This window comes from Petaurus breviceps, unplaced genomic scaffold (assembly GCF_028583685.1).
Source record: "Petaurus breviceps papuanus isolate PSGF00001 unplaced genomic scaffold, PetGlider_PUasm1.0 90881, whole genome shotgun sequence".
Lineage (NCBI taxonomy): Eukaryota > Metazoa > Chordata > Mammalia > Diprotodontia > Petauridae > Petaurus > Petaurus breviceps.
The window spans coordinates 10741786-10876725 of record NW_027187369.1 but is presented as its reverse complement, the minus strand read 5'-3'; the positions used below and the strand labels follow the sequence as shown (position 1 = coordinate 10876725).

Sequence of the window (134940 nt, the reverse complement as noted above, 5' to 3'; positions counted from 1 at the left end):
TGCCTAGTGAAGTAAGCATCCTTCTTGGGCTCTCCAGAGGCAGATGTGTCATCCTGTGTCTGGAGACAAAAGGATTTCTTTTGGTGCCTGCAGAAAAGAAAAGGATTCCTCTTGGTGCCTAAAAGAATATTCCTCTGGGCACCTGGATTCCTCTGGGTACCTGGAAGGAAAAAAAGATTGCTCTTGGTGCCCAAGGGGAAAAAAAGGCTTCTTCTTGGTACCAAAGAAGAATACCTCTTGGTATCTGGAGGGAGAAAAATATTCCTCTTGGTGCCTGGAGAGGCAAATATTGCCCTGTGTCTGGAGATCCCTCTATCTACAGAAGCATGCTTGGTACCTGGAGACTCAATTATTCTCAATGATCCACAGAGATGTGAGTATTATCCTCTGCCTAGCGAAATATTCTTCTTGGACTCTCCTGAGGCAGATAATATTTTTTGGCCAGGAAAAGCAACTACTGCCCTTTTGGTCCTTGGTGATACAGTCATTCAACTATTCCCCTTGATGCCAAGTGATGTCCACATTTCCCTTGATGGCAAAGAGATGCCTATTTTGACTAGAGATTCAAGTATGACTTGATGACTTAGTATGCAATCAGTTTCCTTCATAAATGAAGATATAATCATTGCAATATTTCTCTTGATGCAAATATCCTAATGCTTTTCTGGAGAATCACAATTCTACTTGTTTCACAGAGTCACAGGTTTATGGAGAGCCAAAAAGCCTTCTTGCTTTCTAAAGAGGTTAGTGGTTCCCTTGTTTTCCACAGAGGCAAGCATTTCCACTTGGTGCCCAGAAATGCAAATATTCCAGGAAATTACAGTACTTCCCTTGATGCAAGTATTCCAATCATTTTCCAAAGAATCAAATATTTTACTTGTTTTATGGGAGTCAGTGGCAAAAAGTCTTGTGCCTTCTGGAGAGGCAAGCATTCCACTTTGCATCTGGAAATGTAAACATTCTAGGAAATTTCCCTTTCCCTTGATGCAAGTATTCTAATAATTTTCCAGATAATCAAATATTCTTGTTTTATGGGAGTGTTTGAAGAACTGAAAAAAGAAAATATTGTCTTCTGGAGAGGCATGTATCCACTTGGTGTCTAGAAATACAAATATTTTAGGAAATTCAAGCATTTCCTTTGATGCAAGTATTTCAATCATTTTCTGGAGAAACAAATATTCTACTTGTTTTATGGGAGTCAGAGGCAAAAAGTCTCTTCTGGAGAGGCAAGCATTCCACTTGGTGTCTGAAAATGTAATCATTCTAGGAAATTACAGTCTTTCCATTGATTGATTTCAAATATCCTTATTTTGTGGGAGTTTCATGAGAGTGTTTGGAGAAGTAAAAAAAAAAATCTTGTCTTCCGGAGAAGCATCTATCCACTTGGTGTCCAAAAATGCAAGTATTCCAGGAAATTCCAGTATTTCCTTTGATGCAAATATTTCAATCATGCCCTGGAGAATCAAATATTCTACTTGTTTCATGGGGGTAAATAGTATCATTGCATTCTGCCTTTACTCCTCTGTCTTGGTACCACCATCACTATATTCTCAAGAGGCAAACATTCCACTTGGTGTCTAGAAATGCAGATATTCTAGGAAATTTCCACATTTTTCTGAATGCTAATATTTTAATCATTTTCTGGAGGTTTAAATATTCTACTCTTATGGAGTCACAGGTATTTGGAAAGGCAAAAACTCCTTGCCTTCTGGAGAGGCAAGCATTCCACTTGGTGTCTGGAAATACAAATATTCTAGGAAATTCCAGTATTTACCTTGATACAAGTATTTCAATCATTTTCAGGAGAATCAAATAGTCTACTTGTTTTGTGGGTGTCAAAAGCAAAAAAAAAATCTCTTTGCCTTTTGGAGAGGCAAGCATTCCACTTGATGTCTGGAAAGGCAAATATTGTAACAAATCCCAGTACTTCTCTTGATGCAAGTATTTCAATCATTTTCTGGAGAATCAAATATTTCACTCAGGGAGTCACAGGTATTTGGAAAAGCAAAAAGTCTCCTTGCTTTCTGGAGATGCAAGCATTCCACTTGGTGTCTGGAAATACAAAATTCTAGGAAATTCCAGTATTTCCCTTGGTGCAAGTATTTCAGTCATTTTCTGAAGAAGCAAATATTCTTGTTTTATGGGAGTCAGAAGCAAAAAAAAAAAATCTTTGCCTTCTGGAGAGGCAAGCATTCAACTTGGCTTTGAGAAATGCAAATATTCTAGGAAATAGGCGTCCTGAAAGGTAAGTATTCTGAAAATTTGGCACCCAGAGAGCAAAATATTTTGCCTGGTTTTTGAAGTCTCAATTTTACCCCTACTTTTTTTTTTCTTTTTGGAATCTACAATGTTTTTCCCTACTCAGGTTCTGGAATATAAATTCTCCCTTTCTCTGATTGGATTGTAGATTTTTCCCCCCCTTCCACTTGGTTTTTGAAATACTAGTTATTATTGTTCTTCCCCCTTGGTGCCCCCATTTTCTGGAAGAGCAGTTGTATTTTTTTCTGCATGGTTTCTGGAATTTTTTTTCCTATACTCATTCCTGTTAAGACAGGAATGAATGGGGGGAAAAAATCCCCCCCCCCTCACCCCAAGTCTGGTTTCTGGAATCTACAATTTTGTCCTGTGCTTCATTTCTTGAATTTTTTCCCTGGCTGGTTTTTTAATTCTACAGTTTTGTCCTGTGCTTGGTTTCTAGAATTTTCTTTTTTTTTCCCTGCGTGGTTTCTGGAACATTAATCCCTCCCTCTTAATTTAATTTCTAAATTTTTCTGCCTTGTTTCTGGAATTTTTTCATTTGTTTTTCCTCCTGGAATCTAAAATAAAAGCATCTCCTGCCACTTGGTTTATAGAATGTGGATTTTCCCCCCTTGTTGTTTTTTTTTGGAATCTCAGTTTTTTCCACTTGGTGGCCAGAAGTACAAATTCTTAATTTTGTGTTGGTAAGTATTGATTGGTAAGTATAATACAAATTTGTATTCTTTTTGTGGCTTTGGTAAGTGCCACTTTTTCTCAGTATTGATCACAACATTTTTATGTGCCGTCTGGGACATTCAAGCCTTCTGCATGTTTTGTGGAATACAGATTATTTGGCTCTGGGAGACTGAACCTATCCTCTTTGGTTTTATGGAATACGAGTTTTTTTCCAAAAATTTGTGGGATGCAAACTTGTTTATCAGCTCAGACATCTAGTCATTCCCCCGTTTTCTGTGGAATACAACCTTTTCTAGAAATTTGGCAGCTGGGAATTCTAATCTTCCACCTCGGTTTCTGGAATAAATGGTTTTGTTTTATTGGTGACTGGGAAGTCCAATCATCTATGGAACACAAATTTTTAAAAAGTGGTGACTGGAAGAGCCGATCGCCTTCTTTATCTGTGGAATACAAATTTTTTAAATGTTCCAGCTGGTAGATCCAATCATCCTCCTTTCTCTGTGAAATATAAATGTTTTTAAGTTGGCTTCTGGAAAATCCAATCATTCCTTTGATCTGTGGATACAAGTTTATAATTCTGGAAGCTGGGCAATATAATTGTCCCACTTGATTTTGGAATACAGTTTTTAAAAAATTGGCTGAGATTTCATCATCCACCTTTGTGGAATATAATTTTCTTCTTTTTTGATTTGGCACCTGGGAGAGCAAATGCAAGTATTAATTATGTTTTAATATGGCAGCTAGGAGATACAGTCATCCTCTTTGATTTGTGGAATACAAATTTTTCAAATTTCCCAGCTGGGAGATCTAATCATCTCCCTTGCTTTCTAGAATGAGATTCCCCTCCCCCACCCCCATTTGGCAGCTGGGAGATCTCTATTAGTTTAGAACACAAGTGTTGGTTTTTTTGTTTTGTTTTGGGTTTGGTTTTTTTTTTTGCTTGGCAGCTAAAAGATCCAATCATCTTCCTTCATTTGTGGAATACAAATTTAAGATTTGTCAACAGGGAGATCTAATCATCCCCCTTCATTTGTGGAATACAAATTTGGTTGTTTATTTTCCATTTTGCAGCTTGGAGATCTATTTATTTTATTTGTGGAATATAATTTATTCCCTTTTATTTGTGGAATATAATTTTTTAAAAATTGACAGCTGATTGATATAATCTTGCTTTATGGAATACAAGTTTTTGTTTTCCGTTCAATTTTCATCTGAGAGACCTAATCATCTTGTGTTTTGTGGAATACAAAGTGTTTGGTTTTTTTTTTTTTTCATTTTGGCATCTGGGAAATACAATCTATTGTGGACTACAAGGTTTTTTCCATTTGGCATCTGGGAGATCTAGTCTTCTCATGTTGTGGAATACAAGTTTTTGCTTTTAAATTTGGCATCTGGGAGGATCTAATCTGTTTGTGGAATACAAGGTGTTTTGTTTTTCCATTTGGCATCTGGGAGAGCTAATCATTCCTCCTTGGCTTTGGAATACAAGTGTTTTTTCCTCCATCCACTTAGCTGGAAGATCTTCACCCCTTTATTTGTGGAGTATAGTTTTTAATTTGGCAGCTGGGAGATCTAATAGCCTTTCTTGTTATGTGCAATATAAGATTTTAAAAATTTGGTTACTGGGAGATATAATCAATGTCACTGGTTTGTGGAATACAAGTTTGGTTTTTTGATTTGGAAAGAAACGTTTTTCTTTGATTTTGGTGGCTGGTCATTCTAAATATATCCATTGGTTTTTAGAATAAAAGTTTGTAAATTGGCAGCTGGGACATCTTCTTGGTTTATGAAATACAAGTTTTTACAGTTTGTTGATTAGGATTAGATAATTGACTCCTTTTCCCCACTCTTTAGTTTGTTGAATGCAGATGTTTGAAATTTAGCTGCTGGGAGATACAATTAAACCCTACTTCCTTGGTTTATGAAATTCAAGTTTTTGGGGGGCAACTCTTTGCAGTTGACTCTTAGATTACAAATTGGCTGTTGGGAGGGCCAACTCCCTTGACTTTTGCAATACAAATTTTTGCAGCCTTAATTGGTATCTAAGAGATCTAGTAGACCCCCTTGGAATTATGTAATACTAGTTTTAATTGGCTGCTGGGAGATAAATCTCCTTGGTTTATGCAATACAATGGTTTATGTTTATGCAACAATGGTTGTTTTAATAGGCAGCTGAACTCCCTTGATTTGTTCGATATAGTTGTTGCTGCTTTAATTGACAGATCCAAGGAGAGATCTCCTGGATTGTGTAATGCTATAGAAGTGGTTATTTAACTAGGAGCTAGGCAATCCAATTGATTGCCTTGATCTAGGCAATCCATGCAAGTTTTCATTGGCAGCTGGGAGATCCAGTTGATTGATTCCCTTGCTTTATTCGGTAAAAGTTGTTACTTTTGTTGGCAGCTGGGAAAGCTAATCAATCTTGGTTTATACAGTACGGTTTGTTTTAATTGGCAGCTCGGAGATCTAATGAATTCTCTTGGATTGTGTAATTAATACAGATTTTTGTTGGTTTTATTGTCAGTTGGGAGATCTAATCATGCCCCTTGCTTTGTGGAATAAAAGTAGTGTGTTTTTATTGTAGAAGCTGGTAGATCCTCTTGGTTTGCATGACAGAAGTAAGATTTAAACTGTTGGTTCAGATTTCTAGTTCCTTTTGGTTTATGGAAGACAAGGTTTTTTTTTTTTTTTAATTTGGCTGGAAGCCTGCTCCAGTTTTCCTTTTTTATTTGCTGTGAGATCTTATCACCTGTCTTGGTTTGTGGAATATGTTAATGTTATTTGTGGAATATGTTATTGGTTTGTGGAATGTTATTTTCTTTGGCAGCTGGGAGATCATCATCTCACTTATTTTGTGGAATACAAGTTCTTATCCTTGTGGAATACAAAATGTCCTTGGGCATCCTTTTTTTGTTTATGGAATACAAGTTTTTTTTTGTGGAATACCAAGTTTTTTATTTGGCAGTTGGAAGAGCTATTGGCCTCCTTTGGTTTATTTGCTGGCTGGAAGAATGAACCATCCTCCTTGGTTTGTGGAATACAATCTGGTTTTGTTTTTTTTTTTTGGTGTGGTGTTTTTCTTTTGGCAGTGGCTGCCTGGAAGATCTCCTTGGTTTGGAATACAAAATGTATTCTTCTTCATCTGTGGAATACGATTTTTTTTTTTTTTTTGCTTGGAAGAAATCATCCTTGGCTTGGAATACAAAATAGATCGTTCCTGTTCATTTGTGGAATACAAGGTTTTTTTTGGTGGTTTGCTGCTTTGAAGATCTCATCCTCCTTGGTTTGTGGAATACAAAATTTATAAATTTATCATTCTTCATGTGTGGAATACAAAGTCTCTCGGGGGGGGGCATTTGGTGTTTTGAAGATCTCATCCTCCTTGGTTTGGAATACAAAACTTATTATTCTTTGTGGAATACAAGTTTGGTTTTTTTTTTGTGCTTGGAAGTTCTTATCCTTTCTCTGGAATACAAAGAATACAAGGTCTCTCGGGGGTGGGGGGGTGCTTTGGTGCTTGGAAGATTTCATCCTCCTCCTTGGTTTGTGGAATACAAGTTTTGGTGTTTTTTTTTTCTTTTGTGCTTGGAAGTTCTTGCCACCCTCCTTGGTTTGGAATATAATTCTTTTTCTTTGTGGAATACAAATTTTTCTTTTCTTTTTTTTTTTTTTTCTAATACTTGGAAGATTTCATCATCCTTGGCTTGGAATACAAAATTTATCGCTCTTCATTTGTGGAATTCTTTTTTGTGGGTTTTTTTCTTTTCTTTTTTTAAGGGTGGTTTTTGTTTTTTGGTGCTTGGAAGATCTCATCATTCTCCCTGTTCTGGATTACAACATTTGTTCTTTGTGGAATATTTTGGTTTTAATTTATATTTTGCACTTGTACGATTTCATCCTTCTTGTTTTGGAATACAAAATTCCTTTGTGGAGTACAAGTTTTTTGGTTTTTATTTTTGGTGCTTTGGGGTTTTTCGATGCTTGAAGATCTCATCTTTCTTGGTTGGAATACAAAATGTATCATTCTTTGTGGAATACAAGTTTTTGGGAGTATTTTTGTTTTTTGGTGCTTGGAACATTTCATCAGTTTTCTTGGTGTGGAATACAAGATTTTTTTGGCCTTTTTTTTGGTGCTTGGAAGATCTCATCATTTTTCCTACATTTGTGGAATATAAGTTTTTTTGGGTTTGTATGATGCTTGGAAGATCTAATCCTTTTTGGTTTGTGGAATACAAGTTTTTTTTTTGTGGTTGGTGTTGGTAAGTGGAATTGGTATTGGTAAATGGGAATATCCCACTTCATTCAGGTAAGTGCGAACTTTTTTCATGATATCTGGAATATGTAAATATTGTAAAGTATTCCTGGGCAGGGTAGGGAGAAGGAATACTACATCTATAAGACAGGAAGTCTCCACTTAGGAACTATTGCAGAGTAAGAAGAAAATTAAGGCAGTGGTCCCCATCCTTTTTTTATAAAGCTGAAAGTAACATTGGATTTGGAATCAGGTGGAATTAAGAGGTCTGCATCTCTACTCTCACCTGGACAGTGTCTACCTGACAAGTCTCCACTTAAGGGAAAGTATATTGTAAAGTAAGAGGAAAAATATTATTCTTAGAACATAACTTCCCCACCCACTTTTTATAAAGCTAAAAAGTAACATTTCAGGATTTGGAATCAGATGGAAATTAGAAGTCTTTGGTTTGACCCTCTATTCGGTCACTTTTTCTCTCAGCCTCCATTTACTCCTTTTTCATGAGTTGAGATTTAGTTGACCTCTGAGTCTATCTCAATTCTCTGAAAATCAAACTTTTAGCAGATTGTAGTAAAAGACATATTTAAACATACAAATAGCTTTTTAAAGTGCCTTCCTAGCCCTTATGACTGTGCATTAATATGTATAATTTGTTTTCTAGGTGTGATAGAAGCCCAGCATTGAAGAGCCCAACCAGCCCTCCAGGTCATTGGATGGATCCTTTCATTGTGGATTTCTGGACAAAAATCATACATGTTGAAGGTATAGGTCTTCTCTCTTCTGTACCTTTCTTTTTTCTTTTTGGAAGGGGGAAGCAATTGGGGTTAAGTGACTTGTTCAAGGTCACATGGCTAGTAAGTGTTAAGTGTCTGAGGTCGGATTTGAACGGTCCTTCTGACTCCAGGGCTAGTGCTCTATCCATGGTGTCACCTAACTGCCCCTAGATTATGGTCTATTTGCACCTATTTAAGTAGTCTATGCTTCTGTTAATTAACTCAGACAGTCCTTTAAACACTTAATAGTGTTAGTGGATTCTGGATTCTGCCCAGATGTTGTCTGATATTTCCCTTTTCCTTTTCGATGAAAAAGAGCAGATATTTGAATTATAAAGTGACAGCCTGTTTATCAGCAGCATAGGATAACAGAAGCTGACCTGGTTCACAGCTTGGCATTTGAGGATAGCAATATATACTCCTTGTCTCAGATGGAAAGCATTGCTCACCCTAAATAATGGCTGGATCATAGCCTTGGATAAAGTTTGTTGAACACACCAGGGTCTTTGCTCTGTAAAAGAATCATGAGATTTAGAATTCCAAGGGCTTTTAGATCCCAGAGAAGGGGCACAATCTTTTGAGCACAATCACAAGTTCACTTCATTTTACAAGAGGAGGCAACTCAGGCCTTGAGAGGGAAAGGGATTTGATACAGTCCTTACAAGTGTCTCTTTTTTTTTCTTCATTCACATACCAGTCACAAGTCACCTGCTGCTGAGGAGACCTACCACAGCTGCGCTGGGACCAGAGAAGAGGAATACGGAAAAGAATGTCTACCAAGAAAACCTGTTAATTTCTTAAATAAGTTTACGTCCTTTGTTATAATTGCAAATCATCTCCATAGACTGTAAGCTTCAAGAGGGAAGGCTCTTTCTTTATCTCTGAAATTCTGACCACATTTTGTCAGTTTCCCCTCCTTCCCCCTCACATCATACTTGTGTGAACTCCCTTGTTGCTTCAACAGAGCTACCTCCTGTTAACTGCTTTCCTCCCCTTTCCCCCAAGATCATGTAATCATGTAATAAACTGTTTCCTTTTAAAAGAACTTTCTTGGTATTGAAAGTGATTTCCTGAGGGGAACTGGAATATAAGTAATCAAGAATCAGAGTTTATTTTTAATCCTGAAACTGTTGGGCTCAGGTTTCCTCTTCTTGGCTCAAGGAAGACAATGCATGTAAGGGTGGAGTCAGCACTGGGACCTGGCTTCTAAGATCAGAGAAATCATTCAAACTCAATATCAGTAAATGAGCTCATTGGTCACTAGGACAGCTGACTGAATCATAAGCTCTGGATTTGACTTTCTTGTCCCTTGTGACCATGATCAATTCCCTTGGGCATAATTTCTTCTGCAAAATCAACAGATTGGAATAGATCCCATTTCTGAATCAGTTTAATTAAGTTTAAATAAGCTCATTCTGTTATTTGCTTCAGTTTGAGCCTATATCAGCTTGATAGGCTTGATATCAGCTTGAGGGTTCCAACCCTCCCTCACATGGGGCCATCCAATAGCAGAAACTTGGCCTAATAGTCAACACCTTGTCAGCCTGACAGATGATCCCAATTTTAAGACTGAGATACTTGGGGGAACCTGGATTTGACCTCCACCCATCATTTTTAGGAATAACCTTTGCTTACCTTATCCCATAGCATTTGTTAACTCATTGTTTATTTGCTGCAGTGGTTCCACACACTTGAGCTTAAAATTTCTCAGTCTTCCTACCAACTCTATTCACCTGTCATCCTTCTCCCAATAGTTAACGATTTGTAAACATTTATCTAACATTTAACTGGTCCATTTTGGTAACTGCCAGGCCATTGTATGTATTATACCCACAATTCATCAGTTCCCTCTTTGTAGGTCTATATAGTAAGCACAGCCAGCTTTACTTGGTGGCTGGTGGGGAAGAAGAGTGTCCTACCAGTACATAATACTCCTGCCCCCTGGGCAGGCCTCTTTCTTTATATTAAACACATTGAGACAAGTACATTCCTCCAGTTTTGGCAATCCTCAAGGTATGAATTGGAAACTGGACTCATCTTGTCTGCAAGTCAATGGAATCCCATTTCTCTTATTCTTCCCCTCATCCCCTCCGTGGTGTGGCAACAACATCTAGAATATCCAGAAAACATCTAGAAAAGGAGAGTTCTTGACCTAGGTTCTGTGAAGTTGGATGGGGGGAAAAATGCATCTTTATTTTTACTAACCTGTCACTGAAATTTAAATCTTTAAATTATTTAAGGATATTCCAAGAAGGGATCCATAGCCTTTAGTAGATTCTCAAGAGGCCCATAACACAAAAATTAAGAAGTCCTGTTCTAGAACTGAAAACATAACCAAATAATATGGAAAGCAGTCCAAGACAGGCCTGCTGGTGCTGTGAATCACAGAAATTCAACTGTGGCTGCTGCCACAGTGGGGGAGGGTGGTTGGGGAGGAGTGATAGAAGTCTCCAAGTATTTTAGTTAGCTAGCTCTTTGAGGGGGGAGTTGGGTCTGCAAGAGAAGCTGCCAGGTCTCACTCCTCCAATCTGTCATCTCACCATACTTCCAAGGAGGAGGACCTAGAAATCACTGAGAGACCCCCACCTTGAGCTCCCAGCTCACTATGCCCATCCCTCACCCTTACAGTTGGCTCTGTGCCCTTCATGAAGTTAGGCCTTTCATCTAACAACTCTTACTAGGAAAAGGACCCTGTCCTAGTTGGTTTGAGGAAATGCACTCCCTGGACGGTGGAGGCAGAGGGGTCCCTCGGATCTGCCAATAAGAGGGTCAGTCTCCTATTAGAGCCAGTATACAGCAAACAACCCTCTGGTTCTTTTCCGGCACCTCAAGTTTGGGGGGAGTGGGGAGCTAGTCCAGATAATTGGTTAAACAAAAGAAAGAAAGGCACTTCCTTCCCCTGCCCCCTCCCTGTGACTCCTAGGATTTCAGGCCCCAGGAGAAGCCTGTATCCACTTCTCTTACCTCTTCTCTTACCAGCCTTACCTCTGGAGGAGACTTCTAGCAGAAGGAAAAGCCTGGAGCTCCAGGACAAGTTGGAGCAGGCTCCCGCCAAGACCCTGGGAGACCCTGAACTTAAGAGAGGTGGGGTTAGGGGGAACATGGATCTCCCAGGGTTGCTGTTAACTGCTGAGACAATGGGCTCAGGTGCAGGCTCCACCCCCTCCCTTCCGATGCTGATTCCATAGGTTCTCCGACCTGTCACTCATTCCCGTGCTCCAAATCTCAGACTAGAGGTCAAGCAAGTCCTGCCTCTCCAGCCTTCCCTTTCCCTCACTGCCTCATTTCCACTCATCCTGATTTATATCTTGCCACTGGACCCAGATGGTTCCAGAGGAGAAAGTGAGGCTGGTGATTTAGCCCAGCCTTCCCTCACTTAAACTCAATTTACCTTCAAGTGGAAGCATCACCTTCCTGATGCCATGGTCCACTTTGGGATGGAAGTACAAACAACAGTGCCTGGTTTCCTATAGTCAGGTCAAAGAGAAGCCCATTCCTTGCGTTGTGCTCCAAAGTAGGCCTAGTAGGGGCCCACTCATGGGAAGCACTAATAGGAAACATGGTCTCTTTCCATATGCAGGCCTCACCTTTCTCAGGAATGAGGGAGTCAGACCAGATAATCTCCAAGGCTCCTTTCTAGCTCTGACCTATGCTCCTAGGAATTTTCATTCTCTCTTTCCATTACTCAGTTATTTAGTGAGATCCTAGGAGTGGGGAATCTAATAATTGTGAAGATGTGGACAGAACTTGGGGTGGAGAGAAATGCTTGCTCCCTCCCTCATGATTCCTATTTCTCGACCATTTTTAGTGGATAAATGAAATAAAGATAATATTAGAGATGAGATAAACTGAAGCTGAGATAAACTGAAGAAAATATACCATCTAGAGCAAATTAAATACCTATTATGCATCAGGCACTAAAAGTATGTGGAGAAGTGTTAGCTAATTTAGCTAAGACAGTCTTAGCTGTCTAGGAGTTCCAAGTCTAGTAGATGTATTTTCTAAAAGGCCAGTTATCTTTGGGAGTAATTTTAGGTGATTTCTGTATCCCTTTCCTCTTCCCTTCCACTGTTCTCATCTCAGGCTCTCTAGAGCTGATCCAGTCTTCAAGGCCACTAGAGATGGCCACTTGCCATCCTGACTCTGCCAGCAGCCTTTATTTCCACAGCTATTTCTCTGCTTATCCTTCCTCCACACTCCCCCCACCCCCAGCTCTACCCACCATGCTACTATCCTCAGGTTCACATGTTTCTACATGGTTTATACTGTTTGCTTTCTTTTTAAAAAAATTACTTATTTTTAGTTTTCAACATTCAGTTCCACAAACTTAGGAGTTTTAAATCTTCTCTGCCTCCTTCCTCTCCCCCCTCCCCAAGACAGCATGCAAACTGATTGCTATAGGCTCTTCATATACAAAATAACCTGGAGAGACTCACATAAACTGATGCTGAGTGAGGGGAGCAGAACCAGGAGAACTCTGTACCCAATGACAGCCACATCCTATCTGTGATGACCGACTTTGATAGACTGGGCTCCTCTCAGCAATGCAAGGCTATAAGACAACTCCAAAGGACTCACGATGGAAAAGGGCTATCCATATCCAGAGGAAGAACTACAGAGTCTGAATGCCGATTGGAGCAAACTACCGGCTCTCTCTCTCTTTTTTGTTTTGTTTTGTTCCTTCTTTCTCGTTGTTCATTGTGTTGGTTATAATTCTTTACAACTTGACTAGTGTTTAATGTGAAGGTATTTTTAGAACTCATATCGGATTGCATGCTGCCGTGGGGGAGGGGGGAGGAGCGGGTTGGGGAGAAAATTTGGAACTCAAGGGATTATGGAACTGAATGTTGTGAACTAACAGTAAATAAAGAAATTAAAAAACAAAACAAACCACCGAGTTCAGATCAGGGAGCCTTCCTCTTGCCAATCATCAGCCCTTGTGAGATGCACTTTGTGCAAGCCCAAAGCTTGTTACTTGGATATAAGGCATACTGCTCCTGGACACCATCTTCGCTGTTCACTTTTCTTTCTCCAAATCCCAACCTTCAAGTGGAAAGTGGAAAGAGACATGGCGATGGCACCTGTGCCCCTAAGTATGCAATTTCGATGAACCTTGGGAGGCTTTCCATCACTCAGATCCATGCCAATCATAGAGGAGGGGGTGGGATGCCAGCACCATTAGCCATTCCATCTCCAAGTGCACTGATCAGGGCCAAGAGTCCCTGAGCCAGTGAACTATGAGGTATAGGAATTTGGGGCATTGCTGAGCCTGCTGGTGGGATTGCTTTAGCTCCCAAGTTTAGAGGGATGGGAAGCAGGCAGGTCATTCATTATAGCCTAAAGATGGCTCTGAAAAAATGGGAACCATATCTGATACCACTCCTGGAAGGACTGTGGCGCCCCCCCCCCAATCACCAGAAAGATATGAGCTATTTGTGAAAAACAGAAATTGTTTGGCATTCTGTGAGCTGGAGGTTGGTTTTAATGGCCCCTGAGGTTCCCCCCTCTTCCACCTTCACTATTCTCTACCTTCATGCTCTATAACTAAACCCATCTGACCCTTCCTGTTTCTAGAGAGAAGTTGTATGACTATCCATCCACCCAAGTTACTTCTTTGGCCCCATAACTTAAGAATTAATTCCTGGTCAATAAATGCTACCATAGCTTGGGTCAGAATTAAAGCAACTTATGGTACTCCACCATCCTTCCTCCCCTTGGTAGTGTGCTAGCAAACTACATGGACCTTTTTGAGGGGAGGTATTCCTTCCCCTATATGCAAACCCTTCAGAATGCCATTGCAAAATGAACCTTAATGAAAAAACATAAACTCCAGAATCTAGTCACTGTGTAGGGAGAATTACACCCCAAATGGGGCTGGGGAAGATGTTCAGTGCCTGGCATGAAATAAGAGAAGCAGATCACAGGTCACCAAAATTCTGCTGTCTGGTAGGAGTTCTTACTATGGGCCATGACTTCTTAATACTTTGATAACTTTCAGCGTACCTGTAGTCCCTTATTTTAGTCTTTTAAAACCTTTAAAAAAATTAAAAAAATAAAAACTTTCTTCTGAGAAGGGGGCCATAGGCTTCCTCAGGCTGCTGAAGGAGTCCTAATAGGCCCCAGGAAATTCTCCAGGCAGGATGAAAAGATCCCACAGTTCCCTCCAATTCTGCTTTGATCCCAGACACCCCAGAAACTTGCTGCTGCTTGATTCCATTTTCCTGATAATTGATACCAGTAAGAGGGTGCTCTGAGAGGCTTGTCTGTGTACTGCCTGTAACCCTCTTCTTCTTCTTACTCCCAAAGAGGACACCATCCTCCCCATCACCTGGGCTCACACTGTAAGTGTCCTCTGATCACTGACCCTCCAGATCCCATCTCTTGCCCATCTTAATGAATTCTGTTCCCCACCGTCATCAGTTCACATTTGGGATTATTGCTGCCTGCTGAGTGGTCTGTCTCCTCTTGTTTCCCTTCACTTCCTCCACTCAGCTGTGGAATTGATCTTCCTTAAACCCTGCCTTCCCCCTCCATTCAATAAACTCAGGTGTTTGCCCCCAGCATCAAATAGAAAATCCTCTGGTTTTTAATGCCCTTCCTACCTTTCCAGTTTTTTTGGTGCAGCTGACTCCCCTCCACCTCCTCCTGGCAGTGGCCTCCTGGCTCTTCTCCCCCCTTGCCACACCTCCAGAATCTGGGCATTCCATTGGCCATCCTCATTGCCTGGGATTCTCTCTCCCTATCTCTGCCTCCTCTTCCCCCCTTCCTAACCTAGTGCCTTCTCTCTGAGATTGCCTACAAATTTATCTTCTTTTGCTTCCCCATTAAATGATGAGCTTCATGAGGGCAGAGACTTTTGGTTGACTTTACTGGACCGTCCCCAGTGTCTAGAGAATTCCTTTTGTGTGAGCGCTGGACAAGAGAGCTTGTTCATTAAGTCACTGTGCATACTTGAGCATGGCCACAGAGGCTCAGAGCAGCATTCAACTAGTCCCCTGCTTTAAAATAAAGGCAGTTCCCTTGCCAGAGCTATTTCAAAGATTGGTGGCACCAGGGCACAGACACCTTCCCTTTGTGGATTGGTGTATACAAGTCATGTCTCCCCTCTCCCTCCATCTATATAAGCTCCTTGAGGGCAGGGACTCTGCCCCATTCTTCCAGCTTCTTTCCCAGCTTTGAGTCCAGAGCTTTGCATGCAGTATGTGCTTAAAAATAGAAAGAAGGCTTATTTATCCTCCTGACAATTATTGAATGGGTCAGTCCCAGTCTGAGTTTAAAAAGTAGATGACATGAATGATGCTCCCTCCCGACAGCCCAAGACACCTGTGTCGTGTTGTTTTATTGCGACATCACCTACAGAATTTTATCCCCCCGGGGGTCCTTATTCGTCTCCAGAAAGCCCCTCTGCCCCGTATAAAGTGCTTGGGAGGGGGGCTGTGGGTTTGAAGGCTCTGGATCTGGGTTTTAGTCCTGGTTCCACCATTTGCTGGCTGTAGGGCGTCGGGAAGCCCTTTCTCCTCTCTCTGTGCCCCAGTCTTCCCTGTAAAAAAAGTCTCTCAAACTTAGTTTTCTGAGGAGCAAAATACCAACGTACTTCCCCATTTCGGACACCAGGTGGCGGGCTTTGACTAGAAATGGCAGGGTGTCTGTCGGCTTTTTGGCAGACAGTACGAGATCTAAGGGGGCACTCCGGATTTGGGTCAGCACAGTGCGGCCGTGCTGTGCCGCGGCGGGGGGTGGGTGGAAAGGCGGCCCGGCTGCGGCCGGCGAACGAGCGCGTTCGGCCCGAACTAGCTGGGAAAAGTGGAGGCGGCGCGGGCTCGAAGCAGCCTCCTTTAGCTCCGGCCCAGGCCCAAGGGCCGTGGCCTTGAAAGCCCCTTCTCTTCTCTGTGCCCGAGCTGCTTCCTCTGTAAGATGGAGAAAAAGAATTCAGGCGGCCCCTGCCTTCTGAAAGCGAGACTCTAAGCCCGAAACCTTACATCACATAGCACTGCTCGACTAGAAACGAAAGGTACTGGCCTTTTCGGCCACAACGCAATGGCATGCTCCAAACACCAGATGGCGCTCCTCGACTAGAAATAAAAGGCATTGCGCGGCGCAATGGCTTATCCCAAACACCAGATGTCGCTTCTCGACTACAAATAACCAGCCTTAACGCCCTGAGGTGACGCAGTGGGTCCACCCAAACACGTAGGGGTGCAAATAAATGCAGGAAGAGCAGCAGAAGCAGCCCCTGCTCAGGAGGCCGGGCCTTGTGTCAGCTTCTCTGCTCCGCATTTTCTGAAATCGGAACACTTAAAGAGCTGCCAGAAGGGACCCAGCTACAAATCTGGAAACTGAGGCATGGCGAGGAGAAGCCTCTTAAGCACCGTCTTTGAGTGTTGCTATAGCCCTCCCCTTTACCTGAGGCCAGCCCGGCTGGTACTGGGGAAACTGGCACAGAAGGAGGGCCGCTTGGGGAAAACTGCCGGCGGCTGGGCCCCTCCACGGGGCCCAACTGGGGAACCCGGGCTCTGAGATGGCGAAGGGCATCAGATCCTGGCGGCATGTAAGTGCTAAGGAAAGACTGAGGTACAGTATTATTAAAAATTCGGAATCGATCACGGTTCTTAAAGCGTACTGCGCGGCGCCGCCCTCCCCCACGGTCAGTGTAACAAAGCAGGGACACACACAAAAAGCAACGCACTGGCCTGGGCTGGGAGCGTTTCGTAGCCATGGCCAAGGAGGGAGGTTTTTTCATCCTAAGTATTGGAACCAAGCCTGTACATTGCAATTTTCTTAGTTCTGGCATTGTTATTGTAGTCACTGTGTATTTTTCTCTTAGTTCTGTTGGTCATAGGTCAGTGTAGACAAGCTCTCCCATATACCTCTTAATTTTTATTTTTTATTTTTTTTGCTTTGTGGGAGGGCAGTTGGGGTTAAATGACTTGCCCAAGGTCACACGGCTAGTTTTTGTGTTAAGTGTCTGGGGTCGAATTTGAACTCAGGTCCTCCTGACTCCAGGGCCAGGGCACCACCTAGCCACCCCCACCCATATACCTTTTACTAATTTTTCATATTCAACTTTTCACCTTTTGTTATCTGTTCAGCTAGTCCCCAAGCTGTTTGCTTCTACCTTTTTGCTACCACAAAAAATGCTGCAATGAATACCTTGGTATATCCATGGGGCCTTGCTTGGTCTGCTGTCTTAGTGGGACCTCTGGGTCAAAGGGTGTGAAATCAGTTTTCTCACCTCTCTAGTATCTTTCCAAAAAGTCTTACAGAACAGTGGAGAACTATCAGCTGCTGCCTAAGCAACATTCAATATTTTCATCTTTTATAAAAGTCTTTGCCAGTTTGTTGGCATGGAGTAAATCTCAGTTCCTTTAACTCACATTTCCTTATTTATTGATAATTTGGAGCAGATTTTCATATGGATACTAGTTTGCATTAAAAAAAACATTTCCCCCTTTGCTAATCTTTGGGGAAATAAAATATATTTATTAGTTCTGAATATTTCTCAGAGATCTGCTGTATAGATTTTGATATAAGAGTTTGCTCCCCCACCAAATAAAACCTTTCCTGTATTTCTTAGGATTGTGCAAAAGGTCTTCAATTTTATGTAACCAACATTCTTCTGTTTTGTGGCCTCTTTCAGTTTATGATTATGAACTTTCCTTAAAACCAAAGCTGTAAAAGATACTTATCAACTTGCACCTTATTTTGGTATTATGGTATGCCACTTTAACCTTTCTATCAATGCTCATTAAAATGTATTTTCCAGGAGTCTAGGAGGCATAGTGAGTAGAGCACCAGCCCTGGAGTCAGAAGGACCTGAGTTCAAATCTGGCTCCAGACACTTAATACTTACTAGCCATGTGACTTTGGGCAAGTCACTTAACCCTAATTGCCCTTCCCCCTCAAAAAAGCAAAAAAAAAAAATGTATTCTTCAAAGCAACTGACCCTGGCTAATCACTTCTCCTGCCCTCTCCCCTACACTAGGCTAACCCGACAGCTCCTCCTGTTCTCTTTGCTTATCTTCATTCTAGTCACAAGCTGGTGTCCTGATGATCTGATAAGCTCCCATGGGATCAGTGATCTGTAGATGGTTTACAGCTATCTAGGTAGCTCCAGTCTCTCCTGAGTTCCATATCCCAATTGTCAAGTGGGCACCTGAATCTTAATCAGCTTAGTTCAGCTCCTTATCACCTCAAGCCTGGTCAAGAGCCTCCTAAAAATGCTTCCTTTCCTGCCTCAAGCCTCTCTATTCTTCAATACACTCCCACACCTCCCCCTTCCATTATCTATTTTGTTTCCTTGTTGAATTTCATGAAATTTTGCACCAAAATGTGTGTTCAACCTTTTGTCCACTTGGGTTGAGTGAAGTTCTAATGCCTACTCTGCCCACTCCCCCCACCTCTTCTCTTCCATACTTGTAATTTTTTTTACACTCCAATTATGAGAAATAGCAAGTTGTACTCCCCACCCTTTGTCTTACTTTCAACACTGTCTTATCTTTTACCCTTTTTCTCTTTTCCCTCCTCAAACCTATAACAGAACCAATCTACCCCCAGATCTTTTTTTTTTTTAGCTGTTTTTAAAACTGAAGAGAAGATTCTATAGGGATACTGTTTATTCGGTTGTTAAAAGAAATTTATTTTCCTAGATTTCTTTAGACTTGTATTTTTCCCCCCACAGCTTAGGTCTTTTCAGATACTTTAAAATCTTCTATTAAGGTTCATTTTCCCCCTTGCAAGATCATAACTATGTTGTAGGTAAAGTTGTAAGCCTACCTTTGACCTTTTAGAATAGTATATTATAAGATTGGCAAGTTTGTCACTACATCTGAATAGTCCTCTCTGATGCTCCCCCCCAAGAACATTATGTTTTAATTCTGTAATCTATGCCAATTGTTCTGGGCCTGACTCGGCCAATTAATTCCATGGTAGTTTATATAAATACCGAAACAAAACAAAACACTCCTTTTAACTAAAAAGTTAAGAAAAGCTATAGAAGGACATTTGGAAAGGTCTTGTGAAGATCTTGAGTTGAACTGCACAGAAAGCCTGTGCTCACTATCAGCCACAACACCAGAAAGGGGGACCTGGAGCTCCTACGAGATGTTTTGTATTCAGGAGACCAGGAATTGGTCAGACTGAGCTGACCAACTCTTGAGGATGGTCTCAAAATACTTTAAGGAAAAATTAGTGTAACTTGCAGTGGGCAAAGGATGTTAGAATATTGTTCTGACCACATGCCGTAATTCAAGTACTGCTCACTTTTCTAGACAGCTTTCTAACTGATCTCCCCTCCCTTAAGTCTCCCCCATCTTCAATCTGCTGTTGGCCCAGTTTATATAATCACAGCATGTATTCAAAACTAGGAGCCGCTATGATTTGTGAGGTTTTTCAGTACAGACAGTCACAAAGTAAGGATCTTCTCTCTCCCCACTACTATTTAACAGAATTCTGCAACTGCAGGCCTAGCAGTAAAAGGACAAAATCAAAGATACAAACAAAATGGTCCCTTTTTGCAGATCACAAGATGGGCCACTAGGAAAACCTCAAAAAATCCCCCACAAAACTAAGATAAATACCTTTAGCCATGTAGCAGAATACAAAAAAAAAAATCAACCCCCAGAAATCATCATTATTTCTCTAACAGTACTAATAAATAAGTCAGGAGGAAAATTCCACTCACAAGTAACTTCCAGATCTGTAACGTAACTTTTATAGACACTCGAGATTCATCTCAGCTCAACTTTATACCAATCCACTGTCAAACTAGGCACTTCTGCAAACTAGTAAAATTCATTTGGAAGAACACATGGGCTAGAATCTCAAAGGAATTCATGAGAAAATGTATGAATAAAAGGGGCAGAGCTTAAAAAACTTGATACTGGTTAAAACAACAACAGCCACCCAAATTAATAGGAGACTAGATAAGCAAGAAAACAGGCAATCAAAAATAGTATCCCACTGCTTGAAAAACACAAGAACATAGCTTACCGGAGGAATAGTCTATTTTTAAAATAAGAAAATGGGAAAGCAATTTGGTAGAAATGAAGTTTAGATCAGCCTGTTATGCCACATGTATGTGTGTATATATTTTCCACACACAGTCCTCTCTGATGCTCCATCATTCCCCCCTCACCCCCCCACCCCCAAGAACATTATGTTCTAATTCTGTAATCTATGCCAATTGTTCTGGGCCTGACTCGGCCAATTAATTCCATGGTAGTTTATATAAATACCGAAACAAAACAAAACAAAACACTCCTTTTAACTAAAAAGTTACCAAAAGCTATAGACGGACATTGGAAAGGTCTTGTGAAGATCTCAAGTTGAACTGCACAGAAAGCCTGTCCTCACTATCAGCCACAACACCAGAAAGGGGGGCCTGGAGCTCCTACAAGATGTTTTAATTAATTATACTTGAAAATCACTTATTGGTTGTAGGGTTTTCTTTTTTAGTGTGGGGCAGGTGAGAGGAAGAGAAAATTGATTTTTGTTAATTTAATTTTAAAAATTAAAGGGAAAATTTGTAAGCACAGAGATCATAAAAGATAAAAGACCATTGACTATGCCTACTAAAAACTTTGATATCCAAACATATAGAGAATTGACAGAAATATACAATTTTCCAATACCTGAGTGGTCAAAGGGTAGTTTTTAAATGAAAGGACCTATGATCCATTTGAAAATTGTCTAACAAACTAATAAAAAATTCAAATTAAGCCTTTCAGGCTTTACCTCACCAGTTGCAAATAGGCAAAAGATGAAAAAAAAGGGAACTATAAATGTGGAAGGGGTTTTCTGTAACTGGTACACTAACTACACTGTTGACATTGGATGCTGGTTCATCCATTCTATATCAATTAGGAATTATGCAAGAAAAGTGACTCAAAGTTCATACCAGTTGACCCCAGTAATCCCTCTACTAGGCATGGTCCCCAAAGAAGGGAGAGCAACCAAGGTCTGTTAAATACTGAAATTTACAGCAACACTCCAGCAGAGGACTGTAATCCAAAATTATTTATGTCCATGTAATGGAATATTAAGGAATGATGAATAAAGACTTTGAAATACAAGATGTGTATGAACCATTAATAAATAATAAGTGAAATAAGTCCTGAGAGAGAACATAAAAAACAGTAACATCACAAATTAAATGAAGTGATCCGTAAAAGTCTAACAGAAATGGTCTTAGAGACACATAGTGACTACATGTTTTACATACTGTGAAATGCCATCACTGTAGTAGATGTTTTTGTTTGTTTTTCATAAGGAAAGGTTCAGTCTGGAGGAAGGGGCTGAAATGACTGATGTCAAGCCTTTTTTTTTTTTTAAAGAGACAGCCTTTATTTTAAGCATTTTGCATTATAGATTTCAAAAGTAAAATGTCCAGAATGTCAATTCATCTTTAAAAGAAAACTACTTTTGACTGGCGAGCACAGAAAGGAAATAATCTGTAAGAGTGGGACAAACAGCTTAGCGAACTTTTTTTTTTTTGGCTTTTCGTTCTACTGCCCATCTCAATAAAATTAAGTCTTTGCTTCCATTTTAGTTCCATATTTGGTAGCAACAATATCCAAAGTTCTTGAAATAATAATGTAATTTCAGGAGATAGATAGGGTTATCATAAAATAATCAAACCTCTTGGATTCTGTAACAGAACTGGAACAGATATTGAAATTGACTGCTCCCTCTTTGACACCGAAAAGGTGTTAACTAACAATATTCAATCACTTTCTCTGCATTTTCATTAACATATAAAATTAAATTACCAATTTAAAAAATCAATATATCCTCTTTAAACATCTCTTACATTCACAATACTTTAACTATTTCAATTCAGTGTCGGTGTGGTTTAAGTAATTTCCCATTCATAAGTCAAACAGCAATTCAAGCAATACAACCCACCCAGGGGTAGTGATAGTCTCTTTAGGTTTTGTAGTGCAAATGAAACAGCAATCTGAACTGCAGCAACTGTTTGACATTCCTAAAATATAAAACAGACAAGATACAGTACATGCAAAAAGCTCTAATAAGCAGATGGTCACAGGGCTGAAACATTGGACAAATTTAGCTGGTGGTCCAGAGGTGAAGTTGATGGGTTTCCCCAAAGTGTTTCAAAGCTTCTCTGCACACCAAGTTGCATCTCATGCTTTGTACTTGTCTTTGCCAGTCTCACTAATGACACAGACATGCTGAGGAAAGAAAAGGTGGAAGGAGGAGTTAGGAAAAGGGATGATTGATCTTAGAGGCAAGAATCAATTGCACATTCTAAGCAAGACAAGATTTGTGTTTTATGTTCAACTTGGCGTTTTTCCCTCATCTCCTCCAACTCTTTTCACAAAGGTATCTGTGTGACTCTTGCCATTGGAGGGTGGTATTCTAACATTTAAAAGGGGGAATGAATGAAACCTCTCTTTAAGTTTAGGTTCTCATGGACAAATAACAAGAGAAAGCTGTTCAAGGGCTCCAATGAGCAGGAGCGTTCCCTCGCCTTGTCAGGCGCCAGCTCCAAGAATGTCTGTTCTGGACAGGAGCTTGATGTGCCTAATGGGAATTACCAGACTGTTGAAATTACAAGGCATAGAGAAGCAAAATAATTCTCTTTTTGAAATGTTATGAAAAATGAGAGCGTGACTTACGTTTAAGTCCCTGAAGTATTCGTTGTAGTCAAGGGCATATCCAACGACAAACTTGTCTGGAATTTCAAATCCAACAACTGAAAAGAATCACAATTTATGACTAAGATACAGAAAACGTAATGTAAAGAAATCAGATGCTTGCCAATGACTCTTCCCTACACGGTTTTAAGTATCTTTTTGCCATTTTATATATTTAACAATTTTAGGTGAAGATTCATGAAACTTACAGTCAGGCCTGTAGCCTACACTTCGAGGTGTTCTTTTCACCAGCAAGCTGCGAAAAAACCAAATACAGAAATGAAAGCACACGCTCAATAGTGTTCTAGTCTCCCCTCGCACTGAACCTTGGAAATTCGATATGAACGTCTGAATGCAATATCTCAAAATTATTGAGGGTATGAGGCCCCTTCAGTCTAGAAAGGTGAGTAAAAAAAAAGAACTAGATGAACAATAGCTGTGCAGTCATGAAAAGCAGAGAGGATAAACATGAACTCATTTATCAAAGCCTGGGATGCAAGATTTAAAGGCTAAAGACTAACAAAAAGTGCTACTACACAGCAATAGTTGAACCACAACTCAAATATGGACTTTTTGATGCATTTCAAATTAAAAGCTGATTGACTATTAGGACAACGTACCTGGCTACCTTCACCATCTTTGGATTATACTGCTTGACCAGGGAAAGCAAAGTCTGCATTGTTTTACCAGTGTCGATGATGTCCTGTTTATAAAAAAAAGAACGTTAAAATGGCCAAGGAAAGCAGCACACCTTTAGCCAGTGGAGTTCCTTGTTGCAGACACACAGCAATGGAAGATGACCAGACTGTCAATAAATCTGTTATTTACACAAATGACAACACCAGGCAATCGTTTTCTTGGCTCCATCAGGATTTTTCTGCACTCTTGGGCCAGAGGTAAGGGCCGTGGGTCGTCAAGCCCCTGGGTGAGTATCACTGGAGCTCAGTGATACTTTGCAATTTACCTTGTAGTCATGCATACCTGCATTTCATTATTTAAGAATATCAGAAGTACCCCAAAGAACCTTATATTTCAGCCTCTCATGAATTAGAAATACTCAATTTTTATTGTGAGGTATGGATTATTAGGGTTAAAACCAATTCCATGCATGAATGCCAATCCTGGATGTGCATGACAGTAGAAGGGTAGTCCATGGGACAGGGGGGAAAAGTGTTGGTGTTGAAACTAGAGCACCTGGATTTGGCCTGGTATGGCCAGGAGTTCAATCTTGGTCTTCTGACTTCAAACCTAGCATTTTTTTTTTTTTTTTTGCTTTACCACATTTCTTTAACTTGTTTACAGGGTAATGGGAAACCATCAGTTATGACTATAGGATCACCCTTAATAAATATTTTGCTGTTATTGATTATAGGATCAATAATTTCAAGCAGAAAAACCTTTGAGGTTAGCTTAGTCCAAACCCCTTGACTAGAAGTTAGGAAAGAGAAGCCCATCCCCCCTGCCCCCACCTCCCAGCAATGTGGACACTGTCTGCAGGTATTGCAGGCTCTCCCTCCTCAGCAATCACACTGAAGACATGGAAAGGAAAATCCACAACCCCAAAGTCTTTGATGCTGTTAAATGGTTAAAAATCAGGAACAGATATGCCTTTATCAGTGGACAAGACACTGAAGAAGATACATTACTATCTACCTGACTGATGCTCCCTAAGGTCCATGAGGTCTTTCCATCTGAAACCTTGGTTAAGTGTTTAATAAATGCTTTTACTTTCTTTTATTCATTCATCACTTAACATCACACAGGTTGGGAAGTGGCAGAGTAAATTTGAATTGTGGTTTCCTTTGGTTCCAAAGCCAGTGGGACTTGGTTTCAAACACTAGCTCTGTCATTGTCTGGTCTTATGCAAGTCACATGGCTTTTTGGGGGTTCAGTTTCCTAAATTCAAAATGAGGAGGTTGGACTAAGATGATCTTGAAGATCTCAATCTATGATCCGAGGATCAATAGGTACACACCATTTCTTAAACAAGGTCCTATGGTTCAATGCTGAAACCCAATCCCATCAAATCATCGACATCCTTTTCTTCTTTCTAACAGTCAGAAAAGGATTTTCATCTTGGAGGAAGCAAAGTAATGTGTTACTGTGGAAAGGAGCCAAGCAGCTTGGGCTGTGCTCCTTAGCCCCTGTGTGGTCTGGAGCTAGTCAGTAGGCCTCTCTGGGTGTTAGTTTCCTCCTTTGTAAAAGAAGAGGGTTGGGCAGATGGCTTCTGAGGTCCCTTCCAGCTCTAGGTCTCTATGCCATGTCTGTCACTTGAATATTTTTTTAAAAATAAAAGTTTAGAAATAAGTTAGCTTGCAACTGTTGGCTAACAAGGCTGATGTAACCACTTCATTTCAAACAATCAAGGAACACTTTAAATCAGATTGGATTGACTTCCATTTTAAAAAACTATATAAATGGTTTCAGTTCTTTCCAGCTTTAAGACTGCTTTTAAACCCAGCTGCAACTGGATTCCAGTACTGGGAAATGTGGCTACATATCACATTAGAATACATACAATGGGGTGGCTAGGTGGCACAGTGAATAGAGTACCAGCCCTGGAATCAGGAGGACCTGAGCTCAAATCTGGCCTCAGACCCTTAACACTTACTACCGTGTGACCTTGGGCAAATCACTTAACCCTAATTGCTCTGCCATTAGCCCTCCAAAAAGAAAAAAGATTAAAAACAGGAAAATGTGGCTGAAACCCATGGTCTTCCATTATATTAATATCTCCTGGTAAGATAAACTAAGTACAGAGCAGTGAATATATTCTCTTCAAAAAGCTGTCAACTATTAGTAAGTTGCCAAAGAGGGACCACTTCATTCAATAAGAAAAAAGTTCTGGGGCTGTACAAAAGTACAGATTCCCATCATTCTGTGTGACACTTTGAACTCTTGCCTCCAGCTTGCAAGTGTTTGTCCTCTCAGGGTGGCTCTGATCTGTGTTAATAGCCCCAAGTCATGGAGACACACACAGAAGTGGCCTGGGAGCCAGGAGGCTAGGGCAGACTCACCCTAGCTAGAGGGACTTTGGATGAGCCAATTAGCCACTAGGAACATGGGCTTCCTCCTCTGGAAAGGGAGGCTAATGATTCTTAGGGCGTTTACTTCCCCTGGCTGTTGTGGGTGAAGTGCTTTGTAAATCAGTTTCCCATAACATATGAGTAGCAGCTATAACTCCAGCTTGCAGCAGTTGGGTTAGTGAAGAGAAAGCCAGCTTTGAAGCCTGGAAAGGCCTGGATTTGAGCCCTGCCTTTGGGAGAAGCCACAAAGTTTGCTTCTAATTCTGTCAGAGGAAGTTCCCTTACCTGCACATTCAATGAAATCACAGGCCCATTCCCCATCTCTATAATTATGGTCACTGGGGTAAAGTGTCATAAAGAAGGTCGAGCAGGGGAAGAAGACGAGCCATTTTTGTTAAAAGGGACTTTGAAATAGTAACACTCACTTGGCTAAGTTCTTGCACATTTATGCTTTTAAAAAGCCTCAGTACTTCACACTTGCACCACTTCAATGGGCCCCCTGATGAGATGCTCAGGTTCCAAGAATCCATTATTCTCCTATTTTTACCTCTGAAGGTGTTTTAAGTTAGAAATGCCTCCAGAATCCTCTTCTGCCTCCTTGCTTGTTGCATCTGCACCCTGAGAAACCTCTGTTCTGAAGCTCTTCTCTCCCAACTGGTAAGTACAACCTCATTGGCCCCATGGGGATCAGCTGCTTCCTCCCTCCTACCCTCTTCTCAGCTCTTTATGCACTGCCTTCCCCCATTAGACTGTCAGCTCCCTGAGGGGAGGGACTAGCTTGCTTGTATCTGTATTCCCAGTGTTTAGCCAGTGCCTGATAAATGTTAGCACTTCTATTTAAATTGATCACAAGAACAAATTCAAACAGAAACATAGTACTTACCTCAACAATCAGGACATTCTAGAAAAAAGGAAAGAACACGATGAAATCATTCTCAAGTTCAAGTCAGAAAATGAATGTTTCCAATTCCCAAGCCCATCCCATCACTAGGGCCCTGAGATGGGGGTGGAGAGGGGGCTTTAATGCTAGATGCAGATAAGCATACCTTCAGGTAGACAGATTGCCTCACATATGTGTCTTCATTTCCCCAATGTATATAAATGCTGTTGCAATCAATAAGACATATTCAAAGCACTACTGGGTTTGCAGGAACTTTTTCTCATCAAGCACTAAGTAGTTATTTTCCTGTAAGTGGAAACTAAAAGTACACTCCTATTATATAGGGAATTGTGAAATTTCTTGATGCTATAAGGGGTTCTTAAATTTGAAAAGCTCTTTTGCAACTGTGTTTATGGAACAGTGTTTAAAGTGGTCCATCAAGATAGAAAAGTTCAAGGTAATAGAGTTCAAATAAGCTCTTGGTGCCTGAGGTCCCTTCATCTCCTGGGCCTGTTTCCTCCTAAGTAAAAGGGGGGGAGGTTGGACTTTGCCTTGGAACATCTCTTCCATCTCTCAATGACTCTGAGTCCAGGCCGTGGAAAGTCAGAGTTGCAGTTATGGGCCACAGGTTTGATTTCTGCTAATATCTTGTACCTTCAAACAACTATATCTTAGGAAAATCACTGCAGATGAATTGGAAAGGAGAGAGACTGGAACAGAGAGACCAATTAGAAACCCGTTCCAGTGATCTGGACAAAAGGTGATGGGGGTCATGAGTGGAAAGAAACTGAGATGGAACTAAGAGGTGTTGGAGAGAAGGAATTGGTTTTCTGTGAAGAGTGAAGGAGAGGTAAGAGGCCAAGGAATATGCCAAGGCTATGAACCTGGATGACTAGAACGATAGGGGCACCCTTGAGAGAAATAGGGAGGTTAGGATGGGGTGGGTTTGGGGGTCAATAGAACATATTTTGGTTTGAACACCAAGTGTGAGATGCTATATATCTATCTCAAAGCTGGCTGGCAAACATTATTTAAAATGTTTACAAACCCTGCAGATATTATCCCTGAAGTCCTATGTAGTCTAAGCTTTAATAAGCTTATATGTACCCATATATATAAAATTAATGAACTATATGTTTTCTAACAGGTAACAGAACTCCAGTGTCTGGATAAAGCCCCAGTAGCACAAATTATAAGGAGTCTTTTAACGCATGATACTCTTTCGTTATAATTCAATATACAAACCTTTCCAGTTAAAGTTGAGAGATCATCTCCACCAATCACTTTAATGTCCCCTGTTGACTGGTCATTCTGATTGAAAAGAAAAAGTATTTCCAACACTCCAATTATCACACAACCAATGAGAAGATCTCAGACGTTAGTTGTTCAAGCCATTGAGACATTACAACATAATATAGTTAGAAGGATGAAGGGGCCCAAATCCTAGCAATTATAACTGAGGAGTCACAGGAAACATTCCTTAGTTCCCAGGGTTTGGCAGGAAGGTGGGAGTAAGAACATAGGTATGGGAAAATGCTGTAGAGGAACCCTGGCCTGGGAAGTGGGCTAGAGCAGCTTGCCATAACACTGGGAGTGCCCTCCAGGGAGTGTCCAGCACCCTGCTAAGTTGCTAGACATCTTAAACTCTTTCTTGCTAACCAAAAGGATTTCAACTTAGTATCTGGGGGTTATTTTTTCTGTGACTGCATCCCCAATTTTAAATTATTACTAAACTATCTAGGGATAAATAGGATTCTGAAATACAGGTAGAGATGAAATAAAGAATTAAATTTGTAAATAGCTGCTTTTTGCAGCCAGGGTTAACTAAACAGGCAATATATACCGAATTGGGTTTTTTTCCAAAGAGTGGTGGTATGGCTTAGTGGAGAGGTTACCTTGGAATTAAAAAAAAGAAAAAGAAACAAAAAATCCAGTCCTGCCTCTGATGGATACTAGTTGATGACAAGCAAATAAATCACCAACTGATTAGAGCATCCAGCAACTCTCAAAGTCTAGGCAGTTACAGTTGAGTTGCTGATGGGCTGTGTCAATGGAGGAAGTCCCTGCAGTGATGAAAATCACAGGTTGGATGGACCTCTCCCCCAGTTTTATTAAAATGCTGAATTTATTTCATTTCTGTTTTGTCTCTTCACCATTTCCCTTTGTCTAACTGCCATCACTACTCTCTCCTACAATATCATTCCAAATGTATGTACCCAATAAACAAATCCAAGGGAAGAAGTGCATTGTTAAAAACTAATGGACAACACATTCTTGGCAAAGTACTCTGGATGACATCTACCGGACTCAGCAGGGAAAGTTCTCACTCTGCATTATAAGGACAGCCAAATTATCAACTATTACAGAAATATGCTGATGGAAAATTTTTTAAAACAAATTTTAAATTATTTTCCTAAAAAGATTTCAATAGGCTGAGATGCTCAGGACTGAACATCCAATTCTTTAACATTGTGAACTTTGCCTTCTACTTTGGGGAAAGAATAAACTACCCTCTTTTCCATGCTTGCCTGAATGTTTTCTTTAATATCCTCAGGAGAACTAGCTTCTTGGGGACTTGGGGGGATCTTTTCCTCAGTGTCAAAGGACTCCTGGCTTTTTGATTTGGGTGTAACCGGCTCGGAATCTGTCGTTTCCTCCTCTGTGTTGGGTGTTTGTCCATTCTGTGCTGGACTCTCAGGATCAGACTTGTTCTCTAGAGGATTATTATTTTCAATTTCCTCATCTTCCTCCTCCTCTTCCTCCTCCTCCTCTTCTTCCTCCTCCTCTTCTTCTTCTTCTTCTTCCTCCTCCTCCTCCTCTTCCTCCTCTTCTTCTTCCTCCTCATCCTCTTCGATCTCCTCTACCTCCTCCTCATCCTCTACCTCCACCTCATCTTCATCCTCATCCACCTCTTCTATCTCCTCCTCATCCTCTGCCTCATCATCATCTTCTTCTTCCTCTTCCTCTTCTTCTTCCTCCTCTTCTTCGTCTTCCTCATCTTCCTCAGACAGTTTTACCTTTTTTGATGGAATCTTGTCTTCAATTTCAGAGGCAGCTCTCTTGGCAGGCAGATTTACAAGTTTCACATTATTTTCTTCTACCTCTTCCTCTAGTGCGACTAGATGCTGGCCACTAATGTACACGGGCCCGGAACCACATTTTAGACGTAAAACGACTGGTGGGGTAATCTCAAAGCCACCAAGAGAAACTGTGGGCTGAACGGACAGTTTCAGCGATGCCAGGGTGACTATAGTTGGGCTGCCTTCGAAATTCAGGGCCTCGGCCTCAACGACATGTAATTCATCTTTGGCACTAGCTCCTAAGCTCACTGTCCTCAACGAAAGCTGGTGTTCGGTTTGCTCATTCACCACCTTGAAGTGGAAATCTTTGTCAGCTTTGAGCTCACACCCGAAGAGGAAGCTTTGTGCCCGGATGTGGTTCACATCCATATCCGTGTTCTCAGTGGGGCAGTTGTACGAAAGGCATCGGGCAATCGGGGTGGGGTGGGCAACAGGTAGCTGCTGGACTCTGTCTTCAGTGGGGTTCTGCTCAGGACAGAATCACACAGAGGAAAAAAAGCAGGAAAGTATATTCTTTCAGGCCATTAGGACAGTGCTTTCCAACTATTTTCATTCTACCTATTAACTTGCTGGGACACATTCAGTTTCCTTGCATCCAGCTAGTCAGAGATCCAAACATCACTTCCTCTGCCTTTTATACCCCCTAACCACATCTATGCATGTATGTTACATACATACAAAACTGTCTAAAGAGCATATGCACCTCAAGGATCCACGGTTTTGTCAGCATAGGCACCTCTTTCCACTGACACAGACCGTGACCCTTCTATGACTTCAGAGAGTCCTTAAGAGTTGCTGTGACCAAAAAATTCATAACCATGTGGCCAGCTTAGTAGTATAAGCCTTCCCACACTTAACTAGCCTGGTTTTAGAACAGACATACAGTCTTTAACAAACCAGGCCTATACCTGAAGCCTTTCCAGTTTGGTAGAACCCTGCTAGGGCCTGGAGAACTCTGGTTTATCCTCCAAGGACCCAAGTTTCAACTTCATGCTATAATGAGGCATCAGAACAAGACTTAAGTGTGTGTGTCTATAGCTTATCATATACATGCATACATTTATACATGTATCACAGATATACACATGTACAACACAGAGATGCCACACATAACACATATACCTGTGTATACATACATATATGTATATATGTGTATGCATGCACACAGACATACACACATTCTAACCATGCCCCCGTCTCTCCATTCAGATCTTAGGACAGGGATATAAGAAGATAAATCCAAGTGTTTTAGAACTATAAGGGACTTAGTAGTTATATGGGATAACAACAGATCTTTAGTAAGCACTTACTATGTGCCAGGCACTGTACCACAGACCCTCAGGCCTGGAGGAGATAGTGTTGTTAGTAACTGCTACTCTGGGGCACAGTCTTCAGATCTGTTTAGTCTGTGTAATCTTTTGTTCTTTTCTTTTTGGGAAGCGCCAGAATCCTGGGTTGGGGCCAGGGCTTAATGGTGAAGGTACAAATTAAACACATTCACCACAACCGCACTTTCTTTTTTGGAGTCTTTACTGAATCCTGAGAAAATTGAGTTCCATGAACCACAAACTAAAAAACTACCACCTACAGCTCCAGAGGAATGAATAGGTCTGCCTAAAAGGGCCACACCCCACTTCTGGGGGCACTGGTTTTTGAGTTATTTTGACAGTTTCCTGATTATCATGACAGGTAGTACCTATGCCCATTCCTAATTATTTAAATAGAGTGGGTTTTCTTGCTTTGCCCTTTGGTGCAGTCATGAATTATATTTGTTTTTTATATGTTTATAGAAGATAAGCTTTAAGCAATCTAATGTCAAGATGTATGACACTATTTAACCTCGGAGTTACTGACTACATATACATGCACACAAAGGTCAAGCTGAAAGCTACAACAAAAAGGACTGGAAGAAAACACATTGTGAGCTACAGTTCTCCTTTCCTACTCTGGTCAGATCAGAATCTGGGGTATTGTGTTCAGGTCTGGGTGCCATGTTTTGGGAAGGACATTGCCAAGCTGGAGCATCTCCAGAATACAGTGACCAGGAGGCCGAGGGAACTGAAGGTCATGTGATACAAAGATCAGTTGAAAGACCTAGGGATGTTTAGCCTGGGAAGAGAAGACTTGGTGGGTGGTGGGAGGAGGGTGGATGATTTGAAGTGTTTAAAAGGCTACTATGGGGAAGAGGGATTGGACTTATTAGGCCCCAGAAGGCAGAACTAGGAGCAACAGGTAAAGGTTTCAGAGAGGCAGATTTGGCCTCAATGTAAGAAACAACTTCCTAGAAATCAGAGCAGTTACAAAATGGAATGGGCTGCCTTGTGAGGTAGTGGGGTCCCCATCACTGGAGTTCTTCAAGTAGAAGTTGATGACTACTTATTCAGACATGAATTGGAATAGATGACCTCTGTGGTCCTTTCCAACTCTGGGATTCTTGTGGTTTTTCTAAATATTATTAGCCACCAAATGGCAACTTTTATATTGATGTTTGTGTGTATGAAATAAAACTCTGAAATATCCATATCAGCAAAGTTCTCCAATGCTTCATTGTAGCACAGGAGTAGTAGTAGCTCAAGCTCTGGCAGGCTCTACTATGCTGTAAAGGCTTTGAATAGGTCTTGGCAACAGACCAAGTCTGCTTTCCAAGGATCAGCCTAGCTAATTATGAGGAAGCTCATCACCAGTTAGTTAGCCACTTGGTAATGAATTCTTTGGCCATGGCAACCCAGAACAAAGAAAAATACAAAATGGCCAGTGTTTCTCCTTCTGCTACTGGAGTGATGAGAATTAAGTTGTGAAAAAGTGGGCAGAGTGTGATATATATAAAAATAAAGATTAAGGTGAAACATAGGGTCAGGTTCAAATACAATCCTTCGTTTCCCCTGTACTTCTTTGTCTATGGAAATGTTGACGTTTGCTTATGCCTGTCATGTTTATAAAAAAAAATGGGGGAGAAAAAAGACTAAATCAGCCTTTGGTGCTCTAAACATGAGATCTTTGTCCAGGGAATGAGGGGACATGTTACTAGAGTAATGAAATCCTGTTGATCTCAACATTCTTGCTATAAATGAACCCAGAAGAGAAGAGGAAGCTGCAATATATTACCAGCCAAGAATTGTGGAGAAGTGGTATAAAGGATGTCATCAGAGAGATGCAGAACTGGAAAGGAAGGTGTGTCAGTCATGTAGTGAGAGCAAGGGACAACAGATGGACAAGCCGTATGTTCCAATGGTATCCGTGCGTTGTCAAAGAGATCTAGAGGAAGGCTCCTATCCCAGCACGTTGGGTGGACTCCCTGTGGAGGATCTACAGGAGGACATGGACAAGAGGCGCACAGGAAAAGAAGGCGTGATTGGCGTTGCGGATCTGCATCGCTGGAAGGAATGCCCGTATCAAGGAGATCACAGATCTATCCAAGTGCCTAGAAAGTCATTTTAATCTTGAAGCAGGAAGCAGCTGCTTATTCATGACCCATAGCAAGTGAGTGTCACTGAAGACTGACGGTTGTGACTTGGCTGTAATGAATGAGGAATGCTGCTGGAAGAGGCGAAAATGAATAGCTGGTTTTCAAGCAGAAGTCTCTACTAATATGGAATGAAGAGAGAAATAGGGCACAAGCCCCAAGGGAGGCGTGAACATTTGTCAACAGATCATAATTCTTAAGTTTCCCTTGTGGTGTGAGATTTCAAACTCTTCACAGATTTTTTTTAAATGGGAAAGAAGAAATTGGGGCAGAAGGGAGGGAGAGACAGGAGAAAATAGCAATATCAGAAAGGAATACATTTTGTTTTTAAAGGAGAGGAGTTTAGAAAACACTTTCTTTCATATCACTCATGGTCAGACTCATCCTATTTTAGGCAAATAACAGATCATTTAAATTTTCCCTTTGGTTATTGACTATGACACAAAATGGCAATGCCTGCCACCCTTACCTGCCAGGACTTAAGAACAGAGAGCTGGGGAAAGCTCTTATACTGTTCAGACTTACACAATATTTTAATAGGAAATTTAGTATAGAGTGTGAAATGAAATCAAAATTAAAGAGGAAAGGACATTTGTACAATGCATCCGTAGCATTCTTTATTTCTCTGCATGGTCAGAAAATTCAATAGCTTATAGAAAGTTTCATGATTAGTACGGATTAGCTAGCTTACAATTCACTGTTTTAAAATAACTTTAAAACAAGTGGTCAGAGATCAACATGTGAATTTATTTTCTCCTCCTCCCATTAATGTTAGCTGATCCCATAAACAATTTTAATCTCCATTTCATGGCTTTATGAAATTAAGCATCTAATTTTTAAAACTTTCCACTGGCTTTCCATGTGTATACTTGAAATACACGCTTTCATGATTCACTGCCCTCTTCCAATTTTTTCAAATTTATTTCTTGAAACAAATGTTTTTCAACAGCAAACAGTTTTTTAAAAAGTGCAAGTTAAAAGATTCACATGGATAGCCACAAGACAGAAATTAGTTAATTAGCATTTTTAAAAACAATTATTTTGCCTCCACTAAAGTCCTATGCCTCAGTGTGATGTGGTAGGCACCCTGAATTTTCTAAGGCTATACCAGTGGAGCACATGCTCCAACAGGTCCTACCAAGCTGGAAAGGCTTCAAGTACAGGCCCTATGATATCTGTTGTTTGAAGAACATCCCAAGTTTGGAGAGGGCGGAAGGGGAATGAATGACATTTTTAGCTATAGCAACTCTCTGCCAACCAAGTTACAAAAGGCTTGAGATCTGTATCAATGGAGAGGATATCCATTCTAATGAAATTACAGATCCTTAAAGTCTTCAAGAATTTTGGCTGGCAGGGGAACATTTCTAAGAATTTGATTTTCCCCTTGTTTTCAATTTCTTAGACAATTTTAGGCAGAGTTTGCTCCAATTTCTTAAATAAAATTCTATAGGAAAATTGGAATAGAAAAATATGATTCTTTTAAAATAAAAAACTAGACATTTTAAAACTGCAAGTTTTTCATTAATTAAAGTTCACTTCAATAATCCTTTAGTATCTAAACACAACATAAGTAACTTTAATGTGAATAAAAATCTCAAAAACAGAATTAAATCTTAAAATATACACATGCCCTTCCTTGAAGTGTAGCTATGAAGAGCATTAGATGAAATATTAAATTCTTAACACTTCCTAGTTTCAAAATAACAGATTTCATTCAATACAATTATTTTTGACATCTACTTATCTCTGCTCCATTAAAGTTAAAGTTCTCTGTCCAGTTTCCTAGGCATATGAGTTTTGGTCATAAAAAACCAATGCCAAGGTTCTCAAGGTGGCTAGTGGAAGAGGAATGGACCAGCTTATAATGCAGACATATTGCAACTCCAAGGTCAGTTGGCCTTCCCACCAACAGCTGTGGCCAATGAATGGGGCTCAGTGTTGTTTTGCTTGTTCACACAAAACAAAAAAAAATGAATGACCCTTATTTAGCACAAAGGTTCTCAAATTTTGTGTGCAGTTAAACAAATGTACAAGTGAGACATCTGGCATGTTATAAGAAGCTTTGGGGATGAAGTAAAGTCTGGCCAGAGCTTGAGCTGGCACAAAAACTTTAAAGATGGTGGTGGGGAAGACAACATCCACACTAAATGGTTTGGCCTATTGCCAACAGAGATAAGTACCAAAGGAGTAGTTCCTTCAAACAAGCAAACCATTGTGCGAATGAGGGCGACTCCCACACCCCAGCTTAAATTGAAAGAGAAAACATTCTCAAAACCCACATGTGAGGAGTTTATGTGATGACTGTGCCACCCATTCTGAGGAAAGAACAGAAATAGTGAATGTGACATTGGCCAGAGCTTTTTGAGTGAAGTGAGAAAAAACAACAGGCTTTTTGGAGGAAGAAAGTAATCAGGATGAAAATGAGAGTGTTTCCAGCATGATCTGGGGAAGAAGTACTCAATTCTACATTGGAAAATTACAAGAGTACCAAGACCACCAAAAGTGTATAATTCAATAACAAATGGACACGGCACTCTCATTGTTCATCAAGAATTCATTTCATAACAATCAAATAGTCAATTACTTCTGCAGAAATTCAGAAGCAATAGAGAATTTTCTGTGCGAAGCAAAACACAAAACCAAAATCTGATTGGTTTCTTCATCATAGCAATTGCTCAGACCATAACAGTTACTGGTTGGGAAACAGGTTTTAATAAAAAAATTCTATTATGTAACCTACCTTATTGAGGCTTGGCTCCAAGTGACCTTTAGTTTTTACTCAAATTCAAATCTATCCTGTGAGGACAAAAACTTACCTCCACAAGTGCCAAAGAGGCAGTTTTTTAAAGCCACAATTTATTTAAATTCATGTAGTCACAGATTTACTTTTGTCTTGAAAGCAAACTAAATGAAATTGAAAACCCTGGAATTTAGTACTTCAGAGAACCAATGGCTCAAGCTCTACAGAAAGTGGACAGAAAACCTCCAGTTCCTAACAACCGTTCCAAAGGGGGGCTCTTCTCAATCACCGATAACAACCTTGAATATACTTACACAGTAGCTCTTCAATCTGATAAAATCTACCGTCATAGGAATTGATTTGTCACTATTCCTGTTCAGGGCCTTGATATAATCCAGCAAATCGGCAAAGAATTTATAGCCACCCTTGAGGACACAGAGGGCAACAATATGGTGGCCTCCCATCTCCTTCATCACATCTCGTGCCAGACGTTCGGTCCTAATTGGAAAAAAACCCCGAGATTTTAATAGAATGTGTTTAATAGCAAATATTCTTCACTAAAACTCCCTGAGCCTAAGTCTTGAACTGTACTCTAATCTACCCCCATCCTCTCACTGCCTCCTCCCAAGAATTTTCATTTTATTAAAGTAAAAAACAATTCACTCAAAAGCCAAGCACACAGGGAGACAGATCCAGTACCCAGTGATCAATTTCTTCAGTGCAACCTGTTGCACAGAAGACATGACACCATTTATTTTTAGAAAAATGTCTTCGTGCTCCAGATGCACAGCCTAATTTGGTCTTCTTGCACTTCAGCCCTAGCCCACTGCTCAGTAAGGGGAAGGCAAATATACAACTCTGGAACTTGCTCAAGGTTACATGGCCAGTTATTTCTGGGTGTGGTGCTGAGTATCAGAGCCCGGATTGATTCCAGGTCACCCCGACTCTGGAGCCAGTGCTCTTACTGCGCCACCTGGCTGCCCCTAGTAACCAACATTTTAAAATCACATTAGTTTTGTGATTAAAAATTAAATTGCAATTGTAAAGACTTGACATTCTGATCAATTTAAAGTCTCACTGACCTGTCCATGATAAGTCCATGAGGAATGAATACTTTTTCCAAATCTTGAGCATAATGCTTAGGGATGCAAAATAAGTCCAGGTCATAGCCTGGTTCGTCATCTTCAATCTGAAAAATAAAGTTTCACAAAAGTAAGAGGGCTTGGATGGAAACAGCACAGGTTGCTGACCTTTACCTGGGAATAGCAGGTCTTAGGCTAACAGTTACATGTCAAGCTGCAAGAGTAACAGCAGACTGCCATTCCCCAAAGTCTTAACTTACCAGTCTATAGACAGATATCTACCAAGAAGCACAGAGGAGGCCTGTCCAATCACCTGAAATGCAAAACTAAAGCATCTGCTAAACATTCATTTCACCCCTAATTGATTCCTCTTCTGCAATTTGGAAAAATGGAGTTGCAAAGTCATTGTCCCAAAACAATGGAAAATGAATTACACCGCCCCCAACATTTGATCAGTTTTGCTAAAAAAAAAAAAATTTCTTCCCCCTTTAAAACAATTCGTTGCTCTATGAGAAGTTTCCCTGGGAGGGGGACAAGGGAATGATACAGAGGGAAGGAAAATTTAGATACTGTAAAATCGAAATATATGCTATGTCCCATTTGGTTGTCTTTCACAGCCATTTGTACTCGCAAAATCCCAGAATGCCAAATCTGACTTTCCCCATTTCCTTGGTCTGGGGCTTCTAGGCTCTTACTGCTTCTGCCAATAATATCAACCAGGGTAAAGGCTCCCCTTCAGCTCTGAAACAGGAAGGGCAGAGCTTTTCTTGGAAGGCACAAGGTTGGGGAACTAAGGGGCCATGAGTGATTGGCTGTAGAGCAGTATTGGGAAATTGGGAAGCCATATTTCAAGCTAACAGAATTGCAGAATCTGTCTCTGAAGATACCCAATAGATCACCTTGTCCAAGCTGAACAAGAATCCACTCTACAACATACCCAATAAGTAATAGCCATCTAGCCTCTGTCTGAAGACCTTTACTGAAGGGGAAACTATCATCTTCCCAGTTAGTCCCTTCTACTTTTGGAAAACTCTATTCATACATTTCCCCCAAAATTCAACCCTAAATTTGCCTCTTTTTTCAACTTAGGCTCATAAACCTAGAGCTGGAAGGGGCCTCAGAGGGTATTTGGTCCAACCCCCCTCATGACACCACATAAAGCCTAGTGCAGGCCCTTCTCACTTCACCTGGACTATTCCAATGGCCTGTTGCCCACTCCAGTCCACCCTCTGTACACTTAGCTGTCAAATTAATCTTTCTAAAGCATAGGTCTGACCATGTTACACTACCCCCCACCCTGCAAAAAACTCCAATGACTCCCTAACACTTCCAGGATCAAATATAAAATCCTGTTCGATATTCAAAACCCTTAACCCAACTTGGCCCCTCCCAATTGGACAGTCTTCTTATAGCTTACTATCGTCCCACACTATGGAATCCAATGACACTGACCTCCTTGCTGTTCCTCCCACATAATACTCCATCTCTGACTTGCATTTTTACTGGCTATCCCTTGTGCCTGGAAGGCTCTCCCTCTTGGCTCCCCTGGCTGCCTTCCAAGTTCCAGGTAAAACCTCACCTACAATAAGCATTTCCCAATTTCCATGAATGCTAAGTACCTCCCTTCTGTTGGTTATATCTAATTTATCCTGTATGTAATCTTGTTTGTATATAATTGTTTGCATATTATCTTCTCTATTAGACTGTAAGCTCTTGGAGGGCAGGAAGTGTCTTTTGCCTGTCTTTGTATTCCCAACTCTTAGCAGTGTCAACTACATAGCGGGCACTTAATGAATGCTCATTGACTAATTAATTTACTGGATGGAGTGCTAGATTTGGAGCCATGAAGATTGCAGCTGAAATCCTACCTCAGACAGAACTGTGTGACTTCCCATAGTTACTTCCCCCAACAAAGAGCACTTAAGCAACAACAGGTAATTTGGTTCAGTAACAGGGCACTGACACAAGACTCCCCCCTCTCTACTAGCTAATTCACCTTTGGGGATGAAACTTCAGGCATCTAATTATATCTTAATTTATATATTGCTTTAAGCCCACTCTTTACAATGCCATGAGGTATATATATACAGTATAAGGATCATCCTCGGAATTTTACAGGGGTGAAAGGAGGCTCAGGAGTTTATGACCTACCCAGTCACACAGCTAGTGGTACCAGAGCCAGAAGTGGAACACAGGTGTTTCCTGATTCCAAGCCCAACACTCTCTCCAGGACCACGATGCTAGTCTAGAACGTGAGGAGCTTGCTTAGACCAAGCATTGATTAAGGGCCAACTATGAGTCAGGGACTTTTGAAGGTGCTGAGGATAAAGACAAAACCAAAACCCGTTCCTGACCTCAAGGAGGGTCTATTCCATTGAGGGGAAATGTACATTTAAAATTCAATACAAAACACCAGAAGGTAAGAAAATAGGAAACAGAGTGGGTGGAGAAAAACCAGCAGCTAGGAAAGTGAATTAGGAAGGGCCTCAGACAAAATCAGTTGTGTTTGGAAGGACACAAGAGCTTCTGAGCTGTAAAAGAAATGAATTCCATGCCCAGAGAATGTGTGAAAGGAACTAATGTATAACAAGCCCTGAAAGGGAGGTTGTAAAGGGCTTTAAATATCAAACTGGAGTTTGTGATTTTTATCATCGTGGTAATAGGGAGCCACTGGAGTTTAGCAGGAGAGTGACATGGTTAAGTGTATGACTATGACTATTATGTCAGAGTGGGGATACCTTTTATGAATGGGATGGGCCAGATGGTCTGAGGTTCCTTCTAATTCAAAATTCTGTCATTTTATGGTCAGATCTGTGCTTCCTCAGTACAGAGAAGCTCAAGTTTGAAGAGAGGCACTGGGAGGTAGGGGAAAGAAGCCTGGATTTGGAATGAGAATAACCGAGTTCAAATGTCACCTGTCCAACATCTTAAGCATGTGTGCCCCAGAGCAGCTGGGCAAACCACTTCACTTCTTGGAGATTCGGGTACTTTGTTTATAAAATAGGAATAACGATGGGCTTATTGAAAGGAAAAAATGAGATGAGAGCTAGGAATGCATTTCACTGACTGTGAGGTGCTATATAAAATAAAACAGCATTGTTGTTAATTTATTGATATCATCTATAATTTTGTAAATGTTAATTAGCATTTCAGATTATGATCTTTACAATTTCGTTAATGTTTCAAGGAACCAATGAGATAATGATATGAATACATTCCATTAACTACTGCAAAGTCCTATACAAAATAAAAGTATTGTTATCAATTTATTAATATTATCCTTATAACAAAGTTTTAACAAAAACAAGTTGTTTTTACAGGATTGCTTTGAGGAGCAAATGAGAAGATGGCTGTGAATACATTACGTTAATTGAAAGCTGCTATACAAAATAAAATAGCGCTGTTATTAATTCATTAATATTATCCATATAATTTTGCTAATGTTAACAACTAGAACAATTTGGTTAATCCGAAGGGCACACGAGATGATAGAATTTTATTCATTGCAAGGTACCATACAAAATCCCTATTAAAATTTTGTTAATATATTTTCACCTTTACCATTCTGTTAACATTAAGAATTATTTTACAGAATTGCTGTGAAAAGCAAATGAGACGATGCATGTTGTTAACAGCAAAGTCTTAATATCTTTGTGATTCTGTTAATGTTAAGGGTATTTAGCATTGGGATTATTAGCTGCAAGGTGATATACAAAATGGCATTGCTATTACTTTATTCAGTCAACAAACATTTGTTACCCTTTGAATTTTGTTCATTATTAGAGCATTTAGGGCAGAGCTTCACAACATAAAATCATAAAGTTCCAAAGGAACAGCTTATAGGATTGTTGTGAGGAGCAAATGAGATAATGGGCAGGAATATATTTCATTAACTGCAAAGTGCTAAACAAAATATTAGCACTGTTATTAAAATTAATCTTTTTAATTTTGTTCATGTTAATAACTAGTACTTCAGACTGTGATCTTTATCACCCTGTTAGGTAAAGAGCACATAAGATAATGATATGAATTCATTAACTGCAAGGTGCTATGCAAGAATGGTATTAACTTATGAGTATTATACATACTTTTGTTTATGTAAATAATCAGGATTGTCATCTTGATAGTGCTGCTAACATTAACAGTTACTTTCTAGTATCTCTCTTTAGAGCAAATGATATAATGGCCACAAATGCATTTCATTAACTGCTGAGTGCTGAACAAATAGCATTGTTATCAGCATCTTTGTGATTGTGTTTATGTTAATAATTAGTACTTAGGATGTTGATCTTTGCAGTTCTGTCAATGCGAAGACCACATAAGATAATGATATGAATGCATTTCATTAACTGGAAGGTGTTACATAAAACAGAACCATTAACATCTTTATCATTTCATTAATGTTAGGGACTTCGATTGAAATAGCTTTACAATTTTATTAATAATGACACGAATCCATTTCATGAATTGCAAGGTGATATTCAAAAGAAACCAGGATTGTTATTCATTTATTAATATTATTTTTAATAGTGTATTACTGTTAATAGCTAACACTTATCATTTATAATGTTTATGAGATCGCTGTGAAAAGCAAACAAGATAATGGCCACAAATGCATTTCATTAATGGCAAAGCCTTAATAGCTTTATGATTTCGTTAATGGTAATAACTGCTATTTAGGATTGTGATCTTTACCATTTCGTTAAGAGATTAATTTATTAACATTAGTTTTTATGATTTTGTTAATATTGTATTTTTACGTTTTGTTAATGTCAGGAGTAAATGAGATAATATAAATTAGTTTCATTAACTGCAAGGTGCTTGTACAAAAAAACGTGGCACTATTATTCATTTATTATTATTTCTATCCAAATTTTGTCAATGTGTTTTTACCTTTACATCAATGTTAACATTAACAATTAGTTTATAGGATTGCTATGAGGAAGAAATGAGACAACGGCTATTTCATTAACTGTAAGGTACCATACAAAATAACATGGCATTATTATTAATTTATTAATATTATCTTTGTAATTTTGTTAATGTTAATAACTAGTATTTAGGATTGTGATCTTTATCATTTTGTAAATGAGGAGCAAATGAGACAGCAGCTATGAATTCATTTTATTACCTGCCTAGTGCTATATAAATTAAAATAGCATTGTTATTAATTTATTAATATTATTTTTATTAAAATTTTAAGGCATTTTTACCTCGACAATTCAGTTAACATTTACGATTAGTTTACAGAATCACTGTGAAGAACAAATGAGACAACAATGGCCATGAGCGTGTTTCATTTACTGTAAAGTGTTATACAAAATAATGGCATTTTTATTAAATTATCTTTGTAATTTTTGTAAATACTAATAATTAATATTTAAAGATTGTGATCTTTAGGTTTTTTTAAGGTAAAGAGCAAATGAGAGACTGATGTGACTACATTTCATTAAGTGCAAGGTGCCATACAAAATAAAATAGCACTGTCATTAATTTATTTTTATCTTTATAAATGTTAACATAAATCATTAGAGGTCGGTGGTTTTGTTTTGTTTTTTAGTGATAATAACAAAGCTGCCAGCATCCAATGACCACAACAAATATGAAAATAATACTTGATACTAAAACAATTAGCCCCAAATATGTTCAATCCCTACCTTTCTTTCTGGTTTGACTCCCATTCACCATGGTTCTTGCTGAAAATGAGTGCTACAATGACATTATGGCCTGAAGGCTGAGGTCACAGACCAGCTTTGTCGAACCCTGAGATCTTAACAGGGAGCCATCTTGCAGAAAGCTGGCACTGCAACCACTTGCACAGATAACATTGTGATTCAAGTAAAAGAAAACTTGGGCAAGAAGGGCAGTATTTCCATTGAGAAAGTGGCAGATATAGGTGTAACACAGGGCTAGGTGCTTTAGATGCAAAAAGCACAGCCCCTGTCATCAAGGAGCTTACATTCTAATTCATAGCACAGGAGAATTAATCATTCTAATTAACAACATATAGTGGGCAGTGGTAACCACAGGGATGGCATCCAATTTTGAAGGTCTCTTAAGCAATGACAGCATCCAACTTTCTCTATGGACACACGCCATCATGTCTGGCTTCTCAAACAGTTCAATCAGTGCCCACTGAAGCAATCTTCAGCAAATGGCTAAGGAGGCTCATCCAAACTGGCAAGGATGGCTGCCTGAATGGGAGCCAAACCATCGACCTTCTATAAACCCCAGCAAAATTCTGAAATTTTCACTAGACTGAATGATTTAAAAAAAATAACATAAGAAACCTGAGTGACTTCTTTCACCCTAGATCTGCACAAAAAGACAGCCAGAAGGGCCCCAGAATAGGAAAGGAGGCCACTCTGCCTCCAGCTAAGCCAGTGCAACCACTTACAAGCCCAACCAGAGAAAGTAGCAGGGAGAAGCCATTAGAAGGCTCCAAGGAGGAGGACATTGGTCAGGCTATTGGAGTATTCAGACCAGGACAGCAGGAGTCCCTACTCTTTCATTCCTGAAGATTTTAAGATCAAGGGGGGGGGGGACTTAACTCTTGCAGGTGGTCAGGCACAAGAGCACCCCACCCAAAAACCAAGTGCAGAAGAACGTTTCCCTAACACAAAGCCCCAATTTAGGAACTCAAGCTGGAGACATGAGTACTGACCTGTATATAAAACTAATGCAAATTTTGAGAATCCTCCACAAGAAGGAAAGAAGTAGGAGGGGAAGGTAACAAGCATTTATTAAGCACCTACAGTGTGAAAGAAAGGCAGCTAGGTGGCACAGTGGATAGAGTTCTGTGCCTGGGGTCAGGAAAGTCCCAAAAGGTACCACTAAAAAGTCTGACACTACTGAAAAATTACTTCAGTATGTGAGAGAAAACATTAAACAGAGACTCAGATTAAAAAAGATGGGCCACAAGAGCTGCATGAATATCTAGGGAAAAAAGGAAGCAAGAGATTTTTAGAAAATGAAATCAAATCCCTGGGGGAAAGAAATGTGCCAAGTAGTTTAGAAGAGAAAGTAGCAGATTTAACCCAAGAAATGGACTCCCTGGAAACAATGTTAAAACAAAATCAAGGGAGGCTAGGTGGAGCCTCAGACATTTAACACCCACACACAAAAACTAGCCGTGTAACCTTGGGAAAATTACAACTGCTCTCCAGAAGGCAAAAAAAAAATCAAGATTAATGAAAAACTAACCAAAATGGAATACAATGTAATTGATCTGATATAAAAAAATAACAGACCTGGAAAATAGGCCAAGGGGAGACAACTTGAGAATCTTTTGCCTTCCCCAAACTCAGCATTAAAAAAAAAAAGCTTAGGCACTATTTTTTTCTTCTTTTTAAAAACAAAAAATTATAGTTTACTTTAACAGCATTTGGAAGGAATCAGGAGCTTTTCAAAGTAATAAAAATATAACTGAACAATATTTGACAAAAAACAAATTGTAGTAATTTTTATCTAAATAACTGAATTGTATAATACTTCCTAGATCAGTTGCAGTAACAGCCAAAGTCAAGTAAAAATGAATCAACAAATCCTATATTTATTTTCTTTAGTATTTTATTTTTCCCCAGTTACCTGTAAAAACAATTTTTAACATTCATTTTTGAAACTTTGAGTTCCAAATTAAAAATCCTAAGATCTATTAGAACCAGAGGACAGAAGAAAGGACCCCAAAAGGAAATAAATGTCCCAGGAATGTCAGTCAAAACCCACAGTCCCCACAAAAGACTGTAAAATCCAGTACCAAGAACTCCAGTTGAGCACACAAGACCTTACAGATTCTTCTAGAAACAAGGAGATCTTGCAATACACTTCTGAAAGGAAAAAGAGACAGGCTTACAGCCAAGAATAACTTGTCCTGCAAAGCTGAGTATAATCTCTCAAAAGGGGAAAAATGGATTTTTAATGGAATATAGGACTTACAAACATGCTTGATAAAAAGACCAGAGCTAAGGAGGAACTTTGAAATTCAAACATAAGAATTCAGAAAGGCAGGGGTAGCCAGGTGGCTCAGTGAGTAAGAGCACCAGCCCCAGAGTTGGGATGACCTGGGACAGAATCCGGACTCAGACACTTAGCACCACACCCAGAAATAACTGGCCATATAACTTTGAGCAAGTTATTTAACCCCAATTGCTCATTAAAAAAAAGAATTCAGAAAGGCAAATTTATTTGAATAACTGGAATTTGTATTATGATGTAGAGCTAACAGTCTCCCATGGGAGAGAGAACAAACAAGCGTCCCTTCAAAAGTTTAGTATCCTCAAAGGATATTAAAGGAGTTAAGTAAGGAAAAACAGAGGAAAAAGGGTGGATGGGTTCTATTTTGTGGGTTTTTAAGAGAAGTAAAAGTTAAAAGGAATGCATTACTGCAGAAAGGAAGAAGGGGGTGAGTGAAAAGAAAAGGATACAGAGGTACCCTTCCTTTGGAAAATGGCTAAATAAACTGTGGTAACTGGATGTAATGGAATATTATTTTGCCCTAAAAAATGAAGAAATGGACAATTTTAGATTTAGCTGGTAAGAGCTCTGAACAAATATAGAGCAAAGTGAACAGAACTAGAACAATCTATACAACAGCAATATAAAGAAAAACAACTTTGAAGGACTTCTATGGAACCCTGATCAATCCAATGAAAAGTCCAAAAGAAAAGAAGATGATAAGTGATGAACGTAAAAATGCAGAAAGACATACATTTTCAGATATGACTAAGGTGGGAATATGTTTTGCTTGCTCATGCAACAAATTAGTTTTGCTGGACTCTAGAAAGCTCTATTTTCCCAGTTTCTTTAAAAAAAATTGCTCACTCATGGGGTACAAGAAGGGACAGATTTATAAAAATTATTTCCAATTGATAAATTAAAACTAACAGGTATACAGGGTAGGTCTAGTTACCAGCAAAACAAACTTTCTAAAGAGAGACAACAAAGAACTAGAATCTAAAGGGGGGAGGGGTGCTGAGCTTGTCTCGGATCAACAGTTCTCAACCTTTTCGGTCTCAGGATCTCAATTACTGAGGACCCCAGATAGCTTTTGTCTCTATAAGATATGTGTATATTTATATTGGAAATTAAAACAGATAAATTTAAGATATTTATTAATTTAAGAAAAATAAATCTGTTCTGTGTTAACAGATAACATTTCCTAATGAAAATAACTATTTTCCAAAACAGTGAGAAGAAATGATATTGTTTTATGCATTTCTGCAAATCTCTTTAATGTCTGGCTTAACAGAAGACAGCCAGATTCTATCTTCTTCTGTTATTTAGTCTATGTGATATGTGATTTTGGTTTTAGTTTAAGAAAAAATTCCAGTCTCACAGATATGTAATTGGAAAAGGGAAGAGCAATTAAATAGGCAATATTTTATATTTTAGTATTACTGTTTCACATCGTATGTATTTTAATAACCTCTTAGTGTTATGAAAATAGTTTTGACCTTTCAGATCCTTTAAAATGGTCTCAGGGACTCCCCTAGGAGTCCACAGAGCTAATATGTGGATCTGAACTCATGTTTTCCTGACTCCAGGTCCAGGTCTAGTGCTGCCCATGGGGCCACCAGCTAAACAAATTGTGGTATATGAATGTGGTAGATTATTATACCACAGGAAATGACAAAACCAATGATTTCAGAGAATACTGATGAAGAATGAAGTGAGCAGAACCAGAACAATTTAAACCAGGACAACAGTGTAAAGGAAAAGAGCTTTCAAAGACCTCTGGTCAATTCAATGACCAACCATGTCTTCAGAGGAATTATGAGGAAGCCAGAGGTAATGGACAAAAGTATAAAGACAGACATCTTTAGGCATGGCCACTGTGGACTCATCTTGCTCGACTATGCTTATTTGTTATTGATATTTCTTTCTCTCAGTTTTTAATGGAGGGGTGGGGAGAAATCATGGGAAGGGGAGTTAGTAATGCTGCCAAAACAAAGAAGGAATTATAAAAAAGTTATTTTTGGTTTTTGCTTTTTGGAAGGCAATTGGGGTTAAGTGACTTGCCCAATGTCACTTGGCTAGTTTTTGTGTTAAGTGTCTGAGGCTGTATTTGAACTAGGGTCCTCCTGACTCCAGGGCTGGTGCTCTATTCACTGTACCACCTAGCCACCTCAAAAAAATTCTTTAATGCTAAAAAGAATAGAAGGAAGCCTGGACCAGTAGGGCAGTTTTGAATGTAGAGAATTATTTATATAATTTTACAAATCAGCCAGTGGTCCAAAAAATAGACCCACAGTGTCACATAGGGATTCTTCTATATCTTTTGTTTTGTGTAGAAATTTTTGCGTGTTTTAGAATTAAAAAAAAAAATCCCCCAAACAAAAAAAACAAAGAAGCCCAAGGATTAATCAAGGCTCACTCTGTCAAAATATTGTTTGAGAGTGAAAAGTCCTAGAGAGAATGTTCAGATCTCACCATCCCACCCCAACCCCATATCTGGAAGTCAGACCAATAGTTCTACATTACCACCAAGTGTTCACCCAGGCACTTGAGGAATGATTGCAGCTCTTTTCCAACACAAATTCAAAAATTTCAAATTCGAACCTCATTTAGATCCAGATAAAAGTGAAATTTATCAATAAAAAGCAAAATATTAAATACTTTACATTTGCAACACAGTCAAAACTAATAAACCCAAACAAGTCATTGAAATTTCGTCTAAAATTCAAGCATATGTGCTTTAGTTTGTCATGGAAAATATGAAAATACCTTTTATTTTCCAATAAAACAAGCATAACACATTTTCAATAATTTTGTGATTCACTTACATAATCTATGGTCTACATAAGATTTATGTATGCATACAGTTCATGCCTAATATGAAACAATCTTCTTTCTGAGCAACCTTGACAGGATATAAGGAAATGAAGCAGTCTGCACTTACCCCATCAATTCACCATTTGTGATTGCTGATCTCTAAATATCATGGTCAAAAGACGGCAACAGGATTAACAGAGGTCCCAAACAAGGAAGACAAAAATGGCAGCCATGAGTAGTCCCAGGGTTAAGAAGCAGTCTTTAATATAAATAATCTGGTCTATATTACTAATGCCTAGCAGTGCTTTCCAACCTTTTAGAACTGTGACATATTCTTTTTTCTTTGATTTCAAGAGATCCTCATTGTGCAAAAGGCATTCTATGACAGATTTCCGTTTTACATTAAAGGGAATTAAAATGCACCAAATATTCTCATGAAATTAATTTTGATAACCCTTTGAGATCATCTGAGACAGCCCAGAGCTTCATTAAGGGTGTTAGTAAGTAACTACCAAGCTACATGACCTTAAATGTTAATTACATTTATAGATAGTCATAATTTTATTTTATAAGTCTTGAAAATAAGTACTATTCTGCATTTTAATATTTCTACTATCAAAATCTTCCTTTCTTCAAGGCCCAGCTCAGGGAACACCACCTCTATGAAGCCTCCCCTGCTCTTCCTTTTTTTAAAAAAAAGATTTTATTTTTTGTTGTTTTTCTATTTCAAGGACATACCACAATGACTAGCAAATAGTAGAAGTTTAATAAATGCTTTTTGATTGATTCCCAAGGTTGTTAGTGATCTCTCCCCTCTTCAGTTCATCATAGGATCATAGATATAAAGTTGAAAGGGAACTTAGAGGTCAGTGAATCAACCCCCTCATTTTACAGATTTACTGGATCTGAGAGAAGCTGTAATCTACCCAGATCACACAGTTACTAAGTGAGGTGACATTCAAACCCACACCTTCCTGATTCCAAGGTCTACAATCTCACATTGGCTTTTCAAATTCACTTTGGGAAATTGATGCTTATTTGTGGACCTGTGACTTTCATTTTGGTCTTTGTATGTCCTGTGCCTAGCACAACAGTAGATGCTTATTAAATGTTTACTTTTAAAAAATAATCTTATTTTTCCCCCAATTACATGTAAAAAACAATTTTAACATTCTTTTTTTTCTTCAAATTTTGAGTTCCAAATTCTCCCCCTCATTGAGAAGGCAACTTGACATAATTTCTACATGTATAGTCATGCAAAAAATTAAAAACTGACTTTTTAAATCACTTTCTTCTGCTGTCATTTACTCCAAAGAAATTGTAGTTATACATGTGGTACTAAAATACTTCATATATAACTACAGTTTTTGCCTCAGACACTTAATAGCTGTGTGATCCTGGGCAAGTCATTTTACCCTATTTGCCTCAGTTTCCTCATCTGAAAAGTGAGCTAGAGAAAGAAATGGCAAATTCCTCCACTATCTTTGCCAAGAAAACCCCAAACGGGGCCACAAAGAGTCAGACACTATTGAAAAACCACTCAACAACTAGAATGTTTCAAGTATCTGATGGGGGGGGGGGGGAGAGGAGGTTTACTCCTTCCCCTAATGAATAAAGGAGATCCTTCTATGGCTTAGGATATGGGTCTTTAGGAGCAGCTCTGAAAAATTAAATGTGGTCAGGAAACTTGGACCTTAAAAAAGCTGGTAAAATAAACAGTATCATTGAGTTGTCCCACCCACTTAACTACTATTCCCCGCTTTTTTTGCCTGGGAGCCCCTCTGATAAACCTCTCTGAATTCAGACTGTTAAGGGCAGGGCTTTTTCTTCTTTTTTGTCCTTAGCATGTGACCAAATGGGCCTAGCTAAACTGGTCTTCAGGTGTTAGATACACAGGTCTATTCTCCAGGCAAAACTGAAAGACTTTTCAGTTAGGTAAAACCTGATGGAAGCTTGGGGTGGGCTAGCATTGCTTAGGAGACCACAGGGTACCCTCCACACTTGGATGAGGCAAGGGTGGACTTGAGGAGGGATGGGGGAGAAGGAAGGGGTAAACAAATGTTTACCTAATTCAAAGGCTTTTAGGCGGCTTCCCAGATTAAAAAATATTAAATAATTTACCATACAAATACAAAACAGTCAGGGAGGCAGTCTGATGCAGAAAAAAATGGAGGGGACCCTCTGAATTTAGATCCCAGCCCTGCCACTTACGTTCAGTCTGATCTTGGGCAAATCATTGAACCTGAGTCTCAGTTTCCATATCTGTAAAATGGGAGAGGAGGGGTCTGAGAGGGTGATTTAACTAGACAATCAATTTAAGGTCATTTTCAGCTTCAAGTCTATGATCCTAGACTACTGTTAAAATTGTAACAGTGTCATTGTTTCCAGACTAATTAGGTAGCCAAGGGCAGGATGTTTGACTATTTTCTTTATTTCTGATTTTTATTGTCGATCTGTCAGGCTAACCATCATTTTGATGTTAATATTTTTAAAATGGCAGCTGCTTCTATTTGTATTTTCGTGAAACAAAGAAAGAAATCAAGCTCCTATAGTCTTTTAATGTTCATAAAATAAAGCATGTAGGTAGGAAGAGAAGAGGATATATTAGCAGATGACTGCCATCATGTCTGCATCATGGAAAAAAAAATCCGCAGTCCAGTTTCTGCCTAGCAAACCCCAGGTACTGAAAAGCAAAGCAACAGATCCCCCCTCCTCTTCTGGATTTTGGTAGGCTCCATCTTTTTTGCCTTCCATTCTGCCTATGGTTCCCACCTGCATTATCCAGATAAATACTGTATGATTAATCATATAACACAAAATGAAGACATACAGTGGGAGTGGCAAACCATTCTCATTTCTCAAAATAAAAATGCACACAGATTATAGTCGAACACATTAAGGAATATTTTTGAACATCTACAATCTAATTTTTAATCCTTGCCAGCACAGCTGCTGGACTCTAGGTGAGAAAAGACATATTTAATAGCTCAACAAACCCTATTGCCAAGGTGAAATTCAATTCTAGCACAGGGATTAACATACCAGTAATAACAGATTTCAAATTAAGAGAACAACTGCACATATAACATTATCTATGCACCTCATATAGTGCCCTGTAACACCCAAAGCACTTATTAATTATATACAAATGAATAAAAACACATCCTCTCACCCTTGCTGCATAAATTATCTTTTAGTTAGAATTTGTCATTTTATTTTTTTAAGGTACACATCATTCCTAGGTAGCCAAGGAAACAGACATGGCAGACAAAGCATGATGGGATTACCCACATAAAAACATCTCATGATGGGCAAAATTTTGACTATCATCCATTTTAAATCACACAATACAACAAATAAGCAGCACCAAATCTTATTCAATTGCAGACATCCTCTATACCCCAGAGCTTAGAAAACGTATGAAAATCAATAAAATACACCTAAATTGAATTTCTTCAATGTGCAATCCTTCCAATACAAATGTAAGAAAATGCCTTCTCCTAGGTTTAAATTGATTAATGTCTTCCTGGTCTCAAATCCAAAACAAGATATGTATATTTCAAGCTTTTAAAAAGTGAATATAGGTCTTTGTGGGGAGGGGCCATGTTTGGAAAAATTCAGTATCCCACCTGGTGCTATGTACATAGAGGGAACTTCAATAGAAGGAATTTCAGTCCCCTGGGGGCAGAAGCCTTTTTGCATTACCCTCCCTCTCCCCTCCCCTCCCCCCCATAAAGGACAGTGCCTTTATACGACGAATACCTTAATATATTTTATTGAACTAAACTGATGAAATAGTTGAATTTTATAAAAAAAAATTTCCTTAATATGTAAGAAAGAACGCTCTTTTTGTAGGATTCAGTTGGTTCATTCTTTCCTGATTTAATTGCTTGATTCAGGTGATTCATGCTTTCTTAAATCAAAAAATAATTCATCTTAAGCTACTAGAAGCTGAATCTAGCTCTGCAAGGGGGGAGAGTGACTGTGTGTGTGTGTGTGTGTGTGTGTGTGTGTGTAATAGTTCTGGTCAAACGGTATATTCCACTGGGTATTTCATACATAGTGGAAATTCTACAGAAGCTCCCAGAGGCTTATTACCTTCAGTGCAGTTGTAGTGGGTTCCTCTCCCCAGGTGCCTAGTACAGGGTGCCTTGCTTGCACTTGGTGGGCACTTAAAAATCCTTTTGCTGGATCATACTTAATGAATGAAGGGGGGGAAAAGGCGCTCTCCTCCTGCCCTGCTTACTTAACTCCGCCCTCGATTTTTTGGGGGACCCTCCACTCATCCATATTGCACCCCTTGCCTATTGAGCCTAAAAGGAGCCCAGCAGAAAACGTGGGTGCCAGGCTCACTTATCAAATCCTCTATTGCCCGCCAGCTTGGTAGCCGCATATTCCCCCCCCCCCACAATGACGGGTTTCTCTCCCCTATCCCCCCCATTGTGGGGCCACCCCCCCCCCCCCCCCTTCTTTTCCGCCCCCCCCCGCCCCCTGCTGCCCGGACGCCGCCGTCGAGCCTTCAGCACCGTCATGGCGCACCTGAGCCCCAGCCTCGCCCTGAGCACCCGCCCGGCCCCCTGGTGTGCCCTGACCCCGCTCCCCCCCCCCTCCGTCTAGTCTAGTCTGGTCTGGTCTAGTCCAGCCTATGCCAGCCCAGCCCCCTCCCCCAGGGATAGTTCCCCCAGTCTTCCTTGCCGCCCAGATAGGGGTCTCCGGACAGGGACTGGCAGGGGGGGAAGGTTGGCGGGCGTTGCGGGGGAGAGGAGCAGCAGGAGAGGGCAGGGGCTGCGGCGTCAGCTCACCACGATGCTGGGGCTCAGGTTCGCCATGACGGTGCTGAAGGCTCGACGGCGGCGTCCGGGCAGCAGCAGGAGGAGAGGAGAGGAGGAAAGGGAGAGGGAGAGAGGAACAGTGGAGATGAAGGAGGAAGAAGAGTAGGAGGAGGAAGAGGAGGCGGCACCGAGGGAGCAAAGGAGCGATCGAAATGCGACCGTGCCAGCCCCAGCTCAGAGCTGAAATGGCGCAGACTCCGCCCGCCAACCCTACAAGCCACCTCCTCTGCGGCCCCGCCCCTTCCCTCCCCCCAGTCTCCTTTTCCGCGCCGCCCCCCCCTCCCCTACTTCGACTCAACCCTCCCCAGCCCGCCCCGCGGCAGGCAGGCAAGCGCCACACACTCACATCCACTCACACAGGTACTGTCTCCCGCCTTTATTTTATTTCAGGATGCAACTCAATCCATTAAAACACTAAGGACCTACTAGGTGTAGGTGCCAGGCACTGGGTAAACGCTAGGGATGCTAAGACAAAAAGACTGTCCTTGCTGTCCTGGAGCTTGCATTCTGGAAACAACCCATACACACTTGCAGCACGACCTCTTCTCCCCAGATCTGTACCCCCAACCCTGCGCGCCAGTTTTCCCCTCGAACATCTCCCGTGCCCACTCCTCCTCCTAGGACTCTGCAAAGCTGAGCCACTTTCTGATCTCTGGATGAGCTAGTTCTTTGAGGCCTTGTGATGCAGCCAGTGCAGTGGTAAGGGTGCCAAACCTGGCCTCCTAAAACCCAGGTTCCAATCTCATCTCTGCAGTTTACAACCTATGTGACCTTGAGCAAGCTATTTCATCATATGCAAAACTAGAGGGCTAGACTGGATGACCTCGCGTCCTTTAGACCTAGAATCCATTTATTGCTCAAAGCACTCCTTTCCTAGACTCTGGGAGAATAGAGACCCTCTTTGTATCTCTTACAAAGCTTTGCTCAAGGCGTTGCTCAGGGCATTCATTGCTCAGGGCATTGCACATAGTGCAATAAATATTGGCCACATGAATTCCAAAGTCTCAAAAGATAAGGCTTAGATTCTGACTTCCATACTTTTGTACTGTATACTCCCACCCTACCCCCATGCCTGCTATACACTCCTCAACTGTACCTCTTAGAACCCCTTCAGAGTACAGCTATGAGAACTGTTTTCTGATGTCTCTAGTTGTTAATATCTTCTCCTTTCCCCTCAAATTATCACGTGTTAAAATTTCTCTGTTTGCATGTTGTCTCATCTCAGTAAGGGATCGTTGAGCTAAGGGATCATTTGATTTCTGTCTTAGAATTTCCAGTATCTAGCATAGTGCTTGGTCTGTATGTAGTAAGCACATTATTGATTTGGACACCCACAGCCAGATTCAAGTCCCAATTCATTCACTTGTTAATTGTATGACATAATTATGAAATGCTTCACTTTATCTTTCTGGGCCTCAGGTTTCTCCATCCAAATGAGAGTTGGACTAGATGACCTCTAAGGGTCTTTCTAACTCTTAGGATTCTTAGATTTCTATGATTGTTTCATTAGCTCACTCAAAAATTATTTAAGTATCTAGCGGGTGTTTCTTGCTAGGCCTTAAGAGGAGAAAAAAAAGGTTATCAAAGATTCAGTGTCTATTACTCCAGGGGCAAGGTGGAGGATAAAACAGAGATAATTATGTGTAACCTATGGCCCAGGGCCCCAAGCTCTGGACACACACACATACATACATGTGCACATTAAAGTCATATGTGCCATATGTCCAAGGCAACTATTAATGTCTCCAAGTGGGAGAAGTTGAACACAGCAATCAATCAATCAATCAATCATCAATTAAAAAAATCAAGCTGGCCTGAAAGTCAGAAAGACCTGGGTTCAAGTTCTACCTCTGACACATTCTAGTTGTTGTGATCCTGGCCAAGTCACTTAAACTTTCAGTGCAACTAAGACTATTAGGTGCCAAGACTGTAAGGTCCCAGGATGGTTTGTTGTTGTTCAGTCATTTTCAGTCCTGTCTGAGTCTCTATGACTCCATTTGGGGTTTACTTGGTAAAGATACTGGAGGAATTTGCCATTTCTTTTTCCAGCTCATTTTACAGATGAGGAAACTGAGGCAAACAGGGAAAAGTAACTTGCCTGGGGTCACAGAGCTAGTAAATGTCTAATGCCAGATTTGAACTCAGAAAGATGAGTCTTATGAATAGAGCACTGCCCCAGAGTCAGGAGGACCTGAGTTCAAATCCAGCCTCAGACACTTAACACAAAAACTAGCCATGTGACCTTGGGCAAGTCACTTAACCCCAATTGCCCTCCAAAAAGCAAAAAAATAAAAACATCTTAAAAAAAGAAAGATGAGTCTTCCTGATTCCAAGTCCAGCATTCTATCCACTGTACCACTTCTTCACCTATATATGTGAAATCATGAGTCCCCTCAGGGAAAAAAAAATGTGCCAGGCACTCTACTAGACCCTTAGGACACAAAAGACAAGAAAACAAATCGATTTCTTTGTTCAAGGAGGTTACTTTCTATAGGGGGAACCAACATGCATACATCTATGTATACTCTTAGGCTTCCTCCACTTCCCCTACCCCCACCTCACCTGAAGCTCTGAAGCTCCAGGAATAGCAAAAGGGATCTGCTATGTACTTCTTTCTTTGACCCAGTGCAAAGGTGTGTTTTGGACCCACAATAGTCCAGTCAAGCAATTCATTCCCAAAAGATGAAAATTAAGATGTCCCCACATTCAGGGAGGAGTTACTAGACCAGTCCTGGTAGAAGTTCCCCAATTCAATGGTCATAAGTACAGCTTTTGGAAGACGATGGGATCAAAGATCCAAAGACTCATCACCCCAGAAATTCCCCATCAACCTTCTTTATGTCTCACACACACACACACACATACACACACACACCCTCGAAGACACACACAGAAACAAGGATCAAACACATTACCAAAATGTAAACAATATACTTCTGAAGGTGGGGGCAGAGTGGAGGGGGAGGTCTTATGATTCATTTTTAAAAGTCTATTTTTTTTTGTATTTATGTAGTACTTAATTTCCCTCCCCCCAGTTACATGTAAACACAATTTTTAACATTTGTTTTTAAGACTGAGTTCCAAATTCTCTTCCCACAATTATTTTCTTTTTACTGGGGAAAAAAACCGGGAAGAATAAGTCTCTGCTCTCAAGCAGTTTACATTGTACTGAATATACAGCTGGAAAGGATCCTAAGAGCCATCCTATTCAACCCTTTTATTTTAAATATGAGGAAACTGGGACCCAAGGAAAGGAAATGATTTGCTCAAGGTTACCCAGCAAATAAGTGACAGGAATAGGAGATAATTATATCTATAAAGTCTCATTTGGTCCTCACAACAACTCTGGGAGTCAGGTGCTATTCTTATCCCAATTTTACAGATGAGAAACTGAGGCTGAAAGAATTTAAGTTAACGACATAATTCATTCGGCTAGAGTGTGGAGCAGGATTTAAACCTTAGGTTTTCTGGACTCTGAATACAGTACTGTGACCCCTGTGCACCATCATAGAAAGCTTTGGAAAGGAGGTTTTAAAGTTAAGCTCCTTAAGTTTATTATCCTCTCTATAAAACTGTACAATAATGATGATGATGATAACATTTCTATAGTGCCTACTATGTGCCATGCACTTTACCAATATTATCTCATTTGATCCTCACAATAACCCTGAGAGTTAGGTCCTATTATTATCCCCATTTTATTATATGTGGGAACTGAGACTGGTTGGTTATTGTCCTTTGTTCTTGAAGAGGACCAAAATGATATCATTACATTGGGGTCAAGATACAATGTGTCCAACTGTGGTTGATAGGAGCCCACAGGGCAGAAACATTTGGAGTCTGTGCATCTTGCTTATCTTCTAAAATATTGCAATTCTGTTTTGCTCATAGAGCATAGTGCCTTCTTTGATTGAGGCATGCTATGCCGGACAGTCCTAGGCCATTGTTTCCCATGTATCACAACTCAGAGAGACCTTGAGTGTCCTTGTAGCAATTCTTCTTACCTCCACATGATCATTTGCTCATTCTCTGTAAAAATGTGTGCATTCTCTGTAAAAATTATCTTTTAGGCATTGGAACAACATGGCCAGCCCAGCAATTACCCTCTCTGCAGTAGAGATAGAATGCTTGGCAGTTTAGTTCAAGAAAGGCCCTCAGTGTCTGGTATCTTATTTTGGTGATCTTTGGAATCTTCTTAAGACCATTCAAATGGAAGCGATTCAATTTCCTGGCATGGCACTGGTAAACTGTCCAAGTTTCACAGGTGTATATACAATAATGGGGTTAGTACCATGGCTCTGTAGACATTCAGCTTGGTAGGCAGTCTAATTACTTTTCTCTCACACCTTCCTTTGGAGCCTCCCAAACACTGAGCTAACTCTGGCAATGTGTGCATCAACCTTATCATCTATGTGGACATCCCCAGAAAGTACACTGCCAGGGTAAGAGAACTTATCCCCAGCATTCCGCAGACAGAGTTTAAGTGACTTGCCCAGGGTTACATGGCTAGTCAGTGTCTGAAGCTGGATTTGACCTCAAGTCTTCCTGGACTTGAGGCTTAGTTCTCTGTATCCCCTGCACCACCTAGCTTCCCTAGTATTTCCTAGTCTTTGTGTTACTGGCATCTAACAGAGCTTTTTTTTTGTACACAGTAGGCACTTCATAAAGCTTGTTGTTTGTTTAATTTGCAGGAAAAAATCTGTGTTCTCTTTCTCTCTCTCTCTCTCTCTCTCTCTCTCTCTCTCTCTCTCACACACACACACACACACACACACACACACACACACAAAGTTGACTTTCAGAATAATACCATGATGAAATGAAATGCTGATGGGTCTCTCTCCCACCCCCCTTCCTCCCCAAAGTTGACTTTCAAAACAAAACCATGATAAAATGAATTATTCTCTCTCTCTCTCTCTCTCTCTCTCTCTCTCTCTCTCTCTCTCTCTCTTCCTTCCCTTCCATTCCTCGCTGTAGTACCTAAAATGGCTCTTCCTAGAATATAGTACAATGAGCTAGATTTGGAATTAGGAGAGACCTGGGTTTGAATCCTAGTTATTTGAATCCCTGGGCAAATCACTTGATTTCTCTAAACTTTAGTGTCTTCCCTAGTAATATGGAATTAATAATATCTACAATATCTACTAAGTGCTGTTGTTAGGCTCAAATGAGATGCTGTATGCACATCACTTTGCAAATCTTTTTTTTTTTTTTTAAAGCAATCAGGGTTAAGTAACTTGCTCAAGGTTACACGGCCAGGTGTTTCTGGGTGGGTGCTAAGTGTCTGAGGCTGGATTCGATCCCAGGTCATCCCAAATCTGGGGCTGGTGCTCTTACTGTGCTACCTGGCCGCCCGCACTTTGCAAATCTTAAAGAGCTATATCAAGGAATTTTAGCATGAAGTTTGAAAACTTCTTCTGCCTGGATTTTGAAGTACTTTTTTTTTTTTGGATTTTGAGATTCTTTACAATCTCAGTTCACTTTACCCTACTGCTCAGACCCTTTCCCCACTATTTCCCTAATAGGGAATCTAGCCCACAGTCACTGTGTTTGTTCCTGCCACTCTGTGCTCATGCTGCTCTCTCTGCTTTCAATCCCCACACCTTCCCATCTGCCTATACTTCCCAATCCTATCCACCATTCCAGGCAGAGGTCAGGTATCATATCCTCCAATGTGATACCTCCACACCCTACTAGGATCTCTTAGGAAAACATTTCATAAAGCACCTGAGTTTTGCCTGCTACCAAGCAAAGCCTAGGGATACAGAAACAAAAGTGAAACAATCCCTGCCCTCAAGGAATTTCTGCTCTAATTTCTACTCCAGCCTGTAGTTTCTCTCTCTCTTCTCTGAATTCCTATGGCACTTAAGTCTTTACCACATCTTTAAGCCCTAAATTGGATACTGTTCTCTATTTTTTTTGTGTTTATAAGTGTAATTGCCCTAAAGTGTGAGCTCTTTAAAGGCATTGATGCTTATATTTCCCTTTAATGCCCCATAGTGAATAGCACAGTGCTGGGCACAGGGTAGCTATGCTAGAAATGCTTATTGATTGCTTTACCTTAGATATACACTCTATCCCTGAGAGTTGGTGGGAATTTGTTTCCCTACAGGGTGAGTTAATAGGCTCCAAAGTAATTTCTTGTGGTTCTCGCTTAGTAGCCTGTTTTATTACCATTGTGGTTTTGTCAATTTCACATCCATTCCCTTTCACTTTTGTCTTGGTAGATAGAAGAGGCAAGTTCTTCTCAGTCAGTCTCAATCCTCTTCATCATGTCAGTTGCCCCTCTTTCTCTAGTGCTACTGTTTCTTTCCTGAGGTGTAGTTACCACATCTGAACATGGGGATGTCGCATGTGGGGATGACTACAGTTTTGTATGAAGACGACACTTTGTGGATTGTGCCCAGTCCCTTTGCTGACAGTGCCTCATATCTTGTTGATCTTTGGGCCAGGCAGAATGCCAGGTCAGCTATGCTAACCCAGACTTTTATATAACTTTCATGCTGTATCCCACCTAGAAGGAATCTTGGCTATGTGTCCCTGAGGAAGTCACTTAATCTCTCTCAGTGCCCAAGGCAATAAACTGCAGAGAAATTGTCTGCCTGGATTGAGAGAGGGAGATTTCTCTTCCAGGAGATCCCTACACCAATGAAATTAAAGGTCCCAGCCTTATCCCTTTTGGGTTGGAGCCAGGGAGAGGAGGCCACAATCACCACTGGGGTAATTGAAATTGTTTGTTGGCAAGGATACTCAGCATGCTACGGTGGAATCTGACAGTCTGGTAAATATCCTGGCCCCATCACTTACTACCTATGTTAATAGTCAATAAACATTTATTAAGTGCCTACTATGTGCCAGGCAGTTACTAAACATGGGGGAAACAAATATGAAGAAAGATGGTCTCTACCCTCAAGACTTCTTACAATCTAGTGGGGGAAGCCAATACACAAAAAGAAGCTGAAAAATGGAGGGGATGGCCTTGGATGGTACTCAGTGTGAGAACAGGGTGGAGAAGTCAGAGAAATCCCAAAGTAGTGCAACCAGGTGAGAAAAGAGGAGATATTTTGAGATATTGTTTGTTCACTCATGTTCTACTTTTTTGTGACCCCATGGACCATAGAATAGCATTACTGTCCAAGGGGTTTTGTGGTTTGCCATTTTATTCTCTAGTAGATCAAGGCAAACAGTGGTTAAGTGACTTGCCCAGGGTCACACGGCTAGTGTCTGAAGCTGAATTTGAATTCAGGTCTTCCTGACTCCAGGCCCAGCACTCTAACCATGGAGCCACTTGGTTGTTTCATTCTTAGATGAGCTCCCTTCTTGAAAGGAGGCTTCAGGGTTCATGACTCTGCCCTGAGATCAGAGGGGCAGAGGGTGGTGATGAAGTGATGTCCCGAGGCTGATGGGATCTTGCAGGATGATGAGGTTTCCTCCATGGCATGGCAGAGAAGTCAGTCAGAGAAGTACCAGAGTAGTTTTGCAATCAGGTAAGAAATGAGGGTAAGTGATTTAAGCTCCCCAAGCCTCAGTTCCCTCATCTGTTAAATGAAGATGTTTGACCAGATGGCCTCTGAAGTCCTTTCCAGATCCAGATCAGTGATACCATGATACTTACTACTTGTATGACCTCAGGTAAAGTCACTTTCCATCTCTTGGCCTTATTTTCCTCTTCTGTAAAATGAGGAGATTGGAGTAGATCAGATCTTCAGATCTTTTAACTCCATGAAATGTATACTTCATCCCATAATTGCCTTTGTCCTACAGAATTTTCTAGTACTGGCACTGATTGTGGCCTGGTGGCATTTTTGGAAAGTGAAGTGGGTCTCCCACAAAATGGTGAAACTTGTAGTGGGCTGGTTGGCAACAATGAAGCTATTACTCTCCTTGGTGTTACAGCTCAATCCACAATTTACTCTCACTGGGGATTCTTCTCTGGCCTTGAAAGGGTTGGGACCACCAACAAAGTGAGTTGATGAAAAGCTGTGCCTGAATATATCACTTTTCTAAAGTTTCTGGTAGATTGGATCAATAAAAGTCATTGTCTTGACACAATGAATATTTTAGCATTACAAAGTGATCCCATACCACACAAAACATTACAGAATGTTCTATTCTGAATGGAAAGGTAGATTCAAGAGACAGTAGGTTGACTAGTCTGGACTCAGCAATGATTTTGTGTAGTTAAGGACTGAGAAATAAGGCTTGAAAGGCAGTTTGGAAATAGATGGTATAGGGTCTTGATTCCCAGGCTAAGAATTTAATCCTCAGTATAGCTACTGAAAATTTTAGGACAAAATGACTGTTTGCAACAGGTTTATACAGATCTTAACTATTTTCTGGCACACTTACAGCTAAACCCAAGTGGATGGAAATTGGAAAGTTACATCTTTGTTTACTTTGGCTATTTTTTTCTTTTAAAAGTCAGAAATAAGCTAGGTCCTTTATTTAATTTTTAAAATGGTCTTTATTATGCATTTGACAAGCATGAGCAAACATGAACATTTTCATATGCAAAGAACATAAATAGAATATAGTCCATGAAACTATGAGTTTCTATTACTTGCAACCTGGTTTTACAAAAAATGTATATTAAATTTGTGTCTTACCTTAGATACATATTGGCTTTGTGACCATGTCACTTAACTACCTCAATTCTCTAGATAATTCTCTGAGACTAAAAATAACAGACAAGGTGCCAACCTGCATTGGTAAAGGGAGTTTCTTCATCCCTTTCCCATTGAAATCACTGGTCCAGTCCATAACCCCATATGTTACATTTAACACAGTACTACCAACACTGTCTGCCTGTGTGTGTTTCCTTCTGAAATTTTTTCTGTGTATTTCTTAAGTATTTCCTTGACACTTTTCTTCATTTTTTTGCAGGGGGTGGGAGGGACACTTTTGGTCTTTTTTTTTTTTTGAGGGGGGAAGGCAGGGCAATTGGGGTTAAGTGACTTGCCCAAGGTCACACAGCTAGTAAATGTTAAGTGACTGAGGGCAGATTTGAACTCAGGTCCTCCTGACTTCAAGGCTGGTGCTCTACTCATTGTGTGCCACCTAGCTGCCCCTGGAGGGACACTTTCCCTCCATTCCTCTACCTCTCCCATCAACATAGGTTGGATATTTTTGAAAATTGTTAGTATGTTAGTATGTGCCTTAGCTAGTCTTGGGTCAACATTTATGTAGACACTGCATGAAATAGCTGTAATATTTCCCATAGCCCCCAAAATTCTTGGCCCTGGTCTTGTTTCAGGTTCTTTTTAAAGCACTAATAAAGATTTACCAGGTTTTCCACAATTAAAAAAAATCATTCCATATACATTCATAGATTCATAGCCTTAAGGCTAGAAGGAACCTTGGAAGTCATAATCAATTGGTAGCAAATAAAATCGGCACATTTTGCTACTCCCTGCTGTCTGGGTAGCATTTGTTTTTGGGAACTGGCTGTCTGTAAAGTTGGTTTCTCTTAAATAAGTCATTTAAATCAGTTAATTTGGGTAGGGTTGGATGTGATATTTCTCCCTTGAAACCCATTAGCATCTTTTTTGGATCTTTCTGTTTCTTTAGTATTTTCAGCAAAGAGACAGGTACTCAAACCATTTCCCTGTGGTCATCCAATTTCTGCTCCTCCCTCCCTTCCTCTCCTGTTTTTTTTTATTTGTTTCTTTGCATATCAACAAAGAAATTTAGTAATTTTTTTCACAGTGGGCCCAGCTTCGAGAGGCAGCATGGTACCATGGAAAGCTTATTCACAGTCAGAGTACCTGGATTCAAATTTGGGCTTACTACCTGTGGGACTTTAAGCAGATCACTAACCTGTCTGGTCCTTGATTCCCTCAGCTATAAAATGAAGGGGTTAGACTCTAAGGCTCAATTCTAAGATCTGAAAATATCAGAAATATGATTTGTGTAAAGGGAGTGATTGGGGAGCTTACTGACCAACAGATGAGTCTACAGGGCTCAACAGAGCCTTCAAGCCTCTGAAATAATATATGTACCAAATATATAACAGTATAGAATAATAATAATACAGTTTGAAAATTGTTGAATAAATTGTGGGACATTTGTGTAATAGAAGGCTGCAAGGTTTTCTGATTAGGCTTATATGAAGTGATGCAGACCAAAAGTCACAGAAATGGGTATATGATGATGTTTTTTGTTGTTGTTCAACACAGCAAAGAAGGACTGAACCAGAAGAGGACCCAGACCAAAAGTATTTTTTTTACTTCTTTCCTTAATTATTTAGTTGTGCCATATTAAAAAGTAAGAGTTTTGTATAAGATATTTGCTTCTTGGGGTGGCTAGGTGGTGCAGTGAGTAGAGAACTGGCCCTGGAATCAGGAGGACCTGGGTTTGGAACCAGCCTCAGACACTTGACACACACACACAAAAACCTAGCCGTGTGAACTTGGGCAAGTCACTTAAGCCCAATTGCCCTACCCTCCTCCCTCCAAAAAGCAAAAAAAAGATATTTGCCTCTTGTTTTGTGTGTTTATTTGATTGATATTTATTTGATTGTTGATAGTACATTTAATATGTTTTTAAAAACTGATTTATTATGCTTGGTAGTTTTTTTCAGTATGGAAATAGGCTTAGTTTTATTTCTTTATATATCATCTACATAAATGTTTTCAACTCTCTACTTTTATTCCAGGCATATTCCATACTCCCAGACCTCACTTCCACACCCTCCTTGGCCCCACCACGTTTTAAGGCCAAAAGCATTCCATGACCAAATGAGTGTGGTTTATTTTAAATGTAGCACCAACAATCAGTGCTCTGTCCTAAGCAGGCTGGGCTTTTTGAGCTTTCTAGCTCTTTCAAAGCCCTACATAAACTTTATTTGTCCAAAAAAAAATTTGTGGAATGTTCCTTGACATTCTGTATTTTGTCAGAAATCACCTAGCAAGCATTAAAAAAAAAACATCAGTGCTGGGCCTTTGAATAACTTCACATACATTTTGAGCTATGGTTTTAAAGAAGTGAGTACTCTCTCCAATGGAAACCCATCCACAGGACTCATTCTGTGGGACTCTTGTCAATTCACCCATACATCACAGACTTTTAGCTGAGTCTCTCTCCATCTCTAATTTGTACTTATGAAAGATAAACCTCCTCCCTGTTCCCCCACCCCAAACATATACATTGAAAAGAACAATTATTGCATTGATTCATGTTTCTGGCAATCAAAATACATCCTTTCAAAATTACCCACAATCTGGTGTTAGGACCAGAAGCTGGGAACTATGGTACGACTCACAAGCCTAGGTCTTCCAGCTAGTGTTGAAGTTGGAGCACGATTACTATGAAAGATTCTATTAGATTCTTATTAAGGCAATATCAGGTAGACGATGAAGCCTCTGACCAAGTCTGAATCCTAGCCCTGCCACTTAGGGAATAAGTACTTAGTATGTGCCAGGCACTATGCTAAGCACTATACAAAGTATTATCTCAGTTATTATTATCTTAATTACTGGCTGGGTGCTTCAGGGAAGCCACTCCATCTCCCCAAGGGTCACTGTCATTGTCATTTTTTAAATGAGAAAGAAGCAGCATGGCAAGGCATAGTGGACAGAGAGCTAGACTCCAATAAAGGGAGATGAGGTTTTAAGTCTCTTTTTTTTTTTAAAGTTTAAATACTTATATTAAATGTATTGTCAACAAAAATAATAAAAAAAAACCACACAAAGCAAGGGGCACAATTTTACACAAAATTCTTACCTTTTAACATGGCAGAATAGAATGAAACAGCAAAGAAAATGCTTTTGGTCTGGGCACTCCTTTCAGTTAGTCTTCCTTCTTTCTTACTTGAACAGCAACAAATATCAATGTGTACCCATCTCTGATTGTTGCCTTCATTCTGCATCACCTCACATATGTCTAATCAGAAGTCATTGCTTGCTTCCATTACCCTAGTATCCCCAAATTTATTAATATATTTCCAATTATATAATAATGTTACATAACATATATTTCTATTATATTATGTTAATAATATTAGATAGATAGATAAAATTTCCTTTCAAAGTCTACAACAGAGGCTCACCACCATGTAGATTCATCCAGTTGGTCATGAAATTCTTCAATCACCCTCCTTACACACACACATACACACACACACACACATACCAGCTATGTGACCTGGGGAAAATCACAACCTCTCAGTACTCCTCTGACAATTCTCTAAGGCTATAAGTTGCAGAGTAGGTACTGACCTTCACTGGTTCAGGGAATTTCTTTACCATGAAGTCTCTACATGGCTAGGTGGCTCAGTGGATAGAGCACTGGGCCTGGAGTTAGAAAGATTTGAGGTCAAATCCAGTCTCAGACACTTACTAATTATGTGACCCTTGGCAAGTTGCCTAACTACTGTCTGCTTCACTTTCTTCAACTGCAAAATGGGGATAATAACAGCAAATACCTCGTAGGGTTGTGGTGAGGATGAAATGAGATATAATATCTATATAGCACAGTGCCTGGCCCATAGTAGGCACTATATAAATGCTTATTCTACTTCCCTTTGCTCCCTACACCAGTGAAATCACAGGTCCAGGGGTCTAGTACCTAGTCTTTCACCTTCCTCCTAGCAAAAAAAATGAGAATAGCTTTATAACATTTAAAACTAGAAGAGACCGTAGAGGTCATTTAATATAATCAACATTTATTAAACATCTACTGGGGCAGCTAGGTGGCGCTGCAGTGAACAGAGCACCAGCTCTGGAATCAGGAAGATTTTCTTCCTGAGTTCAAATCTTGCCTCAGACACTTCCTAGCTGTGTGACCCTGGGCAAGTTTGCCTCAGTTTCTTCATCTGTAAAATGAGATGAAGAAGGAAATGGCAAACCAAAAGTGTTTGTTCATGAAGAGTCGGATGCAGCTGAAAAAAATCACTGAACAACAAACATCTACTATGGCAAGAAGACACCATGATAAGGAAGGTTGGCCTTGGAGTTAGAAAGATCTGGATTCTAGTCTCCTATGTCTGTCACATAGTGGCTATGTGACTATGGGCAAGTCACTTAATCTCTCTGTGTCCTCAGATATATCTCTAAGACTGCAAGTTACAGATACTTATCCACATCTGTGGAGGGAATTTCCACATGGGTTGTTCCCCACAAGGATGAAGTCTGGAGCAAGAAAAATGTACAAGGCACTAGTTCAACTCCTTAATTTTACAAAATAAAGGCCACAGACACTGGGCCTGACCAGGAGCCAGCCATGTGCACTGTGTGTTTGGATATTCTGGGAGTAACTCATTTATCACCATTTTGGAGTGAGGCTCTCAAACAATACTGACTGTTTAGGACCCTAGAGCCCTGATGATCATGTGTTCATTCAGGTGATCAGCCTGAGTTCCCTATGAGTTCCAAACCTATCTCCCCTGTACTTGGAGAGCAAACATATCATGAATTCAGATGCACCTGCCTCTAGTAGGTGGGAACCCAAATCAACTTGTAGTTTCCCTGTTCAATGGATAGCAAACACTCATCTCCTGCTCCACTAATTCAGTGATTCAGGATCACCATCAGTCAACACCATCAGCTCCCTTCCCCAGCTACTTCTCTCTTCTCTTATTCTCATTCAGGTCTTTTCTAAGGAAGTCCTCTGACCTCCCTTTCACTGTAGCCTTTGGAAACTCTACTGTAATATGAACAAGCTTACCTTCATCATAGACCTCTTTCATAATCTATTTCCTTGCATTTCACAAAAGCTTGGTTGTTTCAGGATGATGCAGAATTCTTGGTCACCCTCTGCCATGCTGGTTGCTCCTTCTTTTATGATCCCTAACACACTGGACCTAATACACGCAGGAAGAGTGAGCCCACTTACTGGCACTTCCAAACCCTCCAAAGGTTATTACATCCAAATCCACATTTTCCAGTTCAGATCTTCAGGTATCCAGGCTACCAGGGCATTCTCCATCCTTTCTCAAGAGATTGAAGTGGTCTGTCAGTCTTCCTCTCCACCACAAGCCCTACCCTCAAATTTGGAGACTTCAATATACATGCTGATAGTCTTAGCATCCCAGTATATCATCTTTTTTTTTTGATTCCCATTATGCTATATCTTCTTTCTACCTCAGCCTGCTGGAGAGGTGGTCATATCTTCTAGAGCACAGGAAGATTGACATGACCCATAACTGAGTCTCCTCTAATATTTGTCATTTGTCTGCCCTTCCTGTCCATCATCACAATTTCCTATCCTTTCAAGTCTCTTCCTCTCCCTCACTTCTCCTAACCCTATTCTTTGTACTCAGTGTAACTTTTAGGCATTTTGCCTATCCCTGTTCTCTACGTTTTCCATCACCCCTTCTCTGGTCTCAATTTCCTCCCTTTACAGTCTTGGCCCTATAGTTGGCCCTCTCAACTATTTAATTTCCTTCACACTTGAATGCCCCTCCGCCTTGGTCCTTTTGCACACTCTGCCATGTACCCACCACCTGTTTCCCCCTCCTCCCTTACACTCCCAAGCTGCTGAATGTTGCTGGAGGAAGTTATGAAATTGTGCCAAATGGGTTCACTACAAATGCATATTATCTAATCTGAACTGGGTCCTCAAGGACACACAACAGTCTCTTTTATTCTCTCTGATTGACTCTCTTTAATACTCACCACAGCAGTTGTTCCAAACCTTACCTCTCCTCAAGTCCCCCAAGCCACCCCAATCCTTCCTTTCAGCAAAATCAAGGACATATGTCATGAGCCACAGACTCACAGAATTTCAGAGCTGGAAGGGCCCTCAGTGTCCATCTAATTCAAATCACACTTGACCAGGAATCCCCTTTGCAAAATCCCTACCAAGTAATCAGCCTGCCTCTTACCTACTTGCTCCCTCACCCCACTTGTTTAGCAGTGTGCTCAGGTTGCTCTCTTTTTATTATCTTTGCTATCCCCTTAAGCTATCCTTCCCCCCCCCCAATATCACACTCCTAGAAAGGATCATCTATGTGCTTTGCCTTTACTTCTTCACCACCCACTTTCCTTTAAATTCCTTGAAATCTGACTCACCTCCCCAACTCCTATGAAACTCCTCTCTCCAAGGTTATCAACAGTCTCTTAGTGACTACATGTGGTGACTTTTTCTTTCCTTTTGATTTCTACATGGCTTTTGACATTGTTGATCATCCTCTCCTGGATTCTTTCCCCTCTCTTGGCTTTTATGACACCACTGTTTCCTGGCTCTCCTACCTATATGAAAGTTCTTTTCTGGGGGATCATCATCTCTCTCTCTCTCTATCTTGGTGTAGGTGTCCCACAAGGTTCTGTTTTGGGTCCTTTTCTTGTCTCCCTCCCTTGGTGACATCAGCTCCTATGGGTTCAGTAATCATTTCTATGCTTGTGATTCCTATATCTATATATCCAGCCTCAATATCACTCCTGAAGACTAGTCTTATATCTCCAACTGCCTGCTGGATGTCTCCACTCTAGATTGTCCTGTTGACATTTCAAATGTAACAAGGTCCAAACAAAATTGGTTATCTTCTGCCCCCAAATCTAGCCCTCTTCGAAATTCTATTTCTTTTGAGGGCATCACTGTCCTCCTTTATTCAAAACCTCAAAGTCATCCTTGACTCTTTACTCTTTCTGACCCCTCCCATTCAATTAGTTACAAGTCTTGTCACTTTACCCTTGAACCATCTCTTTAAAAAATTAATAGTATTTTCTTTTTTCCAAATTGCATGTAAAGACAATTTTTAACATTCATTTTTTATAAAATTTTTCCAAAATTTCTCCCTTCTTATCCTCTCCCTCCCTAAGATTGCAAGCAATTTGATATGGGTTATATATGTGCAATCATGTAAAACCTATTTACATATTAGTCATGTTGTGAAAGAAGAAACAGTTTGCAAAACAATTACAGTTTACAAAAGGAAAAACCATGAAAAAAATAAAGAAAGTAAAAATAGTATGCTTTGATCTGCTTTCAGATTCCATCAGTTCTTTCTCTGGATGTAGATAGCATTTTCTATCATGAGTCTTTTGGAATTGTCTTGGATCATTGTATTGCTGAGAAGAGCTAAGTCAATCAAACAATGCTGCTGTTACTGTATACAGTGTTCTCCTGGTTCTGCTCATTTCACTTTGTATTGATTCATGTAAATCTTGCCATGTTTTTCGGAAATCCACCAACTCATCATTTCTTATAGAACAATAGTATTCCATTACATTAATATACTGTGACTCCCCAAATGACAAGCATCCCCTCAATTTCCAATTCTTTCCTTTGCAACATCTCTCTCTCTTTTTTTTTAAGCAATCGAGGTTAAGTAACTTGCTCAAGGTTACACGGCCAGTTATTTCTGGGTGTGGTGCTGAGTATCTGAGCCCGGATTTGATCCAGGTCATCCCGACACTGGAGCTGGTGCTCTTACTTGCTGAGCCACCTGGCTGCCCCTTGCAACATCTCTTGCAATCATTCTCTTTCCTCCATTCACATGGTCCCCACACTACTTCAGGTCTTCCTTATCACTCGCCAGGACTACTGTAATAGGTCCATAATTGGCCTTCCAGCTTCTATTCCTTCACCTCTCCAATCTATCCTCTCCAGAGCTGCCAAAATAAGTTTTCTAAGTCATAGCTCTGGCCATATCACTCCACTGCTCAAATATCAAGGGGCTCCCTGTCACCTCTAGGATAAAATACCAACTCTTCAGGCTGGCATTTAAAATCCTCCACAGGACTTCATGCCAAGATAGTTGCCTGAATGGGAGGCAGGCCACTCAGCTTCCATATAGCTATTGCAGAAAAACCCTTACATTACCATCAGACAGAAAAATGATCAAGAAATCCATGAAGAAACTGCAGTCAGTGATTTTCTCCACCCTAGAACTGAATAAAAAACCAGTCAGAATCCCAGGGGAATGAGAAAGTTGCCTTTAGCAAAACCAGCACTGTAACAGGTAAAGCAATGCCTTGTAGTAGGATCAGAGATGGCCAGAGACTTGTATGGCTTACAAGGATCTGTGTCTTTCTCCTGTGAAAGCCCCAGGGAGGTCAGAAAGACCCAGGGAGATCAGAGAACCTCAGGGTGAGGACCTGAGCAGAGTGGCAGTGCTCAGAACAGGAGGGCAACCCAGGTCAAAGGATTCTGATTTCCCCTAGAATTATTTTCTGGGATGTCAGAGTATTCCCTGAAGATTCCAAAACCTCAGGATCCTTTTGATTTGAATTTCTCTTATTATTACTGGTTTGGAGCATTCTTTCATATGTTTGTTAACAGTCATTAAGTAAGCACTTACAATGTGTCAAGCACTATTCTAAGTGCTGGGGATGCAAAAGAAGCAAAAAGAAAGACAGTTTCTGCCCTCAGGGAGCTTACATTTCATTTGGGGAAGACAACATATAAAAGGGGAACAGAGAAGTAGAGAAGTACTTTCAGGGATATGAAAGTTTTGAGAGTCAGGAGTGGAGCCCAAGCTTTTAAAATGGAGGCTTTTGGAGAACCAATCAGAGGAAGGAGCGACAGAGGCAAAGTGTATTTCTAGTTTGAGAAGGACAGAAGAGAAGTGAACTTCTAGGCTGACCACATACTGAGAAAATGAACAATATTATAGCTGTCCATAATATCTTCTCTCTAAGTTAGAACTTCCTTTTAGTTGTCTGAATTTCTGATAAGACTGAAAAGAAGGGTTTTATAACTTCAAAAATTTTGATTTCCATGGTAGCAGCATCGAGGAGGACTCAGCAGAGACAAGGGGCCTCCTTGTGTTGCCTTTCTCCTTGTCCATTCTTCTTTTGAGACTATTTATTCATATTATTTGACCACTTATCTATTGGGGAGTAGCTTTTGGTCTTATATATTTCTATTATTCATGTCTATATGTTAGATACTGAACCCTTAGTTGAGAAATTTAGTACAAAGATTTTCCCACTTGTCTACTTTTCTTCTTGTCCCACATGTATTAATTTTGTTGGTGCATATGCTTTACATTTTCACAAAGGGCAGGGCATTCATTGCTACCAATAACGAGAGAGTCCCATACCAATGGGCTTTGGGCCAGAGGTCACATTCAATTTATCTTTTATAATTGCTTCTGTCTCTTATTTTTAGGAATATGCCTCCTGCCCATAGCTGTGAAAGATTTAAAATCTGCTTGCCTTCTAATTTTCTTATGGTATGATCTGTAATATTCAGGTTCAGTTAGCCAATGAGCATCTATTAAACATCTACTATGTTCCAGTGAGGCTTGTGACTGTGCAGCCCTACCTCACTTAAATCCAATTCACTTTTTTTTAAAAGAAATTGGGGTTAAGTAACTTGCTCAAGGTTACATGGCCAGTTATTTTATGTGGGTGCCCAGTATCTGAGGGTGGAACCGATCCCGGGTCTCCTGATGCCGGGGCCGGAACTCTTACTCACTGCACCACCTGGCCGCCCCAATCCAATTCACTTTCAAGTCAAGACATCACCTTTCTTTCTTTTTTTTTAAGTAATCGGGGTTAAGTAACTTGCTCAAGGTTACACGGCCAGTTATTTCTAGGTGTGGTGCTAAGTATCAGAGCCCGGATTCGATCCCAGGTCATCCCAACTCTGGGGCTGGTGCTCTTACTCACTGAGCCACCTGACTGCCCCAAGACATCACCTTTCTGATATAAGTGGTATTCTTCGAGAATAGAGGATAAACAACTATGTTCTGGGCCGTGTGCTTCAAGCTGGGAATACAAAGAAAGACAAAAGACAGTCCCTGCCCTCAAAGACCTCAGGGGGAGAGAATGTGCAAAATACTATGCACAAACATTCTACACATATGACAAATTGGAAATAATCAACAAAGGGAAGGCTTTAGAATTAAAGGGGATAAGGAAAGGCCCCCTATGGAGTTGCATGTACATTTTAAATTTATTGTGGAGGAATAGAGGATTTTCAAGCATTCTTGATGAAAAAACCAGAGTTGAATAGGAACTTTGAAATGCAAGTACAAATACATATTTATCTAGAAAGCTAATCTTTTTCAGCAATTGAAAAGGCCGTATAATGATGTAGTGGTAACATTCTAATAGGGGAGAAGAAATGTGTACTTTCAGAACCTTAATATCTTTGAAGGGTAATGAGGGTGTCAATTAAGAAAAAAATAGAGGTGGAAGGGAGAAAGGAAAAGAATTGGCTCTGACCTGAACATTTGTGGAGAGGAAAGAGAAGGGAAGGTAAAAAGAATACAGTAATGTAGAAAGGAGGAAGAAAGGGTGGAATATTTGTGAAATGCATAGCACAGTGCCTGATACATAGTAGGTGCTTACCTTGGTTCCATCGTTTCCTTCCATATCCCTTCCCTCTCTCCCTAAGCCCTATTTCTTATGATCAGGGTACATGAGAAGAAGAGTATAGCAATACGGAGGAAGGGGTAGAGGGAACAGGTATCAGGTGAACATCACTTATCTGAAGAGGACAAAGAAAGCTAGAATTGTTGTAGAAATATATCAAACTCAAGAGGGAAAGAAGTAGGGATAAGGAAGTGCCAAGAGAGGATAATACGTGAGAGGGGATAATCACAAGCAAAACAAACTTCCTGATCTTGAAGGGATAAAATTAGCAAAAGGAAAAAGAAAAAGAAAAGAACTAGATTCTAAGGGGATAGAATAGAGAATATCTAAAAAAAGATCAGAGAACAGCTGAAAAAAATTATGGTATATGAATGTAATGGAATGTTATTGAGCCCTCAGAAATGATGAAAGAGACAATTTCAGAGTATTCTGGGTAATGGGAACTAATGTAAAGTTTGTAGAACCAGGAAACATTATTTATAAAGACAAGATTGCAAATAAAATCAATTTTGAAAGACTTACAAATTTTGATCAATGCAACAAACAACCATGATTCCAAAGAAAATATTATGAAACATGTTCCCCACCTCTTGATAGAGAGGTGATGAACTCAGGGTACAGAATGAGACAGATTTTTTAGACATGGTCACTACAGAAATTTGTTTTGCTTGACTATACATATTTGTTATAAGAATTTGTTTTTCTTTTTTCAAGGGGAGGGGGAAGTGAGTGAGAGAGAGAAAATAGATTTTTATTAATTGAAAAAATACATGAATAATTTTTTTATTTGTTTTTTTTTTTTAAGCAATCGGGGTTAAGTAACTTGCTCAAGGTTACATGGCCAGTTATTTCTGGGTGTGATGCTGAGTGTCTGAGCCCGGGATTCGATCTCCAGGTCATCCCAACACTGGAGCTGGTGCTCTTAGTTGCTGAGTCACCTGGCCGCCCCTCATGAACAATTTTTAAAAGAAAGTGATGGCATATTATCGTACCATAAGAAATGATGAAAGAAACTATTTTAGAGACTCCTGAGTAGTATGAACTGATGCAGAGTCAAGTAAGTAGAACCTGGAGAACAATTTATACATTAGCAACAACATTGTAAAGACAGAGTTCAAAGAGTTAAGAATTCTGATAAACAATAATCAACCATGTGGTCCAGAGCAATGGTGTCAAATTCAAATAGAAACAGATCCCTGCGGGCAGCATATTGACTTAGAAAACCAAAAATTAACATTACCTATGAGTTATTATATTTTTATTTATTTTTGTCAAACATTTTCCAATCACATTTTTTTTTTTTTGCTTTTTAGGCGACAATTGGGGTTAAGTGAATTGACCAAAAGTCACACAGCTGGCAATTGTGTCAAGTGTCTGAGGCCGGATTTGAACTCAGGTCCTCCTGACTCCAGGGCCAATGCTCTATTCACTGCGCCACTTAGCCACCACCATTCCAATCACATTTTAATCTAGGTTGGACTACCCTGGGAAATTTTGCAGGCCTCAACCACTGGCTGCTGAGAGTTTAACACCTCTACTCCACAGGACATATGATGAAGCATGCTATCTACCTCCTGATAGAGGTGGTAGACGCAGGGCACAGAATGATGCATACATTTTTAGACATAGCCATTGTGACTATACTAATCTGTTCACAAGAGTTTTTTCCTTTCTTTCTCTTAATTGGGTTGCAAAAGTTGGCAAAAGGGAAGACAAGGGATTTTAGCAATAGTGATGTAAAAAAAAGGCCACTGAAATTAAAATGCACAAAATAGAACAAAAGGAAGCACATATAGGATAGTTTGAAAGTAGCATGTGGATTTAATATATACTTTTTTTTTTAAAGCAATTGGGGATAAGTAACTTGCTCAAGGTTACACAGCCAGTTATTTCTGGGTGTGGTGCTGAGTATCTGAGCCCCATGCTCTTACTCGCTGAGCCACCTGGCCGCCCCTAAGCAATTGGGGTTAAGTAACTTGCTCAAGGTTACACGGCCAGGTGTTTTTGGGTGGGTGATAAGTGTCTGAGCCTGGGATTTGATCTCCAGGTTTTCTCAACACTGGAGCCGGTGCTCTTACTCGCTGTGCTACCTGGCCACCCCTTTAATATATACTTTTTATAGTAATATATATGAAATGGAGATTTAAAATTTCACATACAATTCTATTTTTCTGTTCTGCTGTGTATACAGAAATACTCTTTTTTTTTGAAAGGGGGGTGTTTAAATATGGAATAAAAAAAACCCTCCACAATTTTGCTACAATTTATTTTTCCAGCCTCATTTCATATTATTCCCCTTTGCTAATTTTATGAATTATTAGCTGTCTCTGAGAGTCAACATTCCATGTCCCCGTCCCCCGCCTTATGCACTCACATTAGCCATAGAATTTGCTGTCTCCTCATCTCTGCCTTTCAGAATTCTTATCTTTAGGGGCGGCTAGGCGTCAGTGAACAGAACACAGGCCCTAGAGTCAGGAGGACCTGAGTTCAAATCCGGCCTCAGACACTTAACACTTACTAGCCATGTAAACTTGGGCAAGTCACTTAACCCCAATTGCCCTCCCAAAAAAAAGCAAAAAAAAAAAAGTTCTTATCCTTATTCAAGATGGCAACTTGTATGCCATCCTTTTTGAAGACTTTCTTGATCCTAATAGTATCTCCCTCCCCAAACTCCTTTTTATTTATTGGTGTATGTGCTATAAACCTCCCCCACCCCCACTAGAAAGTAAACTTTTTTAGGAAAGACACTTTTACATTTGTACCACCATTGCCTAGTATGAGCCTTGCATTTAATAAACACATCATAAATTTTGGGTTCAATTGTTCAGTAGCAGAATCAGAATCCTTGGATTCCCTCTCTCTTAGGGCTAATGTAAGGAAAATGCTTTAGAAATGGGTACTAAAGGTGAAGCTATTTATTTAGGCTCCTTTATCTAGGACCAAAAAAATATAGAGGTCACTTTCACTACAAGAGATGATGGATTGGTCCCAAGTATTCCCATCCCCCTCCTAGACAGTCAGCTGTCTCTGTCAAGTCCAGGCATTGCCAGATGTGGTCCTTGGTAAAGTCACTAGATCTCTTAGCAGCTGCCACATGCATATTATTTGCCAAGTTTCATATGACACTCCAGAGGCCCTAATACCAAGCAGAATATATCAAGTAAACTGAGTAAATGAGCCTATGGAAAATGTTCGGAAAAGTACAATTCCAAGCATGAAATACAAAATGTCTAATGGATTTTTATGTCCATTTAAACACGTTAGACTAGGAAATACTGAAAGCAAAGGACCATAGATATCTCCTCCACTAGTTTCTTCTCTTTTCATCTACCATCTTGTGCATATACTGATATTCATAGGCATGGAAATGTTGACAATTTCCCATAGGTTCAAGCTACAGATGTTCTCAAGCTCCCTTTCTCTTCTTTTTTTTTTTTTTTTTTTTTGCTTCTTTGGAGGGGAGAAGGCAGGGCAATTGGGGTTAAGTGACTTGTCCAAGGTCACACAGCTAGTAAATTTTAAGTATTTGAGTCTAGATTTGAACTCAGGTCCTCCTGATTCCAGGGCCAGTGCTCTACTCACTGAGCCACCTAGCTGCCCCTCCCTTTCTTTTCTGATCTGGATCATCATCACCTTGCTCCAACTCTCAATCTTGAGAAGGAAGTGATACTTCAATACCAGGCTGAGTAGAAGCTGTCCCATGTGCCCAGTTCACAACATCTAGAAAATGGATGTCTTCTGGCCCAATCTTGAACCTTTATAGCAATCCCTGCTACAACATCCCTTACAGGTGGTCATTCAGTCTTTGCTTGAACTCATTCAGTGATGGAGAACTCAATGAGGCAGCCCATTTTATTGCCAAATAGTTCTTCCTTATACCTACCTGCCTGTAATCCAGTAGTCCTACTTCTGTTCTCTAGAACTTCACAAAATAAGTCTAATTCCTCTTTCATTTTCATTAAAAAAATAATGCTAAGACCTCCCTTCAGTTGTCTTTTTGTCAGGTTACACAGTTCCTTCCACCATTCATTATAGGGCAAGATTTCCAGACCTCTCACCACTGGGATGTTTTCATTTGGACATGCTTGAGTTTGTCACTTAAATACTTCAAGGATCTACGATGTTAGGGTGGGCACCCTCTCCACCAAAACAGATCACAAATCTTCTGTAACAAGGGTTCTTAATCTTTCCTGTGTGTCATGAACCTCTTTGTCAGTCTGCCCCTTCTTAGAATCATGTTTTTAAATGAAGAAAATAAAATTTATAGGATTACAAAAGAAGTCAATTATATCAAAATACAGTTAGCAAAATATTAAAAAGATATATTCACAAACCTTGGGTTAAGAATCTGTGTTCTATAACGTGGTTGATGGTATTTAGAAGCTGTCATGATTGAAAAAAACATCACCCCATGACCAATTGTGTGGCCATTTGTCTTTCATTTTTGTCTTTGGATTTCCAGAGAGAGGCACTATGCCTGGCAAATAGTAGGTGCTTTTTTGGGCCTAATCTACTTGGTTCAAAGTGATGTGAGTACTCTAGCTCCACTCTCTCTGAACAAGGCTAGCCTGGTCTGCCCTTTAAGGGGCTATGGGTACTCATGTAGAACCAGGGTGTTTCTTTTCTAATGCTGTCCTCTCAAGGCTCCATTCTGGTGTGTCTCCCTTATTGTTAACTGCCAATGACTAGTGTTGGTTTCATTTGACCAATTTACTTTAAAGAAAACAATAACAGATATACAAACATTTCTTCACCAACACTTTGGGGGTATACTTTCCCTTATATCACCTCAGTCCCTGGGGACAATGCTCAGACTTAACATTATTCTTATATAGCATTGGTCCCACCAAGTTCACATCAAAATTCAGCATTGCTGCTGGATGAGCTCTTGGCTCAGTTATCACTGGGCTGTGTCCCAAAGTTTGCTCCTTACTCTTCAGGGCCTCCAAACTAGAAACACTGGTGGTAAACTCTAGCATGATCTCTAATCCTGGATCTGACTTTTCAAAACTCGAAAGGAGGTTATAGCCTCCAATCTCCATCTAAAACAAAAGAACAAACACTGAGGAAAAGAACTGAGGTCCATACTCACTGGCTACATGTTGGCTTAGGATGGGGAGGGCCTTCTCTTTCCTCACCAGGCAGGAAGAAGACTGACCAAAAAAAGAGGTAGGATCTGTTTGACTAATGTTGTTTGAATGCATCCCAGTTCTGCCTACACAATCCTACCCACTTAAAGAGGCTCCTTTTTACCATGATTAGCCGACCAAAACTAGTTACAGAAAGTCTGCTCCAAAGACCATGTGAGGAAGGACTGTGCTAATAATGCCCAGTCCTGTTCCAAAAAGATTCCCATGATACGACAAAGAGAAGATATTCACGGTTAGATGGCATGCATAGGTTTTATTTAAACATATGAAGAAATAGAAATGTTAGCCTCCAGATGACACTAAGCTGTAATAACTGCTCTGAAAGGCTTCCCTGGCCCTAGGACCCTTTTAAATCCCAGCTGTGTTATTATTGGTGCCAGGAATCTGCTACACAAGGGTTGAACCTTTTATTAGAGTTGAGGAACTTGCCCTTTTGGAAGGGTATACAGCTAAATAGGGATTCTACACTAAGCATCACATGCAAAGGAGGCTTAGCTTGAGCTCAGCTTGATCCAGGTGGTGTTAATCCCACAATATTTTCTCTGCCCTGGGTTCAAGTACCAGGCATGTTCCAAGGCTTGGGCAATATGGGGAAACTGTCATGGCTCCCATCCTGCACCTACTTCTATAACAGCCCTCAATAGATCTTTAATTGAAGTGTTCCTTAGTGAAATGAAAAAAAAAAACAAGGGCCTGAATGAATTTGTGTCTTGTTTCATACCAAGGACTATAGGTTGTCCATTCACTTTTCAGTACCCTGGCTTTTCTGTGTAACTGGAAAACCTGGCAAAAATGTTTTTGTGAACTGGTTTTTGATACAGAGTATTTACAAAGGGCTAACCAAGAAATCTGGGCATAAAATTGAACTGTGAAAGGCCAAGGAGAAAATAGGATTTTCCTACAGAGAAATTTACAATATCACCTTCTCTTTTGATCATTATGTTTTTTCTTTTTTTTTTTTTTGGCAACAATGTTAATTTCATTTAAAAATTTTTTTTATTAAATTATTTATTTTTAGCTTTCAACATTCACTTCCATAAGTTTTAAATTTTCTCCCCCTCCCTCTCCAAGATGGCTTGCAATCTGATATGGGCTCTACACATACATTCCTATTAAACACATTTTCACATTAGTCTTAATTCTTTAAAAAAAAATAGCTTTCAATTTCTTTTCTTTTTATTTCTTTTAAAAAAATTCTTTTCTTAAATTTGCCATTGAATAGCATTACATGTAGAAGAGGAACTTAGGAAATATAATTTGCCTCCAGATTTCATATATGGAAATACTCAGGCTTCAAGGTCTTAGGCTTTGTCCTTTTTTGTTGAACAATTAATTGTGTTGCTGTTTGTGCCAAATGACGTATATTCAGATCCTCATTTTGCTTGCTAGAATACTCAAAAGCATCTATCTTTGTCTAAGTTTGGAACCATGGTTGGGACTGAGTTCCATAGAAGAGTTTAAAACATCAGTTTTCATATCAGTGATAATTTTCTTTCTTGTACAGTGATGGATATTGTTTTAGGATGTCCTAAAAATTAATGGCAAAGGACAAAATGTCCCAAGATGTTTACAAAACATTTCAGGGTTGTGTACCACTTTATAAAAATATAAGAATGCCTCTAGCCTTTATATAGCATTTTAAGGTTTGCTGAGCACTTTACATATGTTATTTCATTTGATACTCTCAACAACCTTGTGGGGGATGAGCTATTACTATCCCACGTTTTTACAGATGAGAAAACAGGCACAGGTAGTTTTATTGTCTTGCCCAGGATCACATAGGTAGTAGATGTCTGATGCAGACTTGAACTCCAGTCTTTCTAACTTGCTTTATAGTTTCAACCCCAAAGTTCAATTTAACATTTCCTATATACTTCCTTTACAAACTTTTCATTTCTTAGACAAATTTATAAAGTTGTTACCCTAATACAAAAGTTTTTAACCTGGGGTCCCTGAACTTGTTTTAAAAATATTTTGATAAATGTATTTCAATATATGGTAATTGCTTTTCTTTGTAATTCCATCTGTTTTATTTTATGCAATTAAAAACCTTATTCTGAGAAGGGGTCCATAGGCATCCCCAGGCAGGCAGAGAGGCCCAGGACTCTTAAAAAAGGTTAAAGACCTCAGCCTTAAAAAGCTAAAGGGTCCAAAAGAGAGATTATTTTGTAATTTGATGGCCATTCTTTATACTAACTGAACAATACAGAATTTAACATTTGTTGAGCAGCTAAAATTCCTTGAGAAGTAGGTCTCCAACCGGGGTTTGCATTTTCACACTCCATAGGAGGGTGAGGTCACCCTCATGTGCCCCAGACTGCAGATACTATTGCAGGGATTGTCTTAGCCTCCTGCTTTTGCCCTGCATTCTCCTTATCAGAAATGAATGGAAATCTAATCCTCCTCTTTCTCACAATTGTTTTCTCAAAGCCTCTCTGGCCTGCCTTCTCTTTGCCTTTTGGACAAGGGGAAGGAGATGAAATGCCTAAGAAAAACTGCTAAGCTGTATTTTTTTTTTTTGCAAACTGTTTCTTCTTTCACAACATGATTAATATGGAAATAGGTTTTACATGATCGCACATATATAACATATATCAAATTGCTATCTTGGGGAGAGGGAAGAGAAGGGGAAAAATTTGGAACTCAAAATTTTATAAAAAATTAATGTTAAAAATTGTCTCTACATGTAATTAGAAAAAAGAAAATGCTATCAATCGTGAATTTTTTTTCTTTTAAAACCTTGTTAGAGGACTATTGGAGAGATTTTTGAGCAGAGTACAAAAATCTTAGCCCCCTTCCCAGCAAATGTTAAAAAAATACTCTTCTTTCTTCAGTTCCCTAACCAAGAATCCATGGAGATGAGGGCTCAAAGAAATGCTTTCAGCCAATGCTAAATCAAAACGCAATTTATAACCTATGCCTGCTATGCAGAACTTAAAAATAGGCCTCTTCATTGAGGGTGTAGTAGAAAGAACACTGACCTAAGAGTCAGTCTATGGTACTTTGGATGAATTACTTGCATGCCCCAATTTCCACTTCTTAAAAATAGGCAAATAATCCTTTTATTACCTAATGTATAAGGCTATTGCAAGAAAAGTACACTGGAAGCAAGCTCCCAAAGTGCCCTGTAAAGGTGAGCTCTATAAACCTTCTTAAATATTAGGAATATTTGGAAATCAGTTTTTAGAGTAAGCCCACCTTTAGCCCATATCATTTAAGAATACAGAAGAGCAGTTATACTTGAAAGATTTGTTGCCTATCACTTTAAGAAATGATTTAAAAAAGCTACGTAATCAATCAGCTCAAAAGATTCATTTGGGGGAGAATTGGGAAAAAACCAAATGCTGAATTAGGAAGGTGTGAAATTGCTTCCCAAGTCATGGCATTCTTCTTGAGCTTGAAATGTGCTCACTATGGAGTGGGTAATTTTGAATATAGAGGGGCCTGAGTCCGGTTGTAGGATTGCTGGGTCAAAAGGTTTAGACAGTTTAGTCATTTATCTTCCATATTTCCAAATAGATATCCAGAACAGTTAGATCAATCGAGAGCTCCACAGACAATGTGTTAATTGCCTGTCTCCCATAGCCTCGACAACACTATTTTCATTTTTGTCTTGGCTAATTGGCAGTATGTGAAGAAGGCAAACCTCAGATTTGTTTTAATTTAGTGATGCTTACTCTTAATGATTCAGAGCATGTTTCTGAATGGCTCTTGTACATACAGGGTGTCCCAGAAGTTTTAGTGCAGTCTTAAGCTAACGCTAAAGTTTAAGGCTGCACTATGACTTTTGGGATACCTTATATGTACAACCAAAAGTCATTCCCTAATAGATGAGGGGGTCAAAGGACAAAAATGGGTTTCAAAGTACTGCAACCACAATGATAATTAAAAAACGTGCTCCAAGTCACTAGTATTCAGTGAAATGCAAATTTAAACAGTTCTGAGGTTTCATTTTGCACACTGCCAATGAGCTATTAATTAGCTAAGACTTTTGCAACATCCCATGTTTATGTCAGTTCCCTGCACATGTTGACTTTTGTCAGTAATATTTAATGCATACTATTTTTCCTACTTGATAGTATTTCTTATTCCATTCCATTGATTTTGTACACACAAAACCTTTTAAATCTTATATAATCATTATTTTGTCTTTTATAATATTTTTTTTGGAGGGAGTTAAGTGACTTGCCCAAAGTCACACAGCTAGTAATTGTATCAAGTGTCTGAGACTGGATTTGAACTCAGGTCCTCCTGACTCCAGGACCAATGCTTTATTCACTGCATCACCTAGCCACGCCCCCCCTTTTTTTTCCCTTTTTTTGTCTTTCATAATCTTTATCTCTGGTTTGGTTAAGAATTTCTCTCCCCTCTTCCTTCTCCCCACTCCCAGCTACAGCTATAAAAGCTAATTTTTAGGTGAATTTTTATATTCAGGTTGTGTAGCCATTTTGAGTTTATGTTTGTATATGGTTTAAGAAGCTGAGCTAAACTTAATTTCTGCCAAACTTCTTTTCAGTTTTCCCAGCAGTTCTTTATTTTTATTTTTTGCCTTTTGGAGGGCAATTGGGGTTAAGTAACTTGCCTGAGGTTACACGGCTAGTTTTTTTGTGTTAAGTGTCTGAGGCCGGAACCGAACTCAGGTCCTCCTGACTCCGGGGCTGGCGCTTTTACTCACTGCATCACCTAGCTGCCCCCCAGCAGTTCTTGTCAAATGAGTCCTCCCCCCAATAACTTATTATCCTGGGTTTATCAATCAAAAAACCATTTTTGATTGTTTCTGTTTTTTGCTTATCAAGTTTGTTCCACTGATCTGCCTTTTTGTTTCTTATATGTATCAGGCTCTTGTGAAAATGTCCATTTCATCATTTCTTATGGCACAATAATATTCCATTATATTAATATACCATAACATGTATGTACATATATTATATGCCTGTGTTTTGAAGAAACTCTTTTTTTTCAAACATTATCTCTCTCTTCTACGCTCCCCCTTGTGAATAATTAAAAAAAGAAAAGGGAAACCTTCATAAGAAATGTGCATAATCCAGCAAAACTAATTCCCACATTGGCCATGTCTAAGAAAATATTCTCATTTTTCATGTTAAGTCCATCATTTTGTCTGGAAGGAGGTGGGTAGGTAATGTGTTCCATTTTGAGTCCTTTAGAATCATGGTTTTTAATTGCATTCATTGAAGTCTAAAGGCTTTCAATATATTTTTAAAAAAATATTCTTGTCATTATAGAAATCATTCTCTTACTTCTGCTCATTTCATTCTAAATCAGTTCAGACATCTTCTCAGGCTCTTGTGAAAATGTCCATTTCATCATTTCTTATGGCACAATAATATTCCATTACATTCATATACTATAATTTGTTTAGTCATTCCCTAATAGGTAGACATCTTCTTCATTTCCAGTTTTTTGCTTCTTTGAAAAGAGTTGCTATAAATAATTTTATACATGGATCATTTTCCTTTTTTTTTTTAAATCTTTTGGAGGTATTGGCTTAGTGGTGATATTTCCAGGTCAAAGGGTATGGGCAGTTTAGTGATTTTGGGGCCTAGTTCCAAATTGCTTTTCAGAATGGCTAGACCAATTGATGGCTCCATTAACAATGCATTAGTATGCCTGTTTTCCTGCAGTCCCTCCAACATTTGTCATTTTTTTTCTCATCTTTGCTAATTTGATGGGTATAAGGAGGGAGTTGCCTTCATTTGTATTTCTTTAATTATTAGTGATTAGCATTTTTTCATTTGGCTGTTGCAGTTCTTCCTTTGAAAACTCATGTGCTTTGGCCATTTATCTATTGAGAAGTGGCTTTTATTCTCACCGACTTAAATCAATTCGTTATGTATCTTTATCAGAGAAAGTTGCTACAAAGATTTTTTCCTTCAGTTACCTGTTAACCTCCTAATTTTAATTTCATTAGTTATATTTGTACAAAACCTTTTAAATTTTGTACAATTTAAAATTGGCCATTTTATCTTCTGTTATTCTTTCTATCCCTTGTTTGGTCATTACTTTTCTGTTTTTTTAACCAGTACAAAATAGTGCTGGTGGTTACTGCTTTATAATACATTTGGACAGGGGGCGACTAGGTGGTATAGTGAATAGAGCACTGGCCCTGGAGTCAGGAGGACTGTTCAAATCTGGCCTCAGACATTTAACACAAAAACTAGCTGTTTGACCTTGGGCAAGTCACTTAACACCAATTGCACTCCAAAAAGCAAAAAAAAAAAAAAATAAATATAATATATTTGGATGTCTGATAATGCTGGATCCCTTTCATTCATACCTTTCTAATGATTTCCTTTGAAATTCTAGACCTTTTTGGGATGAATTGCCTAACAGGCTCTGCCATGCAGGGGTTGGCATCATCTACATCCTCAACCATTTGCTCCTCTCCACTCCCCTCCGCAAGTTATCCTGAGTGGGAGAGCAGGGCTACTTGCCCAAGGCAGATCCTAGCTTGAACCCAGGCCCAGGCTCAGGCCAAGCCAGACCACCACTCACCATCCCCTTTAACCATCCCCTTCAACTCGTCACTCCTCACTTCTACCTCCCAGGTGAATAAACAGACCCAGATCCTCTGCATCACCCCTTAGAGAGTGTGAGTTTCTCTCCCCATCTGCCACCCACTATTATCCCTGTCATTCTTCCTGTTTCTCTCCTTATGACTGCAATAATTAATTGCAGGCCATTTAAGAAAAAAAAACCTGTCTCCTTCTGTCACCACCCCCCTCAACCCAATCCCACTCATGTCACAGTCCAACTGTGCCCACACTCTCCACTGCCCCTTGTTGGAATTCCCATTTTATGGAGAATTAATCCTCCATCTTGGACCTCTTTCACTCATACTCCTTATTATTAGAGCTCATGGAGACCAGACTCTCCTCTGAGGACAATGCATCCATGCCTATTTTCTTCAGCCCTGTCTGGACTTCTCTCTTCCTCCCTCCCTAAGACTGGTTCAGAAGGAACATCAGAGTACTCTTTGCTCCCCTCTATTACTCCCATACTCTCTTTTTGCCTTTGTCAGGAATCTTTCTTCATTTGAAGTCCACACAATTAAAATTTTTAGCCCAATTGAAATTATGGTAGTAGAACACTGACCCCTGGGTTGTATACCAATTTCCTTTTTTCTCAAGGAGTTCAGCATCTGACTCATCATTTTCTTCTTCTCCTTAACTTCTGCCTGTATACCAGGAGACTTTAATATTTATGTAGATGGTCTGTCAAACTCCCAAACCTTCCATTTCCTTAACCTTTTTAAGCCCCATGACATACCCCTTTATTCCACCTCAGTCACACATAAGCATGCATGGTCATACACTAGATCTGGAGCTTACTCACAAATGTTCCACTTCCCTAATTAGAAACTCTGACATTCCCCTAGCTGACCATAACCTCCTATCATTCCACCTCTCCCTATGCTTTCCCCCTCCTACACCTGTTCTCCTCTGTCATCGACACATCTATTCTTTCCACCCTGTAGTACTTTCTCAGGCCATTGCCCCTGCTCTGACTTACCTCTCTAAACCCGTTAGTAGTTTGCCATTCCAACTCTACCCTCTCCTTTGCTCCTGAATCCCTTGCCCCTTTGTCCTCTATTTCCTCTCCTTTGGCATTGTTGCCCACTTCAACTTCCACTCAATGAGCAATTGAATGAAGCTGGAGGAAAGCCTACAACCATATTGAGTGGATACATTAGAAAGTCATGGTACCCATGTGAAATTGGGCCCTCATTGCATTCCTTGACTATTTCATTCATTCTCTACAGAAACTGTTCCAGTTTCTTTCCTCCTGAAGCCCCAACATCTCCTCCTTGCTCCTTTTCTCACAACTGAAAAAAGAAACCCCAAAACCAGGCCATTCAGTGTAAGCTCTCTCTTTGCCTATTTTCTTGATCTCAAAACCCCTTGACATTCTCCTTTCTCCCAGATGCTGACAAAAAGGTGGCCCTTTTCCTGTGCATGCACACTTGGGCCCATTCCCATCCACCTTCTCCAGATGATTGGATCCTCAGTCATCTCCCCTCCCAGGCTCCTTGAATCTTTAGTCTCTATCAACTGGTTCCTTCTCTACCTTCAAATATGCCCATTTCCCTCATCCTTAAAAAAACACAATAAAAAAAACTTCACTAGGACCTTCCAGCCCCTGAAGGTATCATCCTATCTCTATCCTCCCTTTCCCATCTAAACTCCTTGAAAAAGTTGTCCACACTCAAGTACTTTCACATTCTCTCTTCTTACTTGTTCCTTAACCCTTTCCAATCTGACTTTTAATCCAGTTACTTAACTGAAAATGTTCTCTCCAAAGTCACCAATGATTAATCTCCAAATCTGATGGCCTTTTCTCAGAACTAGTCCTTATTGAGCTGCCTGCATTTGATTCTCTTTGTTGACTCTTTTCCTGGATACTTTCCCCTCTCCAGGTTTTTGTTACATTACCCTTTGCTGGTTTGCCTCCTACCTGTCCGACCACGCTTCAGTTTTGTTTTCTGGCTCATCATCCACATACCACATCTTCTAATTGTGGGTGTCCCCCAAGGTTCTATCCTGGGCTCTCTTCTCTTCCCTTCATACTTTTCTCTTAGTAACTTCATTGGCTCTCATGGGATTTAGTATCACCTGTATGTAGAGGACTCTTAGTTCTATATATTCAGGCCCAGGCTCTTTCCTGAGAGCCTATGGGTCCTATGTCACCAATTACAATGGGATATTTCAAACTGGATGTCCTGGAGACACCTTAAACTACTCATTATCTTTGTTCCTAAAAATCACCCCCTCTTCCAACCTTCCCTATTTCTGTCTAAGGGACAACCATCTTTTCAGTTTCTTGGCATTATCTTGGACTCCTCACTCTTCTTCACCCTCTATACTGACTTACTTGCCAAATCTTGGTATTTATGCCTTCATGACATCTCTTGAATCCAACCCTTACATATTCAGGCCCAAATCACCTCTCACCTAGATGATTCCAGCAGCCCCCGATTTGGTCTCTCTGCCTCAAGTCTGTTAACCACTGCAAGCACATCCTATACATTGTTGTCAAAGTATTTTCCTTAAGCCCAGATCTAACTATGCAATTCCTCCACTCAACCAATTCCAATGACTTACTGACTCTAGGATAAATATAAATGCCTCTGTTTAGCTTTTAAAGCCTAGCCGCAAGTACCTTTCCAGCCTTAATGGACATTATGCCCTTCCTCCCCCCACCCTGTGATCCAGCCAAATCGGCCTCCTCTCTAGTCCTCACACATGACACTCCATCTCCCATCTCGCTGAATTTGTACTGGCCATCCCTTATGCCTGGAATGCAGTTCTGCATCACCCGCACTCGGAGTGTGAGTTTTTCCTTTAAGACACAGCTCAGACACCACCTTTTGCATTATGCTTTTCCTGATTCCCCCAAAGTGCTAGTGCCCCCTCCAAAACTATCTTGTATCTAACTACTTTGTGTTTGTATAGATGTGTATTTATTAACTTTATATATGTATCTGCTGTCTCTTCCATGAGATTGCAGGCCTCTTCTTGCCAGGGCCTAGAATATTAGTACATGCTTAATAAGTGCTTGTTGAGATTGAAGGTAGCATTATCATTTGCTTATATTATAAGTACATAGCTAAAACTAACTGACACTTTTTTTTAAAGGAAAATAAATGAAAATGCTACTTGTAGCTACTTATAGGAAATAAATTTTTTTTTTCCTCAACACTCAGGTTAATTCTCTGCTAAAAATCTTCAGCTAAAAAGTGAAAAAATTTAATCAACCAGCTATTTAAAAAAAATCATATTCTTTTTTAAACTGACCAGTTGTTAGATCTAATTGTAACCTTAGGAATAAGAAACCTCACCCTGCAGACGAAAGTCATTTGATCCTTCCACAAGAACAGTACATAACACTTCAAGTGTACTGAACAGTCTACCACATTTAATTTTGCACGTATGGAGCAGTCTATATAGGCTCAAGGAACAGCTGTTGGGCAATTTGTTCCGCTTCAGAAGGGAGGGGGAAGGGAAATGCTCCAGCAGCTTCCTGCTGCCAAACCCTAAAATATTGCTGTTAATAATAAATAAGAGAGAAAACCTTTTAACCTTAACCCTTTCATAGATAGAAACTAGGGCTTCAAAAGTTTAAAATGTACTCTAGTTCCTACAGCACTGACTAGTTTGGAAGGTTTAAAGTCTTTTTTTTTTCATTCCTGAAGCTGGGGATACAAGTACTATATTCCTATTTCAAGAGGAGGAAACTGAGGTTTAGAGTAGGGAAGCAACTTCATCTCATTTAGTTTTGCCAAATGCTCTTTCTGAATCCTAAATGTTATTAACCACTGTGTTGACTATTTCCACAGCATGTATGCCCAAGGTCACACAGTTAGAAAGGGGCACAGTCTTATTCAACTCTGTGGTGCATGCTAAGTAAACTTAGCTTCAAAGAATTGAGATTAAACATCTAAGATGCCATCAATTTGCTGCAGTACTTTTTACAAGATGGTAGCCCCTTTCCACTGCCATTTTGCCAATGCCAGTGGAAAGGACACAAGATCTGATAATATCTTGCCATTTCTTTGTTTGTTTGTTTTGCTTTTTGGAAGGGGGAGGGCAGGGCAATTGGGGTTAAGTGACTTGCCCAATGTCACATGGCTAGTTTTTGTGCTAAGTGTCTGAGGCTGGATTTGAACTAAGGCCCTCCTGACTCCAGAGCCAGTGCTCTATTCACTGTGCCACCTAGCCACCCCTATCTTGCCATTTCTTGATGATTTTCTGAAATAGCTATTCACATCTCTAGGGCACTTGTCTCCCTAATAGCAAGAGGCAGTAAGTGGTCCATGTTTAATGACCATCTCCCCCTCATTTTAGGAGGTTTGAAGAGGTAGTTAAATGGCTGAGCAGGGCCTTGAAGTCAAGTGTTCTGACTCCACTCCATGGTACTGTTTCTCTAACACAATCACTATTAAAAAAAATTTAAAAGCAGCCTAATGTGCTTGGGCCAAAAGCAAATATCTACTTCAGGGAATCAACATTTTTTGGTATCCTGCACCCCTTTAGGGATAGTCTAGTGAAGCCTATGGCTTCAGAATAATGTTTTTCAATAATTAAACTAAATTTCAGTAAAGGTTAATGAAAAGAAAGATCTAAGTTTTTCCCCCTTCCAAGTTCATGCACTAAAATTTATCTGTGGACCCCTGGGACCTATAACTCCTGCCCTCATCTAAATATTTGTAGGGTACTGATCACATTATTGGAACTGAAGTTTTTTGGAATTAAATACCATGAAAAAATGGGGTTTCTTTTTGGTATTTAGCTAAATGACAAGGAAGCCAAGTCCCCTATATACCTTAGTAGTGAAGATGATTCCCCTTTGTTATAGCATATAGCCAGAGGGCCATGTAATAGCACAGGGCAGGCAGGGTTGTAATAACAGATAAGCAGATTTGAGCTGCTGACTTCTGAAGCAAAGATCTAAAGGCCACTGGCTACATATGCTACACATGGCCATTGTAGATAATGTTCCCAAAGGCTTTGGAATTTCATCAGTATGGATATTCCCTCTACCTTTGTTACCATCTGGTAACCCAAAAAACTTAATGGATGGTCTTTAGAGATGTTATGGATGAAAAATTCATTCCTTCATAGGCAATCTGGTGTTGAGCGTCTTGAATAAGAGCAATAATAATAACAATAATATTTATATAGCATTTACTATGTGCCAGGCACTGTGCTAAATGCTTTTAACGAGTACCTTATTTGATCTTTGCAATAATCCTGGAAGGTAGATGCTATTGTTATTATCCCCACTTTACAGATGAGAAAACTGAAGTAAACAAAGATGAAATGACTTACCCAGGGTCACACAGTTAGTAATGTCTGAGGCCAGATTTTACTTTAGGTCTTCCTGACTCCAGGCCCAGTATTCTATCCATTGTACCACTGGGATGAATTTACTTAGGCTGAGTCTTTGTACCAACAGATGTTACCTGTTGCCAGGCTCATCCAATCCAGTTTGGTAGGACTCATTAGAGCTTGTGCTCCACAGGCATACACTTAAAGAACCCAAGGATGAGGCATTGAAGTAGGGTCACCTAAAAGGCAAGCCAAATTAGCACATTGGACACACTGAAAAAAGCTTTCCCCCTCCTAGAGATGGACCAATTTTAAGAACTTTTCTAGGAAGCATTATCAGGCTTTTTTTAAATCAATTGTAAGATGGCAGAAATAGGCTACATGAGCTCTAAGGTCTCTTCTAGCTCTATGATGCCTTGTGCTTTGCTTTGGAATACCCCTTATTGGGCACAGATGACTTTAAAGAAAAGCAGAGCTTCCAGTAGGTCAAACTGACAAACATATATTGAGTACCTACTACATGCCAAACACTGTCCTAATTGCTAGGGATAGAAAACAGTACCTATTCGACAGAAATTATCTGAAAGATCTATGGTTAGGGAAAAGTTCATAAGCAAAGAAAAGGAAGAGAGGGGTATGGCAGTTAAGATGGATAATTTTGATTATATAAAATTAAAAAAAAATTGTACTAACAAAACCAATGCAGCTAAAGTTAGAAGAACAGAAAATTTGGAAAAATCTTTGTAGCCAGCCTCTCTGAAAAAGGTCTTGTTTCCAAAACACATAGGGAAATGAGTCAAATGTACAAGAATAAAAGCCATTCCCTAATTGATAAGTGGTCAAAGGATATGAATAGGCAGTTTTCAGAGGAAGAAATCAAAGCTATCAATAGCCACATGAAAAAATGCTCTAAATCATTAACATTTTGAGAAATGCAAATGAAAAAACTGAGGTACCACTTCACATGCATCACGTTAAGATGACAAAAATGGAAAACGAGGCACACGAATGCACTGTTGGCAGAGTTGTGAATTTGTCCAACCATTCTGGAAAAAATTTTGGAAAGGGTTATTAAAACTGTGCATACCCTTTGACCCAGCAATACCATTACTTGGGTTATATCCCAAGGAGAACAAAGAAACAGGAAAATGACCTATATGTACAAAAATATTTATAGCAGCTCTATTTGAAGTAGCTAAGATTTGGAAACTGAGGGGATGTTCATCATTTGGGGAATGGCTGAACAAATTGTGGTATACGAATGTGAAGAAATACTATTGTGCTGTAAGAAATGATGAAGGGGATGGTTTCAGAGAAACCTGGGAAGACTCATATGAACTGCTAAGTGAAATGAGTAGAACCAGAGCCATCTATGTAGTAACAATTTTGTAAAGATAGTCAACTTTGAAAGACTCAGTAATTCTGATCAACATAATGACCCACTATAATTCCAAAGGCCTCATGATAAAACATGTTATCTACCACCAGAAAGAAGACTGATAGTCTCAAGAATGCAAACTGATGCATATTTTTTCTTGTTTCTTTCTGAATATGGCTAACTTGGAAATCTGTTTTGCATGTTTACACATATTTGCAATGAGTTTTGTCTTTTTGCTTTCACATTAGATAGAGTGGGGGGAGGGAGAGAATCTGAAACTAGAAAAAAAAGTACTTTAAAAAGGAAAAAAAATGGAGAGGGGAAGTCCCTGCTCTCAAGGAGCTCACACTATAATTGGGGAACAACATACAAATAACTACATACATGTGATACAGACAGGGCAAATTTGGGATAATCAATAGAGGAAAAGCATTAGCATTGAGGGAAATGTGGAAAGACCTCTTGTAGAAAGTAGGATATTAGCTAGATTTTAAAGGAAGCCAGTGAAGCTGAGACAGAGATGAGGAAGGGAGCATCATTCCAGGTAAGGAGGGACAGGCAGTAAAAATGCAGACTTGGGAAAGGAACAAGGAGGCCAATGTCACTGGATCAGAGTAGGAAGAGAGAAATGAAATAGGAGCACTGGAAAAGTGGTAAGCAGCCAGCTAATGAACAGATGCCAAACAGGATTTTATATATGATCCTGGAGGTAATAGGGAGCCACTGGAATTTATTGAGTAGGTAGAGGATGACATGATCAGACCTACACTTTAGAAATATCACTTTGGCAGCTGAATGGAGGGTGGACTTGAGGCAGGAAGATAAACCAGAAGGTAAGTGCAATAGTGTAGATGTGAGGTGATGAGGGCCTGCACCAGGTTGTCAGAGAAGTGGGGCATATTTGAGAGATATTTTGAAGGGAGAACTGATAGGGCTTGGCACAGACTGGATATGGGTTATGAGTGAGAAATTGAGAAAACCTAGGTTGTGAGCCTGGGGGACTGGGAGGATGGTAGTGTCCTGGAAAATAAAAGGGAAGTTTGGAAAGGGGAAGGGGTTTAGTAGGGAAAAGATAATGAATTCAGTTCTGGACATGTTGAGTTTAAGATGTCTGTGGGACATGCACTTGATGGATAGAAGTATATGTTGACATCCAGTGATATCCAATGGGCAGCTTGTGATACAGGATCGTATCTGAGGAAAGAGGCATGGGGTTATATGTGAAGATCTGGGAATCATCTCCAGGATAGTAATTCAACCCAACGGAGCTGATGAGACCACCAAATGAGATAGTATATAGGGAGAAGAGGGCTCAGGATAAGAGGATGAGTCTTGGAGGACACCCATGGTTACCGCAAAAGAGACAGAGGAGTGATCAGTCAGGCAGGAAAAATATCAGAATACAGTTACAAAAAACCTCAGAGAGTATCCATGAGAAAAGGGTGATAATGTCAAAGGCTGTAGGAAGGTCAAGAAGGATGTGGAGGGAGAAAAGGCTATTTTGTAATTATGAGAGATCAACGATAATTTTGAAAAAGGAGTTTCAGTTAAATGTCAGAAGTCTGACCAGAGAGTTTAGGAGGTAGTAGAGGCACTGATTGTAGATAGCTTCCTTAAGGAATTTAGCAATGAAAGGGATGAAAGATACAGGACAAAAGCTAGAGGGGATGGTTGAATCAATAGTTTTTAGGGATAGAAGAGACTGGATATGTTTGTTGTCAGCAGGGGAACAGTCAGTAATTGGGGGAGAGTAAAAATGAACAAGTGTGAATGACAGAAGGGGCACTCTGCTAGAGAAAATGGGATGGAATTGGGTTAAGGGTTTATAAAGAGGGGTTTCTTTAGGATGAACAAGTTTGGAAAAGCTGCTGTGTTAAGTGTGACAGGGAATATGTTTGGAAGGTGAAAAAGGCCAGAGGAGACAGGAAAAAGAGGTGGAGGAGAGCAGGGGAAGATAGCTGGGTGATGTGACATGAGGAGGAGGGGAGAAGAGGGAGCTCTCAAAGAATAGCCTCAATTTGAAAAAGTGAAATATCAGTTATTAGCTGAAGGAAGGGGTGCCAGGGGAGACTTGAGGAAGGATGAAAAGGTCTTGTAAAGCCATTGTAGTGAATAGAACAGTGAACTAGGGAGGTGAAAAAGGATTGCCTTGCTGCAGTGAGGTTCCAGTTGAGACTCTAACAAATTTGTAGTGGACTTGGTTGGCATGGCTTCATGATTTTTTTCTATCCCCATTCAGCAGTGTGTGAATGGAATCAAAGGCAGCTGGAGGAGAGAATAAGCCAAGGCTAAGGCTTAGCAATGCATTATCAGTCAAGGCTAAGACAGCAAGAGAGTACAGAGGATAATGTAGAGTTGAACCCGGTCACCAAGGGGCTGATAAGAAAGGGATGATACTGTAGCCAGTGCCAGGGATAATAGTCTGGGAAAATTGAGGGGACTGGAGGTCATGGTGAGGACAAAGAGTATAGGGGCTGTAAAATATAGAGAAATATGGAATGATAACAGTTAAAAGAATTCCAGTGTTTGTGAACACAAGTGAAATATTTTTGGGCAACGGAAAGATCAAGGGCATAACCATCTCTGTGTGTAGCTGAAGTGAAGTAGAAGAGTGGTCATGGAAAATGACTAAGTTGGGTAACTGGCAAATTTAGATGTTTGATAGAGTAGCACTATATATGTTGAAGTCCCCTAGTATGAGGACAGGAGTTTGGGTGGAGTGGAAGGCAGTTGAACTCACTGAGGAAGAAAAGAGTGTATTCTAGGGTTTGGTAAGTAACAGCTACCAGAATCTTGATTGGGTAATAAATATGGATTGAATGAACCCCAAAGGAAGCGAGGCTACTGTGTGATGGTGGTAGAGGGAGAATCTGAAAGTGGCAATGGAGTATTCTGACACCCCTCCAAAAGAAAACAAAAAAACCAGTAAGTTGATAGGTATGAGTGAATTGGTACAGGAAAAAGTAGCCAGGGACGCTATGTTACTGAGAGGGCATGAGAACTCACTGAGTGCTGGAAGATGGAAGGAGTAAGGAAAGAAAAGATTTAAGATGAAAACAAGTTTGTTAACTATGGAGAAGACAGATGCTCTCGTGGTAGGGGAAGGCAGATTTTCAGTGGATCACTGAGGGGCTAGGGTTGAGGGGGATAGGAATAAGGGTGTGGGTAGGTGATAAGAAATGGGGTTTGTGTAATGACCACTGGTGGTTGTTGAACATCCCAGTATCACTGGGATGAGAAAAACATGACGGGGTGAGAATACGCTAACTATTGAGGAATGAGTTCAGGCACATCATCAATGACTAGAGGAGTCTACTGAAGGAGGCAGATAATTAGACAGTAGGCTCATTCATAGTTAGGTAAAAAAAAAAACCTGTTTATCCATATCTTGACTGCTCATTAAAAATATGATCAAAATAAGATTTTCACATGAAACATCAAGAAATCTTTATGCACTTATACCAACACACAGAAAGATACTTTTTCATGTTCTTGTATTAATTAGGACCTGTTTTGTATAATTTGCTGCCTTGATCAATGCTTGCACACCCACCTTAGGTCAGTCAGCAGGTCAGACTGGGAAGAATGAGAAGAAACATAAGTGAACACAAAAAACATTTGCTCCCAAGGGGTGGCTAGGTGGCGCAGTGAGTAAAGCGCTGGCCCCGAAGTCAGGAGGACCCGAGTTCGGTTCCGGCCTCAGACACTTAATACCCACACACAAAAAAATACTAGCTGTGTAACCTTGGGCAAGTTATTTAACCCCAATTGCCCTCTAAAAAAAAAAAAATTTGCTCCCCATCTGAGGTACTGTCACTTTGAGCAAACATACCCTTTACACATAGTGTCAAGCCAGTCCTAGCATCAATGGAAATTTGGAATTGATAAGAGTGAAGCCCCCCACTTTTTAATTTAACATTCGGAAGATTGGACTAATAGCCACCATATAACTCGGTTAGTATCAGATTTTTACTGCATTAAAACAATTATAATAAGAGTGATGTCCCCATGAACACACACTAAGGTATATTTAAATTCGTGTACTAATAGGCCAAGATATAATGGAGGTTAGGTCAGAGGAGAAATGAAGGAGGGGAACTTTTATTGAATTTTCAAGAGAAATAAAAATACTTTATTTGGTCCAAAATGATGATTTTAATACTGAAGGATAGAGAAAGAGAAGTCAATCTTTCAATAATGCTTTACATTCTTAACCTTTGCATTTTCCTTTCTCCCACAAATGGTTAGCAACCAGTTATTAAACTGTAACTATCTTACCACAAAATAATGTAAAGCTAAGAGGAATTCAACACATAATAGCTCATAGAGCTAAACCATAAGCTTATCATATGCTCTCATAAAAAAGACATGTGCCAATAAGAAAGTTTTAACTCATTTATTGAATATATGCAAGAATACCAATAAAAAGAAACTAATACTGCAAACTACAATTTTGGAAATAAAAGCCAACAGAACAAGAACAAAATATACATAACATAGTTGAGAGGAATGTTTCTGTTTGTTTGTTTGAAACCCCATAACACATTCCTTGTCTTAGTATTTAGTGTAGATGTACGTGAGAGCAAAAGCTACAGGCTGTGGCCTAAACAAACTTCAGTGCTTTTCAAAAAGCACCATGCCAGGATCCTCTCTAGTTTGTTTCGAGATAAAATTGCTATTTTGCTGATGATTATTTCCTGTGCATCTATTTATGTATACAAAGGTTGACTCAATGGAAGATCTATATTATCACTTGCCTAGTAATAGGATGCACTCCTGAGCAAGAAATGACTGAAATCTTAAAATTATTAGAGATCTTGGAAATAAATTATTTTCAGTTGTAGTCTTTAAAATCGTGAAATGAAAGTAAAACACACCCATTAAATTGTTTTCTTTTCCAGGAACAAATAGATCCTATTAAAAGTACAGAAATTCAAGTCTATCTTTCTACTATAAAGAACTTTCTTTACTAACATTTCTGGTAAGGCAGTAAATGCTCCAGAATAATCTTCAATATATGCTTGCAAAGATTACACTGTTTGTTTGTTTGTTTTTAAAAAAAAGAGGAAAAAAAAGACACTCTTTAAAATTCCAAGCTAAAATACGCATAAAAGACAGTAATGGCAGTATTGTTTGCTTTTAAAATTATGTCGATGCTGTATACTGATCAAATAATTTTCATGCTTAATAAAAGTACAGTTAAGGACATAGGAGATGTATAGTAAATACACTGCTGAGGTACATTTTTCTAAATATTGACACCACAATGTAATTACTACCCAGAAGATGATATTGGGAACATAAGTACTGTACAATTTTTACATTGTAAGGCACTTTGACTCAGCATATGACAAAAATATGAAGAGAATTAGAATATTGTAGGTTTATGACCCAAAGTGATTTTTCATGTGACTTTAGTTTACATTTTATTACGAATGAAAAATCATTTAGCCAAATCATCACACCACAGTGAAAGAATAGGTAGCCAGCCACTTGTTCTGTCAACCAAAGGTAAAGTGCTATTCTGGTTGCTAGTGGCACAGAATGGATTGAAGAAACCCAGACACACTTAAATTTTACTAAAGACCAAATCCAGCAATTGACACCTAGAGCATTGAAAGTCCTTGTTTATACAATAATTATATTAGACTGGCCATAATACCCAAAACACCTTGCATTTTCCTTAATTCAAAGCAATACAGTAGTTGTCCAGAAATGAAGGTGTTCTGTTCCATGGGTAAGCCATGCCTGTGGCACACAATATAAAAAAAATGATCTAGACACAGTGATTTCAAGATTTAGACTAATCCATTTTCAAGCTGTTGTAAGAAGCTGAAGTACAGATCTTTTAGGGGAAAAGTCACATACCTTGGTAAACAATTATCTAGAGATCTGTCATTGCAATTCAAGTCATGTTTAATTTTGAAAATCATATTTACAAAAAAAAATCAATGGCATATTTAGAACAAAAAGAAAACATTTATAACCTACAGGACAAGCTCCTACTAAAACTACATTATCCTTCTAGAACCAAAAAAAAAGAAAAAAGGAAAAAAAAGAAAAAGTTTGACTATAGCCATAATTGGGTCCCTTGTTTTAAGTATATGCGTGAAAATATATTTGACAAACGTGGCTTTAAAATACTAGCAGTAAAAAAGCAACAAAATCTTAAGCACAGTGTAAGTTTTCACCTGTTACATAAAAAAATCCTGTTTATATCAGCTGCAGAATAATCTTCTCAATGTACAGTCAAGTTGTCAATGTGTCTTGCTTGTCGATTTGCTTCAAATGTAGAAAATCAGAATTCCTACCTTGCTACTGAGGTGCTATGGTAGTATCAGGCAGACCACAAAGGTTTTTTGGTTTTATTAGAAAGAAATGTACTCATGTGCTTCAATAAGTAAATGCAAGAAACTATCCTTATCACTCACTAGAAGGGCCAGTGGAAAAATACTCTTTTAAGAGAACTGAGCAGTTAGCCACTGATTAACCCCAATCTAAAGAACCACCAATCAGGAGCACACAGAGCCAGCCCTACACACACAAGATAACAGTAGGGCATAAAAATCAAAGCAATGACTCAAAAAAGTCAAAAATGTTAAATACAGTTTCTAAAATAGTGGTCACATACTCAAAAGAAATACTGCTGCTTTATGAAAAGAGTCTTTATTATTCCTATAGCACAGAAGACCTACTTTCATACTTGGGACCAATATGCGAAGTGTTCCATACAACAGGGCACTTGAGAGGTGTGGGTTTCAGACATGGTGGCTAAATTCCTCAGTGAATAATGACCCTCTAAATTTCAAGAAGGTTTAATTTGCTGCTTCCATATGTTAGTATAAAGATTTCAACCATTTTTGCCCAAAGCTCTTGGTATATTTTGGAAAGAGGAAAGGTATATATATGGGCAAGGTAGGGAGGCAAGGGGAGTTAGAAAAAGAAAATACACACAGCCCTTTGGCGTAAGCACTGGAGCTCACCAGTTGCTTGGAGTCCATGCTGGTAAGTGGGAACAACTTCAACTGGAACAAACTGAAAAATCTTTATTTAGCACACTTTGTGGTAAAGAAAAATTCTTTTATGCATGTGCTTTCCAAGCAAAGAGAGGAAGAACAAGAGGCCATCTTCCTTGGTAGCCTCGATTGTTTGCGTGTAGAGAAATCACAAAACTCATAATTAACTGTGCTGTCACCCTGGCCATGTCTGCAATGGGAAGTACAACTGGCTTCGACTTTTCCATGATACTGAATCCACTAAACATTTTACACATTCCAGAACTCAGATTTTTATTCAGTCCAGAAATAGAGCTTAGTTCATTTCAATGTCTGCCTTCACTTTTGACACTGTACATATCATTGAGTGTTTCTATTTTTTTTTCCAGACACTGCAGACTACAAACTACATAATTATCAACAAGTAAAACTCTGCCACTTATTGAAGGCTCACACACATGAACATCTCAGGCAGCTCAATGAAGGATCTAATAGCATCAGGCAGTAGAAAGTTCCTAACCCTTTCTGATTTTAGAAAACAGTGAAAAAGAATAGTAGTTATGGATGTCTTATTCATTCCCAGTTTTCTAACTCTCTGTCCCTTGAACCTGTTCAAAAGATGATGAAAACAATTGTAAATTTAAAATAGAGAAAACAGGAAAAAAGAGTATCTTACAAATTTGACATTATAGCTACATTTATTGATAAAATGGCTCACTTGCTCTCTTTTAAAACTGTTACAGAATCAGCTAAGGTTACAGAACCTTCCTCGGGTCTATGGGGTTCTCTAACAACATGCTGTCAACTAAACACATTAGTATTTTTGAATCTACCTGCATTTAGTCATGTCAGTAACACACTGAATGATGGGCATCTCTGTATCAGCAATAACTTCCATACCTAGTTTCCATTGAGTTGCTGCTGAGGGAAGCCACAAGGATCACTTCCTATTTTTCCCCGGCTTTTGCTTTCTCGTTCTTCATCTTCTTCATCTCGCTCATCATTTCCACTATGATTTTTACAGTATAGTCTAGAGCAATGAAAGCAATAAGGGGAAATCCATCAGGAAACAAAGTTAGAGGACATATGATTTCTACTGTTGAGGACCCATGGTATGTTAGTATTAGTGGGTGAAATTGGTCTGCTCTTTTACACTGTTGAGGGCAGGTATACTTATAAATGGGACACATCAATTCCAGGGGTGCTTGTATGCTTTTTTGACAGTAATAAACGTGCTATTTTCATTATGCTCAGCAGTTTACCATTTGATAGAACTTAATTTCATTCTTCAGATATTAGTATGGCAAGTAGTTCTGAAGGTAATTTGAATAATTATCTTATTGAAAATAACTGCTAAGGTGATCTGGCCTGCATCTCATGTACCCCTGAAGAGAAGATTACTCATTCCAATTAATATTCTTTCATCTCAAAAAGGTACAGGAATGGTCTGAGTGCAGCCTTTAGGGCCAATTGCACAAAGGAGCATAAAAAGTATACGAATCCTTCAAGGTGATGCCATTACACAGTTCACAGAATGTCCTCTTGCGGTTATGACCCAAGATAAGGGATGATTGAATATGATAAGCTTATAAACAAAAAGTCTTAGTAGGAGATAGAATAGAAGGGAAATAAAAGAGATTCCACATACCAAATTGCTCTGCGGGGAGTAGAACTTAGAAGTTACTTATGTTAAATCAATGTTAAGTCAAATTTCCTCATAATTTAAGGAGCTAAAGGGGAGGAGGGGATCTTATTTAACTAGTTTGATTCATTACAACACTTTTTTTTCTTTTAAAAATATACATACACACATAACATTACACACACACACACACACACGTGTGTGTGTGTGTGTGTGTGTTCTAAAAACTTTTAGCAGCCACTAAGAAATCATGACCACTAAATACTGCACCTTGAGAATGAGAAAACACTCCAAATCTTAAAATGGAGTTAGGACAAGAGTTTCAACTTAGGAGGTATCTCAAGACACTGCTTTATTAAGATCCTTGATGCAGATACAGAGTTCCTGTCATCTCCCCTACTTAAACCTGGGTAACCCCCACCCTTCTGCCTGTACTACAAAACTCCTCTTGTATCCTGGTTCTCTTCTGGGATCTAAGTATTTTCTGTGAAAAACAGAATTCAGAGTCCATTTAAAGTAAACAGCACGCTTTTGGAAGCCAGTCTGAATGTGGGACCAGAAACAGGATAGGTAAATTACAATTCCTACTGCCCAGTTTACAAGTCAAACTGAAATAAGTTTGGCCAATCAATCCAAAGGAATCAATGTAGGAGGGACACAGTGTTATTTTCATCAGTAATTCTAGTACATTAGGTAAACAAAGATTATCTTCTTCTAAAGAATAAAAATATCCAGTACGTTCTAAGTTTCCATGTTAGCATATAACATTATACAAAGAGACCAATTTTGTAAGCAAGCATTAGACCCTGCAAGGTGACCCTTAACAACCTGCTTACCTAATATCATGCTACCCAGGCTGTCAATACTGAATAAACATGATAATTACAAGTTATGCCTTTGTAAAGTAAGAATATACTTGATGTTTCTCAGAAACAAACCATCAACCAGTTTGGTCAATGAAAAGATGACAGCTAACTCTGCTTTGGATAGGATAAGGATAAGGATAAAGGAGAAGTCAGGGCAATGAATGAATGCTCACTTTTCCCTATCTGTGGGCAAAGCAGATGAACAAAAATCTGATAGAATAGGTAGGTGGCAATGCAGCTCCAATACGAAACTACCACCAGTGCATAGGCCCAGCAATGTCAGAAGACCTAAAGAAAACAGGTTAATGTTGTGCCCAGATGGAAAGCTCTCCCCAGGCATGTAGAGCCAGAGGAGAGATGGCCTGTACAGTAACCTCTGACTCTGTGTTACCAAAGCCATGGGGAAGACCAATGGTAGCATAAGGTAAGCTGCTCTTTTGAAACAAAATTATTTATGTCAAAAATTATTTGTTAAAAATTAAGAACTGTAGTCTCTTACTTGTAAATCCCTCGTGACATATTTTCAATATATTTAGCTTTGTCTTGCACGCCACAGTGGTAATGGTAAGTCTTGACACAAGCTTTTATTTCACATCCGATAGTAGCACCAGGCTGGCTACAAAGTGTGCACTTCTGTTACCAGGGACAGAGAGGAGTACCCGTGAGGAGGCTTGACAGTTCACTCCACAGTTTACACATAACACAAATACAGATAATAAATCACCATGTGGAAAAAAGGTAGAACTCACAACCAAAGGAATCAAGACTAACTCAACTTTAGGATGTTATTAGATACCTATTAAACTAGTGAAATAAATGAAAATCCCTCCCCTTCTTTTTTGCTTTTTGGAGGGGGGAAGGCAGGGCAATTGGGGTCAAGTGACTTGCCCAAGGTCACACAGCTAGCAAGTTTGTCAAGTATCTAAGGTCGGATTTGAACTCAGGTCCTCCTGACTCCAGGGCCAGTGCTCTATTCACTGTGCCATTTAGCCGGCCCTGTGGAAACCCCCCCTCCCCCTTTTTTAACTAGTGAAATAAATGAAAATGATAAACCTTAATGTTGAAACAAGTATGGGGACATAGTGATACTGCTGTCCTGTGGATGATACTAACAGCAAAAAGGGGTAGGGGGGAAAACTGAGAACCACTCAATTGTTCAACAATGGGAAATGGCTAAGCAAACTATATTAAGATGGTGAAATACTGGAAAATTGGTTTCTATAAAACAAAAGAGTGTGGTCTGATTTTTATTCATGGTAGTTTTTGGATGTAGATCTATATGTCTTTTTCCTTTCAAAGGTGTCACTTTAGGGTAGTTGTCCCCTACCTGACAGGCAAACTATGTCAATTTAGAACATAAAAGCAGCACATACACTTAATTCAATAAACATCCTTTCTTACATAGCTGTAAAGAGAGCGGGAGAACTGGGAGTGATGTCAGTAGCTTAATGTTCATTAAAGCTAACTTTGTAATAAATAAAACTACAAACTAAAGTCAAAATTTAAAGGCTCATATGCTCTTTTAGGAAAGAGTATTCCATGGTTTTAAGACTCAAACATTTCATTTTAATATATAGCTGGCATCTCATTTTTTTGTACAAATGAATATAGAGCACATTTTAAAGAGTACACTGCACAAATACATTTCCATTAGCTATAAGCAGAAACAGAAATAGAAGTTGACGCAGTGTGGTATAGTGGAAAGAACACTAAACAAGGTTAGCCACCTGCCCACGGATAACTCAACTTCCCCCTTGTGCCCTTCAGTTCTCTTCTGTAAAATGGGAATAATACTTTTGGCACTGTTTATCTTACAAGGTTGTTGTGAGAACAGGACTTAGTAAAGTCTTTTGTAGGCAGAGCAGACAGAAGGCTGGTGGTTCTGGATTCAAGCCCTGTCCTGAACCTGTATTGTCTGTGTGAACCTGGGCAAGTCCCTTCTCAGCTCTGTGCTCTAGGTAACTTACTATCTAAGACTAGGAAGTCTGCAGAGAGGGTGCTGCCCTGCATTGGTAGAGTTTCCTTACCTGGGAATTCCCTATACCAATGAAAATTCTAGGACCAGTTCTCCCTACTATTATTGCTACAATTTTAAGCCATATTTCATTTTGATAAATGTCACCAACACTTTAAATTCTCCAATGACATTTCTAATAATGAAATATTTACTAAAAAGCCAGTTTGCATTAATTTCTTCCAGAAATACTGTCACTCCGAAGATCTGTCCCCTCAAACATCTGTCACTCAATGGCACATAGGAAAAATTAATAATATAAGGTATCATGCTACATGCCCAAAAGAATAATCTGTATCATGCAGAGAAAGCGACTACTTCATTATAAAGGAGGTTCATATCCAGGAGATTAGTTGGCAAGTCACTATGGTGACCTGGTTCTAAGATGAATCAATGACAAAGTCAATGATTCTCACAGAAATTCTTCTATAAAGTCCACTTTTATTTAAGAAAGGTTACTATTTGATCAGGGACAGTCAGGTATAAGTGAGAGAAGGTCAGCCTTGGAGTCAATGAAACCTGGGTTTAAGTCCTGCCAGTGACAGATACTGGCAGTGCCATCACAGGAAAGGCATAAGTTCTCAGGGTCCCAAAGAATTCTTTAAATTACAAATATGTTGCCAATCGGCATTTGTGGAGTGACTTTTCTTAGAGGGAGTTCCTAAAACTAATGAAATCACCAATCCAAATCACCTTTCCTCCCACTTTCCAAATCAGTTGGGCCATTTAATGTCTTTTGGTTTCTCTTTTTTTACATGTTCAAAATAGCATCTAGAGCAGGGGTTTCTAACCTTGTTTGTGTTATAGCCCCGCTTTGGCAGACAGCCTGGTGAAGCCCATGGCCCCCTTCTCAGAATCATGTTTGCAAATGCATACAACAGACAGGATTACAAAGGAAACCAATCATATTGTAATAGTTATCAACATTATTTTTTCAACTCTTTTTGAAGAGTTAAAGGATCCCTGGTTAAGAACCCTTGATTTAACCAATCAGTACCACAATATTTTTAAAGATAAGTGTTGGTCTGAAAACCAAAAAGGCTGTATATTTTCTCCAATTCAGAGTACCTCTCAGCACTAATGGAGGTAGTAATTCATAAACATACAGAAGTTACAGATGAGAATAAGCAGGTAAACACATCTAGTATAGGGGCAGCTAGGTGGTGCAGTGAATAGAGCACCGGCCCTGGAGTCAGGAAGACCTGAGTTCAAATCCAGCCTCAGACACTTGATACACATACTAGCCATGTGACTTTGGGCAAGTCACTTAACCCCAATTGCCCTCCAAAAAAACAAAAAAAATCAAATCCAGAACATTAGGAATTCATTCTCGTTTAAGAATGTGTGAAGGCATATTTCCCAAACATAATGGCAAGACAAAGATATTTGAGAAACTAGGCTACACATGTGTACTTAAAATGGATGCCTCACTAGGGGTCAAGTTTGTTTCACATATCTGAAAAACAACCCTTTCTGCTTAAATAACAGAAACACTTGAGATTGCATCACTGAATACACATTCACGTTCATGTCCATTGCTCACAAAATAACCTGAAATCAATCACTATTCTTTTAATGACACCGCTCAGTATAGGATTTATGCTGAAAGGAAGGAGTCAACACCATCCACTTATCAAACTCCCCAAACAGGTCAATATTGTCTATCTACAAAAATGTACTTTGTCATAATAGTAGAACAGCTTCATATTCAAGTTTTTCAATGCCTGGATGAATTTGAAATATGTTCGAAATATATAGCAAAAGATAAATAGCACACACTCCTGGTATCAAAAAAGGGATAGAAAAGAACATACCATCCTTTTTCCACGCTTAATCTCTTGAAGGACAGTTTTAATATCAAAATCACCAAATTCTGCTCTTGATGTTGTTGTGAGTTGAACTGTGCCGGAAGAGAACAACTACAGGAAGAGAAATCCAAGGACATTAAAATCCAGAATCTCTTTTTGATGAAGGGTAAGAAGCACTTTATTATTCTCACAGGCAGGCCTGCCAAAAGGAACGCTAAGTTCATTTTGGCAATAAGTAATATTTTGGTTTGGAAATATTTTTAGGTCCGATGGCAACAGCCATGTTGCTTCATCTTTTCTCCACATTTTAAAGGTTTACCTAAATGATAAAACTCTCAGCATAAATGATGTGAATAGCTTGAAAAGTGTAGGCTTTATGAACATGAGTCAAGTCATGATCTTTGGTCACTGTAACACTCACTAAGCCATAGAGCTTTTGGGAGAGGGGCTAGAGAAATGATTACTGCAAATTCTGACAAAGCAAAATAAAGAGAAATGCACTCATAAGCTTAGAGACCATTTTATTTCAGCAAGACTCCATGCTACAGAATAGCCGGTTTAAAAAAGAAAAAAAGCATAATAGGAAAAATTCCTACATTTGGCAACTACCAAAAAATTACTTGAAAATTTTATCAGAATCCCCTGAACATAAATTTTCATAGCAATGAATACAATTTGATAGAAAGTGCTAATTCCAGAAGAATTATTTTCCCTTAGCCAAAAGATACATTTATTAAACATTTCAAGGTTATTTACAAACCACACATAAGAAACCATGCTTACCATGCACTTATAATGTGCAGCTGCCTTTTTGGCATTAAATATATGAAGCTTGCCTCTTGCTTCATTCTCTTCTTCACCTACATGACAAAATCCACATTTAGGCCTGGTATCACTGGGACTGCTTCTGTGTGGAGACCTCTCTCTCTGAAAGTTAACCCCCACCCCCCCAAAAAAAATCAGTTTTTAGAAAATCCATGTCAGTGACTCAAGCTTGTTATTTCATATTAGAACATCTTCTTCAATTGAGAAACCAGAATATTAAAAGTGACAAAATGAATAAGGATACACTTTCATTCTACTTACATAGGAACTGCTCTCTATTTCATCTGTGCCATGAGAGGATGTAGATCTATTATCTTCTGACTGCCCCTTTAAAATCATTTTTCTCGGCCTTCCTTTGCGACTTTTCTTCTTTCCCATGGGTGATGAAGGCTCCAGATCATGTTCATTGATACTCTCTTCTACATCAGTGGCTTAAAATTTAAGGAAAAGTATGCATAAATCAATCTAGCAATAATGACAATTTGTCCTTAGACAAATAGTCTAAGGTTTTCCTCAGCATGTAAGTTACTTTCTAGGAGACAGATTAATCTATTTCAAAGCATCAAACATGCCAGAGGCATTTAACAAATGTTGAATTTCAACAAATGTGAAAGTTCTTATCTAATCACACCCTCCTCCAGACATATTAGATAGAAAACATGTCTTTATACTCTTATGACTTAAACACATTACTCTTATGACTTAAACACATAATATAGAATATTTTCCAAATTCCACTACCAGTTAAGATTTTTTTTTAAAAAATCACATATAAATTTCTAGTTATTTTAGGTTTCTAGAAAACTTTACTTTATCTTGTTTTTTTTTTCTTATGAAATTAGATGCCCGCCATCATAACAGCATACTTACCTAGATACTAATTTATATGAAAAGAACTACATAATTGAGATGAGGGAAACATAAGTACTGATATTACTTTAACTGTAAAATAAACTTATGTCTGCCAAGGAAGTCATGTGACTGAATTTAGAAAACTAGGTTACTTTCTTTAAAGCTCTAAGGCTCTCTTTTGATCAATCAAATCAAGCCAACTGTTTACATACTACATGCATTCCTGACCAACTTTGAAAAGGGAACAAGCAACAGAAAATCTCAGTTAGCAATGACCTCTATACATATTAACTAATGAGAAAAACTTAAAAATTACATATTGTGACTTTTATCCCATTAGATGTGGGGTAAGGAATCAATGACTGTTTCCTGGGGAGTTTTTCCATATTTCACAATTTCAGATCTCCCTTCTTTGGTCTTGGATAGCTACTGTTAAAGAAATATATCCATTCATTCATATATTTCTGTGTCTAGCATAGGTTAAGATTTATACTGAAAAATCTTGATAGATGGATACAAAAACACTTATTAGCCACTTACTATGTGCAAAGCACTATGCTTGAAGAAAACTAACATGATAATTGAATGCTCACTTGCCTAACATTCGTTCTACAGAAAATGCTTTTTGAAAAAAGAGCCGAAGCAACTGATCATTTAAATATCAAAAAAGGAAAGAAAGAAAAAGAAGGAAAATTTGAGTGTCACTGCAATCTTTTTCTTACCTTCCTGTTTTCTTTTCCATAGGTCACTGCTAATCTCCTATCTTACCATTTCACTGATTAATTTCTTACTAAGAAAGTGCAGTGATCCCTATTCTTGCAGATGCTAATTCCTTTCCAAATATTTAAAGGTATTATGTGTCAAGAGAGAAGGTCTAAGATGCTACACAGAACTGGATTTGTCTAGGAGACTATATTCTATACCTTACTGCAGCATTAACTACTCATTCTTCACAGAAACAGATGAATATACTGAGTTCAAAAGAATTCATCTTTCCTTCTAGAAAACAAAGGAAGCTCAATGATCTTTCAAGTGCATCTATTTTCCTTATCTCAAGCTCTCTCAGATGTTTGTCAATAGCTAACAACATCTGTTTTGTGGTTCAAGGACCAGTGCAGTATAAGTTTTTTGAAACTCTAAGAAACATGAGATATAAAGATTATTGTCTTTCAATTTTGAGCCAAATTCTTCCATTACTTACCTTTTCTGTGTGTAGGATTCCTATCAATTGAAGAAAGAGCTCCTCGGGCCTGAAACATTTCAGCAACAGTTGCTCCAGGCAAAACCTCAGTAGCCAAGGCTACCAATTCTATGGATTTTCCAAGGGTCACTAGACATAGTCCCCAAAGTAGTAGCAGCCATGACTGCTTTCTTATCAGTGGCCATGACCTGAACGACGCTAGCAGGGTGGGTGCTTTGGCATTTTGAAGAAGCAGCAGGAGCTAGCCCAGCAGCTGCTGCGAGAGGACCCATTCCTGAGGGATTGGCACATCCCAGGGTACCCCTCCAGAGAAGCCAGACTTCAAATTCCTAATCACCAGCTCAGTGTAAAAATTCTTAACTAGTGACTAGGAAAGCATACAGGCCAGGGGTGTTTATACAAGTATCTGAATTGTTCTAGATACCACCTGTTACAGGGCCAAGTCCAAATGGCCGTTTATTTAAAGCCTTCTTTTCTCCTGCTGCTTCCATCACTATTCCAATGACAACAGCAGTTTGGGAGGAAGCAGTGTCCTTTCCTCTCTTTCCACTGGCAAAAAGCAGTGATTGTTTGAGCTCCTTTACATGAAGGCTCTGTCTCTAGTAATCAGTAAATACTGATGTCACACTTCATGACATTCCAGCATGTAGAGAGGAGAATTATAAAGGGGAAAAAAATAATGGGAGAATTAAGCCATAAGAAAACTAGGCAGAGCTGACCTACATACTTCTAAATGTCGGGAAGAGAGCAGCAGCTCACATTCACCCAAGACTTGAAAGTTTACAAAGTGCTTTCTTCACAATGCTCATGTGAGGTAGTTGTAGTGCAAATATCATCTGTACTTAACAGATGAGGAAAGTGAGGCTCAAAGAGTTAGTAAAATGACTTGCCTAGTTAGCAAGCAGCCAAGTTGGGACTTAAACCACACTCGGAATTATAGCAGTTGTAACAACTAAGGATAGCTAAAAGGGAGCAGGGGAGAAAACTGAAACAACTGGGTAGAAAGCCTAGTTTTTCCTCTTCCAGTATGGCCACAAAGACCTCCAGATCATGAGTCAGACTGCTGAGTCAGACTGCTACCACTCTTCTTAGTGTTCAGTACAGAGCCTCATGGTTTTTCCTACTGAACTAGTCTGCCTGGCTCCACAGAGTTACACTCCAAACAAATTCTGTATGTACTTCCACAAGATTTAGATAACTAGAAATAAGAGATAATTCAATCATTCGTCCAAATGACTATGCAGTCTTTAATTCAGAATCCCTAAATGCCACTTCTTTATGCTGCTGCAGTTCCTAATAAACTGAGCCTTGTTACATGGGCGAGGAGGGAAAATTCTGGGACCAACTCAACACTTTCATGTCTTCCTAGTCACTTCCCTGAGTCTTGTTATTCCTGGCCTCCTTAAAATGAAAATGAGTGAAAAAGGCACATGTTAGTTTTCACATGGGGCTCTCTCCATGAGTGGCCCAACATTTTGTCAGTGCCCAATGAGTGGGCTGACAATTCTGCTGTGGTTATGCGCAGTAACTAAATAATCTAACTTGATATTGAACCTAAGTGGGTTCAAGTGTATCATAGTTCTTCACATTTCAAGGACGATATAAAATGTCCTAGTTTTATTAAAGTATTACAAAATCACATACAAGCAACTTAAATTCTGCCTATTACTTTTCAATGCAGGTCACACAGAGATCAGTAGTGATCAAGATGGGAAAAGATGGGACTTTTGAAATTCTCTAAAGCTACTGTAGGTGATGGAGGTCTTAAATGTTGTTAACAGAAGAGTTAAGAGAGTTTAAAGTAGAACTTGGTTTGTGATCACAGTCTGCTGCAAATCCCTAAGATTGGGTAGTCTGAAGAAGAGTATCTCTATATTGAGCGACATTTTTTTTCCTGCCTTAACATGGGAATTACAGCACATTACAGATTTGAGTTATTGCCAAAATAATAGGGCAACACTGGCAGAAAAAACAAACAAACTCAAAGCCCCCAAACCACTATTATTATGCTTAAATGTTCTAGACCAAAAAAAAAAAAAAGAAGTATAAAATGATGAGAAAAAGAAGTGATACCACTGGCCTGAATTGCACCATGATCTAAATAATCTTAGTGGCACAGTGCATACTTTTGATTACCACTGCTCACTTTTAATGGTACGTATTACTTTTAATAATAGGCTACATAGGCCTTTGGGGAAACTGTGAAGTACAGGTAAGGATGGCCTCACATTTTGGTCTTTATATCACTAGTGTCTTGTAAGCACTTAATGTTTCCTGAACTGAGAGACATGAGTGTGTCCTTTATGATATCTGGTCACCCAAGGCTCCTAACTGTGACATCTCATCTAGGTCTGGCTTTTCCTCTTCCCTGGTTTTCTCCCTCCCTCCACCACCAAAGCTCTCTGTTCAATGTCTAATCTAGAAGGGCCTTGCTTTTCTGCTAGCTGGCACAGGTCAGTGGGTAGAAGTGGAGGAGGGGGAGAGGTAAAGATGTACTGTTCAAGATAGGCCATAATGGATGCCATCTATGTAGCAGGCTGTCCCTATGAACCAGTATTGACAAAGCAAACTAATGGTAGACCAAGCAAGTGAGTCACACACATTGCGTTTCCAAGTTTGGCTTAGTAAAATATCAAGGACTAGTATCCTAGAATGGCAGCTCAAAATGATTTCCACTATTCTAGGATGTAACTTAGAGAAAAAAAATTACTTTTCAAAAGTTCTTAAACATATGACTCTTGGTGACATAATTACAAGGTTTTACTATTTAAAAATTCTATTATATTAAGTGGAGAAATTAACATCCTCGCATATCAAACTGACCTGCTCTAACAAGCTGGAATGGCCTACATATTAGCCATTTTAAGTACTGGCAAAGTGTCTATCTATCCAACAGAGGGTACGTGGTTACGAAGCTAGCACCCAAGACTCCAGTGCATTCCTATTATACAGGCAGCACTTGTTCATTCATGCAACTGATCCCTGGAAACCAGAGCACAAAATAGATTCTGTTTTCTCATAGGAACAAATGTTATGTCATGGAAAAAAAGCTACAGTCAAGATATACCTTTGTCAACCTCACTGCAGCTTAGCCTTGCTCATTTTTAGGGTATAACTTGGTCCTTTTTCCTTTCAAAGATCTTACTTTAGGAGTGTGCTCTATATTTAGGCTAAAGAGAGAATAAAATTAAATTCCAAGTCTTGTAAAAGAAGCTTAACTATTATAGCATACATCAGCACCTCTTTTCTGTCTGTGCTCTCTGGTATATACAGACTGCTTTCTTATATACACTGTCTCAAGGATCTGTGATTTCAGCAGTGCGAATACATCACAAAGTTTCTCTAAGATCCTCTAAGGGGATTCTCTTCAACAGTTACTGTAACTGAAAAACCCCATCACTCTGTGGCCAACCTTTCTCTCCAAACTGAGGTAGGCTGGGCCTATACTGTACCTAAAAAAAAATCTATATATCTATATATATCTTTACCGTGTCAAATCTAATCTTACTATAAAAAACAGTAAGCGTTTAACTAACAACAATTTTTCTTGCTTTCATGGAAATAAGATAGACTGGGGAGGATAATAAGGATGGCTTAGGTCTTCTACTAAAAAAGGCTGTCCAGAGAAGTCTAAAGATATGCTTTCCTTTACTCTTGGATAAATTTTCCTGCTGTACAGAGAGGCATTCAAGATGAACCCTCAGACCTTGAATCTGTTTTCCCAAAACAGTAAAACAAAACAATAGTTCCTTCTTTTCTTTATCATATGATGGCAATATCCCACACCAGCAAACCAAGAAATAAACCCATAAAAAGATAAAAAGGAACCAGTCTCTAGCAGGCAATGTTTCTGAATAAATAGACTGATAAAATTTACAGTAGCAGCAAAAGTGGGTATTCTCTATAGTCACACAAAAAGTTTTAAATTGCAATTCTAGTTTTAAATTAAAATTCATAAAAGTTTATAAATCTAAGTTCATTTATGCTGCAAAAGCACTCTGTACCAATCACTTATCTACAATCTACCTGGCAGGGAACAGCTTATTCTTGATAACCAATACCTCTGGACATCTAGATATTTATACAGTTAACATACTTTCTTTTATCCATGAAAGCTAAAGTTATTCTAAATCAAATCAGACTTCTAATTTAACTGGCATATTTGTAACAAATGGACGGTAAAGTCATTTGTAAAAGACAAAAATTCCAAAGAGGTAAGAGTATTTACGTCATTTTGATTTGTATTGATAACATTTACTGAGGGTAGGAAACAGAACTATCAGTTGTTTATATCACTAACCTAAATGGTGGGAGGAAAAGAGATGTAGTGGCCAAGGGGCTGACCATGGCATCAGGCAGTCCTGGGCTCATGTCTTGCCTCAGACACATACTTGCTACATGACTGACCATGGCTAAGTCATCAAACCTCTCAGTGCCTGTGGGCAACTCTTTGAGACTAGAAATTACAGATAGATTTCTGGTCTGCATTAATAAAAGGAGTTTCTCCACACTGATGATATCACAAGTCTGGAACCCCCAAAATCTAGGTGGTAAGAATAAAATTATATAAAATCCCTGATTAAACTTATGAGCATTTTACATCTACAATATAGAATAAATCAAAGCTGTTGCTTTCCAAAAATCATGTGCAATTTGCCTAGGTACACAGAAACCTGACTATCCACTTTTATATAAACTTAAAAGGGTATTATCAGTATATACTGTAAGTTTACTCATTTTCTGCTGGATCATGCTGCTGGTTAGAATGCATTTTAAAAAAAGTATAACGTGATTTTTAATTATTTTAATAGGTTTGACAATCATAGAAACTATTCACCTTGTGAATCTCAACATATTCTACAATAAATGAAATATTATGGTCAATAGTAATCATAATCACTACTTTAAAAACCTACCAATTCACTTACCTGCACAAATAAATCATCCACCAAAAACTTTCTTCCTAAAGAATAGCATTATCACCTTCAACAATAACCTTAGGACAGATGTTTATTCAAGAATTCTCATCATTTCACTCTGTGTATTAAATTTATCCTAATACTTTACTTAATTCTTCCAATTCCATTTAAGATTTTCAAATATTTCTTAACAATATGTATCAGTTCAATCTAATTCACTCAATTAATGTATCTTCTTGAAACTAGAAAATGGTTAAACAGTTTTACCTTCAGAGTTATGTGGAGTTTTCTTGTGTTTTCGGCAATAAACCCTATAAAATGAAGCAGTTAAAAATTATCAAGTAAGCAAATGATATTAAGCTCATTTTCAATCAATAAAAACTAGCAAGATGTTGTATTCTTCACAACCATGAGACAGTTAGATTAAGAGCTGAGTATCAAAATTCCTACAGCTTTCCTCTGTGCAGTAAATTCCATATAGTTAAAGTACCTCCAGAGGACGATATGTTTGACTATACAGAGAAGACTTGCAGATTTTTGAACATTTCTTTACAAAGAGGGTAAATATGAAAAATGATTACATGTAAATTCCTTGTGAAGGCTTCTCTCGTATCTGAGCTTTGTCATGCAATGCGCAGTGGTAATGATATGTTCTGCGACACGTTTTCACATCACAGCCAATTGTTGCTCCTGGACAATGGCATAAAGAGCACATCTACAGCAAAACACACAAAACCCCCCATGAAGATTATTAGCATGTAAGAATTCATTTAGACCATGACATGATTAAACTAGAGGCATGTCAGTTTCCACCAAGGAAAACAGGTGAGACAATGCAATATTCCAACTAATAATGTTACTTCCTTTCTTGGTCCTTCCCTCCTTGAAATAATTTTCAATTAATCTCAATTGTAAAGTAATTTTCTGCTTTCCAGTTAACAACTGACAAAGTCTACACTGTTATTATGAAGGTTCATATAGAAAGCTATGTAGCCAGAACAATAATGATTACAAAAGGGGATTATGACTCTCCCCTCCACCTCAACTGTTCTACAAGCAAGGATTCCTTTAGATTAGGAGTTAACCTTTTTTTTTTTTGTGCCATGGACTTAACAGGCTCACAAAGTCCAGGGAACTCTCCTTAGAATAATGTTTTTAAATGTGTAAGATAAAATCCATAGGATTATTTTATTTATTTATTTATTTTAAAGCAATTGGGGTTAAGTAACTTGCCCAAGGTTACCGGCCAGTTTTTTTGTGTGGGTGTTAAGTATCTGAGGCTGGAACCGATCCCAGGTCCTCCCTACTTCGGGGCCGGCGCTCTTGCTCACTGCGCCACCTAGCTGCCCCTATATGACTATTTTATACAAAGGAAACCAATTAAACTGAAATACAGTTAGTGAAATATTTTTACAAATTACACAAGTTACAAGGTCCTAGGTGAAGAATATGTGCTCCAGATGAACAAAATTACACAAAACAACACACAAGGAAAACCACCCTTTATCATAAAAATAACTTTTCTCATAGAAAAACACACACAATTCTGTCTCTGGGCAAAAACTACCACTAAAGTTAGGGAGTTTTCAGAAAAAGATACCATAAAGGATGTGGAAACCCAGATCTTTTCTGGGGTGGCTGTAGGGGAGTTGGTTTAATATTTAATACCTCCAAGAAATTTGGAGTTTAGTTAGCTACATATCTAATGAAACTTTTTCAATTTCAACAGTCTACAATACACTTAATATTCACGTCATATATTAAGGTCAAATGCATATAAGTTTTTATGGTTAATAACACCTCATCTTCTGACTGCTCCCATGAGTGGTTAACTCCTAACTGTCCCACTTTTAAAAAAGTGTGTTTTTTTAAAGAGTAAAAAAATCATGACAATTAAGAATCTTGGAACTTTCTTTTATTTTACTGAGGAATTTTTTGACTAGATGAGATTGTTTTTTTTTTTTTAAAGCAATCGGGGTTAAGTAACTTGCTCAAGGTTACATGGCCAGTTATTTCTGGGTGTGGTGCTGAGTATCTGAGCCCAGATTTGATCCAGGTCATCCCGACACTGGAGCCGGTGCTCTTACTCGTTGAGCCACCTGGCCGCCCCTAAGCAATCGGGGTTAAGTAACTTGCTCAAGGTTACACGGCCAGGTATTTCTGGGTGGGTACTAAGTGTCTGAGCCCGGGATTCAATCTCCAGGTCTATCTCAACACTGGAGCAGGTGCTCTTACTCGCTGTGCTACCTGGCCGCCCCTGACTAGATGAGATTGTAAGCCATTAAATGAACTTGTGAACCCTCCCTTTCTTTTTCTTATCTTTGATAGTAACATTCCTAGCTCATAAAGTTCTTTCTATTCCTTTTCCTTAATTTTAATATAAAGAACATGCCCATTAATATTGCTGCCATGCTGGCAGCTAGATGGCACAATTGATAAACCATTAGGCCTGGAGTGAGGAAGACCTGAATTCAACTGTCTCAGATACTAACTAGCTGTGTGACCCTGGACAAGTCACTTAACCTTTGCTTGCTGCAGTTTCCTCATCTGTAAAATAAGAATAATAATACCCACCTCCCAGGGTGGTTGTAAGGATCAAATGAGATAATAATTGTAGAGCAACTGGCTCAATGCCTGGCATATAGTAAGTACTATATAAATGTTAGTTACTATTGTATTTCAAAAAAAAACTACTCCTTTAAGCCATTCTTGTGAACTAGAGATGATTATGCATTCAGTAAAGCTTATTTTCCAATCTTCAACTCTTATCCAATCTATCATTTAAAAACCCATTAATGTGTTAATATATGTTATAACAAAACAACTCCTTATTATAGGTGAATCTTGGGCATTTGGGAACCACTGTATTAATGTTATATCAGGCTCTGTCACCAATATTCCGGAAATGCTCTGTGTGCCAAAATACTTGCAGGAACCTCAGAGTTACTTCAGAAATTCCCATAGGGGGAAAAAGCCACTATAATGTGATTCCTGATGGTTCCTTCAGTAGGCAGCTTGTAAGTGAGGCATTTGAATTGGTTATGATGTCTTAGAGGATCACAGAATTAAGATCTAGCAGGGACCTTCAAGGTCATCCAGTCTAAAGACACATTTTAGAGAGGGGGAAAATGAGGCCCACTGAGTATAAATGACTTGCTGAAAGGTAAGAATAGCAGAGCAATTGCTGTTGCCTATATAAATAATGTGACATATTGAGGTACAATCATTTTGAAAAAGTAAATTATTTTGTTGACGTGCAAAAAAAGGGAGAGCATCATAAAATGGGTGAAACATGGCAAATACATTGAGCACTCATCTCTGTTGAAAATAATAAAAGAGAAAGCCTAAAATGTGCTCAAAGATTTCAGGCATAGTTATGCATCTATACTTGCCACAATTAAAGGGTTTAAATTACTTGAAGCAAGGGAATGAAAAATTTTCTGCTTTTATTTGCTATCAGTTTATCTTCTGGGGTGAGGATGATAATGATTTTGCTGAAAGGACTGGTATAGATCTACAGAGACATTTTATTCAAGCAGTGTGCAGAAGCACTGGTTTTATGCAATATCCACAGTCAACTCAAGAGTGCTGAAGAAAGTGGAGAGCATACCAACAATTTTCTAAACTATCTAGCCTACCCACAGCTGTTTAAAAGAAACAAAACAACGAAAGGAAAGGAAATTTAAATTTCCAATTTACATCTGCCAAAATAGCTGCAAATGTGTTAAGGAGGAGTTATTGAGATCTGTATAAATGTGTTCCCAGTAAGTCATTTTACCCTGTTCAAAAGCCTGAATTCAGCTACTACGATGGTAATTTGTGACAAGATCAAGCCATAATTCCTTAGCCTGAGATTCAAAGTAGTCTTCTAGCTCCAGCCTTAACTCTTACTACTTACCTAATAAAAAGCAGTGCTCCCTCTCAACTGCTCTGCTCACCGTGCCCCAAATATACCTTACACTCTGCCTGGCAGTGGTAATGTCTAAGAATAAATACATCAGACGTCTCCATATTCAATGACATATCCTCCTCCCCCACCTGGCAAAGCATACTTTCCTTCCCAAGAAGTATTTGTGCAATGTAAATGCTAGTTATTATTATTTTTGGATTTTAAATGCCATTGAGTGGACTTCCATTAAGCACAAATAACTGAGAACTTGTAGATGACTACAAGGTATCAATTTCATGTGAAAATTATCTATGGGATTCCAAGAGTCAGATAACCTGGGTTCAGATCTTAGCTTTGTCACTTACTGTGTGAACTCAGACATGTCACTTATTCTCTCTGGGCCTCAGTTTCTTCACTGTTAAATGAGAGGGGTAGACTAGATAGCCTATAAGGTGCCTTCTCGATCTTAAGTGGGTAAGTTAGGTGGCACTGCAGAGGATAGAGTGTCAGGCCTGGAGGCAAGAAGACTCATCTTTAGGAGTTCAAATCCAGCCTCAGATACTTACTAGCTGTGTGACCCTGGGCAAGTCACTTTACTCTGTCTGCCTCAGTTTCCTCATCTGCAGAATGAACTGGAGAAGGAAATGGCAAACTACTCTGGTATCTTTGCCAAGAAAACCCTAAAAGGGGTCACGAAGAGTCAGATATGACTAAACAACAAAAGCTCTTAAGTGTATAATCCTATGAGTTGCAAGATTTTTTTAAAAGGCAATGAATAAAGTATATATGATTTAAAAAAATAAGTGAGCCAGTTTTTATTCTCTTTGGACCTCTCAAAGCTCTGGTCTCTGCCTTCCTAGAAATTTCTTCTAAATTATATTCAGAAATCATAAAGGAATGTATCTTTTAGCATAAGTGGATAAGCAAAACACCTGCATTAAAATGTATGTTAAAATCAAAATAAGAAAAGCTCCATTTGATGCTATATAATTTAAACTAAGTAAATTGGCCATAAATTATGCCTATCCTAAAAATTCACTCTCCAATGTACTTTTAAAGACCTAATTAGTTAATTTAATATATAGTCCAAAGCAACAAAGAGTTTATAAGAGATACCAGAGGGACTTCTAATGACTCTCTGTATAAAAAAAGGGAGGTGAGTACTTACTGAATGAACATGGGATGAGCTCAGTTATTTACTTTACATGGCACCTAGCTGCTGCATTATTTCCCAAAGTGACAGATAGCTAGATGAGGAAAGGCTGAAGAAAACTGCAAACCCTTCAGTTTCCAACATTTGGCCCTCAAAAATGCCTTTTCCCTCCCTCGATTGTTCCTTCTACTTACTAACTCTGCTTCTCTTTCAAATTTCTCAAGCAAGTAATGCATAGTAAAATTTGAACTAATCAGAATCTTCAGTTAGCTGGAAGTGTTGATGGTAAAAAAGGAGAACAATTACAAGAAAACTGATTTCCAGGAAATACAGTGGATATATTTCCCATGCCTTGTATGACTAAAACTATAGTAAGAGCAATGAGAGATAATGTTAAGATGATGAGGCCAAGGCACTTCATGATTGTCAACCAGAGATGAAAAGTTCACTGCAATGTACTTATTAGGGTAGGAATACAGACAAATATTTCTTAGAAAGACTTGCAACAGGGTTAAAACAAAAAAGGGCCTGTGCCGACCCTTTAGGTAACCACAGCACAGTACTACTACTCTATCCATGCAGCTCATCTCTTCCTGCATTATCTCAGTTTCCACCCTAGCTTTTCAATAGGAAGTGTGGCCCCAACTAATTGGTTTTCCTGCCTCTACTTTTCTTCTATCTTCAACACATCGTTCACATAGAAGACAAAATAATCTTCCTAACACATAGGGTCTGATCATATTGCACCTTTGCTCAAAACCTTTAGTTATTCTAATACTGGCATTCCAAGTCCCTCATTGTAAGACTCCCAACCTACCTTTCCAGACTTAATTGCAGATTCCTCAGCATGTAATCTATGTTTCAGCCAAACAAGGCTACTCATCAGTTCCCTCATCTCATTCTTTCCTTTCTTACCTCTGTACCTTAGTCATGCTGTGTCCATGCCTAGAATGGCCTATCCCTCAAGGCCCACCTCTGCTATCACCTCTTCCATAAATTCTTCCCAGGTCACCTCTAGTTCTAAGTAGTCACTGACTTCTGGAACTTCTCATGACAATGTGTCCCTTTATGCACTTCTTATGTATTAACTGGTATTTGTGACTTAAGAGATTTGTCTTATTCCTCTCCCCTAGACCCCCAGCCAATTTGACTATAAGCTAAGGGAAAGGCCTACTCCTCCTTTCATCTTTGCCAACATAGTACCCAGCACAATCCAGCACACATAGAAGATACTCAATACTCAGCAAACAGCTATAAATTACAGAGACAGAGAGAGAGAGAGTTATTGAGGTTATACACAACACGAAGCTTCTATATAATGAAGAATATTAGATACTGGGAAAATAACAATCTCATTTCCCAGAAATATTTGAGAATGCCATAGACAATAATTTTATCTTGACTTGATCAATCCAATTTATGCCTCGAGGCAAGGGAGCAGAATTGAACCAACTTCTCAGCTACTTTTTTGTTCTTGGATTCTAAGGTTCTGTGCTTTTTCTCATCTTGATAACCAGTTTGTCATTTATATAAGGCGGACATAATAATGATCCTATCACTTATCTTCATCTAGGGAAAAATGTACTTCCGACATACTGCTGAGGCAGACTCTGCTTCCCAACCACCTCAAAAAAGGAAAGATAGCATTAACAGAGAATATATTTTACTATCTTTCTCTAGAAGCCACATTTCTTAGCCAGGGTCAATGTCGGAGCAAAAAACCCCATTCAGTGTTTCTAGGCGACTGCAGCCACAGCTAGAGAATAATACAAAGATCGCCCAACTTACCAACAAGTTGCATTCTGAAAGTTTTGAAGTCCATGGTTTGGAACTTAGAATGAATTTCCCCAGCAAAACAATGTTGGTAAGGTAAGGTAAGGCTCCCAGACTAGCTCACTAAGTCCATTTATCCCAGAGCATCTAATATATTTTGAAGAAGTCTGCACCCATGATTTCACTTGTATGGGCAACTTCTGGTATGGAAAATGTTTGCAGTGATCCCAATAAACAACATATTCATAACTTCGAGCCTTAGAGTTCCCTGGAACACTGAGAGGTTAAATGAATTGCCTAAGAGCTCTCCAGCCAGTGTAGTTCAAGAATACAGTTTCCCTCCCTAATAAGCCCTTGCAGAAAGATAATGATAACAGCTGGCTATTTTTATTTTTCAGGAATTCAGGACTCTATTTGACACCCCCACCCCCCCGCCCTCGTCTCCTAGGCAGTAGAATGAGGCACTAACCTGAGCCAGCTATGCGGCCAGAGCACTGGGTCTGGAGTCAGGAACATCAGATCTCAGATCCTTCCTAGCTGTGTGACTCTGGGCAAGTTACTGACCTATGTCTGCTTTAGTTCCCTCAATTGTAAAATGGATAGTATATAATGTAAAGTGTAATAGAAAATGTAAAGTGGGTAACACCACTGACCTCCCAGGGCTGTTGAAAGGATCAAATGAGACAATATTAATAAAGTACTAAGCACAGTACCTGGCACATAGTAGGCACTTACTGAATGCTTGTTCCCTTCTTCCCTTATCTCTGGCTCCAAATCACTGCTGGCAGAATCCATGGCCTGGGTCAGACCTCCCCGCCAAGATGGGGCAGTGTGGAAGGGGAGAGAATACGGTAAAGAAGTGGAGTTCCCAGTGTAAATCTACCGTGGACTATCAGCACTTTTTATTCTGAGGGCCTTGGGGACTGGCCCACTTTCTTTCCTTTCTAAAGTCAGAGGTATACTTAGGTGATATATATCTTTGAATAGACAAAAGATCCCCTACATTTGCAAGACACTACCAAATTCTGAGGGTTCCCTAGAAGTATCTTAAGTACCAGTCATGAGAAAGAATCTTAGCTCTAAAAGGGACCTTAGGAAATCACCCAGTGTACAGATTAACCTGGGCTCTATGAACTTGTTTTATTAATATCTGCTAACTATATTTCAATATAATTGGTTTCCTTTGTTATCTTGTGGATTTTATGCATTTAAAAACCCTCTGAGGGGTCTATAGGCTTTATCAGACTGCCAAAGGGTTCCATGACACATACAAAAGTTCAGAACCCTGGATCTAGGCCAAACCCCTCATTTCACATAGATCAGAAAACAGAAGCCTTGAGAAGTGAAACAATTTTCACAAGGCCAGACAGTGACAGAACTGGGGCTAAAAGCAAGGCCCGTCAAATCCTAGTCTAGCAATCTTTTTACTCCATAGCTGCTCCCTAAGAGATCACCACTAGGCTCTTCCAGTGACATCGGTGCTGTGGATCAAGCAGAATGCAGAATAGGGAAACCTTGCCTCATTATTTATTCTTTCCCCTTTGCCTTTCCTGAAGACCCTAACCTGCACTGAGTACCAGATACCATGGTGTACTGGAAGGAGTCCTAGATTTGGAGTCAGAGGACCAGTATTCAAATTTGGCTTCTGCCACTTACTACTTTTGTGACCATGATGAAGCAATTTAACCTGTCGCCTGTAACATAAGGGGGTTCAATAGGTGAGCTCTAAGGTCCCTTCCAGATAGAAATCTATAATCCTAAGAAGCAGGGTCTGGAATAACAGAGAAGGAAAATGAGGACATCCCAGGCATCAGCAGCTGTGAAGTTATTATGGGGCCACCCATTCTTAAGGGGCAGACACAAGTTAGGTTCTCTGTTCCTCGTGAGGTTCAGTCACTTTCTCCACTCTGGGTACCCATCTATCTTTTCCTTTCCAAAAGGTGCCTGAGCAATAGCAGGTGCAGGCTGTTTTAGAAAGCAGCTAAGCTCAAAAGCCTTTGTTCTTTTCCAGAGGGTAATTGCTTTCAACTGGCACCCATGCGCCTAGAAACACAGATGAACAGGCAGCCTGCTGTGCTGACAATAGATATGAGATGAACAGGCAGCCTGCTGTGCTGACAATAGACATGCTCACATGGTGAAATGTCTCACACACACAAAAGTCAACGTGGGGGGCTGGGGGAGAGGAAGCCGCTGTTTATCCAGTCGATCAATTACACAGATGCTCTGTCCTTCTGACTGATTTTGGCCTTTTCATTGCTCACTGAAGACTAAACAAAGCAACTGTACTTTTGTCAATTTTGCTACTTGCTAGCACTTCAAGGTTGGGTGGAAGTAAAGAAACTTGAAATTATATGTGGATTTTATTTATCTAGGCTGTCCCCTGGTTCCTTATTACAAGAGATACTTGGGAAATGACTATTCTAATTACTATGGGAAGGGGTGTAGAGGTGTGTGTGTGTGTGTGTGTGTGTGTGTGTGTGTGCGCGCGCGTGTGCACACATGTAGAAGTCATATTTTATTCTTATCACATATGGGCTCAACAATATTCTCAGTAATATTCAGTAGCTACTACCGGTAATATATAAAAATCAACCAACAAGCATTTATTAAGTGCCTACTATATGCCAGACATTGTTAGGGGCTGAGGTTGCAAATACAAAAACCAAATAGTCCCTGCCCTTAAGAAGCTTCCATTCAGTCAGAGGAAACAGTACAATTCAGTAAATGCCAGGTAACTGGGGCAGGGAGGATCAGCAGCTGGAGGGGGAAATAGGTGGAAATCAAGAAAGGCTTTAGGTAAGAGGTGTTATTTGAGTTGAGCTTGGAAGGAACCTAGTGAGAGATTCTAAGAGGCAGAAGTGAGAAGGGAGTACATCCTAGGCAAGGGGGAATCACCTACAAAAAGGCACAGAAAGATGTGGGAAATTGAGTGTTGTGCCACTTTGGCTGGATTGTAGAGTGCATAAAGGGAATAAGTATAAGACTGGAAAGCTAAAGGAGAACTGGACTGTGAAGGGCTTTAAACACCAAACAAAGGAATTCACATTTGACCCTAGAGGCAATAGGGAGCCACTGGAGTTTTCTGAGCAGGGGAATCAGGCCTTTGCTTCAGGAATATCATTTTTGTGGAGAACAGATTAAAGAGGGGAAAGCTTAGAGACAGGAGACTATTGTAACAGTCTAGATGAGAGGAGATGAGGGCCTGGACTATGGTGCTGGCTGAGAAAGTGAAGAGAAATGGGTGGATGCTAGAGATACTGTGGGAGTAGAATCAATAAGATATGAACATCAGAATAGCCTTTAAAAGGTAATAGGTGGACCTTTTATGCAACACCAAATTATTCAGCATCAAAATAGACCTGTTTAGTAAGCAGCTGTCAGTCAGTCAACAAACATTTATTAAGCACCTCCTCTGTGCTAGGTATTGCACTAAGCAATGGGAATACAAATTAAGGCAGACAGTCCCTGCTCCCAAAAGCTCACAATCTACTGGGGAAAGACAACACAAAAACTACATACAAAAAATACGTATGTGATAAATTAGAAATAATCTCAGAGTGAAGGCATTAAAGGATGTCTTGTAGGTGTGATTTGAGCTGAGACTTGAAGGTAGCCAGGGGGCAGAGATGAAGGAGAGTTGCAGGCATGGGCAACGTGCTGGGAGTCAGGAAATGGAGTGTGTTATTAGGAAAAGGAAACAGAAAGGAACAGCAAAGAGGCCAGTGTCACCGGACTGCAGAGCACATGAAAGGGAGTAAAGTGTAAGACTGGAAAGGGAGGAGAAGGCCAGGTAATGAAGAGCTTTAAAAAACAAGAGTAATTTATATTTCCTCCTGGAGGGAACAGGGAGCCACTGTATTGAATACGGGGGTGTGACATGGTTAGTATTATCCTCAATTTACCCCCAAAACGCAGAAGTTTAATGACTTATCCAAGGTTACAAAGTTAGTCAGGAACTGAGCTAGTATTAGAACCCAGATCTTCTGAAGAATGCATAGAAAAAGATCTTCCTTAGCCTGTGGCACCACATCCCCAAAGTCAAGAAGTTGAATTTGATTTTCTTCCTTTTATCTCATGAAAAGATAAAGGGATTTAAAAAATGATTTATGGCCTATTCCACTAGGATCCTCCCCCCCCAATAATTTCTTATGATATAATGTCAAGACCCTTATAACAATTCACACCATTTAAAAGATTGTGGCTACATTGTCCTTAAGAACCTCTGATGGCCCCTTCACAAAGAGAGACCCAAGTAGCTAAAATTCTCATTAAAATTATCTTTAGTGAAATATGTGGTGCCTCAATTAACGAAAGGAATACAATGCCTACTGCAGTGACTTAAGAGTTCCTGAAGTTAAAATGAAGTTATGGCTACTTGGTCTTGCTGATGGAGCATAAGTCATCCCAAGTCAGTATTCATGTCCACATTCCAGAATCATGTATGGTGTTAACAAAGACACACAGTAGCAGTCATTGAAGGTTCAAATGATGTCAAAGATAGCGCACTGCTATCTTGTAGCTGAATCTGACTGAAGGATAAACAGTCTTGCTGTATCTCAGCAAACCTCCCCTTTCTTTAAGCTAACTTGCAGTGAAGGTCATTAACAAAAAAAAACCAAACCAACTCTAAATATGGGACTTTCCAATGAACTCTAAAGTTCAGAGGGGGCATGAGAGAAATTTAAGTCTTGTTCATCAGATTATAGAAAATGTTTTGCTTTTTGAATACTCAGGACTATAAGTATCTGTATTCTGACCCTAATAGGAGGGAATAAGGAGAAAAGACCCACCACCTTTCTCTCTGCCAAAAGTAACTTCCTTTGACTACATCTCTTGAAATTGATTTTTCCTAATCCCTCCATATGGTATTTTTCTTGCTTCATCAAAATACCTGTCTGATCACCATCATGATTATCTCCTTCCTCCCATTACCATTCCATTTTATGCCTATTTGTTTAGATTCTGAAAACAAATCTTAGATGACAAGCTAGACCACTCTTCTGTGTAGCTAACTCCGTCTCTCTTTAAAATAGTGAGATGACAGCAAGCCAGAGAAGTGCCTTCAATAATTCAACAGAAGGGATACAAAGAACAAGATGAAACTGCCCTCAAGGAGCTTGCATTCTACTGGAAAACAAAAGGTACACACAGATAAAATTAATGTAAAGCAATGTCACAGGGTGGGGGCTAACAACAAGAAAGGCCTCAGGTAGGAGGTGGCATTGGAGCTAAGCCCCAAAGGGAGCCAAGCATCCAAAATGGCTGAGGAGAGGGCACATTCCAAAAAGGAGGGCCAGCCTGTGTAAAGGCACCAGAGTGGGAAAGATGGAATATCATGTACAGGAAATAGCAACAGGCCAGCCTGGTTGGAGCCCAGGGTGTGTAGGGGGGAGTAATGTGAAATCAGGCTGGAAAGTAAGGCTGGAGCCAGCCCATGAAGGGCTTTACATGTCAGAGGATCTGATGTTTTATCCTAAAGGCAACAGGAAACCACTGAAGCTTCTGGAGCAGGGAAGTGCCATGGGCAGATCAGAGCTTCAGGAACACCAGTTTGGTAGCTGTGTGTAAGATGGACTGGAGAGGCACACTGGAAAAGCACATTCAATTGATCATTTCACTTTCAAAAACATATTTTAATAAAGAGACTAAACCAAGAAATATTCAAATGTGAGAAAGAAGATATTTTGAGAAAAATTTTCAAGATTAAAACAAATGACTTGGAAACATTTCATCATTTCAGAAATTTTAAATGAGATAACACTACTTCCCTACAATAATGGGCAATACCAACTTCCCAGTCATCTTACTGATGGCAGAACTGATAGTGTAGTATGCTAGTACAGCTTCAGTGAAATTTCTACAAAGTTCCCCAGAAATTATTAAAATCTCAAATAGCTAACTTCACAAATATTACTTGATATCCTCTATCACCAGAAAATGATGTTTTTTTATTCAATGATAAACATCTTCTTAGTGAAACTATATCATCTTTCTCATTTGTATTGGTCACAGTAATTTTATGAGATGAAAATACATCAGCATTTCACAATGGGGAAAAAGAAATCATACAAAGACCATTTGTTTAATATAAAAAAAATTTGCACATTACATCAAACTAATTAATTGCCTAATTTTTAAATATACTTAGTTTATCCCCCAATTTTTCTTCTTTCTGTGAAAATGGGAACACTATGCCCATCTGAATAGGCCATTTTTACATATATGTACACATACGTACATATATACACATAAATATATATATATATATATATATATATATATATATATATTCAAAGCTCTTTTGCACTGCATTTGGTCTGTTGTTTATCATACCTTGAGTTTCAATGGCCCATAAAAAGGCTAAATTTTTAAAGGGCACACCATAACAAGTAAATAATTTCATACACTAGGAAATGAGTAAATTTCATCTTTGGCAGTCCATACTGACTTACCAGCTTAGTGCCTCTTTTTATTTCCTTTTGAACATCTTCAATAGAAAATCCACCAAGACTCTCATTATCAGAGTGTGAGGTCACCAACGCGGACGAAAAAAGCTATAAGTTATACAAAAGACCACATTTTAAAAGCTTCTTATATTAAGGCATTACAGTAAAACCCAACATGGGAACATTTCTAATCAAAACAGTGTGTTGTCAGTCATATATGATTTCCATAAAGAGTTAGTTGAGATTTTAACACTAATTAATATTTTCCTAGTCTAATGAATGACTTCTTTTTTTGTGTTTTTACTGTACTTACCATACATTTGTGATGTGCTGCCACCTTCTGGTTTTCAGATATCAATAACTGTCCACATTCTTTGTCTCTATTAGATTTACAAAAGCCACATTTGCGCTGTCTTGTAGACCCTTTTTTCTGTCCAACTGAGCTTGACATGATTTTTAAATTGCCTTTAGAATGCCACTTTAAGTTTCAAAAAATGCTACAGAGAATAAAAAAGGCAACAACTGTTCATTTCATCTTAAAATTGCCTCCTTGTCTAAATTCTTTTGTATTTGCCATATAATTAAAAAAGACACTCATTTTGAGAAATCTGTCTAATATATACATAAATTCAAATTGAAGTACAAGATGCGACCACAATCAAAAAGCACCACAAATGAACACTTCCCAGATAAAGTTTATAGAAATAGCTCCTGAACTACAATTCTAAAATCTTAAAATCTGGAAGAGGACCTATCACTTAGTCCAATGGAAAATATTATAATTATGTGCACAACATCTCTACTTGACCTGTATGTGTATGATATAAAAAAAAGTCAGTGTCTTTTCACAGAAATAGTAATTAAAAAAAAAAAAAGCAAATTTAGGTGCTCCTGAGGGGAAAAAGAATTACAGGTCATAGTATACAATGACAACCAAAAAAAAGTATAATTGACTAAGTACATTCTATACTCACAACAGTCAGAAGAGAGTTAAGCTTCATGTTTCAACAAAACAATGAAAATGAAATAAATGTATATTTTCTTTATATAGGCTTTCAGAGATAAGGAAGCAAGTCACAGTAACATTAATTAGAAACTATTTTTAAAAGGTGTGAGGTGAAATGGTACAAAGATACAGATCTATAATTTTATAGGCAGAGAGACCATCAGAGCCTTCACTTATGATCATACTGTGAAAAAGAGATTAATGGTAAACATCTCATTACTCCTTTTCCCAAAAAGGGCCCTCATTATGCCATGATTATTACATGGTTACTAATCATAACAACTTTCCTGCAATTATTTTGTTAATAACTCAAATTTTCAATTCTAAAGAAATATCTTGAATATTTATTTTGTGAAGTACTTTTACACTGTTATATTTCTTTTTCTATGGTAAAGGAAAATTTAAGTTAAAAATACTACACTAAAAAATTTAGAATTTTAGAACTTGCTGATTTATATATTAATACTGTAATCTCTTTCAGTGACTCACAGCTTTGTTGTTAATTAGGTAGGCCTTAGGGGTAAAATATGACAGTGACCTAAATGAAGAAACCTCAACAGTAATAAGTGGAAAAATTTTCCAAATGAACCTTAATTTTAATTAAAGGAAAATAATGATAGTAAATGGCACACTTAGAAACAAAGGGAAAAGGGGGAAAGTATCCCATTTAGAAATATAACTTAATTGTGGAGAAAGTATTCAAGATAAGTCTTGACTTCGAATTACATCAATTTTCTACAATCTCAAATTCAACAGAATATACAATTTTACATTCAACTGAACAGTTCAGGGTCCACAGCTTGCTGACTACATAGCATATCCTATGTAACTTCATTCAAGAATTTTGTTTTTGAGACCATCACCATTATTATATTTTATCTCTTCTGTTGAAGGGTACTTGTCTACCTATGATTACAACATAGTTGTTTTTTTTGGGAGGGGGTAAATTTACTTTAATAAATTTTGCAGCATTTTCCATAAATATAAAAATTAAAATATTATGTCAAATGTTAAAGTATGCCAGAAAGAAACACATTTTCTTTTCTTATGATTTATTTGTAGCTTTCCTTTAAATTTAAAACTTAAAAGGAACGAAGAGTTTCGTTTTAAGAGCTTTAAATCTAACTTGCTGCCCTCACAATTTTAAAAATGGCATTCCTAATGATTTATAAAAATGCTTTATTCATAGCACCATGATATACTTTAAAACTGATGGAAATCAATTCTAAAATAAAAAAGAATTTAAAAGAGAAACAAAAGAAGTAGTTGCACATTTGCTCATGCAAGTATGTGTACAGTTGTTTTACCCTGTTTATGTATAGCTGCCAAAATCTTTAAAATATCTATCGTAGACAAACATGCAAAACATCAAAATTTAGAAATTACTCCAAGATTTTCCATCTAATAGTCAAATTCTAAGATAATTTTTTTGATTCCAAGTAATCATTCTAAAATCATCCTCTTGTATTCTCCATATTCCCCTCCCAAAGAAAAAATGCTACATTATAGATAGACTTAATCTGTATAATAGATATTTTTGTTGAATTTAATTTTTGAAGTAGTTTCTATAAATTCCCATCATTGGCATAAAATATGAATATGGCCTATGACAAATAAAAAATTATTTTGGATTGTGAGATCTGGAACTGGAAACAAGTAAATACTTTTTATTCTCAAAAATAACTTGTATCTAGTCTTGAAATCCTCTCATTTTATGAAAGGGTCAGTTTCCTCATCATAATTTAGATAGCCTGCTGCTCTTTTGTATCAAAGACTACAAAGTCTGAAAGAGTAAACTGATGGCATAAATTCAGCTGATGTAAGAATATTTTATAGATTAAAAAAGCACAAAACTAGTTTAGATTCATAAGGAGAAAAATGGGCAAAGTGTGGATCAAACTAATTAAATTATTTTCCTGAAACATAGAGTAAGTGGGATTTTCCATCCTAACTTGAATAATGCTTATGTGTACAAACTTCATTAAAATTTTTGTAGCCACCTTGTAAAACCTGAAAAGGAGTTTATTGAGGAAATAATGATTCCCCAGCAATATGCCATAAAATACAGATTTTTGAGCTCACAGCACTACATTTGTGATCTCTACCTAGGAAGATCTGGGGGTTTGCCAAGAACCTATATTAAGGGGTTCATAGCCAGATGGGAATTTATTTTTAGTCCAAAAAGCTTTTGTGTATGTGTGCATATAAAGCTCAAAGTTGGATGCTCTCACAATGCGACTGAGCCTTTTTCCTTAAAAGTTTTGTTCTTCAGTGTCCTTTTAACTGTTTGCCTTACAACTGTTTACTGCAAAACATCATTTAAATGTCTGGAACATAATTAAGAGCTAGATCAGTTAGATGGAAGCAAATCAATGCTTTTGTGATTTCCCTAGATCATTGTGTAGCACCCTGGTACCGCAAGTAAACCAAACATCAAGGAGAGCATTCAGGAGCACAGCATTAGCTTCAAAAGCACAGAATCAGTTCATTCAGGGACCGAGAATCACATTCAGCCTAATCTTTATTTTCAGTGAAATTCAACAAACATTTATTGGACTTTTACCATATGATTTTTTGGATCCTGATGAACTAGAAGTCTCATGAAAAAATAAGGCTGTAGTGCAGATAGGTAAAAGCAACATGTAAACGTGACTGAGATCTGCAACTACGGAGAAGCTGAATTCGGAGAAAACTTGTGGGTTTGAAAAAATGTGCTAAATGAATAAAATGTACCGGAAGGGCCTTTGAATTTGGAGGGCTGGTTAGTATCAGATTTTTCTTTACTGTCTTCTGCAATTGCTCAGAGGACAAGTGGGAGGATTTTCCAGTTAGGAACCCAGAAATACAAAGAGAGTCCGCAGCAGCCCCAAATGCATGACTGAGGGTGATTCTCGAGGCAGTAAGACCACCAAAAAGGGGTGTGTGTGTGTGTGTGTGTGTGTGCGTGTATGATTTTTCGGAGGAGACAACAGTTACAATGTCTCACACAGAGCGGGCATTCGATAGTTATTTTTTGCCCGGCTAGTCCACTCTTGGACAAAAAGAGACGCTCTAACGCACAAGGATCCCAAATCAGGCGCCTTTTACACGATGCTACTTACCTGGATAGCGGCCCCTTTCACTAATGACACCTCTCCCCACATTAGGCCCTCGAGGAACTCTCGAAGACTCGCTGTGAACCCGCACAGAAGGATCCCCCTCCCCCAGCACCCTGTTCCAGTTCTCCCCTTCCCCCTAGCTTCCCTCCAACTCCCCCAAAACCTGGGATTATCCCTGAACCCCTTCGCAAAAGTCAGGACCTTCCCGATTCATCTATGAAACTAGACCTTCCCCCCAATAGTTTCTTTTCTCTCTCCTTTCCCCGGGCCGGCCCCTCCCCCACCCGTCCCCCTATCCCCCGCGCACACCCCACGGACTGGGACCCTCCCCTTCCCAAGCGCCCAGAGCCCCCCAGGTTCTCCCTCCACAAGGGTGAGCACCCCTCTACCTGGGCACCCGTCCTCCCCACCCCCCGAAACGCCCCCTTCTCGGTTCCCCGTCCCCCCAGCTGGGCCCCTCCTGTAAGAGGCCGCTAAGGCTCGGTCCCGGGGTCCTGCACAATGCGGCGGAGCCCACCGAGAGTCCCCCCGCAGCAGGGGCAGGGGCGGCGGCCGCCATCCTCCTCCTCCTCCTCCTCCTCCTCCTCCAACTCCGGGAGCGGGACTTGGGGCCTCGGGGTAGGTACTGCCGGCGCGCGGGCGGGCCGGGGGGCAGGCGCGCGCGGGCAACTCACCGACTGGGCCCAGACACCAGGAAGGGCCGGTGGAGCGGGCGGAAGCGATCGGGAGCGGGCTCGGGCGGCGGGGCTCCTGCGGCGGCGGCTCGGGAGCAGTTCGAAGCCGCCGGAGGTTGTTTCCTTTCATTCGAGGAGAGACGGGGCTCCAGCCGAGCACCCTGACGTCGCCCCCCCTCCCCTCGCACGCAGCCGACCCTGAGTAGCGTAGGCACGTTCTCGGCGCGCCGGGAGCCCCGATTGGTCGCCGAGGCACCTCCTCCGGGGCCGAGTGGCGCGGCGGCGCATGCGCGGGAGGCGCGGCTCGGGCGGAGGCAACACTCGCCCCCCCCTTCTCTGCTGCTCGGCTGCCGCCGCGGCGCTTTGCCTGGGCCCGGGGGCGTTGCTTTGAGAAGGGGCTCGGGAAGAGAGGGGAGAAAGGGAGGGAAAACGAGCCCTTCCTCATTGGCGGCGGGAGGTGGGGGGAAGAAAGCCAGGGTTGGGGCTGTAAACCGTGTGGGGCGGAGGCGGGCCCTAGCATTCAAAGCACTTTCTCTTCCATTTTGTCCTTCTCTTCACACAGCATCTCTGCGGGGCCTCCTTTTTGGGGCCGCCTCCCGCTGGGGAAATCGTCTTGCTTCTGGCTGTCCCACAGCTGAGGGCAGAACCCAGGTGGCCCAGGCTCCCCATAGGCCCCATTGCTTCAGGGATCAACCTCCAGGCCCCACAGGTTGAGACTTCTAGCCGAGAAAGCCCCACAATGTCTTGTGTCACTAAAGATGGCAGGAAGGAAAAGGCTTTGAGGTTTTTTTTTTTTGGGGGGGGGTGGTTTGATTTCCTAGTAGTACAGGGGTAGGTGTGCTGTGGTATTCTGTGTATCTCCTCAATACTTCTTTATTCTCCAGTTTGATGTTTAAGATTAAACTCCTACAAGAGAAGATCTATGCCCTTTAAATCATGTTGTATAGTACCTGAGATTAGATTAAGTAGCAACCAGGGTTCAGTATTTTAGAATTTGGGAACTGGGAAGAACTTTAGAGATTTGCTGATTAACAAGTATTAATTAAGGGTATACTATGCGCCAGGCACTGGGATGCTAGGGATACAAAAACAAAAGTGAAACAGCCCTCGACCTTCAGAGTGCTATAGAGGAGGGAACTGGGAGACAAAGAAGGAGATTCATGGGGTCATAGATTTGGATAAGAAAGGAACCTCAGAGGCTATTCAGAGCAACCACTTCATTTTATAAGGGCTCAAAGTGTAAATAATTTGCCAAGTTACACATTAAGTAATAAGTGGCACAGTCAGGATTTGAATTCAGGTATCCAGACTCCAAATACACATACTTTCTTAAAAGAGTTGGAAGAAGTCAAACAACTCTGTTGACAGGTTCCACTACAAATTCACTCTATCTAATCTTAACGGGGGCTTTACTACAACAAAGCAATCCTTTTTCTCTTCCCTAATTAGGTCTTTATCACACTCCCTGCTGTGACTATTCCAAAACATTTTCACCTCAGACCTCCCACTACCAGCCCAGTAGAAAACTTCACCTTATACTTTATGGAGAAAATACAGACCATTCATTATGAGATACTTCTTCCTTCTTCCTTCCTACATCTCAAAACCCTTTGACATCATCCCCATTCTCTCCTCTCCAGTCTTTGATGAAGAGGCAGCTCTTAACTACACAACAAATTCCTTTAAGTATTTTTGATCATCTCCCCTCCAGAAATTTTCAGCAAAAAATTTTCAGAGCCCCCTTCTCTAATCTTCAATTCCTTCCTATTTACTGGTTCCTTCCTTGAGCCTTACAAACAATCCCAGGTCTCCCCCATCCTTAAGAAACCCGCACTTGACCCTACCATCTTCTCAAGTTATTGGCCTATGTCTTTCTTCCCTTTCACAGCCAAATTCCTAGTTATCTCCTCTCCTTACCTCCACTTCTCTCATTCACTTCCCCATCCTTTGTAATCTGGCTTCCAACCTCATCACTAAATGAAACTGCTCTTTCCTAAATTACCTGTGGTCATAACTGCCAGATATGATGGCCTTTTCTCAACTCTTTATCCTTCTTGACCTCTTTGTAGCATTTGGCATTGCTAACCATCTTCTATATACTCTTTCTTCTCTGGGTTTTCCAGACACTATTCTCTCTCTGCTTTTTGGTAATGAAATCAAACCTGAATTATAAGACCAGCTCTTATATGCACGAACCTAGTGTTATAGCAAGTAAGGCTTCAAAGTCTTTAATAAAAAGACTACAGCATGTCTATTTTCAAAACACTTATAGTGCATTTGAAAACAGATTCAAAATATCTGTCCCTAAGCAGAAATTTCCACCAAGTTTTCACCCATGTGCCAATTTTGTGGTAGTGATGGCATAATGCCTCAAGAGCTATGGTACCCATGCAATGAATAACCTTTTTGATTTCTATAAAATTTTTGTTTGCTTATAGCTTGACTGCTTGAATTCATTCTTTTGTTATGCAGTGTGGGCCAGTATTGCTTAGAGAATCAAACTTGCAGTTAGGAAGGAAGGAAAGAAACATTTATTAAGCATCTATTTGTACCAGATACTGTGCTAAGCACTTTATAAATACTGTCTTGTTTTATCCTCACAACAATTCTGGGATTTATTGGGTATTATTTTATATTATATGTTATTTATTATATTAATTATGCAATTAATATATTATGCAATTAATATGTTATATATAATATATATGATATATATATAATATTTTATAATACCCATTTACCCAATGGGTATTATTTTCCCCATTTACATGTTGAGCTAATTGAGGTAAACAGAGGTCCAGTGATTTGTCCAGAGTCACACAGTTAATAATAACAACTGTCTGAGGCTTTATTTGAGCTCAGATCTTCCTTACTCCAGACTTAGTGCTCTGTCTACTTCAATGTCTAGCTGTCTCTGTCATATACAAACTGTATGATCATAGGAAAGTCACTTAGCCTTTTGGTGCCCTATGCAACTCTCTAAGATTGTCATTTGCAAAGGAGTTGCCAATCTGCATCATTGGAGGTTGCTTCAACACCAGAGAGTTCTTCCACATTGATAAAATCAGATGTATACAAAACAAAAGAAAACCCCCCACAAATTTATTGAGTATGCCTACTTGGTAGCTGACAGGGATACAAATCACTACAAACCACAGTAGAATCCCATAAGAGAAGTATAAACTAGTGCTGTAGGTGTTGGAAGTGGGGCAGGGGGGGAGAGCAATAAATCCCCTTTGTTTTCAGACCTGAATCAAGTGCTGTTTAACTTCAGGTTATGTTTATTAACCCAGTTGTCACCATTTGGATGCCACTAGATGTAGTCACATTGTGCTAATATGGCTTGGTGGTGAGTAACAAGGCATGATATAATTTTGAATGTGTTAATTTCTTATTGGTTTCCAAGTACACTCCACTGAGGTTTTACTTTTTCTTAAAGATCCCATTCCCCCTTTTCCATCCCTTATCAACAGGGCCCAAACCTGTTACCTCATACCTCACACTGAGAAGATCAAGGCTGTCTTCCTAGGGCTCTCATAAACATAACACAAGTGCCTTAGAACTTCTCTTCTCATCCTCTGTTTCTTTTGCTTCAGATTAAGAGGTGTCCCTTAATCTTCTCTAAAGTTTTATGATCATTTGATAATCTGGTACAACCATCATAACCAAAAATTTCTTTGGGTTAAACAAAGGGTTCAAATAGCCAGAAAGTATTGAGCTAGAGCTAAATGCTTAAGGTGTAACTCTAGTGATCAAAATTTCCAAATCACCATGCTGAGGAAAGTGTTATTTACTAATAGTAGTGTTCTTTTAAAATATGGTTTCTTAATGCCTTTTGTCTTTACATCACAATTATCTTCCCTTCTCCCACTGAACCCTTCCTTGTGATGAAGAAAAAAAATTAAGTAAAAAAAATTTTTTAAAAAAATTAAGATACAGAGACTTGTATCCTACAATGTATGCCACAGCCAATACCAGAGCCTATGCTCTCTTTCTAGAGGAGGCAGATAAGTTTCATTGTCTATTCTCCAGAATCTTCAGTGGTTTTCCCATTCCTTTATTAGGAGTTTATCAACCCAACTATCATCACTTAGGTCCCACTAAAAGTAGTCACGTTTTGCTAACATAGGCTGGTGGTTCCTTTAACAATGCATGCTATAATAATGAATGTGTTAGTTACTTGTGGCTTTTTCAGACTCTTTCTTAAAGGTCTCATTCACATTTTCTATCCCGCACTGCAGGACCTAATCCTGTTACCTTCTTCATACCACCTTTTTCCTCAGCACCAGCAACAACTTCTGATCGATTTCCACCAACAGGCAGGAGCCCTGGAAGTGGCAGCACCTCACAGACCACCAGTCCAGATTCCAGCCCAGTCTTCACAGTTGTCATTTGGGGAAGCAATTCCTGTGGAAAAGGGACCAGCCATTCACACCACCTGCCATGCACACACATACATCTCAGGTAAACCAGCCTAACTGAAGCAGCAGGGCATCTTGAAGAAGAGACAGCATGAGCCAGACAAGTCAGACTACCACTCCCACCACCTTAACTACCATCTCCATTCAGATCCTAATGGAGACAGCCCAAGACTCTGAATCCAAGGGCCTTGTGAATAACAATGCTTCCAGGCTAGTATCCTCATCCACCACATTGGGAAGCAATCCCTGGGGAGATACAGCCTGGGGACTGCTCCTACAGGTGCTATAGCTACAGTTACTAAAAATCCTGAAAATAAAGTTCATGCCACCAAAGTCCTTGGCCTTGTCAAATAGATCAACATCAGAGACTGATAATGCTTTTATCAGTGGAAATTACATAAAAGAAGAATTACCATCTGCTTTACCACTGTACCCTAAAGACTATGGGGCTTTTCCATCTCTACTTTTTCACTTGGCAATCTCATCAGTCCCCATGGATTTAATAGTTGTCTCTATGTAGATTCTCAAATCTACTTGTCCGGCACTAACCTCTCTGCTGACCTCCAGTCTTTAATATCTAGTTGCTTATTGGACATCTCAAACTCAGCATGTCAGAAAACAAACTCATTTTCTTTTCCCCAAAAACCTTTTCATCTTTATAACTTCCCTAATACTGTGGAGCACACTACCATCTTCCCAGTAACCCAGGCTCAAAACGTAGGTGTCATCCTTGACTCCTCATTCTCATCCCTCTTATTAAATCTGTTGCCAAGTCCTATCAATTTTACCTTCTTAATATCTCTCATATACACACTTCCATCCTTATATTGCCACCATGCTGATATAGGCTCTCATCAGGACTATTGGTCTATTACCACAGATTGTTGGTTGATTTCTCTGCCACCAGTCTCTCCCCACTCAGTCCATCCTCCACTCAACTGTCAAATTCATCACAACTGGTCCAATTTGTAGGGGAAGCATCAGAAAACTTACTATTCAATTATAGTCTAAAAACAAAGAAGAGGAAACCACACACACACACACACACAAATTTTTCTCCAGTGTTTCACTATGAATGTATGTGTGGGAGAGAGAGAGAGAGAGAGAGAGAGAGGAGAGAGGACGGAGAGAGAGAGAGAGCTAAGGATCTCTCCTGGGAAATGCAAAAGGCTCCCAAATTACCTCAGATGAAGTTCCCGTAGTATAATACCCACTTTGTGTTCATTCCATCAA

General features: G+C 39.4%; 2 protein-coding genes and 2 long non-coding RNA genes across 9 annotated transcripts in view; 2 read left to right on the top strand and 2 right to left on the bottom strand.

Annotated features, from left to right (window-relative positions):
- The window catches only part of LOC138150687 (uncharacterized), a 9015-nt gene extending 11 nt beyond the window's left edge, over positions 1-9004 (top strand). The window contains exons 1-2 of the long non-coding RNA XR_011165631.1: positions 1-7948; positions 8657-9004. The exon at positions 1-7948 is cut by the window's left edge and continues 11 nt beyond it. This is a non-coding gene — a long non-coding RNA (uncharacterized lncRNA). The remainder of the gene's footprint in view (positions 7949-8656) is intronic.
- A 6659-nt stretch (positions 9005-15663) lies between these two features.
- LOC138150686 (uncharacterized) lies at positions 15664-27803 on the top strand. Of its 3 annotated transcripts, XR_011165628.1 has the most exons (5): positions 15682-16507; positions 22802-23509; positions 26195-26296; positions 27195-27369; positions 27667-27803. It is a non-coding gene; the product is annotated as an uncharacterized lncRNA (long non-coding RNA). The 3 variants fall into 3 exon arrangements; XR_011165630.1 differs by lacking the exons at positions 27195-27369; positions 27667-27803 and having other exon boundaries at positions 15690-16507; positions 26195-26593; XR_011165629.1 differs by lacking the exons at positions 26195-26296; positions 27195-27369; positions 27667-27803 and having other exon boundaries at positions 15664-16507; positions 22802-23446.
- Positions 21274-86834, bottom strand: HPRT1 (hypoxanthine phosphoribosyltransferase 1). Of its 4 annotated transcripts, none has more exons than XM_069074107.1 (10): positions 86755-86834; positions 36885-36991; positions 36117-36300; positions 29048-30064; positions 27765-27830; positions 26523-26540; positions 23234-23316; positions 22823-22869; positions 22596-22672; positions 21274-22148 (listed from the first exon to the last, which is right to left on the bottom strand). In XM_069074107.1, exons 1-10 carry the CDS (start codon positions 86770-86772, stop codon positions 22101-22103), a joined length of 1665 nt encoding a protein of 554 aa, XP_068930208.1. In that variant the 5' UTR covers positions 86773-86834; the 3' UTR covers positions 21274-22100. The 4 variants fall into 4 exon arrangements, with proteins under 4 accessions (XP_068930208.1, XP_068930209.1, XP_068930207.1 ...); XM_069074108.1 differs by lacking the exon at positions 86755-86834 and adding an exon at positions 76841-76967; XM_069074106.1 differs by lacking the exon at positions 86755-86834 and adding an exon at positions 52457-52673.
- Positions 86835-94503: 7669 nt separating this feature from the next.
- On the bottom strand, positions 94504-129504 carry PHF6 (PHD finger protein 6). Its single transcript, XM_069074105.1, has 11 exons — positions 129287-129504; positions 124822-125005; positions 124515-124616; positions 111826-111959; positions 111512-111555; positions 104534-104703; positions 104231-104374; positions 103454-103558; positions 100125-100258; positions 98018-98147; positions 94504-97725 (listed from the first exon to the last, which is right to left on the bottom strand). The coding sequence occupies exons 2-10, from the start codon at positions 124957-124959 to the stop codon at positions 98018-98020; spliced, it is 1101 nt and encodes a 366-aa protein (XP_068930206.1). The 5' UTR covers positions 124960-125005; positions 129287-129504; the 3' UTR covers positions 94504-97725.
- Positions 129505-134940: the final 5436 nt, after the last annotated feature.

What these genes read in the sequence shown, in the direction of transcription:
- HPRT1 (XM_069074106.1), bottom strand. Translation starts at nt 52,483, where the DNA reads ATGGCGAACCTGAGCCCCAGCATCGTG. An exon ending in CATGGACTTATCATGGACAG is followed by an intron (nt 36,301 to 36,884) that starts GTCAGTGAGACT and finishes TTTTCCAATTAG; the next exon opens with GACCGAACGTCTGGCACGAG. An exon ending in TCAGATTGAAGAGCTACTGT is followed by an intron (nt 30,065 to 36,116) that starts GTAAGTATATTC and finishes TGTCCTGAGCAG; the next exon opens with AACCCCACTGAAGACAGAGT.
- PHF6 (XM_069074105.1), bottom strand. Translation starts at nt 124,959, where the DNA reads ATGTCAAGCTCAGTTGGACAGAAAAAAGGGTCTACAAGACAGCGCAAA. An exon ending in AAATAGAGAGCAGTTCCTAT is followed by an intron (nt 104,375 to 104,533) that starts GTAAGTAGAATG and finishes GTTAACTTTCAG; the next exon opens with AGAGAGAGGTCTCCACACAG. An exon ending in ATGTCACGAGGGATTTACAA is followed by an intron (nt 98,148 to 100,124) that starts GTAAGAGACTAC and finishes TCATTGCTCTAG; the next exon opens with ACTATACTGTAAAAATCATA.